Source organism: Trifolium pratense, linkage group LG4 (assembly GCF_020283565.1).
Source record: "Trifolium pratense cultivar HEN17-A07 linkage group LG4, ARS_RC_1.1, whole genome shotgun sequence".
NCBI classification, from domain to species: Eukaryota; Viridiplantae; Streptophyta; class Magnoliopsida; order Fabales; family Fabaceae; genus Trifolium; species Trifolium pratense.
In genome coordinates this window covers 51,413,546-51,522,760 of record NC_060062.1, presented here as the reverse complement: position 1 = coordinate 51,522,760, position 109,215 = coordinate 51,413,546, and the positions used below count along the sequence as shown (strand labels likewise).

The 109,215-nt window shown below is 33.0% G+C and overlaps 7 protein-coding genes, 1 long non-coding RNA gene and 2 other non-coding genes across 16 annotated transcripts; 6 read left to right on the top strand and 4 right to left on the bottom strand.

The window, feature by feature from the left end:
* The first annotated feature begins 28,282 nt into the window (after positions 1 to 28,282).
* LOC123881446 (diacylglycerol O-acyltransferase 2D-like) lies at positions 28,283 to 33,692 on the top strand. The gene is made up of 9 exons (XM_045930145.1): positions 28,283 to 28,704; positions 29,453 to 29,527; positions 29,625 to 29,710; positions 30,487 to 30,593; positions 30,676 to 30,831; positions 32,370 to 32,456; positions 32,573 to 32,670; positions 33,149 to 33,236; positions 33,346 to 33,692. Exons 1-9 carry the CDS (start codon positions 28,502 to 28,504, stop codon positions 33,445 to 33,447), a joined length of 1,002 nt encoding a protein of 333 aa, XP_045786101.1. The 5' UTR covers positions 28,283 to 28,501; the 3' UTR covers positions 33,448 to 33,692.
* A 42-nt stretch (positions 33,693 to 33,734) lies between these two features.
* LOC123881445 (protein PIN-LIKES 3-like) lies at positions 33,735 to 38,737 on the bottom strand. 5 transcript variants are annotated; one of them, XM_045930142.1, is made up of 12 exons: positions 38,535 to 38,737; positions 37,925 to 38,052; positions 37,369 to 37,531; positions 37,172 to 37,251; positions 36,966 to 37,090; positions 36,551 to 36,672; positions 36,158 to 36,334; positions 35,777 to 35,869; positions 35,274 to 35,374; positions 34,688 to 34,740; positions 34,403 to 34,588; positions 33,735 to 33,927 (listed from the first exon to the last, which is right to left on the bottom strand). In XM_045930142.1, exons 3-12 carry the CDS (start codon positions 37,501 to 37,503, stop codon positions 33,803 to 33,805), a joined length of 1,197 nt encoding a protein of 398 aa, XP_045786098.1. In that variant the 5' UTR covers positions 37,504 to 37,531; positions 37,925 to 38,052; positions 38,535 to 38,737; the 3' UTR covers positions 33,735 to 33,802. The 5 variants fall into 5 exon arrangements, with proteins under 5 accessions (XP_045786098.1, XP_045786099.1, XP_045786095.1 ...); XM_045930143.1 differs by having other exon boundaries at positions 37,925 to 38,049; XM_045930139.1 differs by lacking the exon at positions 37,925 to 38,052 and having other exon boundaries at positions 38,535 to 38,721.
* Positions 38,738 to 47,212: 8,475 nt separating this feature from the next.
* LOC123881444 (serine/threonine-protein phosphatase 7) lies at positions 47,213 to 52,020 on the bottom strand. Its single transcript, XM_045930138.1, has 5 exons — positions 51,406 to 52,020; positions 49,751 to 50,245; positions 49,180 to 49,326; positions 47,632 to 47,739; positions 47,213 to 47,447 (listed from the first exon to the last, which is right to left on the bottom strand). The coding sequence occupies exons 1-5, from the start codon at positions 51,919 to 51,921 to the stop codon at positions 47,370 to 47,372; spliced, it is 1,344 nt and encodes a 447-aa protein (XP_045786094.1). The 5' UTR covers positions 51,922 to 52,020; the 3' UTR covers positions 47,213 to 47,369.
* A 7,936-nt stretch (positions 52,021 to 59,956) lies between these two features.
* Positions 59,957 to 60,030, bottom strand: TRNAI-UAU. Its single transcript has one exon. It is a non-coding gene; the product is annotated as a tRNA-Ile (tRNA).
* A 5,266-nt stretch (positions 60,031 to 65,296) lies between these two features.
* On the top strand, positions 65,297 to 68,393 carry LOC123881443 (thioredoxin reductase NTRB-like). Its single transcript, XM_045930137.1, has 2 exons — positions 65,297 to 66,467; positions 68,150 to 68,393. The coding sequence occupies exons 1-2, from the start codon at positions 65,369 to 65,371 to the stop codon at positions 68,257 to 68,259; spliced, it is 1,209 nt and encodes a 402-aa protein (XP_045786093.1). The 5' UTR covers positions 65,297 to 65,368; the 3' UTR covers positions 68,260 to 68,393.
* Positions 68,394 to 69,743: 1,350 nt separating this feature from the next.
* Positions 69,744 to 73,702, bottom strand: LOC123881442 (3-hydroxy-3-methylglutaryl-coenzyme A reductase 3-like). Its single transcript, XM_045930136.1, has 4 exons — positions 72,075 to 73,702; positions 71,242 to 71,423; positions 70,759 to 71,105; positions 69,744 to 70,494 (listed from the first exon to the last, which is right to left on the bottom strand). Exons 1-4 carry the CDS (start codon positions 73,010 to 73,012, stop codon positions 70,252 to 70,254), a joined length of 1,710 nt encoding a protein of 569 aa, XP_045786092.1. The 5' UTR covers positions 73,013 to 73,702; the 3' UTR covers positions 69,744 to 70,251.
* Positions 73,703 to 74,986: 1,284 nt separating this feature from the next.
* LOC123881441 lies at positions 74,987 to 75,656 on the top strand. The gene is made up of 2 exons (XR_006799462.1): positions 74,987 to 75,040; positions 75,144 to 75,656. It is a non-coding gene; the product is annotated as an uncharacterized LOC123881441 (long non-coding RNA).
* A 3,629-nt stretch (positions 75,657 to 79,285) lies between these two features.
* Positions 79,286 to 79,359, top strand: TRNAN-GUU. Its single transcript has one exon. It is a non-coding gene; the product is annotated as a tRNA-Asn (tRNA).
* An 826-nt stretch (positions 79,360 to 80,185) lies between these two features.
* LOC123881440 (DNA-directed RNA polymerase III subunit RPC8-like) lies at positions 80,186 to 87,383 on the top strand. 3 transcript variants are annotated; one of them, XM_045930135.1, is made up of 9 exons: positions 80,194 to 80,360; positions 83,094 to 83,227; positions 84,111 to 84,363; positions 84,467 to 84,562; positions 84,967 to 85,054; positions 85,598 to 85,676; positions 85,816 to 85,885; positions 85,966 to 86,055; positions 86,988 to 87,383. In XM_045930135.1, exons 3-9 carry the CDS (start codon positions 84,253 to 84,255, stop codon positions 87,030 to 87,032), a joined length of 579 nt encoding a protein of 192 aa, XP_045786091.1. In that variant the 5' UTR covers positions 80,194 to 80,360; positions 83,094 to 83,227; positions 84,111 to 84,252; the 3' UTR covers positions 87,033 to 87,383. The 3 variants fall into 3 exon arrangements, with proteins under 3 accessions (XP_045786090.1, XP_045786088.1, XP_045786091.1); XM_045930134.1 differs by lacking the exon at positions 83,094 to 83,227 and having other exon boundaries at positions 80,186 to 80,360; positions 84,116 to 84,363; XM_045930132.1 differs by lacking the exon at positions 83,094 to 83,227 and having other exon boundaries at positions 80,186 to 80,360.
* Positions 87,384 to 91,974: 4,591 nt separating this feature from the next.
* On the top strand, positions 91,975 to 100,256 carry LOC123881439 (trafficking protein particle complex subunit 11). Its single transcript, XM_045930131.1, has 9 exons — positions 91,975 to 92,482; positions 92,580 to 92,641; positions 92,974 to 93,088; positions 93,176 to 93,299; positions 93,632 to 93,712; positions 94,131 to 94,469; positions 96,479 to 96,645; positions 96,730 to 97,553; positions 97,940 to 100,256. The coding sequence occupies exons 1-9, from the start codon at positions 92,124 to 92,126 to the stop codon at positions 99,481 to 99,483; spliced, it is 3,615 nt and encodes a 1,204-aa protein (XP_045786087.1). The 5' UTR covers positions 91,975 to 92,123; the 3' UTR covers positions 99,484 to 100,256.
* The last annotated feature ends 8,959 nt before the right edge of the window (positions 100,257 to 109,215 follow it).

Here is a 109,215-nt window from a genome sequence, read left to right as displayed (position 1 = left end):
ATAAAACATTTGAAGGGATCCTTCAAAAAGAAAATTAGAAAGGATATTTGACTTATTAATAATAGAGAATTTTTTTCATAACTATTAAAGGGAGGTTAATAACCCTCTAAATTTGAATGTGAATTTTTAAATAGAGGGGGTTTATAGCTCCCGCAAAGGTGGATGAAGACAAACTACACAGACTACTTAGCGAGGTTTAAAACCGCCGCTAAATGGCATGTATATGAAAAATAAATTAAAAATGTTGGGACGGACCATGGCCCTGCCTAGTCAATGAGGGGCTCCGTCCCTACCTGGACCTATATCGTACTATCCAAATCTCTCACCGCTAGACCAAGTGACTTAGCGGTTTTGGTTTATATCCCATCTTCTATGTCCTTGTTCTTCTCTTTGGTTTAATATATATTCTAGGGCAGTTTTGCCTCCCTTTTGCCAAAATAAATAAAAATAAAAATGGCAAGTCAAATAGAAAAACTAAATACTCCCTCCGTCCCAAAACTTTAGTCATTTTGGAATTTTGCGCGGAGATTAAGAAATGATAAGTAAAGTCATTTTTACCCTTATTTTATTAAGAAAGAGAAAATATATTTAATTAATGTTTTAACTTTATTAAGGATACAAATGGTAAAGTATCACTAAATATGCATTGGTTTCATAAAATGACTAAAGTTTTGGGACAAAACAAAAAAGTAAAACGGCTAAAGATTTGGGACGGAGGGAGTACGTATCAACAATAAATTCTAAAAGGAATGGATAACTCTTTGGTTTAACTGATTGTTAATCATAATCACAGGGGTCTGTAACCGATAAAATAGATTCTAGGGACAAACCGCGGTAGAATCAAGTTCTCAAAGTAGGGATTCCAATGATCTAGAATAGAATCCGGTACCAAAGAGAGATTATGCAAAGCATAATATTGAATGAGAGAGTTTTTTAGAGAAGATAATTTGCTGAATATTGATTGCTTTTCAAAGTGAGGCACAATGCCTTTAAATACAACCCTAAAAGATAAAAATGTAAAATGACATAAAATAAACTATTATTTAAAATCAACTATTAATTGATACTTAATTCCTGTCACAATACCCTCCCCTTCAAACATCTTTGTCCTCAAGGATGAAAATTTCTAAGTACCATCCTTAGGAGGTAAAGTCTTCCATTTGACCACAACTAAAGGAACATGAACACTTCCCCTTTCGATCATTTTTCTATGTAGAATAGCCACAACAAAATATTCTTGATAGTCAAACATAATCATAGAGATGAAACCATCTTCCTGATAATGCAGAGCACATTTGAAATTCAGCTCTAGAGTTTCACCATCACTTTCTTTGTCCATAGAAGCATCACTCAGAGAAGCAAATGACTTTGCAACTTGGAGATAGCTTGTGATATATAGCCCCATATAAAATTCAAAGTTAGCATAAAACTCCACAAAGCATTTTTCAAATTCAAGTATGACCACAGAGAGGAAATCTTTTGTATCTTGAATATTAGGACTGATATATGATTTCTGATGCATGAATATACTGCATTTAAAAATGTTTATGATTTTGGTATATATATGCACTTGATGCATGAATATACTGAATTGTTGACTAAAAGTTTAGTTGCTAATGAGATCAATAATACTTATGGATATAAAAGTTTAGTTGCTAATGTAACTAGCAATCTATAACTTAAGCTGCATTTTTGGTTTGATATATTCTTTTTAACTTCAACCAAATTGTATTTGGTTTTAATAGGAGCGTTGTAGAAAAAATAAAGAAAATCGAAGAAAGCAAGTGATACCTCATACTGGTGGTTCTAAACCTCTTTCGAGAAAAAGACATGAGATGGTAGTTTTACTAATTAACTTCATATGTTTTACTATTTAATATAATTTACTGTTGATTTTGACATTTTTTCTATTTTAAACTGGACAGAAGCCTAGCCGTGGAAAAGTGTATATTGAAACCCATAAAAAAAAGGATGGGTCAATTGTAAATGATGCAGCAAAAGGTATTGTGGTAAGTTTAAATTAAATTGAATAAACTATTATTTTGGATGCATGTATCTTCATCATATTAATTTTTGACTTGGTGGAATATGCTAATAGGAACAAATTGAAGTGGGTTTGACTCAAACCAGTGTTGATGAATCTGTAATTTCGCCTAATGATATTGTCGGTAGAGTGTTTGGGCTTGAGCATCCTGGAAGAGTGCGATGCATGGGTATGGCAGCAGCTCCTACAAATACATTTACAAGCAACGAAGTTCGACTTTCACATCTAACTAATTCTGTAAAGGAATGTACACAAACTTGGAAGCTACATTTAAAGCTTACTTTATGATGAAAGAAGGAGGGATTCCTCAAAAAGTGGCTGACATCTTAGGTTCATCTAATGTAAGTTCTTTTATGTTTGTGAGCTTTCATTTTGGTTTAATCTTTTGCCATAATTTTGTCTGTCTTTCATAGAATAGAAGCAACAGTTCTGTATTATGTTTGTGAGGGTATATTGACTTGAAAATTTGATGCCCAACTAGAAAAAATGTTATTTGAATTGTAAGTTCTTTTATGTTTGTGAGCTTTCATTTTGCTCAATTAGTATCAGATGTTGACAGGTTTGAATTTTGAAAGTGGGGAAAGTTATTATGATAACAATTTATGCATATGAAGTACTATATATAAGCATTTGATATTAGACAACATATATATAAATTTGTGTCATCATGGTTATATATATTTATTTTGGAATTGAGTGAAATGATAAAATTTATATATATTAAACAAATTAAAGTATAAAGATTAAGTTAAATTTAAAAACTCATTCAAAAAAAAAAGTTAAATTTTTTTAAAAAATTCAGCATTGATATTCACCAAAAAAAAAATCAACATTGATTCTAAGGAGGTTCAAATCCCCCGCAAAATGTATATAATATACCGCGGCGGTTTCAGGATGTCATACCAGCGGTCTGAAAAAACTGCCGTGTTTAATTTGAGTTAGTCGGCGGATTCAAAAACTGCCGCTAAACATTTTGCGGAGGTTCAAAACGCCGCTAATCAAATTTTTATCATATATATTATTAATCATTTTGACTGTTTCATTAACAAAAAAATACAAGTCATTAACTTAAATGTAGAAACTTGTATTCCAACACGACTTTAGAGATTGGGAATGTTTCATATATACACCCAATAAATTCATACAGTAACTCCATAAATCCTACTGTAGAAATGTCGAAATTGCTAGTGTTGGACGTCATGATCGAAGTTTAAACCCCGATTCTTTCACTTTATGTGTGTGAATTTTCAATAATTTTGTCATTTCGTCTATCTATAAAAAAAAAATTCATACACTCATATTTTTAATTAATAAAAATAAATAAATTTCTTATTTAAATTTTTTTTCTTTTAATTTATTTAATATTTTATTTATTATTAATAATAGTGGTTGTGGTTGGAAGCGGCCGCCAGAGCTCATTCTTTGCATTTCCGCCACTAAGCACCACAAATGATGGAGTGTTAAATAGGTATACATTTTTTTTTTTTTTTATAAATTAAATATACATTGGATTCATAGGTCTCTATTATACAATGACACTTCTTTCACATAATTACTAAGAAAGATGATAAAGCAAATACAGTTTTAATAAAACTTGTTCCCAATTTTACATTTCATTTTAGAACCACCCATATAAAATTAAATACAAAATTACTCCTACAACTTATTAATTTAATTTTATATATATATATATATTATGATTTAGTTCTATATATTTTAAAATGTTAACGCTTTACACGATTAAAATAGATGTCTAAATGATTGTGCCCACCTTAATATTGATCTCCAGTAAGTATAAAATATTGTCGGTACTCGGTAGATACATTACAATATATAGAGTGCGTTTGATTCGTAAAATAATAAGAACTGGACAGAATAGTATAAGACAGAACTAAATAATACAGGACAAGATAAAACTGTATCGGAAGAATATAGAGCGATAATATTTTTATATTAGAAAATAAAATGGATATTTTAGTATTTTTTATAGTTATACTGTGGACAAAAATTTGTCTTGTGGTTCAGTGAGGGACAAAAAAACTTGTTTTTGTCTGGTCCCTTGCTACCTAATTTGTCCAGTCTCATAATCAGTTTCAAATCAAACAGGGTACAACAAAAGTTGTTCAGTCCAGTCCTCTGTTTTTTAGCAGATCAAACACATCCATAAGAACTCAAATTTTAATCTAAAATTCTCCACTTATTTACTTTAAGGCTTATATGCAATTTTGATACATCAAGTTTCACAATGGTGCGAATTTGGCCCCTCAAGTTTCAATTGTGTAACATTAACCCCTTTAGTTTTCACAATTATTCGATTTTGGCCCCAAATTTCAATTACTCGATTTTGGTCACTCAAGTTTACGCCTTTTTGCATTTGCTGGCCTCCGTTGACTTTTTTATAACAAAAAAAAACATATTTTATAATGTTATGAATAATATAGATGTGGATGTCCATTAGTCTAGGCCCATATTCTTGGCCCATGTAATCTCCTATATATATGACTATCTCACAATGTAAAAGACACACCTTGAATAGAACAATACAAGAGTCTATTCCCTCTTCTCTTTCTCTCCTTCATCTCTTCTTCTCTATTCTTGTTATTCTCTAGGAATAGTTCATAACACGTTATCAGCACGATAGTCTCTCCTCTTTCAAAAAAGGTATAACAACAATGGGAATTGACAATTTTATTTTATGTATGAATTTTTTTTATTCTATTGTTTCAGATCATTTTGTTCTTCTCGTTTTTTTTTTATTAATTCACAAACCTACGATCCAGAAGTATCGTGGTGATATGAATCCTGAAGATTCATAGTGTGATAAAATTTTAAAATATGAATCCTGAAGATTCATAGTATGATCAAATTTTAAAATATGAATCCTGAAGATTCATAAGCATACGCTTATAAAAGTACCGTAAAATATCTTTTAAAATATGAATCCCGAAGATTCATAGATATAAGTAAAATCAATATCATGTTATTCTTTTAGAAGAATTCAAAAACATCAATCCCTGAAGGATTGGATAAATAACTGATTTGATCTGTTATACAGTTCTTGAACAATTTAAAAATCAATTTGTATTTCCCACGAATTCCTGAAGAATTCATTATGGATACATTTTTGAAGGATCGTACAATTAGATCTATTATATATATTCTTGAAGAACTTAAAAATTCAAATTTTGTTCTCCATGAAATCTTGATGAATTCAATTGTGACACATCCCTGAAGGATGTAGAAAATATTTGATAAGATCTATTATAGAGTTCTTGAAAAACTCATGAAGAATTCAATGTTATATGCATCCCTGAAGGATTGCATAAATAATTAATTTTACATTATAGCGATGCTATATAGTTCTTGAAAAAATTCCTCTAAATTATTTTTTATGAATTTCAGAAGAATTCAATATACATGTTATCCCTGAAGGATAACTTTATCATTTTTAGTACCAATTTTATATTTCTATAATTCATGTGTATTGCTCATGATCTATACATGAGATGTTGTTGATAAATAATTTGAATTTAGTGCTTATCATATTGAACGGTATAAACAATCAAACATATAATCGTATGACTATTTATTTTTCATGTACGCTTACCTATCAAATGACTATGTTGTTATGGTTTAGCATCATCATAAGCTATTATGGTTTTAACTTTCAAATTTCATGTACGTTACCTATAATTATTTTTCTTCAAGACCAATAATTTAATTCCTTTAAGAAATAATATAATAATATATTAATAGTTATATGTTGTAGCAATTCCTTTAAACTCCTTATTAGTTTTGTCACCATCTAATGTATAAACATACTATAAGAAATTCTATTTAACTATGTTAAGTATGCTTGTCTAATTTGTTTGATTTTATTATTTGATGATATTATCAATAAAAAAATGAATGAAAAATTATTTCCATAAATGAATGAACTCCGACCCACTAATGTTACTCCATTCCCAGAAGTGAATGTAGCAACACATAATTATCATGGACAAAATTGTGGTCATGGTCGTGGTAATAGTCATGGCTGTGTTAATTTTAAAAGTTCGGCTTCTCACTAGAAGTGAAAAAAAAAATGACAAGAATAAAAAAAGGCCGAAAAAGTGGGCAAATTAGCAAAACTAATGAAAATATATGTGATAGTTCCCGAAGAACTAAGAAGAAAAAGAGAAAACCTTAATATTGAAGTCTCTTTGAATGATTGCTCAAAGAATAAAATTTTCTTGAAGAAATTATGAAGATTATTGTGATCATTATATGAAGATCACTTGTGATATAGTTCTTGAAAAGCTAAAGCTTTAATATTAGCGCATATTTGATGGATTGCTCAAAAAAAATATGGATTTTCTTAACCAATATTATGAAAGATTGTAAAATTGTGTTTTTCTCTAGCCATTCTGAATAGAGATTTGTTGTTGAGTTCCTGAAGAACTAATTTTTTTTACAACATGATTAAAGTCCATATGATCTATTTGATCTTAGTATAAATTGGACCAAAATTAAAAGAACAATTATGTATGTCTCTTGCATATGCTCCTGAAGTAGCAAACTTATGAAAATAATTTCAAAAATATTTGATTAATCATATTTTAGATTGATACAATTTCAATAATTATCAATTGAAATGTGAAAGTTTTTACATGATAATTCGACTTTATTTCTCGATGTACAACTTAGTAAGATCTCTATCTATCTATTTTATATTTTACTATGAGGTAGACCATTATTATTCCCTATGAAATATATGCCTAAGAAAAAAGTTACATTTAGCTTTTTATACATTAAACTTTGAATTTATTTTATGGTGATTATGTTTTCTTAAGCTTTGAATACAGTTATTTTCTTAATTACTTATAATTATAATTCGGTTACAGTTTGTAAATATAAACTGATTTTAATTATTCCGGTTACATATTTAAATCAATTGATTGATTTTAATTTTAAAATCTTTTAATTGTTATTATATTTTAATTTCTAATTCTACTGAAATCCACATAAATTTTTTTTGTTATACTTTATTTTTACTCTTTTAATTCTCATACAAATAAATTATTACTTTTTTTTTATTGTGTTCCACCGAAAAGATTTTTTTGTAGAAACATATTTGTTTAGCTTGAAAATATTCATCGATACTACTATTCATGAAAAATTAAATTTTATATTTGGTAGTACGAAAATTATTGAAGACTCCAGAAGAGTCAATGCATTGTTATATCGAGAAACAAAGTTGCACTTTGCTAATATATTTTATATTTTTAAGTCTTAAAGAAATTTATTATGCTTGTAGGAAATTCACATAAATAAATATCATATTGAAACAAATGAAGGACATCTTGTATCTTTATTTTACGTCAACATTTGCCTCTAGTTTGGGGTATACTTATATATATTTGTGCAATTGAAGCACACGTTGTAAACCGGAAGTTTACAAATCATAATAAGTTTGTAATTGGCAAGATCAGTTGGGTCATCTCTGATCTATTATGATGCAAAAAAATTTCTATGGATATGTATTGAATGGCCAGAAGTTCATTCAATCTAATATTTTTTTGTGTATTACTAGCTCGCAAAGAAAATTGATAAGTTAAGAAAACGAGCGTCTCTTATTTTTTAGAATATATATAAGGTGATATTTGTAAATCAATACACCGATCATGTGGACCGATTAGATTTCTAAAATTTGAATTGATGCATCAACCAAATGGTCACATGTATGTTTGTTATAAACTCACAACCAGAAGTTTGTGAGATTATTTTTAAGAGATCATTTTATATATATTATTCTAGAAAGTATTTGATAAATATCATATGTTAATTGAAATTTATACCAAACATCTTATGAAATATGTTCATACAAACAAAAAAATAATGGACCTGAAGATCCATTCTAAGTTATAGTTTGGAACATTCAAACATGTATGTTGAGATATTGAATAGCATCATGCCAACAAATTATTATATACATAAGCTCTCCCCTAATTTATTTGAATTTTAGTTTATAAACATATTTTCCCATATAAACATTTTTGGATGTGTTGGGTACGTTTCAATTGCTCCAATATAATGCATTTAAATGGGTAGTAAAAGAATATTGGGAAAATAATTTTTATATGAATCTCCAAAGTGAGCCAATAATTGGAGATTTTTTTACAGCTTTATGGGTTGATTATCAATTGGTGAATTAGTTTTCCCAATATTAGGGGGAGATAATAAGCAGCTAAAAATATGAACTAGAAGTTCAATTGAAATGTTTTGAAATAAATTAATAATTGTTATTTTGATCCTCTTAGAAATCAATATGAACCAGAAGTTCAAAAGATAACTCATTTGCAAAGTTTATGAAATCAATCAACAGCTGCTAATGCTCCAATAAAAATGAATGTCTCTGTTGGACAATCTAATATTGCAAATGATTCTTAACCACGCTTGAAGCATGGTAAGCAAATCGGTTTCAAGGATAAATTCCTCAAATAAGATAAGGAGCTAAAAAAGAAAGATGACCCAAGTGAGGATATGAAAATCTCAAAAGAGCATTTGACATAATTGATTTTTCAGTTCCAGAAGAACTTATTAGGTACCTAAAATTTATGAAAATAAAGAGATCTCAATAAATTATGTCTTGAATGGAATACGATGAAACCGAGATGAAGTCAACGTTGACAATATTTTTGCACATAATAAAGCGCTATATATGTGATAAATGACAATGAGGATCATAAATCAAAGTCTATTAAGGATTATAGACAATGAAATTGTTGGATATTTGAATTGGCTTAATTTTGCTAAAACAAATATACTAACAAGATGTTGGAAAACATGTTACAACATCATATTTATTCAAGGAAATCTCGCGCATTTATGAGAGCATCTGCTATTTATGGAAATCCACTTAAAGAGCACGCTCAATGGAGATTTGATCTGATCAGGAGCTTTAAGGATAAGATAAGACTTAATGGTACAACGGTATGATCACAATTATCCTATAAAGTCCTTAAACACTTTTGGAAAGTTTCTATACACTCTTGATGAAGATCAAAAGAAAATCAGATCACCTTTTATGAGCTACAAGGAGCGTCCTATCAGTAATGAAGAAAGAGGAGCGTGCTAGATCATTATATATACGAAGACCAAGCTCAAGACTAAGCATCTCATTGAAAAATATTAGTTACACATATTGAGTCTTTGTTGAGTCTTTTATTGTTTGATTGTAATTCTTGCTTGTGGATTCTATAACACGAGTTAAGAAGTAAGTTTATTATTTTAAGGTTACTCCTAAGCTTTGAAGTACGGAGTTTACCGTGTGTGATTCACTTGAAGCTTTTAAGCAAAAGTGAAGTGTTGTCTTGGCAAGTTGTCGCCACATCATTCCTAACATTGTATAATCAACACAGGTTGTGTTGTGTGAGTGGAAGTGAGATGGGATCTCATGTCTAGGAGTTCCTAGGCAGAAGTTGCATGAGTAGTGTCGAGGTTATAAGGCGTAAACCAAGGGTTTGCTGGAGGTCTTAGTTTAAGGCGTAAATCCTAGGGTTTGCTGGAGGTCTTAGTAACTAGAGCTATTAGTGGATTTCCTTCCTGGATTGGTATCCCCCAGAGTAGGCAGTTTGCTGAACTGGGTTAACAATTACTTGTGTCATTTATTTATTCTCTGTCAGTTTTTATATGTTATATAAGATGTGCCAACAATAGAAAACAACATTATTCACAAAATAGTTGTTGGGACATCTTAGGCAACATCATTCTAGTGATACCAGAATTTCAATTTGGCATCAGAGCAGGCACCCTGTTCTGTTATTTTGGGTGAGCTCCAGGGAGAGTACTTTCTGGTACAATGGATAAAGAAGGAGGGTCAGTGTCTAAACCCCCCTTACTGACAGGTCCTGAGAACTATGATTATTGGAAATCTAAAATGGAGGCTTTCATAAAATCAATTGACAGCAGGACATGGAAGGCTGTGTTACGTGGATGGGAACCACCAATGGTTCTTGACAAAGATGGCAATAAAACTGATGTCAAGAAGCCAAATGATGAATGGACTAAAGATGAGGATGATCTGGCACTTGGCAACTCCAAAGCCTTGTATGCAATTTTTAATGGTGTGGACGCAAACATGTTCAGGCTTGTTAAGAGATGTATTACTGCTAAGCATGCCTGGGAAATTCTGAGAAAAGCTCACGAAGGAACATCAAAAGTTAAGCTATCTAAACTTCAGATGCTCAAAACCAATTTTGAGAATCTCAGAATGAAGGAGGAAGAAACCATTCATGACTTTCAGATGAATGTGCTTGACTTTGCAAATTCGTTTGATGCACTTGGAAAACCTATCTCAGATGAGGAGCTAGTTGGAAAAATACTCAGATCTTTGCCTAAAAGATTTGATATGAAGGTGACATCTATTGAGGAGGCTCATGATCTTTCAAGTCTAAATTTAGATGAACTCATAGGATCACTTCAGACCTATGAAATTGGCCTAAACAGGAGAAATGAAAAGAAAGATAAGAATCTAGCCTTTGCTTCAAAAAGTGCTGCTGATGATTTACAAATTGAATCTGAAGGTGAAGAAAGCTTAGCTGAATCTATGGCTATGCTTGGGAGACAGTTCAACAAGTTGATGAAGAAAGTGGATCAAAGGCACAAGCCAAATGGTCGACTCAACAACAACAAACAGTCCAGCTTTCAGAAAAAGACAAATGAAGATGAAAGAGGAGTGAAATGTCATGAATGTGAAGGTTTTGGACATATCAGACCTGAATGTCCAACCTTTCTAAAAAGGCAAAAGAAAAGTCTTGTGGTTTCATGGTCTGATACAGATTCAGAGGAGGAAGAATCTGCCAAATTTGTTAATGCTTTAACAGGAGTTTGTGTATCTGACTCAGAATCATGTGATGAGGAGATAACTTATGAGGAACTAGCTGCTACTTATAAAGATCTTCATACTAGAAGTATAGAAGTTTGCAAAGCATTAGAGAAACAAAAGAAGATCAATGGTAAACTACAAGCTGAGAAAAATGACTTACTCATAAACATTGATAATCTCAATGCTAAGGTTGAAGATCAGAGTAGTCAAATTCAGCAGTTGGAAATGGAGAAGTCTAACCTCCTGTGTAAAGTTGCTGAACAGAATGAAGAAGTAACCAAATTAAATGCTGATTTAGATCAAGTCACAAAAGTGGCTAAAATGATGACCAAAGGTACTGATGCCTTTGAGGAAATGTTATAGAGACAAAACTATGGGAAACCTAAGCCCATTGGTTTTGAACATGAAAGAGTAAAGCAGCAGATGAAGTTCAACAATGCTACTATACATACTCCAATCAGCAGCACGTTTGTGTCAGGAGGATTGTCGCAACATCTGATGGGACATTCTATGCCCAGGTTCTATAACTGGACATGTCATCATTGTGGCAGGAAAGGACACATTAGGCCTTTCTGCTATAGGCTGCACGGATATCCAAGGAGAGTTCATCAAGAATTCTATACTCCTGTCTTTCCTAATGTTACAACAAGACAGGAATGGAGAGAAAAGAAGAAGATCACAGGTCTAATTGCTCATACATCCTTGAGAGCTTCTTCAAGAGAAACCTGGTACTTTGATAGTGGCTGTTCTAGACACATGACAGGTGTTGAACACTATCTTGAAGACTTGAAGTCATATGCTACCAGCTTTGTGACCTTTGGAGATGGAGCCAAAGGGGAGATCAAGGGAGTTGGTAAACTTGCAAACCATGGCTTACCAAAGCTAGATAATGTGCTGCTTGTAAAAGGGCTTAAAGCAAATCTAATCAGCATAAGCCAACTTTGTGATCAAGGCATGAAAGTTAACTTCACGAAAGCTGAATGTCTAGTTACAAATGAGCAAGGAGAGTTGTTAATGAAAGGAGTAAGGTCAAGAGACAACTGCTATCTCTGGATCCCTAAAGAAGAAGATGTACCAACATGTCTTATTAGCAAAGAAGATGAGGTAAAGTTGTGGCACCAAAAACTTGGCCACCTGCACCTTAAAGGCATGAAGAAGGCAATAGCTAAAGAGGCTATCAGAGGACTTCCAAAGCTCAAAATAGAGGAAGGAAGTATATGTGGAGAATGTCAAATAGGGAAGCAGACAAAGATGTCGCATCCAAAGTTGCAACATCTTACCACAACAAGGGTTCTAGAATTACTGCACATAGACTTGATGGGGCCAATGCAAGTGGAGAGCCTTGGAGGAAAAAGGTACGCGTTTGTCATGGTAGATGACTTTTCAAGGTTCACATGGATTGAATTTCTAAAAGACAAATCTGAAAGTTTTGATGCATTCAAAGAACTTTGTCTTCAACTCCAAAGAGAAAAGAACTCTGCTATTGTTAGGATACGAAGTGATCATGGTAAAGAGTTTGAGAATGCAAGCTTTCTTGAATTCTGCATCTCTGAAGGAATCAAGCATGAATTCTCAGCTCCAATCACACCTCAACAAAATGGTGTTGTTGAGAGGAAGAACAGGACAATACAAGAGTCAGCCAGAGTGATGTTGCATGCAAAACATCTTCCATATCAATTCTGGGCTGAGGCTATGCATACTGCTTGTTATATTCACAATCGTGTCACACTCAGAACTGGAACTTCTACTACACTATATGAACTGTGGAAAGGCAGAAAACCAACTGTCAAACACTTTCATGTGTTTGGAAGTAAGTGCTATATCCTATCTGATAGAGAGCACAGAAGAAAAATGGATCCTAAGAGTGAAGAAGGATTGTTTCTTGGATACTCAACAAACAGCAGGGCCTACAGAGTTTACAACCAGAGAACTAAGGTAATAGTAGAATCTATCAATGTTGTGATAGATGATTTGACATCTGCTAAAACATCTGATACTGAAGATGATGTTGCAACAACTTTGCCAACATCTGAAGAAGCTGTAGCAGAAAAGGAATCAGATTCAGATGATGAATCAACCATTCCTACACCTCGCCCTGTGAGCAAAGTTCCTTCAATAAGAATACAGAAGAACCATCCCAAGGATCTCATCATAGGAAACCCTAACCAGGGAATTGCTACAAGAAGGACAAATGAAGTGGTTACTAATTCGTGTTTTGTCTCAAAGGTTGAGCCTAAAAATGTAAAAGAGGCTCTCACTGATGAGTTCTGGATAGAAGCCATGCAAGATGAATTAACTCAGTTTAGGAGAAGTGATGTGTGGGATCTTGTTCCTAGACCCAATGGTGTTAATGTCATAGGCACAAAATGGGTGTTCAAGAACAAGTCAGATGAAAATGGTGTTGTAACAAGAAACAAGGCAAGGTTAGTGGCTCAAGGGTACACTCAGGTTGAAGGACTTGACTTTGATGAAACATTTGCGCCAGTTGCAAGACTGGAATCTATTAGGCTACTTCTTGGTATAGCATGCATCTTCAAATTTAAGCTGTACCAAATGGATGTCAAGAGTGCCTTCCTTAATGGGTACTTACATGAAGAAGTTTATGTGGAGCAGCCAAAAGGTTTTGTAGATCCTGCTAATCCTGATCATGTGTACAAGCTGAAGAAGGCTCTTTATGGACTGAAACAGGCTCCAAGGGCCTGGTATGAAAGGCTGACAAATTTTCTTGTTAGTCAAGGATACAGAAAAGGAGGCCATGACAAAACCTTGTTTGTTAAAGGACAAGAAGAGAAGCTGATGATTGCCCAGATTTATGTTGATGACATAGTATTTGGTGGAATGTCTGAAAAGATGGTGCAACATTTTGTACGACAAATGCAATCAGAGTTTGAAATGAGTTTGGTAGGTGAGCTGACATATTTCCTTGGTCTGCAAGTAAAACAAATGGAAGACACCATATTTGTTTCTCAAAGCAAGTATGCGAAGAATGTGATCAAAAAGTTTGGAATGGACACTGCAGCACACAAGAGAACTCCAGCTGCTACTCATCTGAAGCTAACCAAAGATGAGAATGGCATTGATGTTGACCAAAGCCTATACAGGAGCATGATTGGCAGTCTCTTGTATCTTACAGCTAGTAGACCAGACATCACCTTTGCTGTTGGTGTTTGTGCAAGATGTAACACCCTCAGCTAACTACCCTTAAAAACGTGATCTTAAAAACTCTTTAAAGATAAGTAGTCGGAGCGCTACGGAAAACATTTACAAAACGATCGTGCACACGACACGAAACGTCGCAGCGGAAAACATAACATGAAGGATTTTCAAAACAATGAACATGATAGTTCCAAAGATAATTCGTCTACATAAAACATAAGTTAAGATGTTCACATCGATATACGACGGAATACAAACGATCCCCGACTCGATGTTACAAACTACCAGAGCACTAATATACATCACAACCAAACTAACTTAACAAAACTATACAAAGGTAGCCTACACTAGCTCCTCACCAAAAGTGCTCCACACCAAAACGATCTACAGCTAAAGCTCGATCGAAACCACGACCTGAATACCTGAACCCCCAAAGGTCCAGCACATAACAATTAGGTAGAGAGTTAGTAAACATAATCACATACATACGAATATAGAAACGCACCTATATTCAACCTATCACGTATTACTAACTCACACGCATGCTTCCATAAGCAATAACCAGATAACACATACTCACAAATACACAACCAGATAGTTTCACGTCGTCTCGGACAACACAAAGAACTCACATAACACATAACACATAATTGCACATTTACTCAAATGCGACTAATGCCAAACATTCAATGTCATGCCAACCTAGACACGACTAATGCATGTGGTACCATCTTCTTTATCAAGGAACTTACCATTGATATCCTTCTTTATTGGACAAGTCCAATATCCTTCTTTATCAGACAAGTCTGATATCCCTAAATAATGCATGAATTTATGAATGTCATGCATTTACCAAACATATGATAATCACTTAGCACGAAGCTACTGCTCACTACATGGATAACATAATCCATTAAACTTCTTTATCAGACAAACTGATATTCTTCTTTATCGGACAATCCGATATACAAAAATACATATACTTCTTTGACATTTTATATAAATGCCATCACACAACACAATTATTAAACATATAATAATTCAAAACCAAAACAGAACCAAATACATGGATACACACACTTCACAAACATCAGCAAAAATTGCTGTCGCAGAGGCCTTCGCTAAGCGAGGGCTTAGCGAGACATGGCGAACCATACCCGGAAGTCACCTGCTCATGGCGAGCTTTGGCGAGCTTCAGCGAACCTGTTCGCTACAGCGAACTCCTGGTCGCTTAGCGAACTACACCAGAAAAATATCTGTTCTTGAGCTTCAATAAGGCGGTTTAACCTTGAATCCACTCAAAAATTCATCTAGACATGTTATAAATTCATATAAACAGCTATTCCAAACATATATGGTATCAAGGAACATTAATCATCCCTTCCAAACATCCAAATACATCAAACACTCAAAATCATGTCAATTTCTTGCAAAATAAGCAAAGTTGCATAAACATGCAAAACCATCATCAAACATAAACATATTCCCTCCTAGATGTTCATTAAGCATACTAAGATGAAAAGACATGTTTATGATAAAGAAACTTCACCCAAACCCCAAAGAAATTGGATGAGAGAGTTCAGGAATGGAGGCTAGACACCTCCCCTCTCTTGGATCACCCAAGCTTATGCTTAACCACTCTCACCTTAGATTGAACGATGATTCTTGGCTCTAAATCTCTTCTCCTTGCTCGTGTTCTTCTTCTTGCTCTCCTAGGGTTCTTGCTTTGCTTCTAAGCTCACAAACCTCAAACTTCTCATGAAAAATGAATTGTGAAACTATTCATTGGTTTGACTTGGTACTTATACTACTCTCCAATTCTCTTGGTTCAAGCCCAATAGCCTAAGCCCATTAAGCCCTATCACACGCCCAAGCCCACTAACACGACAAAGGTTTCGCTCACAAACTTATGTTCGCGATAAATAATTATAGGTCGCGTAAATAAATATTTAACACTAACCCAAAATATATGCAAATATATAAAATATCGATTTACTAAAAATCGGGTCGTTACAACTCTACCCCCCTTAAAAGAATTTCGCCCTCGAAATTACCTAAGAGATAAAACAGAGAACGAACCCTCAACGCGGCATCTTCGGTTTCTTGCATACCGGACTCTTGTGACCTTCCTCGCCACAATTGAAACAAAACACTTTCACCCGACAAGCATCGGCCTTGTGCCCAAACTGTCCACAATTGAAACACTTGTCGCTTTTCCTCGGGCAATCATATGACATATGACCCCGCTCTCCACATTTGTAACAACTTCCACTTCCTTGCTTCTTCTTTCCATTTCCATTGCCCTTGCTCTCATACGGCTTACCGCGATCCAAACCTTTTCCTTTCCTATCATTCAGAACCTTATAGTAGTTGGTCTTGGCTTTGCTATCTTCATCACAAATCCTTGCCTTGGTCATAAGGGTCGGAAAATCCCTGATTTCAGAAAATCCAATCAAAAGCTTGATATCCGGACGAAGTCCACTCTCGAACTTGACACACTTATCCTCTTCGGCTTCCACCGTGTTGTAGTGCGGACTAAACACACACAAAGCTTCAAACTTAGCCGAATACTCGGCGACCGATAAATTTCCTTGCTTGAGCTCCATGAACTCGATCACTTTCTTATTCTTCACATCAGCCGGAAAGTACTTCCTTAAAAATTCCCTTTTGAAAGTTTCCCAAACGATGGCAACACCGTCCACTCCTATCCTGAGTCTCACATTCCTCCACCAAACGATTGCCTCCTCTCTAAGGGCATAAGTTCCCAAAGTAGTCTTGTTCTCCTCAGAACAACACATTGCTTCAAAGATGATCTCAACCTCGTCTAACCACTTGATAGCCCCCTCCGGGTTATAACCTCCGGTAAACAGAGTCGGTTTATGCGACATAAACCTTTCCAATCTTTTCTCACTATCCCTTCCCGGGTCATTATCCCTTACCACCAATGTAGTCAAAGCAGTCAAAGCTTGTGCAATCTGAGCGTTGGTTCTAGCAGCAGCCATGATTCCTGAACGAATCACAACTCGACGTTAGAATGTATTAACAGTGTACCCAACACATGCTTCATACAAGAGAAAGAAAATCCTAATGGCTCACATGAACCGACCTGCTCTGATACCAACTATTGTAACACCCTCAGCTAACTACCCTTAAAAACGTGATCTTAAAAACTCTTTAAAGATAAGTAGCCGGAGCGCTACGGAAAACATTTACAAAACGATCGTGCACACGACACGAAACGTCGCAGCGGAAAACATAACATGAAGGATTTTCAAAACAATGAACATGATAGTTCCAAAGATAATTCGTCTACATAAAACATAAGTTAAGATGTTCACATCGATATACGACGGAATACAAACGATCCCCGACTCGATGTTACAAACTACCAGAGCACTAATATACATCACAACCAAACTAACTTAACAAAACTATACAAAGGTAGCCTACACTAGCTCCTCACCAAAAGTGCTCCACACCAAAACGATCTACAGCTAAAGCTCGATCGAAACCACGACCTGAATACCTGAACCCCCAAAGGTCCAGCACATAACAATTAGGTAGAGAGTTAGTAAACATAATCACATACATACGAATATAGAAACGCACCTATATTCAACCTATCACGTATTACTAACTCACACGCATGCTTCCATAAGCAATAACCAGATAACACATACTCACAAATACACAACCAGATAGTTTCACGTCGTCTCGGACAACACAAAGAACTCACATAACACATAACACATAATTGCACATTTACTCAAATGCGACTAATGCCAAACATTCAATGTCATGCCAACCTAGACACGACTAATGCATGTGGTACCATCTTCTTTATCAAGGAACTTACCATTGATATCCTTCTTTATTGGACAAGTCCAATATCCTTCTTTATCAGACAAGTCTGATATCCCTAAATAATGCATGAATTTATGAATGTCATGCATTTACCAAACATATGATAATCACTTAGCACGAAGCTACTGCTCACTACATGGATAACATAATCCATTAAACTTCTTTATCAGACAAACTGATATTCTTCTTTATCGGACAATCCGATATACAAAAATACATATACTTCTTTGACATTTTATATAAATGCCATCACACAACACAATTATTAAACATATAATAATTCAAAACCAAAACAGAACCAAATACATGGATACACACACTTCACAAACATCAGCAAAAATTGCTGTCGCAGAGGCCTTCGCTAAGCGAGGGCTTAGCGAGACATGGCGAACCATACCCGGAAGTCACCTGCTCATGGCGAGCTTTGGCGAGCTTCAGCGAACCTGTTCGCTACAGCGAACTCCTGGTCGCTTAGCGAACTACACCAGAAAAATATCTGTTCTTGAGCTTCAATAAGGCGGTTTAACCTTGAATCCACTCAAAAATTCATCTAGACATGTTATAAATTCATATAAACAGCTATTCCAAACATATATGGTATCAAGGAACATTAATCATCCCTTCCAAACATCCAAATACATCAAACACTCAAAATCATGTCAATTTCTTGCAAAATAAGCAAAGTTGCATAAACATGCAAAACCATCATCAAACATAAACATATTCCCTCCTAGATGTTCATTAAGCATACTAAGATGAAAAGACATGTTTATGATAAAGAAACTTCACCCAAACCCCAAAGAAATTGGATGAGAGAGTTCAGGAATGGAGGCTAGACACCTCCCCTCTCTTGGATCACCCAAGCTTATGCTTAACCACTCTCACCTTAGATTGAACGATGATTCTTGGCTCTAAATCTCTTCTCCTTGCTCGTGTTCTTCTTCTTGCTCTCCTAGGGTTCTTGCTTTGCTTCTAAGCTCACAAACCTCAAACTTCTCATGAAAAATGAATTGTGAAACTATTCATTGGTTTGACTTGGTACTTATACTACTCTCCAATTCTCTTGGTTCAAGCCCAATAGCCTAAGCCCATTAAGCCCTATCACACGCCCAAGCCCACTAACACGACAAAGGTTTCGCTCACAAACTTATGTTCGCGATAAATAATTATAGGTCGCGTAAATAAATATTTAACACTAACCCAAAATATATGCAAATATATAAAATATCGATTTACTAAAAATCGGGTCGTTACACAAGATATCAAGCCAAGCCAAAGATGAGCCATCTTGTGCAAGTCAAGAGGATTCTGAAGTATATAAAGGGCACCAGTGATTATGGGATTCTGTATTCCCAGACCAAGAACTCAACTTTGATAGGGTATTGTGATGCAGATTGGGCTGGAAGTGCTGATGATAGAAAGAGCACTTCAGGAGGATGCTTCTTTTTGGGTGACAACTTGATCTCATGGTTCAGCAAGAAGCAGAATTGTGTGTCTCTATCCACTGCAGAGGCTGAATACATAGCTGCAGGTAGCAGTTGTTCACAGTTGATGTGGATGAAACAGATGCTGAAAGAATATAATGTCGACCAAGATGTCATGACATTATATTGTGACAACTTGAGTGCAATCAATATATCAAAGAATCCAGTTCAACACTCAAGAACCAAACACATAGACATCAGGCATCATTTCATCAGAGACCTTGTTGAAGAAAATTGTGTGGAACTCAAGCACATTGGTACAAGTGAACAGCTAGCTGACATTTTTACAAAGGCGCTTGATGCTAATCAGTTTGAATTTTTAAGGGGCAAATTGGGAATTTGCCTGCATGAAGAAGCATAGCAGTTACAGCAGTTGAGGCGTGCAAAAGGAAACCGTTTTCTCTCCCATCATTCAATGCACGCTAATTTAGGGAAATCATTACAAACTTCCCTTAAATGTGTCTGTACACGCAATCAATATACTTTCACTCAAATCCTAATTTTTTATCGTGAACCCTATTCTTCCACTTCCAACTTCAACTTTCATCTATTCAACTTCCTAAACCTCAAAAATCATCATTCAACCATGTCTGAATCTTCCCAAACTACAAAGTCCGGTCGTTCTACTCGATCAAAGGCACTAATCATCAAGGATGCTGTACCTGTTACAACTGTTCGTGCTTCTAAATCTAAAGCCCAAACAAATGTCGCTGAAAAGAAAGGGAAAGGAAAAACTGCTGAAAAGAAAGAAACTTCAAAAGTAAGTGATGATATCTCTCCTTCGACTGTTAAATCTAGTAAAGGAACTTCTAAAAGGAATAGAAGGGATTATAAATCTAAGTTTGCTCTGTCTATGTCCGATTTGGTTTTTGAATCGAATGTTAACACATCCGAGAAAGCAACCGTAGTAGAATCTCAGAACCCTAAATCTGTCTCTGAAGTTGTTGAAACACTTATTTCAATTGTTGGAAACCCTAATCAAGATAATTTGGGATCTGATGCTGAGAAGAGAGATCTGAATAATTTGGCTGTTGATACTGAGATGGAAGACACTCCTACAGAGGTTGAGCCAAATATTGCTGATAAATCACCAACAATTGCTGAGATGGTGGCTGAAAAATCAACCCCTGTTGTTACTGAAGAAGTTGTTATGAAGGATGTTGAAACATCCTTGAATGTGAATGAAGAAGTTGAAACTGCAACTGCTGAGGAAGAACCTGTGAAGGAAACTGTTGCTGAAAAGGATGTTGAGACAACTGCCACAACATCTGAGTCCACAGATGAAGAAACTGGAACTGCTGATGAGGGTACTTCTGATAATGAAGGGGACACTCAATCTGAAGAAAGTAACCAGTCCATCCCTACAGATGAGCAAGAGGTTGAAGCTGACAAGCCTGCAGAAGCTGAGAAAGAAAAAGATGTAGTAGATGTTGATGATTATGTCACCACCAAGACTGCTGTAAAACCTACTGGTGGTATAACAAAAAGGTTGAGAAGCTGTACAGGGAAGGCTGTGGCCACTGCAAGCAAGACTCCTGCACCAAGAGTGAAAACAAAAGGTGTTGGACCTGTAAAAGGTTGGAGCAAAGTTTTCTCCCCTCCCAGCAAGAAGAAGGAAACACTGAAGAGAAAGAAGGAGTCATCTAGTGACTCAGACTATGATGTTGCTGAAGATGTTGTTAACATCTCCTCTGCCAACCCTAAGAAGACTACTGTGAAGAAGGCTCCACAAGGTGTTGAAGAAGCCCCCTGTGACAACATTTCCTTCCATCGTGCTGCTTTTGCACTGAGATGGGACTATATTTACCAAAGGAGATTGGCTGTTGAAAGGGAACTGACCAAAGATGCTCTCAAATGTCAAGACATCTTTGACTACATCAAGGAAGCTGGTCTGATGAAGACAGTCTGTGACTTCAGTCCCTGCTATGAGCTGCTTGTGAAAGAATTTCTGGTGAACATCCCTGAAGAATGTGATAACCCACTGAGCAAGGACTACCACAAAGTTTTTGTCAGAGGTAAATGTATCAATTTCTCTCCTATTGTCATCAATGAATACTTAGGTAGGTCTGTAGAACCTAAGGCTGAATTAGAAGTTGCTAATGATGTTGTGAGTGCTGAAATAACTGCTGGTAAGGTTAAGGTCTGGCCCACAAAGAAGCTGATACCCACTAGTAAATTGAATGTCAAATATGCCATCCTCAATAGGATAGGGTCAACAAATTGGGTGCCAACCAAGCATGCAACCAATGTTGCTACAAACCTGGGTAGATTTATATATGCTGTAGGAACCAAGGTTGACTATGACTATGGGACCTTTATTTTTGATCAAACCATTAAGCATATTAGATCAACTGCTGTGAAGATGCCAATAGCATTTCCATCTTTGTTATGTGGAATCATCTTGGCCCAATATCCAGACATCAAGGTTGTGACTGACACTCCCAAGAAAAGGGAATCTGGTTTTACTTTTCATCATAAGCTCTTTGGTAATCACAATGTTACTGATCATGTTGGGACATCTGCTGCTGGAGCTGCTGTTATGACCAAAAAGGAGATTATTGCTGGTTTGAAAATTCAATGTCAGGAGATAGATAAACAGCAGGCTGAGTTTGAGGAAAGGAAGAAAGTGTTCTTGAAGATGATTGAAGGATTGGAAGCTGATGAGGTACCTGTCAAAGCTAGTGCAAATGTGGCTGCTACAGGTGATCAAAACAATGCAGATGAGGATAAAGATTATGAAACTGCTACAGATGAGGATGAAGCCTCTGATAGTAGTGATGCTGAATGATTTTGTAATCTGTTTAATGTTTTACTGCACTTTGTTATTTGTTTTTTGTGGGTTGTTTGTGCCCTGGATTTTAGCACCTTCTGAGTGCATGGTCTGTACTTTGTTTAATTTCTGCACTTTGGATACTTTACTTTCCTGTTTTGGCACATTTTGTGGCTAAAAAGGGGGAGTAGCATTTTGCTTTGTTTGTTTCTGCTACATGTTGTTGTGTCTTTTGTTATGACATGTTTTTAAGTAGCAGTAAGCAAGTATTCAGGGGGAGTAAAAATTTTACCCTGAGATGATGCACAAGCTGATGAAGTCAACATGTATGTTTGTTATAAACTCACAACCAGAAGTTTGTGAGATTATTTTTAAGAGATCATTTTATATATATTATTCTAGAAAGTATTTGATAAATATCATATGTTAATTGAAATTTATACCAAACATCTTATGAAATATGTTCATACAAACAAAAAAATAATGGACCTGAAGATCCATTCTAAGTTATAGTTTGGAACATTCAAACATGTATGTTGAGATATTGAATAGCATCATGCCAACAAATTATTATATACATAAGCTCTCCCCTAATTTATTTGAATTTTAGTTTATAAACATATTTTCCCATATAAACATTTTTGGATGTGTTGGGTACGTTTCAATTGCTCCAATATAATGCATTTAAATGGGTAGTAAAAGAATATTGGGAAAATAATTTTTATATGAATCTCCAAAGTGAGCCAATAATTGGAGATTTTTTTACAGCTTTATGGGTTGATTATCAATTGGTGAATTAGTTTTCCCAATATTAGGGGGAGATAATAAGCAGCTAAAAATATGAACTAGAAGTTCAATTGAAATGTTTTGAAATAAATTAATAATTGTTATTTTGATCCTCTTAGAAATCAATATGAACCAGAAGTTCAAAAGATAACTCATTTGCAAAGTTTATGAAATCAATCAACAGCTGCTAATGCTCCAATAAAAATGAATGTCTCTGTTGGACAATCTAATATTGCAAATGATTCTTAACCACGCTTGAAGCATGGTAAGCAAATCGGTTTCAAGGATAAATTCCTCAAATAAGATAAGGAGCTAAAAAAGAAAGATGACCCAAGTGAGGATATGAAAATCTCAAAAGAGCATTTGACATAATTGATTTTTCAGTTCCAGAAGAACTTATTAGGTACCTAAAATTTATGAAAATAAAGAGATCTCAATAAATTATGTCTTGAATGGAATACGATGAAACCGAGATGAAGTCAACGTTGACAATATTTTTGCACATAATAAAGCGCTATATATGTGATAAATGACAATGAGGATCATAAATCAAAGTCTATTAAGGATTATAGACAATGAAATTGTTGGATATTTGAATTGGCTTAATTTTGCTAAAACAAATATACTAACAAGATGTTGGAAAACATGTTACAACATCATATTTATTCAAGGAAATCTCGCGCATTTATGAGAGCATCTGCTATTTATGGAAATCCACTTAAAGAGCACGCTCAATGGAGATTTGATCTGATCAGGAGCTTTAAGGATAAGATAAGACTTAATGGTACAACGGTATGATCACAATTATCCTATAAAGTCCTTAAACACTTTTGGAAAGTTTCTATACACTCTTGATGAAGATCAAAAGAAAATCAGATCACCTTTTATGAGCTACAAGGAGCGTCCTATCAGTAATGAAGAAAGAGGAGCGTGCTAGATCATTATATATACGAAGACCAAGCTCAAGACTAAGCATCTCATTGAAAAATATTAGTTACACATATTGAGTCTTTGTTGAGTCTTTTATTGTTTGATTGTAATTCTTGCTTGTGGATTCTATAACACGAGTTAAGAAGTAAGTTTATTATTTTAAGGTTACTCCTAAGCTTTGAAGTACGGAGTTTACCGTGTGTGATTCACTTGAAGCTTTTAAGCAAAAGTGAAGTGTTGTCTTGGCAAGTTGTCGCCACATCATTCCTAACATTGTATAATCAACACAGGTTGTGTTGTGTGAGTGGAAGTGAGATGGGATCTCATGTCTAGGAGTTCCTAGGCAGAAGTTGCATGAGTAGTGTCGAGGTTATAAGGCGTAAACCAAGGGTTTGCTGGAGGTCTTAGTTTAAGGCGTAAATCCTAGGGTTTGCTGGAGGTCTTAGTAACTAGAGCTATTAGTGGATTTCCTTCCTGGATTGGTATCCCCCAGAGTAGGCAGTTGGCTGAACTGGGTTAACAATTACTTGTGTCATTTATTTATTCTCTGTCAGTTTTTATATGTTATATAAGATGTGCCAACAATAGAAAACAACATTATTCACAAAATAGTTGTTGGGACATCTTAGGCAACATCATTCTAGTGATACCAGAATTTCAGAAATGATTGACTAAATAGATAGACGCAATTGATACAAAATTAAACTAGCTTTGCAAAGTGAAATGTTTTTGGACCAGTAGTCCATTTCATCTGCAGATGGAGATAAATCGATATGAATAAGTTTTCAAGAGAAAAATAATAAAAACAAAATGTTTAGAGTTTGAATTGTTATTCAAGTATATTGATAAATGTCAATCATTGATTTTCAAGAAGCATATTCACCTGAAGTGAATTCAAAAATTAATTAAGTTGAGTAACATCTGAAATACTCAATTCATGTGAAATATGTGTTTTAACGTATTTGACTGGCTCACTTGATAATGATGATCCCTGAAGGATTTAGTTATATTTGACAATGAATTATTTATATCTGAGGCTTATATTAATGATAAAATATCATCTAGACTCCCGAAGAGCTTATGAGATATTCTCATTTAAATTTATAATTTAAATAAGATTATATAGCAAAAGTGTTAAAACAGTTTGACATTGACAAATCTAATTTGTTGTATACTAAAAATGGTTGCAATGTCATTTGATGTGTCATGTCTCAAGAAAATGATGAACAATTTGAATTGGTCCTGAAGTACCATATCTTAATTCAATTAAGCTCACTAATATATTTGCTATAATTTCGTAGTATTTTATTTTTGCCTATTCATCCAACCCAAATATTGAAGTAAAGCAAAACATACAATTATTTATGCTTTAAAGAAACAACAATATCATCCAATCATGTGAAGATTTTAGCACTACATCAAGCAAGTTGAGAAGATGTTTTTGTTGAGGATTGTAATTCAACACATACAAGAAATTCGTTGTTTTATTACAAAATGATGGTTCCTGCAACAACTCAACATGAAGATAATATCAGACGCAATGCTAATTTAGATAATAGTATAATAAAGAAGATATGACCGATTTTTCTACAGAGTCAACTTTTAGTAAAACTTTGGAGCAGCTAGTACAGAAGATTATTTGATTTTTCATCTCATGTATAATAATTGTCTTTATGAGGGGGAGATATAAATATGTTCTGCACTCTTTTTCCCTTCACCGTGGTTTTGTCCCACTGGGTTTTCCTGGTAAGGTTTTTAACGAGGCAGTTCACACACAAAGGATGTTGTACTCTTTTTCCTTCACTATGATTTTTCCCACTGGGTTTTTAATAGTAAGGTTTTAATGAGGCATATCATCGATGGACATCCAAGGGGGAGTGTTATGAATAATATAGATGTGGATGTCCATTAGTCTAGGCCCATATTCTTGGCCCATGTAATCTCCTATATATATGACTATCTCACAATGTAAAAGACACACCTTGAATAGAACAATACAAGAGTCTATTCCCTCTTCTCTTTCTCTCCTTCATCTCTTCTTCTCTATTCTTGTTATTCTCTAGGAATAGTTCATAACATAAGTTATTTTTTTATAATAACTTTTCGATTTTAATTGATTTTAAAATGCTAAATAAGTAATTTTTAGTAAAAAAAATCAACGGACTAGAGAATGCAAAAGGGATAAACTTGGGGTCAAAATCTAGCAATTGAAACTCAAAGAACTAAAATCAAACAATTGTAAAATTTAGAAAATTACAATTACACAATTAAAACTTAAACAATACAAGAACATGCATTCAGAATAACAGAATCTTGCATATGCAAAGTAAATGGAAAATGCATCACAACCAGCAACATGCATGACAATTTTTTTAAAAAAAAATACAAGAACAATCTATTTTTATTTTTTGGGCAAACAACGATTAATAAAAAATGACATATTTTATTGGACAAAGAAAAATTAGCAGTCAGCACACAAAAGAAGAAGTGAGATAGAGAGTTTTGTGAAGAAAAAGAGAGGTATGAGTTTCTCGTGTGATATGGTATTTGGAAAGAGGAAGAGAAAAATAAAATAAGGGTAAAAGAGTAATATTTAAAATATGAAGTTCCATTCCATTGGATACACCCCAAATTGGGGGGAATGAAAAATTGAAGGATTGGGTGGTGTGGAATGAAATTGGTTCCATTGGGTTCTATTTCATTCCATTAATTTTTTGCAAATCTAAACAATGGAATGTTATTATTTATCACTCTATTTCATTCCACCACATACCACCAATCCAAACATAGCCTAAGTGGTCAAAATTACACAATTATAAAACTTGAGGGGGCAAAACAACATTTAAGCCTTTACTTTAAAAATGAAATTATTCTTGTAACAATAAACTACTTAATACTTAATAGTTAATAGTAAACATTAATCTACACCAAAGAATCTTATCTTATCGTAGATGATACTTCCTCGATGACAACAAAATTCATCTTTTTAGATTTATCGTAATATTAATGTATCTAGTCTATAATATATATCAAATACATTAATTATGTAATGAACTTAATAAAATACTCCCTTCGTCCCAAATTATATGGGAAAAATCTCTTTTTTTTTTGTCCCAAATTATAAGGGAAAAATCATTTTCAAGAATATTTTTTTCCTTAATCTCATAAAATTAAATGCAAATTGCATTTAATTTTCTCTTTCTCCCATTTTATCAATAAACAAAACCAATAAAAATTGTTTTTACATCTTCTCATACAACTTATTCCAAGGAAAACCCACAAAAACATATTTCAAATTATCATTTTTTAATTTTTCTTAATAAGTATGGTTTTTGTTTTTCCCTTATAATTTGGGACGGAGGGGGTATTTATTTTTATATTTTGTTGCGAAGCAGTATATACGTTCGACTTGGTAGGGAGTGTCACAGTTCGATCCCCACAACTGCAATCAGAAGGGAGGCTGAAACCACTTGATGCCATAACTGACATCCGAATCAGATTAGGTGGTCCACCGGATACTGATAATGGGAAAAAAAAAGTATATCTAGAGCTGTCAAAGGGGCCGACCTGGTCTGGCCCGGGGGCCCGAATATTTAAAGGGTCTGGCCTGTAAACTTTATGGTCCGGCCCGCCATGTCCGGTCCGATAAGCAAAAGCCTACATGCCCGATGGGCCGGTCCGTTTATTTTTTTTATTTTTTTTTTGTTACAATTTTTTAAAATTTATGAATGACACACAAATTAGTATGCATAAAAAAAATGGTTGTCACGATTTCACGAGATAATAAATACTACAAAATATTCACGCAAAAATCAAGAGATAATAAATTTACAAAGTGCACCCTCAAAGCTACTGTAATAAATTTCAAGCTTACATCACAAACTAAACTTTTAACCTAACAATTCAAAATACATAAAACAATGGAGGATTCGTTTGGGTTTAGTCAAATTTTTATGATAAACTATAACTTGAATTGATTCTAAATATGTTTGCAGTTAAATAGGCTTACAATAGAAAAACAAATGTTAAAAAGATAATAACCAACTTATCTTAAATTTATGACCTTTTAAATTTAAAAGATAATTATCCTAATAATAACAAACTTAAGAGGCCAAAAATATTTTTTGTTTCAAAATCAAAAGTCCGTGGGCCGGCCCGTGACGGACCATGAAAAAGTCTGGTCCGATAAAGCCCGACCTGCTATTTCTGAAACACGACCCGTGTAAATATACAGGGCTAATGGATCGGTCCAATAGCCCGACCCATTTTGATAGCTATAAGTATATCTAACGTTCAATATGGGGTTGATGGATAAATTCATTTAGTTTAAGTCTAAATATGGGTGGAGTATACAAACTTAAAAATGGTATTGGTTGGTCCATACTTTTGACGAAATTGGTTGATAGTATAATAATGACAATTTTATTCCTCATTTATTACAAACACTTATAGCTCAGACGGATCACCAATCACATTCTATTTTAAGCTCTTCCAAACTTGGAAACTCCGAGACATTTCCACTTTACTTTTTTACCCCTAAAACATTTCCCTCTATTTACTAAACTCTCCTCGGTTCCTTCTTCACGTAGTAACGCGGGAAGATGGAAACGTCACCGGAGGATTTCCGACGAAGTTCCGGCGAACCGGAGGAGAAAGTGTTCGTTGGAAGTAATAAATTCGCTGATTCTTCATCCAATAGTTTCAACACTTTTCTTTATCTCTCATTATGGCTTGGAGCTATTCATTTCAATGGAGCAGTTATTTTCTTTGCACTTTTCTTCCTTCCTTTCTCCAAAGCACTTTTGTGAGTTTTTCTTCTTCTTTCATACATGTAGTTATTCAGGACTTGCTTGGATCGGTTACTATTGGAATTCATAATTTGTTTTCTTCTTGATTCTATAAGTTTTTTGGTATAGCTTATGAAAAATGTTTATAGTTTATATGAAAACAATTTTATTTTTGTTATAAAAGTAGTTTATACATATCCACAAATCCTAGCTCAAATGAGAAAAAAGCCAAAATTGTTAGGTCTGATGTTATGACTAATGTTCGAACTTCCATCCCTCCGCTTTGTGTACGAGAGTTTCTAATGATTTGTCATTTTGTCTATCTACAAAATAAAAAGTAGTTTATACATAATCACATATATAAGTGCTTATACTATGAATGCTTAAATAAATTTTTCATTCAAACAGAACCAGAGTTGAAAGTGAGTTTTTGTGGAATCACGTGTGTGTTGCTTGATTTTGTCGAAAGTTACACTTTGGAGTTTCAAACAAAATCACGAACTCGGATTTCACTAAATTCACCATCAATCTATAAAATACAGACACTTTTCGGATTAAGCGTGTTCCGGTGTGAGATATGCATTAGTGTCCGATACCGACACCGACACATATGATTATAATGAATTATGTTATTTTCTTAGATTATTTTAGGTGCCGTGTCTGGTTCTCATGTCTATGTACGTGCTTCATAGCCATCAAGTCAAAGATGCATATATTGGTGTCATATGTTAATTGTGTTTTTGTGACTTTTGGTTTTTATATCAGGGTTTTTGGTTTGCTTTTTGTGTTAATGGTGATTCCTATTGATGAAAAGAGCTTATACGGTCGCAAATTAGCCAGGTACTTTGTTTGTTTTTTCTTCTTTCTTGTGTTTTTTTCTTGGTTCTTTCTTTTATAATGGCAAAACTTGAGTACTTTTTTTATGGCTATGTTTCAGGTATATATGTAAGCATGCTTGTAGTTACTTTCCTGTCACGCTTCATGTAGAGGATATAAAGGCTTTCCATCCAAATCGTGCTTATGGTTTGTACTTTCTTGTTTCTAACCAATTAATAATAATGTTAATTCAATTTTTAGGGGCTGTTTTGGTTATTCAAATGCTTCTATCTATTGTTCATTTGCATATAGTACAAAGAAAAACTGTTTTAAAACTTGGGGGCATGGGGCTATTTGAAACTTGAGGTCATCATTCCCCTTGATTCATAAGGGTTTGGATCTTCTGATACGAGGGGGAGGGCATTTTGGACGACAACGTAAGGATTTGGACGCAGTCCACATCGGATGGCGCACAATCCTACATTATAATTTTGAATGATTTACCAAAGTCAGAATATGAACTATCTAATCTTGATCCGAAGGATCCAGATCGCACTATTGCATCAAATGTGTGATTTTTTGTGACTATAAGGAATCCGAATCCTTAAAATAACTGGTGTTTGGTGACAGTTGGGAAAAAGGATAATTTTGCTGAAAATTGGTTAAGGGTATCTTAGTATTATATAGGTGTAAATCGTGTGATAAAGTTGACACTTAAGAACTGTTTTAAGCTTTGATTTCTTTAACAGCCTTCAATTAAATGTGGTAGGAAATTTAAAATGATGAGTTGTGTTATTTAATATGATACAAACAGCTTGAGTGTATAAGAAGAGAGATAAACATAAATCATGGGACAGTAACTTCTGACAAATTTTAAGCAAGCTTATTGTTTGGTTTAACCAGTTAACGATTCCTGTTTATTTTGTATTCTCTTTTCTTGTTAGAAGCTCATTGATATTAACAACAGTATGCTCTTAATGCAGTTTTTGGTTATGAACCACATTCAGTTTTGCCAATTGGAGTTGTAGCACTAGCCGACAGCACAGGTTTTATGCCTCTTCCGAAAATAAAAGTTCTTGCGAGCAGTGCTGTAAGGCTCTTACTTGAGGCTTCTTAATAAAACTTATTAAGGATATAATTCTAAATATTTTTCTTCACATTTGACAAATTAGATATTTTACACACCATTTCTGAGACATATATGGACATGGTTGGGTCTGACACCAGCAACAAGGAAAAACTTTACCTCCTTGCTGGATGCAGGCTACAGTTGCATCTTAGTACCAGGTGGAGTTCAAGAAACATTTTTCATGGAGCACGGTAGTGAGGTATTTCATCCTTTAGTTCTTTCATTGATAACTGAAAATGTTTGTGGTTCTTTAGCTATTTGTTATGACTGATGCCAAGTTTAGTTATATATTTGTTTAAGCATTTTCCTTTGTGTCGCAAGCATCTGAGTTCAATTACAGAAGCGAAACAAGAACAGAAATGAAGATGGTTGTAGACTTTGATGGGACATCTTCCTCCCTTCCCAAAATCTCTCCTTATTTTCGGTTTCCCGATTGTATTGTATCTTTTCTATTGCTTAGCTTTACTTAGCTGTCAAGGCAGTTGCAACTGCCTCGGTTTGTTCAGGAATTACCTTAGTCAGTTATGATCTCACTAACTAGTATACAAGTCCAGTTTTGTAAACTATATAGCACCAACACAACACTGACACACATAGTTTCATTTGATCACTTTCATTTTCTTAAATTACCATCGGTGTCTACTTGTTTGTGTTCATATCATGTCGTCCATCATGTCTATGTCAGTACTTCATAGGTTGTAACTTCTCATTCTCTCAGAATTCAATGTTTAGATTCTCTGAAATCTAATAGCCTTGCTCCAGGATTCTGTAATGAGACTAATGGACAGAAAAGATATAAAGGCCAAGCCGGCATGTGGGTAGAATTAGTTTTAGCAGAATATGTTTTTATAAGTATGTAGTGAGTGAGCAGGGGATATATATATAGGCCACTTCTATCATGGAATCAGTGAAATTTTCTGAACTCTCTCTCTCTTTCTCTCTCTCTCTTTCTCTCTCTCACACACACACAGAGTTACCTCTACTTCTTCCTCTTGATACCCACGACTCTCTCTTTTTACTCGGTATATGAGTATATCTCTCATTTTCTATTGTACTTCCTTTTAGACTCTCTACTAGAAGTTGAGTATTGTACTTAAATAGTTGATATTCGATAAAATAGTTCCTTCATTTCACTGCATACCACAATTCTCTCTTACATTAATTTTAGATCCATTGCACATACATTATTTCCTCCTATTATCCTCACTCGGAATTGCTTCCCCGATGGTTTCTCTCACCCCGTTCCATGTCATTAATTAATCACTATTTTTGCGCCTTATTCACATTGTAGTCATTGCTTGGGTATCTATTCCCCTTCTTCCAGGCTCCTTCCATGTCACATATTGTCTGGCAGTGTTGGGTACCGGTTAGAATAATTGACATGCAGTTACATGAGGCTTAAGGTATGAGTCACGAGACATGGGACAATCGGATGTGATCAGCAGAAGCAAGTACAAGCAAGGAGCAAAACTCGTATCTGCATGCTGTTTGTCTACAACAACTGTAGTCTATAAATGTCTTAAAAATAATATTCCATTTCATATACCTCATGCATGCCTAAAAAAAATATTCCATTTCATAAATGTCACATTTTGATTGTGGCAATGGATTTGAAGTCATTTCAATTTGATAACTTTGGTAAACCGAAACCTAACTGATTTCAAATTACCAAATAATGTGTTATTGTTAAAGTCACAAAATGTTAAAAATGCTGCACATAATGTGTTATTGTTCTAGATTGCCTTTCTCAAGACAAGAAGAGGATTTGTCCGTATAGCAATGGAGAAGGGGAAACCACTGGTTCCAGTTTTCTGCTTTGGACAGGTATCGATTTATTACCTAGGTCTCTTTTGTTCATCTGTCAATGTTACTATAACTTTTTCCACTATCTTTGTTCATTTAAATTAACATTCATCTTCTGATGCAATATCACTATATAGTCAGATGTCTATAAGTGGTGGAAACCAGGTGGGAAGCTGATTCTGAATGTCGCGAGGGCTATCAAGTTCACCCCGATATATTTTTGGGGACTTTTCGGGTACACGATTCCTTTTATTTGTCAATTTACATCCTGCCTGTGATCCGATATCCTTTACTTCTATTTTCACTAATCAGGTTTTTCCGTCTAACAATAGAATAATCCATTTTCATAATGTCCAACCACTCAGATTTAAAATGCTTTAGAGTACATATTTAACACAAAAAAAAATAATTCCTTCATAATATGGAAGACCGATGTAGTTTGGTTTAGCAAAGATTATTTTCCATGGACGCATTTGATGAAATCAAATCCTCTCCGGTGGCTGTATCTGTGCAGTCGCTGCAGAGGGTCCGGTATCCCCCATTTGATATTTTGCAAAATGCATACCTTACACTACAAACTTGTAGTTAGTTGTTTGAAATTCTTAATTTGAGGATACTAATTAGTTGATTGGCACGCAAGTTAGTGTTCCATATCCATAGAACTTTATCCATAGAACTAAAGTTTAACGCAGATTATCTCTTCTCGTCTTCAGGTCTCCAATACCATTCAAACATCCCATGTATGTGGTGGTGGGTAGACCAATTGAGCTTGAGAAAAATCCGAAACCGACACCTGAGGAGGTATATATATGTATATACACTACTATCATATGCTTTTTAGAATTCACAAATTTGATCCACTGATAACTAATTTTGTTTCGATCTCTTTTATGACATTCGCATTGTTCAGGTTGCTAAAGTACATAGTCAGTTTGTTGAAGCACTTCAAGATCTCTTTGAACGAAACAAAGCTCGAGTTGGATATCCGGACCTTCAGTTGAAAGTTGTTTGACAAGGCCACAACTTCGACCATCAACCTCTATTTTCACAGGAAAATTACACCTATCTCCTCTTAGGTTAGGCTATGTTTGCAATGGTGATACAACTTCTTTAGATTAAGAATAAGAATTTATATATCTATGTCTATTTATATGTCTATCTATAAGTTGAACAAATTTTAGTTTTAGGTTAATTATAGAAGTGTCATGTGTAGTAAAAATAAACTTCAATTCATATATGTAAAGGAAATTACTCTCACACATTTACTGACTTTTTTGTCAAAAAAATCTACTGACCATGTATAAAATTAAACTTTAATATTAATCAATAACAATCAAATAATAATAACCATGTCTATGAGTACAAAATCAAATAACTAGCCACATAAATAAGGTCGACCAAAGTGTAACTGCAATTGAAGCCATGGCATATGACCATAGCATTATAACAGAACATTCACTTTCACCAGATCCAAACAACTGAGCCATAGTTCCTGCAGAGAACAGTAAGATTAGGTTTATCATAACAAACAAATTGCATATATGCAGGTGGCTTTTAGGGTAACTATGTGTCTCATATGCTCTACGAAGGATCGATGTACGAACATCGTTCGAAACTCTAACAACAATTGGTACCATTTCCCGTAAGTATAAACTCATGGTATTACTCAATATTAGACGGTGACCTAATGAGTGATGGTTCGGCAAGGAAGATGTATAATATTGTCTTAGTCGTAAAGACGCGCTTAGAACGATGAAGCTATGAAGCGCGGACACCGACACGACACCGACACTTATAATTGCATTGAATTGTGTCATTTTCTCAAATTATTATCGGTGTCAATGTGTCAGTGTCCGTGTCCGATGTCTGTGCTTCACAGCGATGAAGTTTACTTAAACATAGCAAAGTCGGTTGTCGTCAAAGTTTTGAGTGATTTTGAAGTTGAATGACAAGTAAAATTAGGTTACCTATATTCATAGCTGGTGGAAGTGCATACTGAAGTAGAAGGACAAACTGATATAAAGGATCTGCTTGCACCAAACCTAATTTGATTGCTCCTTGGACCACTATAACACCTAATATTGGCAGGAAAATGTATCTTACAGCTATGATCCCCACAATTGACCACACTGGAGTACTTGTACCCTTCAAACCTGGTCCATTCACACATACTCTATTTTTTTAAACAAATTATCAAAGAAAATAATTAAGTGTATTTTAGAAATTGTACAATTAGCATTAAAAATGTTTACCTTTTAGAAGATTTGCACCCAATATGAGGGTGACAGTAGGTATGGCTGCTTCCCTGATATTAATGAAACAAAAAAAAAATGAAATTGAGATTTTTTCGTTAAACTGCTTAAAGAAAAATGTTAACAACGAGTGTCCTAAGGACACTGTTTTTTTTTTTTTATAAGTTAAGAGCGTCTAGATATTAGGACCTAAGGACATTTATTAAGTATATTAAAAAGGAAATTTCACATTAAAACTTATGTATAATACTTTGAAAATATAAAAGTTATCTTTACAACATTAGTTTTATTTTAAATTTTATTTTTTAATATCTTAGCAAGTAATCTGAGGGCACATGACCCTTGTTTAAAAACTATTGTATTGCATAGAAAGTTTGAGTTCATCAAACAACAAGATCCACAATTGCATGTGGAAATTCTGGGCTAAATTTTTTGGAACTTGCACAAACAGACATAAAATATTCCTTTAGTTTTAGCACATATGATTATTTTGATATAATTAATAAATAAATCCACAAAGGGTAATACCGTAATAACATCCTTAGTGCGGAGTTTTAGGAATTAGGATGCATATATATATACTTACCCCAACATGGATGCAGAGTCTTCAACCACATGTAATGGAGCATCATTCCCAACCATTAACTTACGTATTGGATTTATTACACCAATGCAAAACCCAATAATCTGTGAAATAAGATAGTCACATGAGAGAGTAGTTATTAGTTATGGCTACTATGGTCTTCATCTAACATTGTTCCTACAGGCTACAAATAAATAGGGAGATAATAAAAAATAATAAAAAATAGTATTTACTCCTGTAATTTTTGCAATTTCCGATTATCTTCATGTATTTTTTTTTCTTCTAATTACTTCTGTAATGTCAAGATTTTGTCCTTTTAGCCGCTTGATGAATATGGGGTTAAAAATTCCGTCATTTTACTTTCTATAATGTTAGTGAATTTCGGTTTATCCCTCCTTATGAATGCATGTACTAAAAGTTTGTGTAACCAATAATACTAAATGCAAGAGAAGGAAAAACAGGGGAAACAAGATAGTAATTTATTTCCAATAAGGTGAGTATCATACTGCTCCAATGGTTGATGGTGCAAAAATGGTTTTGAAATTGAGGTTTCTTGAAATCTTCCACAAACTGCGCTTAATTTTATCTGAGAACCAAACCTGAAAAAAAATAAAACACTAAACATTATTGTCCACTACATTAATTTCTTGTCATAAGACAAATAAAATAAAAATATTATATGATTTGATGTAAAATTTGTTTACACATAATTTAAATTCATAAAATAAATATAAAGATAGTTTTCACTTAAAGGTAGCTCATTTGGTAGCTATTAGGAATATTATTGAAGAGATCAGAGTTCGACACCAGATTTTCTGTTTTTTCCGTTTTGTGTGAGTCTAGTTATTAAACTACGAGACAAAAAAATTTGTATGAATCTTTTTTACCTTTTCCTCATATTCTGTATTTGGAAGTAGTAAGGTGTAAGCATCATTTGGGGTATCTTTTACAACTGCAATATTGTTTTGTTGTGATTCTGATATCACCCCTGAAGTCATCATGGCTCTACTTGATGAAATCCTCATAATGTTGTAAACATATGTCCATAGCAGAACTGCACCAATCTAAATATCTCCAAATAAATTGAAAATAGATGTAATTAGAGCCCAATAAATGTATTATTTTCTTGGAAAAATGTACACTATACTACTATAAAGTAGTGACATAGACACTAAGAATGACACTAACATTGATGTGTCAGACACACTTTCATTCTGAAGTGTCGATACTACATAGACATTATATCAGAGCAATTGCAACATCAAAAGTTATAAACATACCGCCATAGAAAGTGAAACATAAGCCATCCCATATTTATGGCAGGTTTTAGGGTCACCAAAAGGACTTCCTTTCTCTTTACATATAGCTGGAATAATGATTATAGGCAAATTTCCTAAATTTCCTGTTCATATTAATCTCAAATTATTAGCTCAACCAAAACATGCATCAAGATTAGAATTGTGCAAAAATTTTAATTGAACCTTAAATGAAAGTAATAGACACAAAATGCAAGACTAAATGACCAGAGTTCAAATTCTGATGAAATGAGATAAGAGTTTTACTAACGAGTATTCTCAGAACAGTGTTCAAACTCTAATGAAAGAGAAAATACTACATTACAACTAATATACCGACAGTTTTGCCGATAGAAAAGTGCGATATAATTTCATATGTTTGTGCAGAGGATGAGTATACCTGCAGAACAGCAACCTAATATTAAACCTTCCAAGTGCTTTGGAGGCCTTGTGATCTTTATCACAATCCATGCTAAAGCTGAGCCTAATATGAATGTGGCAAGAATATTAACTGGCATGAACCACCTAAATGAATCAAAAGCTATGAATTAAAACTAAGAAACCAATCATCAATTCACAAAATCATAAATAAATCAAAATACTCACAAACTAAGAACATTCTCAGATGTTAATGTTTCTGCCAAATTGCTACCAACCATCGACGGATTAAACACATAAAATACAAGCTGTCAAAGAAAGACCACCGATATCAGCAGATAGACAGATAGACAGACAGATAGATAGATAGATTTCGGGGGAAATGAAAAAAGATTAAGTTTTGAAGGTATGTTGCATTAGATTACATTATTCACTTTGTTCCTTGCATCTGCTCCCAATACATCTATTTGATCAATTGCAAGAAACAAACCAAGTGCTGTAATCAATAATACTTTTATTACTGGCAAAGAAGCTACATACAAGAGCTGCACAAACCCCATTATCACAAATCTTCAAATGCTAATAATCCTACAAGCAAATAAAATAGAATCAGTTGAAAGCAAACACATTTATATAATCATAAATCAGTAACAAAATCTGAATTACAATGTTAACTTAGAAAGAAAGAAAAAAAAAAAAAAACTAACAACTCCAGAGAGATTCTAAAGAGATACAGAACAATATCGTCTCAATTACTACTCTAACAAGAGCTGAACAGTTTTTATGACTTTTCCACCAAAAACCAACTTCACCATAGATTACACATGATAAATATTTAAATGACAATTGAATTAATCTGACGGTTAAAATACATTATTTTCAACCGTTAGATTAATCCAACCAACTTCATTTTTTTTATCGATAAACAACTTTTTTGTTATAAAATCTCACAGAGTACAAAGAAAACTCAAACTCGTTTACCAGATAGAAAAACTTCAAATATCTTCGGTCGTAGCAGTTCCTCTACTCTACAACCCTTTGTAGTCTCCCTCTCTCTCTATCTCTCTCCATTTTATTTCAATCTTTTTTTTCAATTTTGTTTTTTTCTGCTGCATGAAAACATTGATGCGGAGAATTCAAACACACATTTCACTTAATTCATACATCAATCATAATACAATCAAATAAATAAAACACAAAATTGGAACTAATATTATGACGTTTAAACAAATTAAATTAACAGAGAAAGTAATTTATCAGCCGACATAAGCTAGCAGAGAAAATAATTAAACAAAATTAATACTACTAATTATATATTAATTTATGATTATTATTAACTTAACAATAGCTTACAAGGCTGAAAAAGTTGAACTTAAAAAACCAAAATGCAATTGTAATTCTTAATTGAAAAAGGACATTTAAAATTTTGAATGACGTGAGTAAAGTGAAAAGCTAACCGGAAAAAGAGATTAAAAAGTTAAAAAGAGCTTATAGAAATTGAAAATTCGCGTTTGATGATTAAATGTATAGTTGAAGCCATGTTGATGATGCATAAAGAAATTACTAACACGCATCAAGAATGATTACGTACCGTGAAGATGCGTAGATTCCACGTGTATAAATTATTTCTGAGATTCCTTTGAGAAATATTAACAAGAATGTTGATGAAGAGAAGGAATTGGCTATGGTGTATGTGTATGTTAATGGAGAGGTTCGACGTAGGAATGGTGAGAACAAAACAAGAAAATTTATACAAATTATTTAATATTGAAGATAAGGAAATAGTTATTCTTTAGAGAATACAATATTAATGTTAACTTTTAATGATATGAAGCGGTGATACCGACACATCACGTTGATATCAATAATAATTTGAGAAAATAAGATATATATATATATATATATATATATATATATATATATATATATATATAATTATATGTGTCGAACTGTCGATATTGTGTAGATATCAGACACTAAAACGTGTGACACATGTGAAACACAAGACGCAATATTAAACACTGAATACGCTTTTGACGTGAAGTCTCATTCGAGTATATGATAAAAAAGAAATTGTAAGGTTTGGTGTGGCACAATAAATATTTCAACAAATTGGGTGAAATTTAATTAGGTAAGTTTGTTAAAAAGAATTACTCTGTCAAAAAAACACTAATGTAGTGATAAATACTTGGACACTCCTTAATCATTTGGTTCTGGATTTGATTTTGAGGGGATTAGTCTTTGTAGTTGTGTGCGAAGAATACTTCTAATTTATTAGCGATTATTTTTTTCTACAATGGAGTTGAGGATTATATACAAAACTTCTAGCATACTATCAAAATGTCTCACCCCTAAACTAAATTTAGTGGCTTATATGACTAACGACACAAATAATAGACGCAATAATATCGATAATAATTTGAAAAAATAAAATATTTACATGTAATTATATGTATCGATGTTGTGCAGATATCACATAATTTTGATGTGAATTGTCATTTCAATATAGGATATATATATTAACAAAATATTTGTAGGGATAGGTGTGACACTATAAATATTTCAACAAATTGGTTGAAATTTAATTAGATAATTTTGTTAAAAGAAATACGGTGACACCTACTCCACCCCTTATTTAGGAGTATTTGCCTAATAAGAACAAGTCACATAAATAAATTTACATGTCATACTTACAATTAATTTGTAACCAACTTTTATTTCATGCTCGTTTTTATTTGTTGATGGATAACTACCCCTAAATTATAATGCGTAAATTAGAAAACACCGATGTCACAAAATTACAATTGGTTCGTGTTCTCACACCCTCTCTGCTTAAAGGACATGATTGAATTGTTAAAATTATTAATTTCCTCTCCTTCAGTTTTTATAGAAAATTTATAAATCTCTCATTTAAAATTTCTTTTCAATATTTTTCTAAGAATTAATAATAAATTAATTAAGGAGTCAAGATCTAGTGGTGTAAAAGCTGACATTAATAATTCATTATTAACTATAGCCTTTTCAAAAAATAAATAGTAAATAATTGATTAGTAATCATAGCCATTCAATCATGAAAATTATAGTCAATATACAAAGAATTATTTGTGATTGGTCGAAATAGGTGTCTCCGTGTATAAGAATTTAGTTTGGAGGACAATCATCTAAGGACTGAGGTTTTTATATGTAGCATTTACCTAATTACATGTTCACTTTATCTCTTTTGTGTGTATGATATAGGAAAATGAATTAGTGGTACCATTATAGTAGTTGTGATCACTAATTAAATTCCTTATGTGATGCGTTTGCATACTTGGCTTAGATAAAATAATCTTAGAAAAAGTGGTTTTTTTTTTTTTTTTGCCCCTTGTCTATTTGTTCTTTTTGGTTTATAACTCTGGTTCTTAGGAAAAAGTGACTCTAGATTGTAGTAGTCCAAAATTCGGCCGCGAAGTAAGTAAAGTCTGGCGAAGAAATTGTTCCACATCCAGAAATCGAATTCGGGTTCTCCTGAAATCCGTCCTTTTTGGTGAAGCTCATTAACCACTTGAGCTCAATGACTTGGTTTCTCTATTTGAATTTGTCTTAGTCCATTAATTAAAGAATTTATGTTACTATGTACCAAAAAAAAACAAGAATTTAGGTTACTATAATGAATTAGCCTTCACCTCAGAAGGGTTTGCTTTTTATTTTTTTTATAATACATGCTTTTACTTTATCTATTTTTTTATTTTTGTGTGTTGAACATGCTTTTACTTTATATTTTCCCATAAGCATGAGCAATATATAAATTTCTATAAATAGAATTCTTTAATTAAAAAGTAATTAGTGGCAAACTTTTGAATACTCCTTAGTTGGCAGTTCCATTTTAGCGTGTGTTAGGAAAACAAATTTTCCATGCTCAAAATTTGTGTTTGACCAGAAGGTATGTATGTACTTATAGAGTTTGGTGGAGGCACGTAACGCACATTCATTCCCATACAACCGTCCACCTTGTTGTCAAACACTTAGGTATCTTATGTTTCTTTTATGTATTTATAATCTTAGAAATGAGTATTGGGTCTAACTCAACCTTATAAAACCGGTTTGTAAGGTGTGGATTATCATTAGTTTATTATCAACACTTAGTCAGGCTATATCTCAACTGATGTGGGACTCTTAACACACCCCCTCATGCCCAGCACTATTGGGCTTGGTGCGTGGATATTAACGGTGGGTAGCCCGTTAGCGGAAACCTGATAACAGTTGGTCCAGCGGATCGTGGAGATACTTTGATATCATCTTAGAAATGAGTATTGAGCCTAACTCAACCTTACAAAACCGACTTGTAAGGTGAGGATTTACCTCTAGTTTATAAACACTTAGTCAGACCATCTCTCAACCGATGTGAGACTCTTAACATATAACACTTTGAAGTCTCATATTTACACCATCTAACCAACCCCTAGAGGTTAACAAGAGATAAAGACTTTATGGATGAATTAATGTGAGTTTCTATTGATTGAAATTGAATGTAAAGTAGTTACCGTAAAAGTTGTTAAGAAATCTCACATCGATTGCGAGATAACCTGAATATTTGTTTTTAAAGTGAGGACAATCCGTTGGTTTTTTAAGAATGAATTAGGCCTAAAACTTAATTCTAAGACAAGTATATATAGATTATGTGAATAGTGCATTTAGTATGATAATGAACTCGTACAAGTAATAATTACGGACTGCATTAGTGTGAATATCTTATTTTTATGATTGCAGTCAACAAGGTATCAGTACTCACTTTCAGCGTACGTTAAAGTTGGTTTGGTGGGAAGAATTTATAAACATGGGATCCCTTAGAATTCCTAATACAAAATGGTTGGTTGAAAATGGTCTTATTAAGATGAGATATCATAGGAGTATAAAAACAAACAACAAATAAATTAACTTGTGTAAAAAAAAAACAAATAAAGTAAACCAAAGATACAATTAGACCAATATTGTCTGAGAAAATACACAGATTTGGTGGTGGTGACATGCGAGGTAGATAAGGACATGATGTGGAAGGTTGAGGATGAAGTTGAATGACAACGTACAAAACTCTCCTTTCTCTTCTTTGTCAATTTGTCTCAATCGAATACATTTGTCTTGTTTGCCAAAGACAGCTAACAATAGAGATAGCTAAAGAGACTAGGGGATTTTTATTTTATTTTTTTTGAGAAAAAAGAGACTAGGGGATTATTACTAGGGTTTCATAATATACTAAAAATTATAAGTAAATATATCGCAGCAACATTTATGGCCTGCTTGTTTCGGATTTTTCAACAAAAAAATTTATTTTTTCTTAAAAAAGATTATTTTTTCTCAAAAAAAATTATTTTTTTATCTTACTTGTGTTTGTTTCATATTTTTTTTTTATCAAAATGAGAATCTATTTTCAATAGCTTTTATCAAAATCCATTTTTTTTATCATTCACCATCTTAAAAAAATATATTTTAATGATTGTAAACAAACGAAAAATAGCTTTAGATTTTTTTCAAAATCTCTAAAAAAAATGATTTTCTTGAAAATAATTTTTTTCAAAAAAAAACATTTTTTTTTTAAATCCCAAACAAACGGGCCCTTAATGGACTAGACTAGTACTAAACTTAAAGGGCTAATCAGCTTAAGCTCAATAATATTTATTATGTTTTTTTTAACAAGATAATATTTATTATGTTATCTTCAAACTCACGATGTAATAACAGAAAACATCTGGAGTTTGTCAAACGAAAAACATACTTAATAATAGAAATTCAAAATATATTTTCAAAAAAAAAAATAGAAATTCAAAATATCTTATCCCAATACTACTCTTCAAACTAAAGTTTATTAAACTTAAAGCTTTTTTTTGGTAGAAAAACTTAATGCTTGTTACAAAATTAACCTAAAAAATTAAACCAAATCAACCGATAATTAACATAACCAATAGGGAGGAACAATCAAAGAAGCAGCAGTAACCGAAACGCGGAACCATAAGAAGGAAGAACCAAAGCATACTAATCCAATAATTAATTCAGTCCAAACTAGCCAAAACCGAACCAATTGAACAAATATAAATCAAACCAATAGAAAGAGAAGAACCAAACTACCCAACAGATGAATCAAAGAGACAAGAAGAAAGACAAAGCAAAAATGTAAGCAAATATTCCCTAAAATCTATAAATATAGGTGGCGGAGAGCCACACAATTGAGACTTGAGAGTGTTCAACTGAACCATTTAGACTTCATATATAAAATACCTATATAATCTGATTTATTTATTTTTGTTTTGAACTTCCTTTTTTTTAGGGAACTGCTAAATATTACAAAAGAAAATTCACAAGAAGAATAAACTGAAAAATATAAGTTGGGTGAATGATAAAATCATGGCCGTGCCTTAATAAAATACTGTGACAAGAACCACTTAATACCAGAACTGACTTCCGTACCAGATTAAACTGGTGGTGAAAACCAAAAAAAAAAATACGGGACAAGATCATTTCGTGTGTTTGTTGTTTTGAATCTTCCGTAACATTAAGCATTTCCATTTTTTTTAACTCTCTAAATTTTTTAATCACTTGTTTGTATATTATCTTGCGACTTATTATATTGAGATATATGATTGGTAACATTGATAGAGTTAATTATTCAATGATTTTAAAACATAAAACTGCGGAGAAAATAATTATAAATTGTATGTAATTAATATTATTATTGATTAAAGTCCAAAAAGTTAGAAATACCATTGATTTTAGTAATGGATAAATGTTAACGTTTAAATGAAATGACTTACAACTTAACCATAATCCTGAGTCTGATCAATGATTTAGGTATGGAGCATTATTATAACTCTTAAAAAGAATTTGCTGCTCATTTGAATTTCACGTGATTTAAGAGATTAGTCACTGCAATTGCGCGCAGGGAATACTTAGTTTACGTCCCAAAAAAATTACTAAGATTTTTTTTCAAATAAATCTTGGGAAGACTGTTTTTTTTTGGAACATCTTAGGAATTAGTGTTAACTTGCCGTTTGAAAAAAAAAATCATCCTCTTCCTTAGTCAAAAAAAAAAAAATCATCATCTTCCGTTGAAAAAAAAAAATATATACGATTATTGTTGGAGATTTTCCAAAATATATTTGAAAGGTTACAATGGTTAATTTGAAATTCAAATTTACATTTTTGAAAGTCTTTCAAAGGTTGTGTCTCTTCATCATTTGACACAAGTTTCTCTATAAACAGAGACACTTAGAAGGCAGAAAACACACATCAGAAAATCATGAGTTTCATGAGTCATGATTATGCCAAAAATATTCATAAATCATTACTTCATTTCTCTAGTGCACGAGAGTATTTGAGGGAACTTTATTCCGTAAAATATCATTGATCGATATGCTTGATATGTACAGGTATGTGCAATCCATGTCAAGGTTTCCAAAGTATCCAGAAGCGGATTCGCCAATGAACCCATTTGCATCCGGTTTACATAAACTAGGGGTGAATCAAACATAAAACTTAGTGTGTCCACACACGCTTTGGAATTTACGTGCATCATCATCATGTCCGTCTTCATCATTTTCTTTTTCGAATATTTGCAGCAGTCTCCCAACATAATAAGTACAAGAGGTACTAAACTCACATCAGTAGGAAAAATATAGATAGAACTCACCCCAAAACCATCGGACAAGGTAAATTTCAAGGCTTATTACATACCTACAAAAAACTAACGAGTAATACAATCAAAGAGATTTATACACCATTCATAAAATAAACATGGGACATTGATATTCTTAGCATCCAACCATTTCCACGAAGTAATTTGAATTCTGTATTCAGATTTGTGCATTCAATACCTTAAAAGTGTATCAATTTTATCTTTCATTTTTATTTTTAGTATGTTTAACAAATATCCCGAGGACACTGTGATCCATTTTTATTTAAGCGCTCTTCCGTAGACTTCATCGATGTCGTTATATTATCATTGTCTTGTCGCTTTTTTGCAAGTCAAAAATCAGTAATTGAAGGATGGACAACAAGACGAGGCGACAAGGCTGTTAATGCATGGCTATGTTTTCACTTTTTACGTTTGTAATAATTGTGCTTACTTTACTTCTTGGCACCAAAATAGTATCTGCCTTTCTTTTGCTCAATCTTGTGTCATGGTAACTAGTCTCACAGTGTGCATGTGCCAACAACAACCTAGGCCATACATCCACCAATCAATCAATTTAAATTTATAGTGATATAGGGGCTGTTTGTTTCAAATTTTTCCAAAAAAATCTATTTTTTCCAAAACAAAAATTATTTTTTTATCTTACTTGTGTTTGTTTTAGATTTTTTCAAAAACATTTTAGTAAAAAAATTATTTTTTTCATCAAAATGAGAATCTATTTTCAATAGTTTTTATCAAGATCCATTTTTTTATCATTCATCATCCCTCACTATCTTAAAAAAATAGATTTTAATGATTGTAAACAAACGACAAATAGTTTTTGATTTTTTTCAAAATCTCTAAAAAAAAGTGATTTTCTTAAAAATAATTTTTTTCAAAAAAAATCATTTTTTTTAAATCTCAAAGATTGTGCCCATAAATTTTGAATGCAGCCTTTTGTTCTTACGAAAGAAAAAACATAGTAAATATACATGTATGAAGAGTAAGGCCTAATATATATACTCAAATCATTGAAGGTTATGTCAAGAGTATAAGAGAACGGTTGATGTTGAATGGTTGCTTGGTATCATGATATATATGTAAAAAACGTGTTAGATGGATACAAAGAAATTTAATGATTTTTTTTTAATGATGGTGGAATGCACTGGTGGTGGAATCTATTATCTATTTTTTTATCTATCTCTATTTTCATTTATTTTGAGAAATAGAGAAAGATTTTAACTTATAAAAATTGATGTTCGATTGACAATAAGGACTATATAGGGAAAAATATTTGTCGATAGAGTTCAACTCATTGAATAAATATTAGTCATCTTGAGAAATTAGTCTATGAAGTTACATGTGGATTATACTTTGGATTATAAAAAAAAAAAAAGTTTACATTGGTAAATAACAAAAAGAAAAGCTTATAAAATCTAAATTCACTTAAAACGTAAAGAAAATGAACAAAAATGTGGGGAACAATGGTATGGGGAGGTACTTCTAGCTGAATCGCATTGAAGACAAAATAAATCTCAAGGAAAAAAATATATGCAATTATAGAAATGAGAAAATTAGAGAAATGAGAAGAGAAGAAATGATAGAGGGAGAGAAGGTAGTTGCACAAGATAGCCTAAATCTAAAAGTGTCCACAAAAACAAAGAGAGGGGATTTTAGTTGCAAATTTAATACTTCACGTACTAAAAAATCTTTTTAGAAATATAATTAAAATATTTTTTATTTTCTTAAAAAAACCATTCTATTTTAGAAATTCATTCATATCTTTAGCAAATTTACAAAGGAAATTGGAATCAAGCTATAGCTGCTCAGGAAGAATGGTGTATCAGGAGATTAAGTATGAAGATCAGTGCATTAGAGTTTTTTTTTGTTGTTTGTAGTTTCCTATATTCGGCAACAAATTTCATAACATATCTTTCGAAATATGTCAAAATAGTATGTACGGAAAATTGTCTTCCGAAATGCAAAAAAATAAAAATAAAAAATAAAAGGAATCCCACATTAGGCTGTTTCGGGAGATAGGATCCCATCAAGGCTGGTTTCGAAACTTTGGAGGGCCCAAGAGCAATTAAGGAAGCCTAAAGAGCAATTTTCAACTTGACAATTACCTAGTAATTTAAATCCCAAAAAACATACACATGACATGATGAAAATAAGAAGGGAGGAACTTTTCCAGAAAAAACAAAATCGGTATGTCATCCAAAAATACACCTCCATTGATACGGATTGAACCTAACTTCACAGAAAACCATGATTGAAAGAAGAGGGTTGTCCAATCCTATATAAGTCCTCACACTAGATTCATGACTTATAATATGGGACTCCAAGTTGGGTTCATGAAACCCTCCTTACACATGGAAATCAGTAAACATCGAAACAAAGGCTAACGAAAAAATCAGCTTGAGAATGGAACACCTTGTTAAAAAGGCTAGTAAGTTGCTCTCAGATAAGTATTCAAGAACTCAAACTCTAAGTTGCCACAGAAGCTAGCAATACAAGTTTCTCAAATTCCAACTGTACAATTGTTTTAAATCAGTTTTGATCTGAATGTCATAAATGAAAGGTTGGAATGAAATGAAGAAACTATTCAGAAACTACTACTTTGGGGGTTCGGTTTAATTTGAGTGAATTGATATCACAAGCTTAATAAACCGGATTAACGATAAATAACTATAATTTAATGATCAAAGCTATTTTTTCAAAAAATGACCATACAAATTTTACAAATCTCACAACTTCAAAATATCTACTTCTAACAAAAATCTCTCAGGTAGTTACCATGGAGGCCAAGTCCAATTCTTCGTCGGAGTCTAACACGTCTTCAAAATCATAGTAAGGATTCGCCTGCACCTCAGAACAACGACACAATTAACATCTTTACACAAATTATTCTATTGTTACAAATTGTTGAAGATGTCTTTGTGTACTAATAAAAGTTTCCCTAGTACCTTTAATGTTTAGAAATTTCATTAGAGATTCCAGTGAATATAATTTCCTTAACACTAAGATTAGTGAAATATTTTTTTACCTTTGGCCTTGGAGTAACAGCCAAAAATCCATGAAATATAGGATTGTCGAAATTCGGGGGCTCAAGGACAACATATGCACCTTTGTTGTTATACCTCTCCTCTGTTGCCTGCAGTGGAAAAACAGTTCTTAGGAAAAATAATTATTATCAACATTTGAAGCAATGCCTATTTACACACCTGTCTGAACTCAATCGTCAATAAATAGGGTTGACGTTATCCACACATGCATTACAAATCATATATGCGTTGGAATATCAATAGAAAAAATTGTTGAAAAATTGAAATTGCTTACTTTACCCTCTAAAGTTAAACGCTCACTTTAGAGGTTTTCAAAATTTACTATTTGAAATGTAGATTGTTGTATATAAGATAGATTGTAATTTTTTTGCAATTTTAAGGTTTGGTAAGTAACTTACATAAAGTTATGCAAAAAACAAAAAAATTCAAGAATATAATGAAAGGGTTGGTTCAATCATTTCAATAAATATCTCAATCTCTTATAGTTATCTACACAAGCAAAACAAGGTTATGTAATGTTGTCAAACAAAAGTCGATATCTCAATCTCTTGGAAGCATTGAAGTTTGGGCACCACAAACTTTCAAATCATGCTTCTTAATACACTCTAAGCTCAATTTTTAATCAAATGAACAATTTTCCTTTGCTTCCATCAAACTTATATTTGATCAGCAATTTCCAACTCAAAAGAACAGAGCCCTTATTCTTATCGAATGTCATTATACCCAAGAAATGTCTGAATTACTTTATCAAGCTGCAAACTTTTCAGTATTTTGCTACAAGGCTCACTTAAAATAGTGCTATCTAAACCAAAACACAAGATAATTTACATTCATCTCAGCAAAGATAAGGTCACAACTAGTAAGGTTCTCTGGGAATTAAAACTTCCGGATTGGACAAAGCAAATACAAGGCAGAGAGTGTTTAAAAAAATCAGAGGAAAACAAAGTCCTTTTTGTGAACTCTACCCATCAAAATCATCATCAGAAATATAGTTTTCATCAAGTTCATTTTGTGTATATACTATACAGGATGAAGCCGTTCATATACACAATTTATTGACAGAAAAAAAAAATTTAAAGTTTTAATACTTTTTTCGTCATCCAAAATGATTAGTAAAAAAGTTTAACCTGAGATAATTACTGTTTTATTACATGTATATTTTCAAAACACTATCACCTTATTTCCTATATTAAACGCCTGTATATATTTTCCAGATAGCTAAAAGGTTCATGTTAACCTAAAAATAACAGGATCGGAATCAAAATATGAAAAAAGCATAAGGTTCCCACCAATGTGGGGACTGGTGAATGCAGCTTTGTCCCACAAGCAGAAAATGTGACAACCGACAACTGTCACACTGAAATATTATCATTGTGCCAAAGCTTTATGTCAATAATTGTATCCTAGTCAAGATACTTATCCTAATTGTATATATATTACATAATCATACAAATATATATTCATCTATTCAATATCCTACCACATAGTAAAACATTGGAGTGTTAATCATGTCTGGCCAAGAGAATTACCTGAAATTGTGGGTAATCTGGAGCACTAAACACGGTGACCAGCTTTCCGGATTCCACAATATGATCAATAGTGTAACCTTCATCCATTCCCTCAAAACCATCCCTTTTCTCCCTAGCATCAGGACCTTCATGTGACCTGATGATCAACTGAAATAACAAATAAGTGACAATCCATATATCAGTAATAATAGTTAACAAGATAAACAAACAAGAAAATAAAGAATATCACACATGGCCACGAGACATTATGATTTAAAACTAGGAATGTATATTTTCCCACAAATACCATTCTCGAGAATATGATTTTATACCGTATAACAAATGTTTCAAAAGTTTTCTTCGCTTCACTTAAATAACCATGTTAAATCAAGCGAGAATCTGAAGCTGGTGAAAGAGGATACACGCTCTCATAACATCAATGTCTAACAAATAATCCTTTTTCTTTCCTAAACATGATATGATGAAAATCCCCAAAACTAATTTCTGAGAAAACCAATTTAATGAATTGAATATTGTAAACTGAGAAAATTAAGACGTGTCGCTATGAAATTAAAAATAACTTGTTTATTACCTTAAATTGGTACTTCTTTAAAAATGCTTCAGTAACATCAGGACCCCAAACCAAGCCAATGCCTCTCTCTTTGTTTGGAGAAAGGCCAGGCGTTTTTGAAGGATCAGACCACAAAACATCACCAGGAATCAAATTTTGTCCTTCCCAAGGAGGATCAAGCACTGAACGTCGAGCCTTGGACAACTCTTCCAAGGAACCAAGCGATATATTTTTGCTGTCGGTAGTAACATTAATCTTACGATTCTTCTTTCCTTTTAATCTCTTTGAAGGCGTCACAGTTACACTACGGAAAAGTCCTCCGTGAGCTGTGTATACACACCCTGCTATAATAGAAGCCAAAGGTAGACCTTCAAAGCATCCTAAACATTTCCGGTATACGTGTTTGCCTTTGTCACTATACTTTACCATAACTTCTTTTTCAAAACCATAAACAGAAGTGCAATATTTCGATTCATGATTCCCTCTTAATAAATATATGTTTTCTGGCATGAATACCTGATGAAAAATAATGATAGTAAAGTAAATAACATAAAATAAACGCATCACAGAGAGTTCAATAGAGTGGACTTAAGAGTAACGGTTCATAATAAAACTATCATTCTATTGTTTAGATATTTTAATGATGGAATGGAGATAAAGAACCGTTTTATCCAGCCTGTCCAAATAAAAGGGAATGGAGATATTGAATTGGATTGAAACAGAATTGATTCCACCAAAATGCATTCCATCCTCTCCAATTGTAAACAATCCAATCCAAGCAATAGAGCCTTTACAAAAATCCATTTCACTCCACTAAAACAAATTGAGCAAACAGCATCCCAAAAATTTGTGCAGGAAATAGTAAAAATCATACTTCTATTGCTTTAAATATTTCCTATGCAAATATTCAAAAACAATAAACGTAAAAAAAAAAAATGATATATTTTGACCCGGATTCTCTGCAATAGCGGAATCATGCAGTTGCACTCAACAAACGATCTCAGCCATGAAGTAAAATCAAACGGTTTACATTTAAATCTGTTTAAACTACACTACCAAACATAAACCAAATCAGACAGCTGAAAGGTTTTAAGACAGTCACAACAGAGAATTCATTTCCAAACCTTCCTAGAACAGACTAAAATAAACCTTAGCTTAATCAAACTAATTAGACAGATTATCATTAAACTTTAATTAGTACTGCTAAGGGCCCGTTTGGCTTGTCTTATTTTTTAGCTCGTGCACATAAATAAGTATTTATGTTAATTCATAATTTCTCACTAACGAAAATTGTGTCTTCATAAGCTGTTTTTTCATAAATTACCTTGACAAGCTTATAATAATACATAAAAAACTTTTTTTTTTTACCTAAGCTTAAAAATAAGTTAATCCAAACGGACCCTATTTTAATTTTCAAATTCCAACAGCAGGTAAAACAAATGTATCATAATGCATGATAATATCCATCTATCTTAACTCTCCACAATCAATCACTTGAACTATTATAGCACATAATATATATAATTAGATAAACCCTAGCTTAATCAAACTAATTAGACAAATTATCATTACTATTTGAAATTTCAACAATAGGCAAAACAAATGTATCATAGTGCATGATATCCATCTAACTTAACTCTCCACATTGAATCACAAAAAAAATTGATTTTTTTTACCTTCCAAGCCAACAAGAGCAAGAAAGTTTCAAGTCCCCAAGCTCCACGATCAACATAATCACCATTAAAAACAAAGATTCGATCTTTTGAAGGATAACCAGCATCACGAAGAAGAAAAAGGAGATCATGCAATTGTCCATGAACATCACCAACAACAACAACAGATGCAGCGGAGGAAGAAGATTCAGAATCAGAATCAGGTTCAGGACGAAAAGGTTGTATAGGAACGCAATTAGGTTCCTTGTGAAGCATCTTGGAAGCGATGAGAATGAGAGAATCGAAGACATGAACGGGAAGAACAGAAGGGAATTCGGAAGGAGGTAGGTTTTTGGAAGACCAATCGAAACAGAGTGTTAGATTTTGGATCCATTCTATGGTTAACTTTCCGTCTTGTGGCCAAGATATTGGGAGTTGGAGTTCCGATGGTGGTTCGGGATTTTGGTCTGATGTTGATGTGCCGTTGACGGTGGCGGAATCTGGTGGTGGTGGTTGTTCTGAATCAGTAGGAAGGTTCATTGTGATTTGTAAGAGTGACAAGACAATAGATATAAAGAATATGACAGTCTCAAATTTCTTCTTCACGTATAGTATATATATTTTCTCTCCATCTTTTTTTTTTCGATCTTTTTATTTGCATACATCATTATTTTTATATTTAAGTCAAGTAAAAATTCATTATTTATTTATTTATTTGTGATAAAATTCATTAATTTTTTAATACAAAATTAAGGGTGGCAAAATAATTGGACCGACCTGTTTAATCCATCATTTTTTTGTAGGTTGAAATGAGATTTTAGGTTTGGTGTTCTAAGTTGGTCTGTCCCGCCTAACTTGCTTAAAAACCGGGTGTGATGGAAAAACAAAGTTGGTATGTGGGCCATGATTTTTTTTTTACTAAAATAAAAGATATTCATTCATTCAAATTGGTAGAGTACATAAGATTCAAGTACAAATTCAATACCGCTAAAAACGAAGAGGATGAATCTGAGATTCTATAACCGGGATGCGTTTTTTTAGGCTTAATTAGTATTTTGGTCCCTTAAAGAAATTTTTGGTTTCACATTGGTCCCTTATTGAATAAAAGTTTCGCTTAGGTCCCTTAAAGATATCACTGTTTGTCAAATTAGTCATTTCCGTTAATTTATCAACCTCAAATGTATTAGGTGGACCAACGGTGTAGGTGGTCAACCATATTCCTCAATAAATTTTTTAATCTTAACCATCAAATCTTTTTGAAAAGAAAGAAACCATTAGATGTTGCATGTCCACCGGATCTAACAGTGCATCATCACCAACTAGTTTTTATTTCTATTTCTTCATCATCTTCCTCATTCCTTCATAACTTCTTCCAATCTTCCTCATTTCTTCATTATCTCTGATTCAATAACAACCAAATCCATAAAAATTCAACAACAATAAACCATTTCTCGTTCAAAATATCTCAACAAACCAAAAACATGACAACAAAACCAAAAAAATTCAAAATCACGAAAGGGGATCTGAAAATTCAATTTTTAATCAAAATCAAAATCCAATCAAACAATATAGATCTAAGTTTGACAAAAATGACTAAGACGGTGTTGGGAATGACGGGGCGGTGCTAAGTTTGGAGATGACGATATATTTTCGAGATACAGAACAAGATCTGGAATTTCTACAATATTTATTTAGTTTTTCTTTTTTTTTTTTTGAAAATAGAAGATTGAAATATGAAAAGAGTAACAACTAACAAGTATTGGAAAAAGAAGTTCATGAAAATTGATTTTTTTTTTTCATTTTCTGGGATTGATTTTAGATTTGGTTTATTTTTTTTAAAAAAAAGTTTATGAAGATGATGGAGATGGAGAAGGAGAAGGAAGGAGACGAAGAACCTAAAATAAATTAGGTGAATTAGGTGTTGATGGTTCGCCGTATGATACAATAGACTTGCAAGATTTGATGGCTTCCTTTCTAACATAAAAAAATCAATGGTTAAAATTTTAAAAAATTAACAAGGTCTTTGGTGGACCACTTACACTGTATCACATCCACAAACCAGTCAACAAAGACTAACATTTCTGTCAAAAAAAATTGACGGAAAGGACCTTTTTGCTATCAGATATGTTTTTAAGGGACTAAAAGAAACCTTTTTTTTCTTTAAGGGATCATTGCGAAACCTAAAATGTCTTTAACGGATCATTTAACTAATTAAGCCGTTTTTTTATGTTAGATAGTCAAGTGGTTAGAATTTTACCTTTAGAAAAAATAAGTGGAGTGTCGAGTTTGAACCATGTCTCATGCATATATAATATGAAGTTCCTATCAATTGAGTTTAGTTCACGAATTTTTTTTTTTTTCAGACTCTATAATTCAAACATGTCATATATCTTTATACATCACTTTTGCATATTGGGTCTAAAATTTCTCAAAATCCAAAAATACAAGAATCAACCAACAAACTTTAATTTTTTATCAAACTCATCTCCAATCTATCTCATTTGTCAAATTAATATTCATATCATTATGAAGTTGTGTACCGCATTTTCAAATAATGAAATTGTCCTTACACAAAATACTTTTCAAATTTTTTTATTAAAATAGTTAGTACCAGAAATTTAATGGGATTGTGGGAATGGGAGACTTGTCTGAAATGCTTTAAAAGTATGATATTTTAAAAGTGTTTGGAAAACATTGGGTTAACAACAACAATTATTTATCTCTCTTCCAATTTTTTACTTTCTACATTTTACACATTTATAAAATACACACAAAAAAACACTTGATAAAGGACAACAAATTGTTAGGGTAGAGGTATAATTACTCATCGTTGACCAATCATAACATTTTTATCATTGTCATTTGATGATGAAGTCCGAGAATGTTATGCTGGTCAACGAAGAACGGTTGAACTATGATGATTGATAATGTTATAATTGGTCAAACGAAAGCTCTTGAGTTGCTTTAAAATCGCAACATAAATGGGTCTCTTTGTGATGGGTGATGATTCCGCCACCTTTTTGAGTGTGAACAAAAAAGTTTCATTTTCTCTCCTCTACCCTCAAAAATGGAAAATTAGGTTTTCTTGTCTTTTATTCTTAATAATAGAGAGAAGTCAATGACAAATTTGACATTATTCCTTTGAGTGTTTTTCTTTTTTTTTTTGAAGCAATTCATTTGAGTTATCTATACATAATGTTGATAGCTAATTTTTTTTATGTAAATTTTTCGTCTAATTTTAATGTAATTTTGTTTTATGATGTAATTTTGCCTTATAAAATATTGGTTCGAATTTTAAAATTCAAACAATAAAAAACACATTTTATATTCTAAAATTTAAACAAAATATTTAGAAACTCATATTGACAATAAGAAACGAGAAAATATGAAATAAATTTTCAGAAAAGCATCAAAAGTTTCATGGGCCTCAACACCCTAAGAAAAGCCTGCTGCTACACCATAAAAGTAAATTAAGAAGTCAAACATTGCAAACTTTAATTTGCTACACTACATAAATCTATTGGGTCTTGCTAACCGGTGCCCCCGAGACACTAGTTAAGGAACCAAAAGAAGAAATAAAATAAAAGTTATGCATGAAAAACATCAAAATATAGACTTTTATTGTATTGACTACACTGTTTCCAAGTAAAACTTTCTAAATTAGTCATTCTAAATAATAAATCATTTTGAGAAAAAAAAATTATCTTAAATTATAAGTCGTTAATGTTATTTTTTGTATTATATTTTTAACTATTTATAACTTATTCTTATTTCAATTGATCTTAAATTATTTTTTTAATACAATTGATAAAAACCAATTTTATAAAATAACTCATATTTTTTTCTATACAAAATTAATTGCATTTTTAAATTTATTTATATAAAATGGTTAAAAACAACTTATAATTTGAAACGGAGAAGTAGTGAATTCGATCATTTCACACATTAATGTGTGGTATATATAGCAAGCCAAAATCAGAATTTCACTAACTAATTTGAAACTGACTATTATTTTTATTTTGAGGAAACTGATTATCATATTCCTCAATAATCACCTACTTTGAAAAAGAAATATTGGCATTTTCTACATTTATATATGGTTCCCCATTTGTCCCTTATGGCCCTACCAATGATTCAACACCTTAATGTATATTGCCCCTTCAATCTATCCATCTATATATTTCAACATTCACAACTTCTTAAAGTTTATTAATCCCAAGTCATACATATTAAACCATTCACACCCTAAAAATATACTTTCCAAAATTCCAAATTCATATTTTCTTAGAAACTAAGCATATCTTAAATAAATCATGGGTCATATGAGCTACAATAGAGTTAGCAATGGAACCAACAAAGGATTTAGATTAAACCCAAGAAAGTTTTATGTTCTAAGGCTACGTAAGAGGTTTAATATCTTTCTTAGGATTTTTTATAGTTGGAAACTATCATATGGTGATGCTCTTCAAATGTTAAAGAGAGTGTTTTGTAGAAAAAGTGGCTTCAAAAGAAACAATAGTAGTAGAAGAAGCTTGGTTAGGGATGAAGAAATTAAGGGTCAAGATCAAAATTGGAAGATGAGATCATCTTATGGAAGGTCCAATTCTTTTTATGCTGAAGCCATTGAAGATTGCTTAGAGTTCATCAAAAGAACATCAATTTCTTCTAAAGATCAAATTCATCAAGACCCAATTATTCATATTCATAATAGAAATTCATGAATGCTTTTTTTGGTGTTGTATAATTGCATACTATTATCATTATATTAATATTCATATTAATATATGTTCGTGTTCTATCTGGTTTGAGGAATTAATCATGGCAGCTATGTACATAATTATTCGGTATATACAAAAATCAATATATGCAGGTATTAGCTGAGCTTAACTTCGAGTTTATTACGCATGTCTTTGTTCTTTGTTTTTTTATTTTATTTTTATGGTTGTTAATTAAAAAAATATATTCAATTTTATGTGTATATTTTCATCATGAGTTTTGGGTCAGTAATGGGTTGAATTTGAATATGTAAAATATGATAATTTAATTTGGAAATTTTGTTGAAATAGCGTGTTGATTTTTCTCTTTTTTAAATTTTGATTGATGGCAAGTTGCTTTGAAGATTCCTGGGTTTTGATTACCACCTAACACGACATTAATTTATTGACTAAACTAAAGATAAGTGGCTAAAGGTAAAGGGAAAAGCAATATGTTGACATTTAGAATAGAAAAGAAGGAGACAATATTGTCCTTCAAATTATAATTTATTTCATTGTCATAGCTTAACTTAATTACTCCCATGCTACTCATCCCTAAGTATTAAATTAATTGAGAATATAAATTTTGATTCACATATCATTGTTGATGTTGATGAGACATCCACCAATGCTTAACTTCTCAGCTAATATATTGAGTAAAGGATATAAATAAAATTTAATATTATTTATCAACAAAAATAAACTTCTAGGCTATTATAACTTTAGTATGATAGTCTCTAAATATTTCTTTTTATTAGGCTAAATGATTAAGAAAGATAATATTCTAATAATAAAGTTTATTGACAATTAATTTTTCCAAAAACAAATCTTAAAATTTAGGTTGAGAAATTAAACTTTACAAAATTGGACTCTAAGGTGAATGAAGTTCATATTTTGCTATTTAAGTGAATTTTACGTATACACATCTTTTATTCATAATTTTTTTGCCTTTTTGGCTTAAATACAGTTTTGCTCTCCTATTTTGATTAAATCGAAATTTACCCCCTGTTTAAAAATGCGGACTTTTGCCTCTCCATTTTATAATTTTTTGGATTTTGCCCCCCCATCAAAATTCTGCACAAAATCTACTTTCGAGTCTCAACTTCAAAGCTTCGCACATAATTCAATTTGGATCCATAATTCACCAAACTGGTACCGAAATGACCGCAATCGAGTTAGTTTTCCACTGAATCAAACTCCACTAAATTTGGAGTTACATAGAGAGATTAATTACCGTTTTAGTGAATGTCTGTCCAAATTAATTATTGTATGGAACTACTACTGATATTTTTATCATGTCTCTCTCACCCTGTAACTCATTTTTTAATAGTATTTACATGTCTGAAAAGCTAACGAAATTAACCTTGTTGTCATTTCAATAGACGATATTGAATTTGGAGTTACGATGTGTTTGATAGACGATATTGAATTTGAAGGTTAGATGTAGATTTCTGCAAAATTAGTAATTGGACAGACCTTCACTAAAACGGTAATTAGTCTCTCTTTGTAACTCCAAATTTAGTGGGGTTTGATTCTGTGGAAAGCTACATTGATTACGGTCATTTCGGTATCTTTTTGGTGAATTATTGATCCAAATTGAGTTGTGTGCGAAGCTTTGAAGTTGTGACTCGAAAGCAGATTTTGTGCAGAATTTTGGGGGACATACCTTCACTAAAACGGTAATTAATCTCTCTTTGTAACTCCAAATTTAGTGGAGTTTGATTATGTGGAAATCTAACTCGATTACGGTAATTTTGGTGTCAGTTTGATGAATTATTGATCCAAATTGAGTTCTATGCGAAACTTTGAAGTTGAGACTCGAAAGCAGAATTTTAGGGGGGGCAAAATCCAAAAAATTATAAAACGGGGGGTAAATGTCAAAATTAAATTTTGTTATTCATAATAGAGAATATTGAATAATTTTACAATAAAATGTCAAAAATTATTATAATACTTTTAAATAATAAAATGATATTTTTTTCTCATGAAATGATCTTTAATTCTAAAATATAAAAGTCAACAAATAACTCTCTAATTCGTAAAAATTTCTGTTAATTTATTGTTTTGAAAAAAAAATTATTGGTTAAAAAAAACATATGAAACACTTCATTTTATCAATATATAATACAATCTCCCGGAAAATAATACATCATGTAGCACAATATATGTCCACAATAACATTTTTGTAAAAATAAAATAAAAAATCATCCAAAGCACACCTTTTATCATGAAGATAAGACTACAGTTCATGCATTTTTATCGAAAAAATAAATAAAAGCATGTACTAATAATAGTGTGTGATTTATACTTACCAAAATAATAATAATAATAATAATAATAGTGTGATCTGATAACGGCAGTTCATGCATTTCCTTTGAGGTGTTCCAGAAATGAATAATATGTACATGCATAATATATAGCTATAAAATTTACCATCTACTATTTTTTATTTTTGCATTTCACTCTCATCTATTCTTTATTTCATTATAATAAATTTATATGTACATAGCTTGCATTGAATCCAAGAGTAAGTGACGAATTAAGTCGTTTAATAAAATTAATAATAAATTTTAAGTGTTGATTTTTTTTATCAAAAGTGTTGATTATTGATTATAATATATTAATGATCAAACACACAAAATTTTATATAATTAAATTCAAAATTTATAGGTATTAGCCATCGATATTTATTTTAAATTTTTTAATTAAATTTACTTATGTTTTTTATAAGCTAATTATACGTTCATTTGAAATTATTTAATGATGCGTCTAATAGTTTTAAAATTTCATACAAATTTGAGGAGTTAGTAGCTTTTGATTTGATGGTTGGATTAATAAAATTCATTATTGTGAATAATAAATTATTAAGTAGAATAACCCATCTCATGGTTACTTTTGGAGCGAACATATGTTACATATCACAACTCATAAATATATTATCTTAAGGCTGGTAAAAAATCATACTATCTTATTGAGTATTGAGTGTAATTCTATTTTATTAACTCATTTTATATCAATTTTTAAAAACTTATTTTGGTGCTTTAATTCAATATAAAATTTATAATAAAAAATGTAATGGCGAGTTTATATTCAATATATATTTTAAAAATACGGTGCTTTAATCGACGATCTTCTAGATGATACCGGAACCGAGACCATCAGAAAAGTGAGAACGAGAGGAACTTTGTTAGTTGGGATTGTTTTGGCAAACGATTTCGTCGGGTATAAGGTAACAAAGTGGACAAATGAAGAATATACTATTATCATGAGCATGCTAAGAAGGCATCATCATCTCTTCACGGTGTTGTTAAGACTTAGAGAAGAAAAAACTTCCAAATGTAACCAAGGGCTAGTTGTCTATAGGAGCCCTAACTCAACAAACAAGAACTGGACAAGGAGATTGGGAATGAAAATACTCGATTATATGATAAGTTGAGCTGTGTTGAACCCCCTTTGATGAATTCCGTGATCGTTTGAAAGTTGTGAGTGACAGACACTTTAAGAAGGAGGATTAGGATATGTTTATGTGGACATATTTGGTTATATTGTATCAGATCATATGTTAATTGAAAATATAATTTTTTAAATTTCAAGAACAATAAGACAAGCAGGTCGAATGTTAATTATGAGTGAATTGTAAACTCGTTCAAAAGTCAGGTAAGTTTTAAGTAAGCAACTGAAAAACTATTACATAGCCTGATTTATATTTATTCTATGTCGTGGATGAGATGGAATGTTGAGTATGTGAATTACCCCTCTTGACAAAAATAACAAGTAAAATAGTATTCCTCTTTCAAGAATAATAATTAAAACATAGTAATTGGTCCCGGCGGGGCTCGAACCCGCGACCTTCGGCTCATAAGACCAACGCTCTAACCAACTGAGCTACGGGACCTTCACAATATTGTGAATGTATTATTAGCTTTAATAAGTCAATCCTATATTTAAGTTTACTTGTAAAAATAATTTTATCTGATATTTGGTTTTGTTCACTTTGATGTAGGTAAGATTATGTTGCTAAATAGAGAAACAAGTGTGACGAGTAGCTTCATTCCGACAAGGTTTGGTCAGGTCGACTTCGAATGGTATCACGCCGCTACTTCGAAGGCTCTAAAGAACCGGTTTCGAATCATCAAGGATAAGGATAATGTGTTTGAGAAAAGATATACTTTATGATTGTTTGGGATAGAGCTCTCAACACACACTTCTTCTTGCCATTTATGGGTGCTTATTTTGATTCGATTTTGATTGTTGGATTTGCAGGCATTGGATTTTTCAGCTATATTTCAATCTTCTGAGTTGAAGAGGTATGGATTTGTGAGTTTACATTGGGAAGATAGATTTCTAGGTTGAATGAACTCATGGGTTTTGGGTTGGAGGATGAATTTATGGGTTGAAGAAGGGATGATGAATACTGATTTTTTTTAAATAATTATTAATTATGATGAGTCAGTAGTACAAGTGTACTCATTAATGTAACACAACAAATCCATGTTAGCTTATGTTAGCCATGTCAATATTTTTTCAACAACAGTTAACGTTAGAGACTTTAATCAAAGAAAATTGATCTTTTAAAAACTATTTTCAAAAAAATAAAGATACAAGGACAAAGACACACGTACACACATATATATAATATAGTCTCGTAAATACAACTCATTTATGAGTGAAATGTCAAATATCTCTCTAAAATTGTAAAACTCGTCAAATATCCCCTGAAATTTGAAAATTGTCAAATACACCCCTGAATTTATGAGACGTCTATCAAATACCCTTGGCTTCGTTTACTCCATTTGTTATGATGATGACACGTTAACTACGTACGTGGCAACTGCCACCCAAACTCCACGTCACAGGGGCTGATTTGAGTGAATAGTCATGTCATAGGGGGTATTTGACTGAAATTTGTAACAAATATTAAATTCCAACGGTCATTTTTATCTTCTTTATATGAGAGCTTTTATCATCACTTTAATGGTGGTTTCTTCCCCTTTCCGGTATGATGAGTGGTAGAATTGCTTCTTTAAATCACAAGAAGGTGAAAGAAACAAGAAGCTCTTATTCCATGAAAAATCTAAGAACCCTAATTTTCTTACATGTCACTGTGAAAAAAATTGTTGTCATTAGAATTGCTCAAACTAATGCAAACTTTGGCAGATAATTCTTTTCATGCCCACTTCCAAATGTAATTGAACCCTAATTTTTGTTTTCCAGTATGAGGACGCATCATTGGATTATGAATGAAATACATGAAATCAGGTTCATTTGTGCAGAGTCAGACTTTGGGAATGAAACTCTTATGGGCGGTGTTCCTATTGCTGGTGTTGCCCCTCTCAGTTGTGGAAATGGTGGTGGGGCACGCATGGATAGTTGTGTTGTGACTGATGGTGGTCCTCTGACCGATGGTGGGCTAACACCAAAAAAGGGAAGAAGAGACTGTTGGATATTTTGATATTATAATTTATTTTAAAGTTATTTAAAATAATTTTATACATTTTTTTGAAGAATAATTTTATCCATTGTTTTAAATAAATTAATAGTATTATTGTTAAATAAATTAATTCTATCTATTTCAATTTTTTTAATTTTTATTGTTTACAATGATTCAATTGTGTTAATTGCAAACTATGTCCATGTTTGGGTGTCTATTTATGGGTGCTATCTGCTATGTGGATGCGTGTTCCTATTTCTAGGTGAATACAAATACTATAGTTTTATTTATTCAAAATTATTAGTGGCCATTAAATTGAAGAAGTAATATTGTATATAAGGTTTTTTGTTTCTATGTGACACACCTCACAGTGTTTCTAGATATTGAAAAATTATGTGCAGTTAAATGTGTAGAATTGAGGGAACTGGAAATTTATTTTGCATAAAATTGAATTAGATAGATGTGTATAATTCATAGAAGATTTGTAAAGCTGAAATTTCTTCGTGTGCACTTCAACTTGTTTAAAATGGTTTTTTAATGTGGGACTTATCTCATTACGGTCAAAATTTATTTTGAGTATAATTGAGAAGTTTATGGATAAATTTTCTGTGAAGTGTATGTTTGAGTAAATATAAATTGATGTAAAAATTTTGTATATCTTTAATCCTTATGATACTTGGTGGTTCACAATTTATATTGCCCATTCAAGTGATGCTCTAATATTAGTTTCCACTAAAACATGTAAATTTGTAGAGCATTGTTGAAAGCAAATTTCGGAGATATAATATTGAAAAATTCATAGAGTTACATATGTGATAAAAATATTATCGCTTAGAAATATTCTAAGTAGACCTTAACATGAATGTGATTCATGAAATGTTTCTGAGATACCATAAACTATAATATGGTATATTGTGGATTATCCATTGTATTAAAATAATACAATGATGTTTAGAAAAATTGTGGATTATCCATTGTATATAATACAATGATGTTTAGTGAAATTTGTTTATGAGAAAATATATCATAATGTGCAAAATTATATATTGTCCTTATTGAGGGGGCATTGCCACTTGAAATAAATTCAAGTAGACCTGAATAAAAATCCACATATGTTATCAAATATGGGGGTGTTGTCGCTTGATAGTTTTTTAAGTAGACCTATATAATAAATCAAATATTGAGTTTCATTTTCTCATTAGTAGAGATGTTGTCACTTAGAATTTATCTAAATAGACCTGGTGAATTATATTATGAAAGTTAGTTTGACAATATATGAGATATCGCTTAATGCGATGAGCCATTGTATTAAAATAATACAATGATGTTAATTGGATTAGAGATGATGAAAATAAAATCAATAAGTGAATTTTATTGTTCTAAGTGAGAATGTTGTCACTTAGTTAACTAAGCAGACGTGTATAAATTTATTGTGAAGAACAAGCTTGTTGTTATAAACTTGATAAATATGAGATTAATTGATTTAGAGACGTCTTAGTCAATATTATACTTGATGAAAGAAAATTATGTCTTCATCATTTGTGTAAAGTACGTACTAAATAAAGCCCCTGTGAAGAAATAATTTTGTGACACATCGAGGGGAATCGGACTTAAGCCATTTGAAATCAACAAGTGATAGGAACCCAACCTTTGTGATTGGAGATCCCATTAATAAGGTTCATATGGGTAAGAACAAGTTACTTGTTAGATCTGCTAGCACCAAAAATTAGTTAATTAATTTTTGACTTTGTCATTTTCCTATGATGTGAGTGAGAAAGTGCTAGACACTGCAATATTGAGAGGTTAAACTTACTATAAAGTTTTAATGAATTTCATATCCCTTATGGGTGGTGTATGATTTGCAGCATACACTTGATGAAATCACCTATGTGAATGTCAAGTGGGGCCGCTTGTATGATATCTTGGCGAAATCTCTAGAGCACGCTTGAAAGAATCCAGGCACGCGCACGGCCTATTCGCGCAACACAGCGGCAACAACAAGAACTGTGGGGTGTAATGTGATTGGTAGACCGCTAACATACGCTAAGTTTCATTGGTTCATATAGCTTGCTACACCAATGTTACTGTGTGTTAAGTACTATCAGTCTACCACTGGTTCATATAGCTTGCTACACTAGTTTGATGCATTACATCAATGATGTTAATCCAGGAAATGATTTTTTGAGTATTCTTGAAAACTTTAAAATAAATTGTGGGGGATTGTTGGATATTTTGATATTATAATTTATTTTAAAGTTATTTAAAATAATTTTATACATTGTTTTAAATAAATTAATAGTATTATTGTTAAAATATATTTTACTTTGTGAAAGTGTAACTTATTTTTTAATTAGTATCAATACTCATTCTTTTCTAATTAATAGGACTTATGGTTTTTCTATGTGGAGATGATTTTAGAGTTATAAGAATGATATATGGAATGAGAAAATACTTATGGAAGAGATTGCTTCCTCTTCCTTTGTTTTATATGAGATCAAAAATCACACTATTAAAATAGAAAATTATTTTCCTCTTCACATACAATTGAGTTATCTTCCTGGATTACATCACTGGTGTTTAATTATTTCTTGCTAGTTCTGTCACCTCGGATATGATTCGTATTCGGGAAGGACCTGTTGAATCTTGAGAGATTTGCGCTTATGAGGCGGATAAATCCTTAAGGATAGTGCGATCAGCACGCCTCAGGTATTATTTCATGGTTTACTATTCTCCCTATTTGATACTCGGTGGTTGCTTACTTCGCGGTAGTGCCGACAACGATATACAACAATCATAGATAAGTTCTATAATCTCTATTTTATCTTATTATCATTCATATTTGATTAATTACATAAATTAATATGTTGTTTATTATTATGGATGTGATGATAGGTCCAATTTTACGACTGTGTTTTTGTTACAAGTGAGAGAAATGAGGGTAAAACATATTATTTTAATAATTTTGTGATCTTTCCAACTTCAGTCAAATTGCCCGTGTGATGCGACATCATAAATATGTGCACATAATCATGTCACATCTCCCTTCAATAACCACATTATCGACTTTAACTGAACAAACTAATGGAAAGAGCAGTTTGATAACCGCGTTATCGACTTTAACGAAACAAACTAATTTCATAGATGTATTTGACAAATTTTACAAATTTAGGAGTATTTGACATTTCACTAGAGATTTTACAATTCTAAATACATTTAAAATATGTATATTGAAATTCATGATCAAACTCTCACCATAATTCCTTGGATGTAGATTCATTGATGTAGGATTAATACACAGTTTCATACTGTAATTAATCTCAGCTATTGATCTGTGATCAAACAACCAGATTTAAATCTAATGATCTCAGCCGCTGATTGTAAATCGGACGGCCCAAATCTATTACGGCGGGCTGATGCACCTAATGTGTTTCCAAATTCCTTTGGTCTCAAGATTTTACTTTTTTTTTCACCACCAGTTTAATATGGTTCGAAGGTCAGTTCATCAAGTGATTTTAGTCTTATTCCAATCGCAATTGCGAAAAATTGAACCATAATTCTCCTTACTAAGTTAAATGTCAATTACGACGGAACCAATTAACAATCGCAAGATTACTTGAATTCCTAGCCAACGAATAAATATAAAAAAAGAAGACAAAGCAAAGAACAATTACAAGGTTTGCTCCATCAACTTCTTTAACCGTAACACAAAACAAAGCACAAACACTTCTTCAAGTCACATTTTTTCAACAGTAATAAAAGAATTTTACAAAAAAGAAAGATAGAAAAAACTGCGAAATTCGAAATGAGAATTTTCTTCTCAAACAAATTCTTTACCAAAGCCCGCAGCTTCATAGGCATAGGACTCGCTTCCGCCGCCACATTTGCCGCCACATCTTCCTCCTCCGCCGCCACTTCCACCTCTTCTTCCGACGACACTGATTCTTCATACTATTCTTCTTCTTCCGACCAAACAAACGGCCGCAAGGTGCTCAAAACGAAGCTATGCATAATCGGAAGCGGTCCAGCGGCTCACACAGCCGCCATTTACGCTTCTCGAGCCGAGCTCAAGCCGATCCTATTCGAAGGTTGGATGGCCAACGACATTGCTCCAGGCGGTCAGCTCACCACTACAACCGACGTCGAGAATTTCCCGGGATTTCCGGATGGCATCCTCGGTGCAGATCTCATGGACAACTGCCGTAAACAATCGCAGCGTTTCGGCGCCGAAATCATCACCGAAACAGTTACAGAGGTTGATTTCTCAAAACGGCCGTTAAAAGTTATAACTGATTCTACCACCGTTGAGGCAGAATCCGTCGTGATCGCCACTGGAGCCGTAGCGAAAAAGTTAGTTTTCGACGGCTCTAGTGACCGTCCTGGCGGATTCTGGAACCACGGAATATCGGCATGTGCGGTATGTGACGGTGCAGCACCGATATTCCGAAACAAACCCTTAGTGGTTGTCGGCGGCGGTGACACGGCAATGGAGGAAGCTACATTCCTTAGCAAATTTGGTTCAAAAGTGTATATAATTCATAGGAGGGATGAATTTAGGGCTAGTAAATCGATGCAAAGTAAGGTAATGAAGAATCCAAAGGTTGAGGTGTTGTGGAATTCAGTTGTGGTTGGAGCATTTGGTGATGAAAAGGGAAGGGTTCTAGGGGGAGTTAAGGTGAAGAATTTGGTGAATGGTGAAGTGTTTGACTTGAAAGTTTCTGGTTTGTTTTTTGCAATTGGACATGAACCTGCTACTAAGTTTTTGGATGGACAAGTTGAATTGGATTATGATGGTTACATTGTGACAAAGGCAGGTACTACAAAGACTAGTGTTGAAGGAGTTTTTGCTGCTGGTGATGTTCAGGATAAGAAGTATAGACAAGCTATTACTGCTGCTGGAACTGGTAATTTCTTTGTTTCTTGATTACATTCATTTGATGAAAGATTATTAGGTTGATCTTAACTGGTTTTGTCATTTGTGTTTGTTATACATTCATGTGATTTTCCTGGTTTTGGAACTGTGTTTTCTAAATGTATTTCATATATACTTCACTTTTAATGTCACTTCAGTTTAGGGTAATATAGCACCGACACTTCAAAGTAAGAGATGTTCGACACTTGCAAGATATAAACCCTTAGTGATTCCATACAATCACTTTCGTCCCCAAAGGTTTAGCCTTGTGGTACGGGTTGCTAACAATTTCTCATTTCCCCTAACAAACAAACCATTAATATTTGCATGTCTATAAAAAAACATACAACCACTTTCTCAAGTTATTTCTGGTGTCTGTGTCGATTTAATGTCCAGTGTCTGTGTTAGTGCGCTTCATAGGTAATATCAGAATTGTGTTTTGAAAATCATGTTTTCTCTGTAGAACCACATGCTGCGGATTGTTCAGCATAGTTTTTTATACACGGTGTTGCAACCAAGGTTTTAAATCATGATTGCATCGTGATCCTTGATATTGTGAAAAATTGTAGTTAAATATGGCTTATTTGGGCACAATTGTGGTTGTGTTATTGTTGCAGAGACATACAAATTCTTGATGTTAAACCCACAATCGTGATCGCCGATATTTTTTTAAACCTTGGTTACACCATCCATTATAATCCAAGTTTTCTAACCTTCGATAAATTGTTATAGAGAGCACCTGCCAAAGATAATGAAATTTCCGTGAAGCATGCGTTATATTAGAACATAGAAATCATAGGTCCTCTACATGAATTTCTATGTTTTCAAAAATAAATTAGGCGTATTAGAGGAGTAACTTAGAGAAAGCACACTACTCATTTATAAGTAGGTTAGTTATGTAGTTTCTTCAAACCTATCTGAAAGTAGATGGCTTCTCATTAGGCCCCCATGTTTCTTTTTCACCCCTCTAGCACGCAAAAAAAATCGGTTTCTAAAAACCGAAGTTTTTTTTAGTGTAAAATTTACACTAAAACTTTGGTTTCTAGAAACCGGATTTTTTTGCGCTAGAGGGGTGAAAAAGAAACATGGGGGGCGGGAAGAGAAACTATCCTGAAAGTATATAGATAGGATGGGCCTTCTTTCAAAGCATAAGTTGTATATTGAGGAAGCTCCTACTTACGGGAAACCCTTAATTAAAAGAGATAAGTCTTGAAAAGAATTTATAAAGAGTGATAGTGTTGGATGTGACGGGTGTATTGAAAACCTAATAATCCTGAAGTCCAAAACTGATGTGACGGGATGTCACAATGCGTCAATGTTTGTGCGAATATATATCTCTATTTGTCGTTTTGACCGTATTTATTGGCTATTGTACTTAAAAGTACCGTGTATTAGTTATGCCGCCGAATCAGTAAATGGGAAAAGGAATTGGAACTTTTTTTTTTTTTTGACAAAGAATTGGAACTTTTTGAAGTGTATGGATGAACTTCTTTTTCCCTCAGCTGTAGTGTTAAGCATTAACTAATTAATGTGCTTTTAATGGGTTCATTTCGCTCTCCAGACAAGTTAGGTTTCAAGCCTATAAATGAATCTTCTTAATGTAATCATAATCAGATTTATGCAGCAAAAGCTTTATTCTTCCAAAGAATAATGGAAATCAAATTATTGGTGCAGGGTGTATGGCAGCCTTGGATGCAGAACATTACTTGCAACGGATTGGTCTAAAGGAGGAGAGTAAGAATGATCGACTCACCAGGTTATTGTACTCGGAGTTCAGAAGATAAGAAGCAATATTTGATTTAATTTATTTAGATTAGATAGTAAAAAGCAGTTTCTGCATCCTAGCCAACATCTTAATGTGTACATTGTTATTGTTATTCATTAGTATTTGATGACAGAGTTATATAGACTTGCATTATTTTGTGATTCTCCGGGAACAACAGGTTCTGATAACTCAATATTTGAGATTCCCGAAAACTTAAGAAACTCAAATACTGAGTTATCTTGAACTTAGCCTTTTTTAGAACAAAACATAAGTGGAATGAGAAATTTCCAGGGGCAAAAATGGAATTTCCAGGGGTGTGGTGAGAAAGTGGGTAGTGGGATGAGAAATTTTCGTAAACTTTGTTTGTAACTGTATAATTTTTAGTGTAAAACAGCATGATCTGTTTTCTTTGGACTATTCATAAATGCTTATCTACGAAATCTCATCCTATTTTAGTCCGTCTTAATTAAACTCCTAAGCTTCCAAATTTGTAATGAGATCCAGATGCAAAAGACTAATCCAATAAAATATTAAGATCAAGTTGAAGATCTTTTGGCAGAAGGATCATGTTTAAGACAGGTTAGTAAAACCGGCATACGAATATCCTTTACTCCTTTTTTTGACACAAGATGCCTTAAAACCGGCACAACGTGCCAAGTGCCAACTTCCAAAAGACAATTGAAGAGACAAAAATAAGTGTTAAGTGATTACCAAGAGACTATTATTAAGTAGGCTTAAATGCACTTTTGATCCCCCTATTTTCAAAAAAATATGTTTTGGTTTCCCTATTTTAAAAACTAAATTTTTAGTCCCCCAATCTTAATTTTTTTTTTAGTTTTGATCCTCATCCCATTTTAAGGCTAATTTTATTGATGTGGTATTGTCACTAATGCATATCAGCGTCCACGTGGACAAATTTAATATCCATGTCATTATTTATTTTTAATTCAATAAAACTTATTTTATAAAATATTTTAATTACTAAAATTATAGTATTTTTTAAAAAGAGAATGAGTAATTTCTATTGAAACACAAAATCATCTCTAATTTCTTTTCGTTTTTAAAAATTCAAAAATTGTTGAGTTTGAACGGAAACCATAGGATTGGTGAAATCCATAAGGAAGGATTCTCTCTGACGATGAATAAAATTCTAGTAGTTGAAGGTTTGATAATTAGGGTTTCAAATTTCATATTTTCTAAGATTTAAAAATTATTATTTCAGTTGAATATATAATTCTAATAATTAAAATATTTTATAAATAAAGTTTTATTAAATTTAAAAATATATAATAATGACATGGATATTAAATTTGTCCACATGAATGTTGTCACTTCATTAGTTACAAGGCCATATCAATAAAATTAACCCCAAAATGGAATGGAGGATCAAAACTCAAAAAAATTTGAAAATAGGGCGACTAAAAAACCGGTTTTTTAAATAGGGGACCAAAACTTCATTTTTTTTAAAATAGAGAGATCAAAAGTGCATTTATGCCTATTAAGTATTAACAACTCTACATCTCTCATTGATGTCTCAGCTCTTGCTAAAAATTACAAATTAACCTTAAGTTGGAGATTACAACAACACATTAAAATACTCCACACACACACACACTAAAATTACCAAATCTTTGATGCAATAGCTTATAACACAATACAGAATAAATTAAAAAGAAACAGAAAAAAGAATTAAACTAATGCCAAAGGTTTATTAATTAGCTACTTGTTTTTCTCCATCTTCTGATTCAACCTTTCTGTACAATCGCGTAAAAGACAATGCCTCACATGGACTAAGGTGTTCAAGCTTTTCTTATTTGATTCTTACCACATGCTCTTGTTTAGCTGGATATACTCTTGAAAAGATGCCAATCATAATTTATTATTCACCCCTTGGCCATCACCTATAGTCCTTTTGAAAACCAACTATATACTTTCTTTTTGGTCTTTTTTTGTCCTTGTTAGAGGCATCAGTCCCCTCTACAAGGTTATTGTTATGTTGTGCGAGGCCAGCTCATGAGACTACTTTGGTGATATCCTTGCTAGATCTGTTGTACTTCATGTGACTCTTAACTAGTTGTCCGGCTGCAATTGCAGACATGAGTGATAGCTCGCCGGCAAGGACTGAACCGGCAACAATTGTGGCCAGTAGCCTAGAATTTGCACCTGGTGAATCTTTGCTGGCACCCTTAACACCAAGTAAATTTAGACAAGCTGACTGTGATGCGAGTTGTGTTCCCCCTCCCACAGTACCAACCTGAATCATAACAAGGAAGGATCTTGTCATTATAGAAAACCCAGCTAATGATGCAATAAAATGGAAGAGAATTTAAAAATAAAAGACCCTTTTATTTAGCTCCCTCAAAATTGCTTATAAATATGCATTAATGATTTTACTATAAAAAAAATAATAAAACACATGCTTGGTAGTTGGTTGTTGTAGTATACTACAAATCAAGTTTGCTTCAACATGCATGTTTAGCTAAAAATGGGGAAAAAATTGACATTTGTATAAACGTACCTCAATGGAAGGCATGGTGACAGAAATGTGAAGGTCTTTTCCATCATTTATAGCTTCCATCATGGTAATACAGTGAGAACTCTCCACATTCTGAGCAGGATCTTGACCAGTGGCTATGTAGATAGCAGAGACAATATTGCTAGCATGAGCATTGAACCCACCAAGAGCACCAGCAATGGCTGAGCCAGTTAGGTTCTTAAGCATGTTAAGCTCAACCAGGGCCTCCACATTAGTCTTCAACACTTTCTTCACCACTTCTTCCTTAATTACAGCCTCACACACCACGGACTTACCACGCCCTTCAATCCAGTTCACAGCCGAAGCTTTCTTGTCGGAACAGAAATTTCCTGCCACAACCAAAGCAACAGTGTGCATGAAAACATTAGCAACTACTTTAAATTCAGCCATAACAAAGAGCAATTTTAAGATTACATGCATGGTGAACAAAGCATAACAATTCATATAAATAAGTTAATGTTTTACCAGAGATTCCAATGACATCCATATCAGGGAAGTCACTCTGAAGAAAATCAAGGACATTTTGAACTCCTTTTGATACCATGTTCATCCCCATGGCATCACCCGTACTGCAACGGAATCTAATGTACAAATTCTTGCCAGCAATAGTAGGTTGAATGCTCTGCAATCTAGCGAATCTGCTTGACCTGCACAAACCCATTAAACTATTAATTCTCATGAACCAACAATAACACATACCCATTTTAATTAATTACCCTCAGTAATTCTCAAAAACAGAAAGTAATCATAGTTCAATAAATTGGATCCTCTATGACCTCCCCATCCCGTCCATAAATTGGATCATCCTATTAACCTCTCCATATGCACCAACTCCAACGGCTAAAAGTGTTGATCTCTCAACCGTTAGATTAATCTAATAACTAAAATTTTGCATGAGAAACAAAACAACAGTTTGTCGAAGAGGGTCAACGCCTAATTATTGATCCTCTCCGTCCATCTTTAGATCATTCCTATTTCCTTTCTTTTTCACGGAATTTGATCAATCCCCTGCAAACGCTACAGGGCCGTTGGATCCAATACAATTAAATTTTGAAATTTGAACCAACGGTCATGCGGTGGTCATGGCAGGGGATTCATTCTACTTTTTCACCTAAATCTTTTCAACCAACACATCCCTCAACCTAATTTTCTAACGGAAAGATCCAAAAATCCCTAAATTATTTATCTCAATTGAATCAAAATTAATATTCATTTGTTCACCTAATAATAATTCATTACCAAAAGGAAAACTACTAAAAACACGAGAAAAAACAAATTAAAAAATGAAAAATCCATACTTGTTGAAAGTGACAGCAAGTGAATCAAAATTAAGCGGATCTTCCAAGAAAAACTTCAACTGAGCAGCTCTTTTCGCAGACGAAAACCTAACAACAGGTGCTCTAGTCATTCCATCTCTAAGCAAAACAGAAGAAGCTCCACCAGAAGCATGAATAGCTTTACACCCTCTATTGGTACTTGCAACCAAACAACCCTCAGTAGTAGCCATTGGTACAGTGTACTCAACTCCATCTAACAACAATGGACCCGCAACACCAACCGGAATCTGAACAAACCCTATCGGCATCTCACAACACTGTCCCAATATCGAATCGTAATCAAAACCTTCCAACGGTAAACCTTCCAACGATTTCCCTGTTATCATCTGAACCGCCGAACGTCGAATCACCGCGGCTTTCCGGCAATCGGCAAGTCTAGATTCTAATGAATACGACGGAATTGAACCGGAAACAACCGATTTCACCATTTCCTCGTCTTCCTCTGAGAGATTCACCGGTGCAACGCCATAGATCTTCGCCGGCGGAGCTACAATTGCCGACGCCGGTTTCACTTCGGTGTCGACAAGTGCCGCCGGACACGGTCCTGGCTTCCGAGAATCTTCTTTCGCGAGGATCTCTTCGTCGGAGAGATCGTCAGGGAAGGAAGTACGAGATCCGATACCGAAGAAACCTAGAAGATAAACGGCGGAAGCTACAAGAGAAACAATGGCGGCGGTTTCTGATGCGGTGACGACATGAAGAGGTGTGGAGGTTCTGATCTTCTCACGCCAACGGTGGAGAAGAAAATACGCGACGGAGAAGAATAAACCAAAGAAAACAGCGTTAGCGACGCAGATAGAAAAGGTTTGTGAATCGGTAGTGGTAAGCTTCTGAGGTTTGAGATGTTCGCCGGAAGGAACAGCCGGCGTCGGTGAAGATTGTCTCCGGCGAATTTCCATTTTCCGACGAGTTATGTTATCTACGAAAATGTAGATACAAAAAACGAAGGAAAATGGATAAAAGAAAAACCCAGGAGCGAAAACGAGGGAGTTTTAAGGGAAATGAAAAATTGAAAAGGGAAAAAGAAAATGTTTTTGTTTGGTTGGTTAGAAAAATGAGAGGGAGGGAGAAAAAATTGGAGTAATGAACGAGTGAGAGAAAATTGTAACCGTTATATAAAGGAAAGAAAAATGGGAAAAAATAAACAGTGGTTGGCGCGCTCTTTCTTTGCCCACGTGTACTGCGTGTGACCCTTTGTTTTGAGTTTTTTGTTTGAACGGTGTATATTCAAAAATTGGTGTCACTGTCACGTGCATTAATCGTTTTTGTTCTGTATTTTTTGTTTAGTCTTCTCGCTTTCCACGTGCTTTTTTTTTTTTTTCGTTCTTTGCATGTTGCTGATGATGATACTAATAATTGATGCATAGTTTGTTATTTGAAAATTATTTTGTTGTGAACTCGTATTCCATGCTGTTGCTAGGAAATCATAGAATAATACAACTCAGGCAGCTATTTTGGACGTATGGGAAAATATGTGATTAGGTTTAAGGATGACAATGCCTAGAGCACTGTGATACAATAGGAAACGTTCTTTTCTAATTTCATCAGAGATTTTAAGGTCGAATTCAACTTTAAAAATGTGGCATTGTATTTGTTGAAGAATAGTTTTGTCGCTATTTTGCCACTCATTGTTAGTGGTTAATTTTGAAATTTTCTTTGATTGAGTTAAAAATAGTGTATATAAGTTTGACTAAATAAACTATCAAACTTTGCTAAATATATCGTTATAATTAATGATAAAATAATTCAAAATACATATAAAACTGTACATAAATAAATTACATTTGTTTTTACGAATTTTCTTAATGAGGTGTCGAGAGGTCTGGTGTTGAGTAGTGGTGCGAGGGGTATTTTCTTCCTTGTGGTGGGGGGGGAGTCTCCGGAGATTGGTTGGAAGAAGCTTTTATTAAGAAAACTGAAATGACGCAAATACCAAATTTTGGTTGCACATTTGGTGTGTGCCGGTCTCTCTTGCTCAAGCTATTCCTCACCCCTCACCTTTTCAAGTTATCTCTCTCTTGCTCAAGCTATTCCTCACCCCTCACCTTTTCAAGTTATCTCTTCAACCAGAGTATACTATTCTATTCGGGATATGGGGGGGAGGGAGAGAGAATTTTATTTTGGATTCACTTTAATTAATTTATTAAAATATAATTAAATGTGTATAAAATCAAATATATTAACTTGTCATGTTTTATTTATTTTATAAATAAATATTGGTTGCAAGAAGCTTTTATTAAGAAAACTGAAATGACGCAAATACCAAATTTTGGTTGCACATTTGGTGTGTGCCGGTCTCTCTTGCTCAAGCTATTCCTCACCCCTCACCTTTTCAAGTTATCTCTCTCTTGCTCAAGCTATTCCTCACCCCTCACCTTTTCAAGTTATCTCTTCAACCAGAGTATACTATTCTATTCGGGATATGGGGGGGAGGGAGAGAGAATTTTATTTTGGATTCACTTTAATTAATTTATTAAAATATAATTAAATGTGTATAAAATCAAATATATTAACTTGTCATGTTTTATTTATTTTATAAATAAATATTATTATAAGGCTTAATGTTGAATGGGCCGTGATGAGTTGGACCGTTCTTTCTAGTCAGCCTATTGAGAGGTCACTGCCTCTACTGGTGAGTATATATTCTAGCCATAACTACTACAATTTTGGCTTATAATAGCACTAATTTAATAGCACTTTTTATGAAGTGCTATTAAAAATCTCACTCTGACATTTATAATATCACTTCTTGTCAAAAGCGTTGTAGTAGAGCGAAAATAAATTTTGGAACAGTCCTTTAATAGCGTTTTCCTTGTAGGCGCTATAAAATGTATATCCTTTTTATAGCACTTTTGATGAAACGCTATTATCCTTGTTCACAAATGTTATCCTCGGGGGAAGGTGGATAAGGCATGAAACAAAATTGGGTAAGTTATAAAATTGGATTTGCTATTTGTCTGCTGTATATACCCTGCTCTGGTTTGGGCTCATGTTATAGTTCTGTTTTTCTATTTTTTTTCTCTGCTACAGTGCATGCCATGGTTCCTTGGAAAACGAATTGCTGGTCATCTCTCTCTTCGGCCACAAAAATTGGATTTAAAGTGTTAGACCAAGACAAAGGTTTGTTACTGTCTCAAACTTCAATTAAACCAAAACTTCATGTAATTACATGCTTACCAATCACATAAATACTTTCTTTTGGCTAGGATTTTGATTCCTATATGTTTATGGTTACCTCTTTCACAAGTATCAGGCCACTTTCAATACTCTCCATATATATGCATAATATTACTACCTTGATTTTCTATTTTTAATTTTTCAGGGACTTCTTGAAAACATGAAAGAGATGCTGGATTGGTTTGGAAAATGACAGAGGATTGCTTAGGTTAATTAGTTTGTCTTGTCTTTATAAGTATGAACATCATATGGTTGCTTAGATTAACTTAGAAGTTAGTTTTGGTGGGTGAGACTTATGTATTGAATATCTATATGTATGTACAATTGTATATTATTCATGTTATATTAGAAAAGTACTTGATATTATTTGCTAACTTTTAATGAAAATTATTTTTTAAATTTCAATTTAAGCTTCAGGTTAAATGTAGAAAAAAGGAGTCAGGTTGTATAGTTTTTTTTAAAAAAAAAGACCTACAATAGCGTTTTGCTTATAAAGCGCTATTAAAACATACAACAAAAAAACAAGACATATAATAGCACTTTAGTGTATAAGCGCTATTAAAGATAGGACATACAATAGCACTTTAAAAAGGGATATAATGGGCACAGACTTACAATAGCACAAGCTTCTATAGCACTTTAAAGTGTTATAGTAGCCTTTTTTGTAGTAGTGCACCCCATTAAGCTAGATACACTGAAAAACATAACACGCATAATAACTCATCAGTAAGATGGTGATGGATTGTTTTCGGTTAAGTCGGCATACTCTTTGATTACCAAATTGACATAAACTACTACAAACATATATATATAATAGATATGACAACACCCGGCTATACTCACTCGTTTAAATCCGACCATTTCACCCAAACAACATTTGATTTGAATGATTTCATTGGGTCATGGTTTTTTGCTCAGCACTTTTTAGGGATCTTATAGGGTGGAGAATTGCCCCATGAGGTTTATGATGACCACTATTTACTGTTAGATTAGATTATCTAAAACATATTATCATAGTTCATCCCATAAAATCCAACCCTTTTTGTTTTTTTTTTATTTTGTAGTTGTCATTTGTCTGCCTGTCTACCCTCGGACCCTCTTCATCGCTTGCATGATCTACCATGAAAGTCCTTGTACTCAGGGACGGATCCAGAAGCTAATCACATCGGGAGCCGAAAAATAATAAAATAATAATAATAAAAATGAATGTAAATTTTCCTATTACACATGTCCATGTATTTTTTTTTAATGTTATCGTATTATATATACGAATTTCTTGTTTAATGGTGACCGATGACTAATCGCTTCCGGAAAATATGTGGGGCACAAAAAATAAGTTCTTCCCCTCAATCGAATTTTGTTCATACAAGAGTCAAATATGAAACTTTTGACCACTTACTTAAGAGACCCAAAACTCTTACCACTCGAAACAACTAATTTTTTGTTTATTAAAATGCTGTGTTTTTAATAATTCAACACTTATAATTGTTCGACAATATAAATATTTTTACACCGTAAATACATATCAATTAAATTCTTATTTATATAATGTAAATGATAAATAATAGATATATTTACAAATTATAATATACTAATAGTATATGATATAATATGATATATTATATATATATATATGTATGTATGTAGATGAGGGGGAGGGGGGGCCCTTGGCCACTGCTTGCCCCCCTCTAGGTCTGTCCCTGCTTGTACTTTGTCTTCTTCGTCTCTTTAGATGCATATAGTAGCATCTTAGAGAATAAAAGTGTTAGATGATCCTAGAAGAAGATCTAAAAATTAACATCTTTAAACACATCAAACTCATAAAGTTGCATCTCATATACCAATTAAGTATTGTTTTTAATAGAAAAAAAATGAAGTGTAAAATTTTTCAACATTACAAATGTCGTTAGCATTAAATGACTTGAATACATCATTAGAATTCAAATTTGTACTCTCATATAAAAAGCTCAGTTGTTTACTCGCTGAATCTACTATTAAACTCATTTACCTGATAATCTACGATAAAATTAAATAAATCTACATGATAATGATCCTTAAGTGTTGCAAAATCATTTTAATGATGAGACCATTCTAAATCATAGAAAGTTAATTGTGTAAGGCCCAACATATTTTGTCAGAAAAGAATCAATATGCAATATCAATATCATGTAAAGTTCATTTAATATATCCCAAAATTTCTAACAACATATTAGTTTTTTTTTGGGTTATGCTTTAACTCTATCCTTGATGGATAGATAGATTTAGAAAAAGTCACCAAATTTTAATTGAGGTTGAGGAGTTCTAAAAAGTTGCAAGTTAATACTGTTGTCAACATAAACAAGTATGAATTTTAGCTTGGTATCATGAGTTGCATAACATTAAAATGTTGACCTCTCTACATCTGACATTAAAATCACTGTTACAAAATTGTATAAATACTCATAGAAATATTAGTATATGTTTTTCACATAAAGTTTTATTTTTTATTTTATAAAACATAAATATCTAAATTTATTAATAGTTTAGCTTATGGGAGAATAATGCAATTATGGAGCAATTTTTGATAGAATATATGGTCTATTTGAAATGGTGAATCAGTGCTTGCCTGCATCAATGATGGATTGAATATCAGTTATTTAAATGTTGAAATTCCTACTAACATTATAGGTGCAAAAGTCTCAGAACTGGTGGAAGAAAATTAGTGAAGTTGTGCTTTTCAAGCTTGTTTAGGAAATTCCTTCTGGCATACTGGTGAAAATTCCTACAAACATTTGGATGAAAACAAGCTTAAAATTACTCTGTCATACTAATTTACATTATGTTATGGGTATGAGAAGTTGTATTTTGAAAAATATTAGATGGTGGCCCCCTGAGATCGATTGAGTTCACCTCAATATAGATTCTGCTGTTAAAGGTGGAATAAATGCAAGGTGTGGTGGTGTGCTTAGAGGAGGTAATGTTGAATGGATGTTTAGTTTTTTTAAAGGTTTAGGCAATTGTAGTGCTTATGTTACAGAATTATGGGGGAATTTTGGAAGGTTTAAAGATGACTAGAGCCATTTTGTCAAAAATAAAAGCTGATTAGAAAGATCGGTATTCGTAAATTAGAGCTTCACATCGATTCAATGGTCGCACAACTTCTACCACTTTACGAAGATTTGCACAATAGCTGGAATGAGCCTTTTGGAGAATATTCATATGTTGTTGAGCTTGTATTGGGAGGTTTGAGTTAATCATGATTATAAGCAAGCTAATGGTTATGCGAATGCAATGGCGAATATGGCTTGTGAAGGTGGTATCACTTTGATTTTGTATGAGCATTGTCCTTCTCAAAGTAGTTATGTTTTTAGCTTACTTTAGTGATATTTCGGCTCCGCGAGTTGTAATGCGGTATTTTGACTCTTTTCCTGAGCTTCAACCTTCTTGTTATTCCATAAATAAATAAGTAAATTAGACTATGTTTTGAAATCCCAAATTTGGAGCTTATAACTTATAACTTATAAGCTCTTTTTTTTTTTTGAAAAAAAAACTGTTTGGTAAGTTATTTTTTTCTTTTCACGAGCTTATTATTTTTATAAGCTAAATCCAATTATGTTATAGCTTATTTTGATAAGCTAATTCAATTATGTTATAGCTTAAAGCTTATCACTTATTATGTTTTCTTCCAATTGTACCCTTGTCATCTTATTTGTAAATATTAAATATTAATTTTTTTTTATTTCATTTCACATCTATAATCTAGTTAACCGTAAATTTTACTACTACAAATTCAATTAACTAGCTTATTAACCATAAACTTTAAATTAATCCGTTATAAACTAATTTATCAAATATCTGTTATGGTTTGGCAAATAGAACCTTAATACTTTGATTTTTATAAAAACTGTTATAGGCAAAATGAACTGGGAGAGAAATACCATAATGATAATAAGCCTTATTATCACAAAGTCGTTAATTAAGGGTTAAATTAGTAAACAGACGAAATTATTCCATTAGCTGGAATAGCTCAGTTGGTTAGAGCGTGTGGCTGTTAACCACAAGGTCGGAGGTTCAACCCCTCCTTCTAGCGAATCTTTTACGTTTTCCTTGGCCCAATTTTATATGCAAAATTATTATAACACCCCTAGTATTTTAAGAAAATTACAAGTTTATCCCACCCTCTTCTCAGTTCGTGAAACCCTAGATATTATGATTTTTTCTACTCACACCCAAAAAAAATCTTGGTAAACTGCCATCTACGTCGCCATCGCTTGAACCGTCATTGTCGTTCTCCATCGCGTTCATCTCCATCTACATTTTTGAAACTCAATTTGAAAGGTAAGTTTTCGAGTTACCAATTCATGATTCTGCGATTTCTTTGAGTTCGATTGTGAATCTGCTGCAAGTTCCTTATGAAATTAGGTTGATTTTGAATTCCATCTATCAATTTTGATTTGTGTTTGATTTTATGGGTTTGAAGTGGTTAACGTGAATTCATTTCACGTACAGACGTAAACTGAGTTTGTTTGTGTACATATGTAAAATGAGTTTGTGTATTATATATGTGAATTGAGTTTGTACGTTCAAATTATTCAATTTTTCTTTTGTCAAATTAAGTTGGTTATGTCAAATTAACTTGGTTATGCATGTAATTTGTTGGAGTCAGACTAAATCCAAATCATTCCCAATTGATGCCAGCTTGATTATTTTCACCTATACCATTGCATTTAGTTACAAAAATGGGTGATCAATGAATTGAAAATTGATAGTAATAACTTCTAAAAGAAAAATTATACTTTTCAAATTTATTTACTTTGTTTCAAATCGCACAAGGGGCTGCATGTGGCTAAAGCCACACCAGTTTTTACAATTTTTTATTTTTTTTTTAAATATATATATAGTGAAAGAGGAAAATTGCAAAAAAAACAAAAGACATAGAACAAGAGAAAGCACGCGTATTTCTCTTCGTCTTCACTTCACTGCCACTCATCTTCACATCTTCGTCCTCCCTAATCGCCGGCGCCGTCCACGTCCACCTTCCCCGACCCCATAGCCACCATCGTCGTCCTCCATAACAATAGTCAACAAAAGGTACGTTTTGCTAATTTGCTTCCAATTTCCAAACCCTAAAATTAAAAACCTTCATTTCACCCTTATTTTTTCTGGATTCATATTTTATATGTTATGAACTTATGATTCAACTTAGTATGATCCTTGGTCTGTGTTGTGCGCTTCAGTTTCTGTCTCTGATGCTGTTGTTTTTGTTTTATGTTTCTGGTGTATGGCCTGGTTCTTGTGTTTTTTTGCTAGTTTTTTGTGTTTTTGATGTACATATCCTTGTAACAAAACATGCCTTGTGTTTATACTCATCATTTTGCTGCTCCAATTTGTTATTTTTTAAAATTAAACACAATAAATATGTAGTTATTCTATCCTTATGAATTTAGTGAAGAGTGTGCTATGTAACAAAATGAGTGATCAATGGTTAAATGACCCTCTTGTAACTCTTATAGAAAGAGATGTTCTTGCAACAATTGACAATGATGTCATTTTAGCTCATTTTCAACAAATGGATGGTAGACGATTTTTGTTGTAAATGTATTGTGTTTCGGCATTGTTTGCTTGATTGGCGTGGTCGTTGGAGCTTGCTGGTTCTATGTTGATTGTGCTGGAAATGGAATGAGATGATGTTATATTACCCATTGTACTTCAATATTATGATATAGGGGTTCAGTTCTGTATTTTGGTTTCCTTTGGAATTTGTGTTTTAATTGGCTGCTTGTTTTAGTGGCCTCTATAGTTTAAAGGTGTCTTTCTCTCTGCTATTAGTTTGAACCGGTGTATCAAGAACCTTATGCCTTAATTAATAATACATTATCTTTTTTATGCTCATTGTTTCTTTATTTTTATTTTTATTTTATTAGATTTTCTTTAAGATTTTAGCCACACCAGATTTTCATGTCTGGATCCGTCCCTGGTTTCAATGGTTTTAGATTGGCAAAAATAAAAAAGTAAGGAATGGTTTTATATTTGTTCCGCACACGACTTTGTGGACAATTTAGAACTCAAGGAACAATCACATAATTAATAATGTGAGAAAGAATCCTAATGAAATAGTGAGAGAAAATAAAATTAATAACTTGATTATTTTCACCTATACCATTGCATTTACATATACGAATGGATTTGGGACCCTGGTGATTGTTTTCAACGATAACGAAAGAAGTTTTTCTGCTGGGGCTGTCGGTACAGTGTTGGCGTTGAGTTTTTTTTTTTGGTTCCCTGTTGGCTGTGTTTCGCTGTGTTATTATCGAATAGGGACCCTGCTTGCTGTTTGTGCAGGTTTGTTAGTTGGTTTAGGAAGGACTATATGGTTTTTGTCTGATGTTTCATGTTTCTTAGCTTGGTGGCTTGTATGTTGCAATGTCTGGTAGGATATAGGTGATGTTATTAGCTTTTGTGTTAGCAAGTCATCATTAGGTGATGTTATATTCTCTTTAACGTTTTGTTTCAATTCCCTGTAAGCCTCTAGGCAGCTTGTATACTCTCTCCAACTTAGGCATATCTTGTGCTTTTAGTTGTGCTTTATAAATGTATTTTGCTGTTTAAAAATAAAAACCCTTAATTTTGTAACTTTGAAAGGCAAAGTAAATAAATCACACATCCAACGACCAATACTATGTCCTTGCACACTTTGCATTCTCTCAATTTACCTTCAATTATGTTAGATTGTTAGCTCCTTAGGAAGATGACATTCATGTTACCTCCATTGTATTGAGAGTGAACAATCTGACTAATGCAAAAATGGTGATTTAGTCCTATGTTACATATGGAAAACTGGTTGGTGTGGACCAATTGAATTGTGCATTTTGAGGTTCCACTCCATCTCTAGGTGCGTCATCATTTTCATTTTCCATGTCCATTTACTACAGAAAGAAAGAAAAAAGAAAATTAAATCGATTGAAAATCATGTGTAAGTTGTAGAAATCTATACTATAAGTAATGAGAGTTTACATAGATAAAAAAAAAAAACAAACTAAATGTAAGTATGAACTGAGTTTACATAATATTGTATTAAGTGAGTTTACTTAGGTTATGTAAACTCAGTTTACACGTTCTTACTTAAACTAGTTTATTTAAGTTTACTAAAATTAATTAATGGACCGATGTAAGTGTGAACTGAGTTTACATAAGGTAAATGTGAACTGAGTTTACATAATGTAAGTGTTAAATGAGTTTACCCAAACTTAATTAACGTAAACCCTTAAACCACCGATGTAAGTGTGAATTAAGTGTACATAAGATTATGTGAATTGAGTTTACATAAGTTATGTAAACTCAGTTTACAATTTAGCATTAGTTGTTCATCGGGCAAGAAAACTCAGTTTACATTCACTAACCTAAGCAATAAAACATGAAATTTACTATGTTACGAGTTCATCGTGCAAGAAAACATGAAATTTAGAATCAGGTTATGTAAACTCAATTTATATTCACTAACCTAAGCAATTGTTGCAGGAAAACATCATGAAATTTCCCATAAAAATACATAAAGAATATCATAGAATTGAATGAGTATAAACTCACTAACCTCCTAATGAAATACCTTCAAATTCAATCTTTAATTGAAATTAATGACACATCAATGGGATTTGTGAGAGAAAAAGGTTTATGTGAGAGAGAATAGTGAAGCAGAAGCATTAGAAATAGAATAAAAGATGAGAAACTGTTTTTAAAAGTTTATATAATGAAGGGCAGTTTTGGTATTATGATTAAATTTTGATGAAATTTGGGTGTAACTAGATTTTTTTGGGGTGTGAGTAGAAAAAATCCAGATAGTATACCCGCTTCTCCTCCCACTCTAGTGTGTGTAACTGCCGGCGACGCTTTCTCGCTCCTTCGCTTGTCTCACCGGTGACGGCGAAACTTTCTCCCTCTCTGAAACGCTCCGGCGACTGGTAAGCTTTGTCGCTCTCACTCTCTGTCTGATTGTTTTGTTGGTTGAAGGAGTGATTGTACACTCCCCTTTTGTTTGGATTGTTTTGTTGATTGAATGAGTGATTGCACAATGTTGATTGTTGATTTTGTTCCTATCGAAATTGAGTGATTTTTTTTTTGTTGACTGTGTTCTGTTTTTGTTCCGTTTTTCTGTTCTTCTTATCGTTGTTAGTTAGCTTATGCTTTCCCTTTTTCTTTGTGCTTTGGATTGAGAGGTATTATATATCAATTTTGTGCTTATTAGGACTTAAATTTTGTATGCAATATAATTCTTGTATCTAATTTATATATTATTGTTTTTCTTAGTGGCCCATCCGATTTTTTTTCCTGGCTGCAACACTGATGTTTGATAATTGGTATAAGTTCTGAAATATGATTCACTTGTATAATGGTAGATAGTGGATATCATATTGGTGGTATCTTTATTACTTATGTTGTCTAAATGTCTAATTTATCACTAATTTATTATTTTGTTATGCTAAATTCGTAAAGAATATCGACTTCTTTGATTTTGGTTTGTGTTTGATTTCTATGTTTCCAAATGTTGATTGCTCAAATTGGGGGAACTGTTTTTTATTTTGGCTATTTTTATGAAGGTTTAGGGTAAGAATCTAAGAGTTTTGATAATGAATTAACTCATTTTTTTGTTATTGGTTTCAATCATTTTAAGGGCTTTCCGTATTTTCATGAATAAACCAAAACGGTTGCCACTCGTAAAAGTCATAACATTTTTGTTTTAGTTTATATTTATTTTCTCTAATTGCAATCTCGGTCATGCCACGGTGTTTCTAGTTCATATATTTCCCACTTTTAATCCTCTGCTAAAGTAACATTTTTGTGCAGCACAGCGGCAACTATATTAGAATCAGAAGAACCTGTATCTCGCTTTGACATTGAAGTTCTATTCGTCAAAGCAATAAATACTTTCTGTTGCAGTTGTATTTCTCCGGGTCTTCTTAGCTCTCTGTAACAGGGTTTAGGCTCAATGTTCTATCTCAGTAAGATTGAGCATAAGTTGACCTTGCCTCCTTATCTTCTCGCCCTTCCCATTCGAGAAGCCATACTCTCGGAGCTTGAAAGGCTTTTCTTGGATAAGGTTTTCTGCTGCTAACATTTTCAATTTACTTTACGACTCATTATATGTAATTTATTTGATTTATTTCAGCTGGCTTCATTTTGTGTTTCTTTAATCATGTTAGGTTATTGCAAAATTGGGCCTTTGCATATCTGTTTATGATATCATATCCATTAAAGGAGGGTCTGTCTTCCCCGGTGATGGTGCTCCAACCTACCTGGTATGAGTTTATGGGTTGGTTTTGAACTTTTCGTCGTATGATTGGACTTGAATTCTATATAATGGGACTATGAAGTTGAATGTTGGTTTTTAGGTCTAGTGAACTATTTTTCTACTTTGAAGTGAATTGTTTAGCTTTATTTTTAACTTCTTTAGAAGACAAATCTCCTACTTGAAATTCAGTCCTTAAATTTTGTTTTATGGGCACAAATTTGATGTCATGCTATTGTGTTGCAATAACAAGTTATTTACTGGAAGTTTTGGACCTACAAAAATCAATTGCTTTCATTTCTAAATTCTTTACTCGTTACAATTTTCTGATGTACATGGCAATGTTTTATAGTTTGATGGCAGAAGGTTTTGTGATTGTTTTTGAGTATGCAGTAACTGTATAATTTCTTGCAGGCGGTATTTAATTTGATTATGTTTCGTCCATTTACGGGGGAGATTATTACTGCAAAACTACTTAGATCTGATGCTGATGGCTTACGCTGTATGTATTCAATTTTCAGCTGGTTCCTTGATTGTAATTATCTCTTGACATATGTAATTTTGCTCCATATATAAGATTGTTAAGATTTTACATAATCAGTTTATTGAGCCCATCTTGTTGACACCAAACTTAAGTTTTCTTTCATACTACTTGTTAGGTATCCATTTTTTTAATTTAGTTTCTGATGAGGAAAATAAAATTTTTGGTTTGTACTTTGCCCACATTCTATTGCTGTTTTGGTTTTTAGCCAATTTTTATTGGAATAGAGGTTTCATTCAAAACTTAATTTGAATAAATGTTAAATATTTTAACTCAAATCCTATCCAGAATTTCCATAGAGATCAGTGAGTGTGTGACCCTGCAAGTTGAATTGTCATCAATCTAATATTTATATTCATGTTGTGACACTGACAATAACCTACTATTTGCTTCATGTTACAGTGCTATTCAATATTTGCATCCTCCAAAAATATCACTGATTATCAATTTTTGTTGTATTTAAAGATATTCCCTGCTTAGTAATTATGAATTTGTGATTGACAGTATCCCTTGGATTCTTTGATGACATTTATATTCCTAAACATCACATGCCCGACCCAAGCCACTATGTATCAACAACTAGGTAATGCTACCTCTATCCAATTTTACTTTTGGGTGAACTATAAACATAATACAAAGCATATCCACATAAGATATTTTTCTCTCTGTACATAAATTCCCTCTGCTAAAATATCATGATTATATGTTGGTCAAATTTACAGTACCAGTAAAACAGGCACATGGTATTGGGATTACGGCGAAGAATCATTTGCTATTGGTGATTCTGAAGAGGTTAGACTCCTTTTTCTTTTATCTCAATTGTATGCTTGGACAATAAAGCTGAAATGAAGTTTTGGTTACCAATGTGGCAGATCAAATTCGCAGTTCAAAGTGTGAGTTACCCACCTATTCCAGTTGAGCAACCAAAAGACTCAAAGCCATTTGCCCCAATGGTGGTTAATGTAAGTAGTTATTATTCCCCATTTGTGGCCTCTACTTTCTTCGTTACATTGGTTCATGCATTTCTATGATTATTTTAAAGTACATGATATATATGGCTTTTTGAATTGTACAGACCGATCGTATTTGTGTGCCATGAATCATGATGTTCATGTTATGAAAATAAATACGATGGGGGAATTTGTAATCATTATGAAATTGGGTGCTAAGAGTTTTATTGATTATTTTACTATCAATTAATCATTATGGTTCTCCAGGTCACAAATTTACTATAATTATAATTTTTGTTTTATTATAATCTGATTCAGATGTTATGTTAGTGTGTCATTTGTTTTGTCCTTCAATTAATAATTGACGATGAATTGTCGACTTGTGATCTTCCATGCACACAGAAATTTTCACTCTTTTCTTTTGTGTGTTTACCACGAATATTTGCCTTGGTGGGTGGGTGTGGATCCTTTCTTGTAGTAAAAAACACGGGTGGTCATATTTTTAATCCCCACCATTCGATCTCTCTATTCTCCATTTTTTAAACACACTCTTTCAGATATATTAGGTGAGGGCTTGATATTTAACATGGAAAAAAATAACATGAAGGGATCCATTCCCTTGCCCCGGTGGATGATTCAAACCCTAATATTGATATCACAACTAAGTCTTACTAATTTCTTTTCACATTGTTTCACCTTCTCCTATGTTTTTATGTATGCCATGTTTTAAAGTAGTTGTAATATGATCACATATCTTGATTGTGAGCCAAAATCTCATCGGTTGCATCATTGAACAAACTATTTTAAAAAAATGTGTTTGAACTACTTGCCGTATCAATAGTATTTTGTAGAAGATAGATTAAAAACCTAATAAACAAGCATTTTATCAAAACTAAATAAGCATTGCACATTGATGGAGGATTGATTAAATGTCTATTTTACAGGGATCATTAAATCAGGATGGTCTGGGCCCTATTTCTTGGTGGTAATGAATTCCTTCCCAGGTTTATTCATTTTCAAGATTACAATTAGAAGAGATCAGTCCTTTGGATCGAAGAAAATTGGTCGTTATTTAATGGTTTGCTCATGTCCCTGTGGACAACCATGGAATGCGATTCGATGAATTTCATTTTTCCGTTGCTTTGTAGAGTATTTAGTTTAATTGGATTTTAATTTTAATGGGAACTCATACATGCTGGATAGCTACTACCATGTTGCAAGAAAGATAGTTGGTACCCATACTTATGTTTTTCTTTCGAAGGAACACATACTTTTATTATTTCGTGGATGTAATTAATTACGTGTCATACTTTATTAGTTACTAGTACCATTGACAAAAATCTATTGTGAGAAGTAATGGTATTTTCCACAAAAAAAAGGTAATAATATAAGAGTGTAATAAAGATGAAATGTTGGTGTAAAATAGTTTTACACTGACGTCCAATAAAAGTTCATGATATTGACACAAGCTGATTTTGTAACTTCAATTCTCATTAGATGTTGGTGTAAAGTATTTGATATGGAGTTGATTTTCTCCTGTGGACAAAAAATGGAGGAAAAAATGTGAAGAAATTTGAGCCCTCAATTTCTTTTGTCAATAAATCAACGGCTGAAATTTAAAGCACAAAAAAGACTGTTGTTTTAATTAGTATTTTTTAAGCTTCCATCTCTTCCCGACTCTCCCTTTGCTTCAACCATGAAATTTTTTCCTTCAAGCACCACAAAATACTGAGTGATGCAGGAAAAGAAATCGCAACCCTTTTACCTACTACATATGAAATGATGCAGAAAAAATCTTCAATTGCAGATTGTTGTTTTTTTTTTCTCTTATAAATGAAACACAGAAACAGTTTATTATAATTTTACATTATTGAACATTACCAAGTAAATAAAATAGAAATCTTAAACCCATCTTTAACCTTACTTACAATCACAACGCCTCTATTTCCAACTATCTTCAAGATCAGCTTCTTGTGAACGACAACATCCTCCTACTACTAGCTTCTTTCTCATTAAAGAGAAAAAAAAGTTAATATTTCTTCACATTATTTTCTCCGGTATCTGTCCACGGGAGAGAATCCGCTCCCATTTGATATCTTGCAAAAAGATGAATCTAACAATTCGTATTGAAGAGGTTAAAGAGGCTCTTTTTGCTAGGGTGCTTGTAAGGCTCCAGGTCCATACGGTTTCCCTGCTGATGTCTATCAAAAGGGTAGGGAAATCTTGGCAAGTAGTGTTTGTGAGTTTGCAAGCTCATATTGGATTTATCCGGAAGAGATAGTTGTTGTTAATTTCACGGATATTTGTCTCATCCCAAAAGAGAGTAAGCTTGAATTTGTGAGTCAATTTAGACCTATCTCTCTTTGTAATGTCTCTTATAAAATTCTTACAAAGATTGTGGTGAATAGATTGAAGCACATTATCCCTTTTGTTGTCTTGCCATACCAAACCGGCTTTGTTTCGGGGAGGAGTATTACTGGAATATAGTCAATGCACAAGAGATGCTCCATAGTATGACGAAGATTAAAAGTAAGACAGCCTTCTTTGTTATTAAAGTGGATCTTGCAAAAGCTTATGATCAGATCAAATAAGCTTTCATTCATAAGGTTTTGGTTGATGTAGATTTCCTGACCCTTTGGAATGGTAGCCGCTCTGAATATTTTGCTCGTCAATGTGGAATCAGACAAGGAGACCTATGTTGCCCTATTTGTTTGTTCTTGAAATGGATAAGTTGACCCATATGAGAGCGGGGAGGAATGGTGATGGGTTTTGTGTGAATAAAATTATAATAAACGATAAAGAGGTTTGTATTACTGTGAAAAGAACGAATACAAGCAAAGGAAAATAGAATGTGTTGATAGCGACGGCTGTCAACCCTAAAAAGCTCTAACGGCTTCCCTATCACAAAGTGTGATCTTAATTCTTTTTTTTTGCGTAAAGACCTGACCCTAATCCCCTTATATAGTAACTAACTCCCCTACTCCCCTTATATAGTAACTAACTCTGATCGTATCCATCACATAGCTGCCACCTCAGCATCTTTTATGCTTCCTCCTATAAAACCTCCACACTTTGGGCTTATTATCATTCACATCAAGGCCCACTTCAGCATTTCTAACAAATGGTCCAATGATTGCACATTTAATGTTTGCGAACGACCTTCTTCTCTTTGGACAAGCTACACAAGACAATATTATGACCGTTATGCAAGTGTTGAATACGTTTTGTGCGATGTCAGGGAAACAAGTTAATCATTCTAAATCCTCCATATTTTTCTCTCGTAATGTGAATGAAATGATCAAAGATTATTGGTAGAATTATCTAGTTTTAATGAGGCGACCATTCTGGCAAATTATCTTGGTGTGTCGACACTAGGACATGCACCAAAAATAAGAGATTTTCGCTACCTGGTTGAGAAGATTAAGTCCAAGCTTGGAAAGCGCAACAACTGTCCTTGGCTGGCAAAATTACTCTTACGAAATCTGTTATCCAAGCAGTGCCAATATATCCGATGATGGTTATGCCAATCCCTCGTGGTTGCCTCAATGAAATTGAAAAAATACAAAGAGGTTTTATTTGGGGAGATAGTGATGAGAAGAAACGTTTTTATATGGTGGGGCGGGAAATGCTTTGTCTACCAAAAAACCAGTGTGGTTTAGGCTTGTGTAAACTCAATGATATGAATGATGCTTGTTTTTGTTGAAAATGGGATGGTCCCTGTTGGCGTGGGAGCAATTGGAATCAAGTAATGTGGGGAAAATATGGGAATGATAATGAGACTGTAACTGCTAGTCCTCATGATTCGTCATGGAAAGCTTTAACTCGTCTCTGGCCCAAGCTTCAACATACAGTTCAAATATTGGGCAGTTGGATATGGTAATACAATTAGTTTTTGGGATGATTTTGCAGAACCGAACTGTATTACCATATCCAACTAGCAACTTAACTAATGCTAGAATAGGTAGGTGGAATTTTGCAGAACCGAACTGTAGTCATAGCGGTCAGACTGAGGAAACATTGCTTCATGTATTGATTGAGAGATTGTCCATTCATTAGCAACTTTTGTGTAGCAGCATCTTGTTGGTAACTCAAAGTAGTTGGTTTGCAATGTATTTGCAGGAACATATAAGATATAATAATAATAGAGTTTAGGATGCTTCATGGGCTTCAACTTTATATGGAGGTGGAGGAATCAAAGGCTTCATGATTTTAACTTTATTAGTCCAAGCAAGTCATGGTTACATGTGTGTAATTTCCTAAGAGATTATAATCATTATATGGAGGCATATCATAGTGTCCATGTGGTTCCTAAACATTACATTAAGTAGCTTGGACAACTCCTACACAAGGATGGAAGTCCCTTAATACTGATGGTGCTGCAAAAGCAGGCAGTCAAATAGCTGGTTGTGGAAGTGTCATACTTGTGCATGATTTGAGCAAGTGATGTCCTTAATGAAGAGATGTGGACATATTTTTAGATATGAATCTTCATATGAGAAGTGACTCCAAAAATCTAATTGACATGATAACAAAGAGTGTAAAGATTAAAGAACAATGATATTCTCCCCAATCCCATATTGGTAAATAGATACAAAGAGCCTAGCAAATACATAACTATGCTTAATAAAGTAAAAATGAGCACTAACTGACCATCTAATCTCAATATATCTTTAAATTCTTTTAATAATGTTCATGTTCTCGAGACTACTTATAAGTAGTGAATTTTATAATATCTTTTTGATGACATAGCTGGACTTAATATGCTTAATTTATTTTTTTAAAACAAAGGTGGAAAGTCCAAAAGTGGACAACCTCTAAAAATATAATATAGAAAGGAGAGAGAAATATAGGAGGGTGAAACAAACCAAGAAAAACGAAAATTAGGAAGATCAAACCGATCACTAACAAGATCGCTCCTAAATTCAATAGAATAATTATCAAACAATAAGCTATCATTAATGCAAGGTCCTAAATTAGCTAACTTTTCTACAACATAGTTCTCTTCCCTATAAATATGAGAAACTAGAAAATTCATATTTCTCACAAAAAATAATCAATTGTTCCAACGTTTCCTTAACTTCCAAGGAATGGCTAGGTGAGACTTGAATGCTTAAGAGTGTTTACATGGATTTGGATTCCCTGCAGTCACTATAGTGACTGCAGGTAAATCTCAACCACTGATTTTATTTATGGTTTTTATTTATTTGACGAGTTTTGAATCTGGACCATTAAAATGGGATGACTGCATGACTGCATGATTTCCCTGACTGCAGGGAATCCAGGTCCGTGTTTACATAGCTATGTAATTCTTTTTTCTTCTTAGCCCTTCACTTTTTGTTTAAAAAAAATATATTTAATTAAGTGATCAAAGTGGTTATTAAACTTTTGTTAACGTTGAACGACTTAAAAGAATCCGAATTGAATCCTAAGTCAAACAATATTTGTTCAAACATAACCTTCCTTTCGATCAAACTCTAAATTGCCAGTTTTTCTCTTCAAAATTAAAAGATTGAGGACCGAAGCTCTCAATGTGGAACAAACAACCTTCAAAGCTGTTTCAACAAAACTATAACCAAACATGAGAGAACATGTTCATACAATTAACATATTTTTATACCATTTGTGTTTGACATTTTTGACTTCCTAGCATTAGAGGTCGTAAGTCTTCTACAAATAGTTCAAAAAGTTATGCATAAGAATGTTTTATCTCCTAGATCATAGATATTGTTTTTCACATAATTGATTTTACCATTCAAAAAAATTAGTTGTACAGCTTGTTGCTGTTTATCTTTCATTCGTTCGTGTATAATTATTCCATAAATATTTATAAAATTAATTCTATTTAGATAAAAAAAAAGAGTTTATAATTTCATGAAAGAATATTAATTAATTAATATTATTAATATTTAATAAAATGAACATTTAGCTTCCATAAACCACTCAAAATAACTAAAGAGAAGAGAACAAAGTGTTGAAGAAGTTCTTATCGAAGCAATTCTCGTAGCAACAACAACAGTAGCGTAGCCACTGCATTTCATTTCATCATCATCGCAAACAGATCCAATCTGAAACAACAAACAATGGAAGAATATCCAGAAGAATTACGAACTCCACCCATAACACTAACCTCTATGGTAGGTTGTTCCGATCTTCATCCTCTAATCTCAACCTACCTATTATCACAACAACCTCCAATCAACACCTTAGCACTTCCAGATTTATCCAAAATCAATCTTTTCAACAAGAAAAAACCCGATCCCGATTCCATTATCAATTCCTCATCACCTCCTTTCATCGTTAACGGTATTTTCAAACGTGATTGGCTTCTCAAACACCGTACCAAAATCCCTTCCGTTCTTGCTGCGCTTTTTCCGACTAATCATGTTTTTGGTGATCCTTCTCAGTGGCTTCAAGTTTGCTCCGATCTCGATTCCATCAAGTAACTTTCAATTCTCTTTTTTTTTAATTATTTTCATTTTTACCTATTTTTTTTATGATTTTATTAACAATTTTTGTTTTTGTTTTTGTTTTTGCAGAAGTGTTATACGTGCAAGGAATATTAAATTAGTTGTTGTACTTGTTCACACCAATGCAAATGGTTTGTTTCATTTATCAAACTTCAATTTTTTTCTCAATTGTTTTTTTGGGGGTAAAGTAGCCTAGTGGATTAGGGCACGTTTGGACTGACTTATTTTTGAGCTTATGCGAAACAACTTATGTAAATAAATAAGCTTTTATGTATTATTATAAACTTTTCAAGATAGTTTATGAGAAAACAACTTATAAAGATACAATTTTTTGGCTAGAAATTCCATGTTGGAGTGTCTGGGGTTTGAACCCCGACCCATGCATATATAATGTGATGTCTCTATAGTGTTTGGTTTTTTAATTTTTTATTTATACTGTGTGGTTTTTATTGTTTGATTGTAGATGTGGTTAGTGAAGATAGAATGATTGCGTTACGGAAAAGAGCTGAATTAGAAGCGAAGTATGTTGTTATATTGAATCCTAATGATGAATCGGCATTGCAATTGTCTCTTAATAGGTATGGAATGGTTTATTGGTAAGTTTAATTGATGTGTGTTTTTTTTTATTGGGTTTATGATTGGGAATGTTGTTGGTTTGGGTGCAGGCTGGCGAGTATTTTTTCGGAATTGTCGGGTGTGTATTATAGAGAAGAAGGAAGGAGGGTTAAACAGAGGATAGAGAAGAAGAATGTTAGCTCTGTTGAGTTGATTGTTCGCTACTGTTTCAAAGTATGAATAATTTATTTTGTTATAGTAGTTTTCGTTATTGTGCTGTGCTACTAATATGTTGTGTAGCACTGACACTTCATATTGAAGGCATGTCTGAGTCTCTGACGACATCGATACAACATTTACACCTCTAGTTACATACAATCACTTCCATTTTTGAACTTGTTACTAGTGTCTAGGTTTCCATGTTAGTAGTGTCAGTGCTTCATAATATTGGCTGAGACTCGCTTTAGTTTTATTCTCTTTCTAATTGTTCTTTGGTCTTGTTATTTATATTTTTAATTTAATAAAATAAAGTTTGCATTATTTATCTAGATGCCATGAATTGCTAGGTTGCTGTATATGCAGAATTTCGAAGTGACTGGACTGAGGCATTGAAATTTTATGAGGAGGCCTATCATACACTGCGAGAGGTGCGTGTAGGTTTGAAATTTTTGTGTGGTTTAGTTATCTAATTTTGTTTCACTATTGATGATATTTGTCTGCCTAGACTCTAGAGTGGGAATGCTATTATTAGTTTTATATGCTCGCTCCATCTGTTGGTTGTGTTAGTTAATAAAAAAAATTTGTCATTTTGCCTTATGCATATGAAGATCCTTGTGAGGAATTTTTTTTTCACATCCTCCATGAGCATATATAGCAACTGATATTGTAAATATTTTAACATGGACAAATCTACTTGAATTTGCCATAATTGTCTTAGACTCTAAAAGCTATGATTTCTAGTGATTAATGAAGTTGCATGAACATTTCAATTTTTGCGTGGTTATTAGATGTCTCCAAAATGCTAAATTTTTGCCACATGCATCTTCTGTTTTTATTACACCACAGATTGTTGGGGTGACAACAAGGTTACCAGCTGTACAGCGCTTAGTTGAGATAAAATCTGTTTCTGAACAATTGCATTTCAAGATATCAACCTTGTTACTGCATAGTGGGAAGGTTACAGAAGCAGTGACGTGGTTCCGCCAGCATAAGAATACATATAAAAGGCTAGTTGGTGCTCCAGAAGCAATATTTGTTCATTGGGAGTGGATGAGTAGACAATATTTGGTATTTGGTGAATTGTTGGAGACAAGTTCAAAAATCACTCAAAACTTTCCACCTGTTTTAGTTCCTTCATCCAAACCACTGTCAGAGTGGGAATATTATCCTGCTTATTACTACCAGGTTAGCACCCCTCTTAAAATCTTTAGCTTGTATTATACATTACATGTTGAGAAAGGCAATCAAGTAGGCCATTCTTATTAGCTAACATAGCTCATGAGCTTCGAGATTTCCATTATATATAGTATAATCCTTGCATGATGGCACCATTGGAATCATGATACTAATCATTACAATGACAGATTTGAAATGGTCTTTTACAGTATCCAAATGGAAGTTGTGTAACCTTTTGTTTGCAAACAAATTAGAAGTGGTATCTTTTTATAATTTTGTATTAATCATCATTGGTTTATTATAATCTACTAAAGTTCAAACTAATATTTTGATTAATGAAATTACCTAATAAAGGCCAATGTTATCTTCATAATGATATTTTGAGAATTCTTGTGTGATTATTAGGGCTAGAAACAGGTGAGGCCGCCCAACAGAGGTTTATGGTCTAGCCTAAGACAGTCTAGACTGGGTCAGATATTTTTAATAAGTCAAGTTCAAGGCTTTTTAAGAAGCCTATTTAGTTAAATATATTAGGCTCTAGGCTACCTAAAAAGCCTTTAAGGCCTAACATGCCAACCTAGTTTACTAAATTTAAATATTTAATATTACCATTATTATTATTATTATTATTATTATTATTATATTATATTATATTATATTATATTTTGTATATCGTATGTTAAATCAGGTACTTGCTAACCCTTTCAATAGTTTAAAGATACCGCACTATATAAAATTTTGACATATTTAAAAGCCTTATTGTAAAATAGATTTTAAATATAATATAAAGTCAGATTCCTTAAAAGGTCAGGTTAGACATCAAAAAAGGTTTATATCATTCGAATAGATCAGAATAAGACCTTATAAAACTCATCTTGTTAAACATGTTAATATAAAGTAGGCATTTAAGTTGATTGCCATGTCAGAACATGCTTTCAAAAAGGTTAGGTCAAAGTCAAACATAAAAAGCCTATGTCATATAATAAGCTAGACTCAAGCCTTGAATTTTTTGAACACGTTAGGTCTAATTATGTAAAGCCTAGCTCGGTCTAACCTATTCCCACTAGTGATTATTGAACAAATTGTAATTAATTTTACTTATGTCTTAGCCTTTTTGGTTCGTCAAGGCCAGCCTTTATTCGAAATGGAAGGGAAACCCTTCTAAAATAGGGTTAAGGGAAATGTCATATCACATCGAACCTCCAAATTCATCAACAATGACTTTGATGAGTGCCCCCAATTTTCGGGATGTTGGAGGAGACATTGAAATTGACTAAGCTATTATGATCCTTTTTAATATTTCTAAGTTTCTTTGTTATATTCAATTTCAGTATTAGCTTGTTAATACAAAGATAAACTAATAAAAATACATTAGAATTAGGGTCCGTTTGGCCCTACTTTTTTTCTTCTCCTTAAAAGTAGTAAATAGGTAAAAAATTGTGTTTGACCCAACTTCTCCTTATTTTCTACTTCTTTAATTTATTTCTCCGATTCTTTTAAGGAGAAATAGGACCAAATACAATTTTCTACTTCTCTATTTCTTTTAAGGAGAAGTAGAAAAGTAGAAAATAAGTAGGGCCAAACGGGGAGTCTTTTTTTTTTAAATCTCCATTTGCTAGCCCTTTACTGCCCTCTCCCTATTACTTTATACCAAGTTCTTTTTTGTCTGTATTTCAGCTAGTAACATTGTCCTTTTTCCCCTCGTTAATGTTCTTCTGTTGAAATTTATATTTGGCAACTGTTAAAGTTGCATTTGGCAAGTCTATCCACACACTAATCAACCTTCAAACTAGTTTCCTCTACATTTTCATATGGGATTGTGATATATGCCTATAAGTGTCGTGCCCTGCCTTGGCAAAAGATTTGCACTCACACATTTGTGTTTGCAACATGCATGTATGTTTCTATGAGAATCTAGTCGTTTGTTATCTCTACCTATCTGATTGTGAAAAATTGGTGTCTATTAGTTCACATGTTTTAAGATTCACTGTGTGATCCTGATTTATTCTCTGAAACAGTTAGCAGCTCACTACTTGAGTGAGAAGAGGTCAGTACTGGAGCTTGCTATCTCAATGTCAGAAACTCCCAATGAGGTTGACAGTGGGGCTGATTCAGTTGGTCCTTCTGCATATGTTGGTCAGTTTGCTCGGTTACTAGAGGAAGGGGATAATGTTGATATGCAACCGTAAGTCATAAATGAATGGTAATAAAGTTCATTATGTCATTATGTATTATCTTTTAAATCATAGTTTTTCCTTTGGATTTGCAGTCTCACTGATGAAGAGTACACCCATTATGCTGTTTCTGAAGGAAAAAGGTTCCGAGATTCACTTGAAATTATTGCTCTTCTAAAAAAAGCTTACGACTCGTACAGTAGTATTAAAGTTCAGAGGATGAGTTCCTTTTGTGGGTTCCAGATGGCCAAAGAATATTTTGCTGAAGGTGATATTGGGAACGCAAAGCAGATTTTTGATAGTATTGCTAGCCTATACAGAAAAGAAGGATGGGTAACTTTGTTGTGGGAGGTCTTGGGTTACTTGCGAGAGTGCTCACGGAAAAGTGGCACTATTAAAGATTTTGTGGAGTATTCCCTTGAAATGGCTGCACTCCCAATATCATCTGATACTGGTGTCCAGAGTGACACTGGTCCAGCTGGTCCTGCGAATCTACTGCAAAGAGAAATTGTACACAAAGAGGTTTTTGAACTTGTTGGTGAGGCTTCAGTCCTGACAAAAAATGAAGACTCCAGTAATCTCAAGATTACTGCAGATGAATCAGTTCAGCTTGAGGTTGATCTTGTCAGTCCACTTAGGTTGGTGATGCTTGCGTCTGTTGCTTTCCATGAACAGACAATCAAGCCTGGAGCATCAACTTCGATAACAGTATCGCTTATTTCCCACTTACCCCTTACCGTTGAGATCGATCAATTAGAAATCCAGTTCAACCAATCTTCTTGTAATTTCTTCATAACAAATGCCCAAAAGCATCAATCTGTAGAAGGTAGTGATACTCAACAGAAGCGAACAGAGACAGCGCCGTCTCTTTTGCTTGTATCTAATAAATGGCTACGGTTGACCTATGACATCCAATCTGGTAAGTCAGATACCCTTGACATGTTCATCCAGTACATCATTAAATGTGTCTATAAACAATTAAACTAGGCACTTACATTTCAAAGTTTCTATTCATCTGATGCTCCCTATAACCCTATCTTCTGATTTTTAATTCTGCTGTTTGTGATTGTGATGCTCCCGATGGCTATTAACTGTGGGTGGTTTATATGACATAGTAACTAACTTATCTTTTATTGTGCAAGTAACCATGTGATGATTATTCATTTATAAATCGTTAGTTCTGTTATACTTCCTTCAAAATCTGTATTTATTTATCAGACTTCTCTTTCAGCAAGATCTGTTTATTATTGCTTTCGCATTATGCATTTTATGTTTATTGTAATTTGAGTCACTATCATTTTTCAGATCAAAGTGGAAAACTTGAATGCCTGTCTGTTATTGCGAAAATTGGATCACACTTCGCAATCTGCTGTAGAGCTGAAAGTCCTGCTTCGCTGGATAGCTTACCTCTCTGGACATTGGAGGATTGTATACAAACTGTTCCCATAAAAGACCCCGTTCTTGTATTCTCTGGCCAGAAGTCTACCCAAGTGGAAGAACCAGATCCACAGGTAGACCTGGTTCTTGGTTCCTCCGGTCCTGCACTAGTGGGAGAGGTTTTCCTGGTACCTGTAACATTGGTCTCCAAAGGCCATGATGTCTACTCTGGTGAATTGAAGATCAATCTTGTGGATGTGAAGGGAGGTGGCTTGTTTAGTCCAAGAGACTCGCCATATTCTACGGAAAGCCATCATGTTCAGCTGCTTGGTATATCTGGACCGGAAGGGGAAGATGATTCTCATTTAGATTCAGATAACATAAAGAAAATACAGCAATCATTTGGATTAATTTCTGTTCCCTTTATTAAAAATGGGGACTCCTGGTCGTGCAGATTAGAAATCAAGTGGCACCGACCTAAACCTATCATGCTTTATGTATCTTTGGGTTATACTCCAAATAATAATGAATCAAATGCACAGATGGTCCATGTCCACCAGAACTTGCAAATTGAAGGGAACACTGCTATCGTTATTAACCACAATTATTTGATGCCCTTCAGACGAGACCCACTGTTACTTGCTAAGAACAAGCAAACCTCAGAGTCTGATCAGAACAAGCAAGTCTCAGAGTCTGATCAGAAGAAGCAAGCCTCAGAGTCTGATCAGCCAGAATCACTGCCCTCAAACCAAAAATCTGTGTTCATCGTTAGTGCAAAGAACTGCAGTGAAGTTCCACTAAGGTTGAAGTCCATTTCCATAGAAGAAGAGGATGGTGTTGAAAGGACGTGCTCTATACAACATGGAAATGAAGACCTTTCAAATCCCGCTCTTCTTGTTGCCGGGGAAGAGTTCAAGAAAGTATTTTCAATCAGTTCCAATATGAACACTTCAAAGCTCAAACTAGGAACTGTGTGTTTGAGATGGAGGAGAGACTTGGGGGTTGGGGAGAAATGTGCTTCTACCACAACATTGTCTTCTTGGGTTGTGACTAAAGAAAAGGTTCCGGATAAGAATGTGGAGTTACCGCCATTGATAGTGAGTATGGAATGTCCCCCTTATGCAATCTTGGGAGACCCCTTCACATACTATATCCGAATTTTGAACCAAACACAATTGCTGCAAGAAATCAAATACTCATTGGCAGATGCACAAAGTTTTGTGTTATGTGGGTATCATAATGACACTGTATATGTTCTTCCAAAATCAGAACACATTGTCAGTTATAAACTTGTCCCACTTGCCTCAGGCATGCAACAATTACCTAGATTTTCAATGACTTCTGTGAGATATTCAGCAGCATATCAGCCTTCAAACTCTTCAAATTCAGTTTTTGTTTTCCCTTCCAAGCCTAATTTCAAGACCGCAGCCTCAACAAACTTTAGGCTGGAGGAATCTATAGCTAATGAATAAATCTTGTACACTGTCAATTTCTTGTTCTTTTATTGTTGCCCCTCGTTTTGTAATCACTTCACCGCACTCTCGGCTGGTCCAGAAGTTGTGAGGGACAACATATTTTACATGGCAAAGCTGAATACGTAGTCTGCTTTGGATTCCTTGTTACAAATTAATGTTGGCTGGGTGGTATACATTCTGATCTCCCTTTCTATTTTCCTGTATATTCATCGCTACATCACTACACGTAGAGGTGGAGCTAGTTGCCGAAGATGACGAGGATCTTTGACACAGTTGGACTTAGATATGTGGATTGTACATAGTCTACCCTTTCATTGATTGCTGGAGGAGCCAGGGTTGCTCGGTTGGATTACCCGATCTGCACGGGGTTGAGATGTCAGATCTTATCATATGTTTATTGTTAGCTGACAAATGTACGTTGGTTTAGCGCAAACATGTTAGCACAGGAGGGGTAGATGTATGGTATGCAGTTCCTTGTACTCTCAATTGAGAAGAATTGTGAGCGAGTCTCGGAGCTTTAAATGTTCTTTGGATTGACTAGTTGGAACTTTTGTGAGGAGTGGACAATTTTATTTATTTTGATTATAGTCTTCAATTGAATATGTTTTCTACGTTCTGATTATGCATAAAACTTTGATACCTATTGTAATAGGACGACAGGCATCTCACAAATAGAGAGATAGTTTGCATTGTAACATTCCTATGCACACAAATTGTTAGTTATCCTATCATCGACGATCTTTATTAACAAAACATTTCATATTCGATGATCTTTATTAGTATAAACAAATGTTAAGTTAGTTTCACATCATTTAATGATCATATTCTTAAAATGTCTTTATTATTTGAAGATCTTTATGCAATTATTTCTGATAAAAGATTATTGAAGAAAAAATCAAACTTAACTTTTTGTGATGTTTTTCGAAACAGTCAAATGTTAATATGTCCCATGCTTGAAGAAGTGGTCCATATTATAATTTTTCTGTCGATATAATATAAATTTTTGTCTTGTTTTTGAGGAAACATATTCACTTGATAGCAAATTCAAGTATATATTTTATACTTGATTGAGTTTATTAGCACATGAAATGTTCAATCATGTGCTAAAATACATTTACATGATTCACTTAATAGTGATAATTATATAAAACTTAATTGATTCGATATCCGGAGAGTAATCATGATTTTTCATAATACACGTCAATTCTGTTAGCAAGTGATAAGCGGCAGGAGCGCGTATCTTTTTCGCCCCATGTTTCTCTTCTCGTTACATGTTTCTTTTTCACCCTTCTAGCGCGCAGAAAAAATTGGTTTCTAGAAACCGAAATTTTTTTTAGTGTAAATTTTACATTAAAAAATTTCGATTTCTAGAAACCGTTTTTTTTTTTTTTGCATGCTAAAGGTGTAACGACCCAAATTTATTATTCACTACGTAAGTGTTTAATTATTTGGTGACGTGGTTTTTAAGTAAGTTAATAACTTTAGTTATTTATCGAATACTTTAGTTATTAAGCGAGTAGTGAGAGTTATCGCGTGTTGGATCAAGTTATTGGGCTTGAGGCCCAATGGGCCTTGTGTGTGTGTGAGGGGCGCCCATATGGGCAAGGATGGAGAGAGAGAAATATCATTATTTCTCTTGTTCTTGTGAAGCTTAGAGAGAAGGGAGAGCTCAAGGAGCTAGGGCTTAGAGAAAGGAAGGGATTCAAGAGTAAATCTTCGAGTTTTTTTCGAATCCAGGTAAGAGAGTAGATTTCATGTTCGTGGGTGATACGAGAAAGGGGAGAATGTCGATTTCTCGTTACCCGAACTTTCTCCACCCCATTTTCGTTTTAGTTTAGATGAGTTTTTCTTAATGGAAATCGAATCTAAGGTTCATAACATGTTTATCATGATGTATGAACGAATCTAATGGATAAAAACGGGATTTATAGAGGATTAAACTCAAAAACATTGTGTTCTTGAGTGTTTTGAGTAAAAGTGGTAAATCTTTACTTTTTCGTAGTAAAATGGTAGATCGGTGAAATGAACCGTCCTTTTGTGTTTAGATATGTTTGTTGCACTTGAATATAAACTTATTTGGGGTTTATAACATGAAAAATGAGATTTTTGGGTGATTTGGGGTGGAAATGCGAAGTTTGAGCACTTCCTGTCAAGAGGCCCTCGCTATGGCTCGCCAGGAGCCAGTGTCCCGCTGGTGTGGTTCGCTGCTGCTCGCTAGGCCTTCGCTTAGCGAACCGTTCGCTACGGCTCGCTACGGCTCGCTAAGCCACCGTGATAGCACAACACTTTGCTGTTTTGAAATTTGAATGACTTTGAGGGTTCTAACATATTATATTATGTATGTTAATTGTTGTAATAGACATATATGCTTATAATATGGATAATGAACATATTGTATGAGATTAATTGAGTAATCTTAGAGAATAAATATGATTGTGATGGTCATGAATATGTGTTGGGAATATGACTTAATCTTATGCTTTTGTGATGATGTATGCAATTGAATTATGTGTGTGTATCTTGTTTTGGAATATGATTATTTTAATTGTGTTGATGATGTTTGTTTAAATGTCAAAAGAATTATATTAAGGTGTTAATTAACTTAATAAAGAAGAATATTAGAATCATGTTATTCTAATAAAGAAGTATATCGAATTATGTTATTCGATAAAGACGTATATTAAGGTATAGTGTTATCTTAATAAAGAAGAAATGTTGGATAGTGTTCCACATTGTAAATGAAGAGCTTAATGCTATTGATTGTGAGTGAATTCATGAAATACATACATGCATTCATGAATATATGTGATATTGGATATTCCAATAAAGAAGGATATCGGATTATATTTATCCGATAAAGAAGGATATTAGAGGTGAGATACTCTAATAAAGAAGATGGTACCACATGCATTAGATATGTCTAGGGGACATAGCATGAAGATTGTGGCATTAGATTGCATTAGGATATGTGTACATTATTTGATATTTGATATGTGACACATATGTTTGGAATTTGTTATAATTGTCTATGTGTGTTAGACTTGTTGTATGTATTGATTGTCCGATGATTATAAATGTAATTGGCTTCAAGTTCTTGAGGATTATGTTTGATATTTGATTATAACTTCTTGTAGTTTATAATTAAATGAGATTAATGAAGTATATCCATGATATATGAATATGCATGAATGTTGATGAAGTGTTTAAGTATAATTTACTTACACTTGTATATTTTGACTATCTTGTCTAACTCTCTTTTATGTGTTATGTGCTGGACCGTTGGGGGTCCAGATTCACAGGTTTTGTGGTTATCGATGTCGAGTCGTCGGTGAAGCTCCGCTCTGATTGTGATACGGGAAATAGGGTTGTATATAGTATATAGAGTCATTAATGACTCATGTATTTAGATTGGAAAAATGTATCTTTTATAAGGGAATTTATATTGTATAAAACGAGTTTTTATTAAGTAATTATGTTAGTATTATTTTGTAAAGAGGAGTGTAATACCTAGAACTAATATTCTATAAATTAAATAAAAAAATTTCGTTGCGTATTTTGAAAAAGATTTAATAAAGGTAGAATTACTTAAATAATGGGTTCGGGTGTTACAAAAGGGATCTAAAAGATATATGGGGCCTAAAAAGAAGCCACCCAACGACATACAAGATGGACTCAGTCATGAAATGAAGTTGATCCTAATCCTAAATAATAGGATGTTTTCTCTCCCGATCCCCCATATTTCTTTTATACCGTACCCACACCTATGCAACATAGTTCAAAATACACATTAACTTAATAGTAGAGACTAAAACTGAGTACAATATAATTTCTCAGGGACTAAACGTATTATAAAAATCATTTAAGAAATAAGCTTATAATTGTTTTTTTTTTTGACGAAAAGCTTATAATTGATGTCACCATTTTGTAGGGACAAAAAACTTATTTAACTTTGCTAAATGACAAAAACATATTTAATCATTCTTGATAGATAAATGGATTAAACTTAAAATTTCACCATTATGTAATTGTAAAATTTACTTTACAATATCCTTTAAATCCCACTTAATTAATTTTCATATATTCCATCAATTTATTTTTTAACCCAAAAAAATATTGTTTCACTTTTCTTGCTAATTCATTTTAAATTGTGTTCAATGAACTCATTTTTTAAAAATCATTTACTAATATCTATTAGTAATAGTAATTTAATAATCCTAGAAATTAAATGAATTTTATTTTTGACCACCATTAATATTTTTTTTACCATCATTGATATTTTTTTAAAAAAAATATGTAAAATCGATAAATGTGGTCAACATATACAATGATAAAGAATGAAATTAAAAATAAAAAGGATTCCTCCTATTTATTTTTTATAAATATATCTTTTATTCTTTTGATTTTTCATTGATCACTTGTAATTCAATAAATTTTGTTGACCGTCATTTATTTTTCTTTTGACCATCATTAATATTACTTATTTTTAAATACTCCCTCCGTCCCGAAATATAAGAGAAAATTGGTCAAATAAAGTTGATGTATTTGGTTAAAAATTTGGACTAAATACATCAATTTTGTTTGATCAATTTTCCCTTATATTTTGGGACAGATGGAGTATGTAAAATCAAGGTTGTCAGAACCGGACCGGTCATCGAACCGGCGAGCTCACCGGTTCAAGGTTTAATTGGTCGGACCGGGTTCAATCGGGGTCGAACCGTTTTTAATTAAATATATATTTTAATTAATATATAAATAAAAATATATGAATAATTGCTCAATATTTCATAATTTCATACATTAAAAATATAAAATATCACAAGTCAAAATAAAATAAAATTTATAATTCAAACCAAATGAAAAATAGATGAAAAACAAAAATCTTTCCTATTCCTACGACGTCGTTGATTTGTTTCATTTTTTTTTTTTTAAAAAAAAGTTTAAAGGACGTCGTTTTGCCCTATTTTTTTAAAAAAAAATAAAAAATCTGCAAAACCGCTTGAACCGTCCGGCCGGTTCACCGGTTCGACCCGGTTCGATCCCGGTTCAAGCGGTTTTTTGCCGGTCGGTTTCCTATCCGTTTTTTGCTCAAAACCGAACCGTTTTTATGACCGGTTCACGGTCCGACCGGTCCGACCGGCCGGTCCGGTCCGGTTTTGATAACCTTGTGTAAAATTGATAAATATGGTCAACATAAATAATGATAAAGAAAATAAAAGTGACTACATTTTCTCAAAAATAAATAAAAGTGAGTATATTTTAAAATATATAATACACAAGACTCATGAATTCAATCAACACTACCAAAACAATCCAATTGACTGAAAAAATGTTGAACCAAAATTCATCGAAAAATACTAATGAAAATGAAAATCTCACTTCTGATCTTTCGTCGGATGCATCCCCAAAAACCGTCACTACTCCTACTTTACCCTCTCCCACAAACCATGATGTTGAAATTGCCAATTCAACATCATTGGCACTAGATGCATCAAGTGTTTTGACAACACCCATGGAAGCAGCACAGATCAACAATGTGATTCCCCCGGCTTGCATCCAGCATGAGACAACAACTTTACAACTCGGGACAATGTCTCAATTTTCATCTCCGGGTATATTATTTTGAAGAACCTTTGATTTATCTGTTTTTTCTTTTCTATATATATATATATATATACATTTGCTTGCAATTTTTTTTTCTTAATTACATTGACAATAATTGTCTTTTACAACCATCCCAGGTGAGATTAATTTGAATCATATCCATTGAGCTAAATTAAAAAAAAATGAAACCTATACATTATTATTATTTTCAAAAAGACGAGTAGCAAAGTGCTACTACCTCAAAACATAAATTTTGTGATGAGGGATTTGATTAAAGAGAATTTTTTTTCTTATATCTCTTAATTTCTTCGCAAATATTTATTGGTAATGATGGTTATTATTTTAAAGGAAAAATACATTAATCCTTATGTTTATGAATTTTATACCATTAGATCTAACATTACTTTCAATCTTTTTTTTTGCAAATAATTTTTCAAGTTCTTCTATGGATTTTGTCACCCTTTATATCAAGATCATGCTGAATTTTCATGAGTTGAAGACTTCTCTTCTTATGTTCATTTTGATCAAAACCCCTCAAATTACACTATTTTATTGTGAAAATTAATTTGAAGAATTTTATGTAACAATACTAAAGTACAATTTTTCTTGGTTTAAAACACTCTCTATGATACAAGTAATTGTTGCTTTTGGGTTAAACTCTTTTAAAGTGATGAGAGCATAAATTGATAATTAAATATTGTTCTATGATATATACAAGTAATTTCATGTTTAAGCATGCTTTACATTTTAAGTATAAGATATATAATCATATTTTATCACACAATAAGAAAATTAGTAAAATTTCATCCATAAATGATGAGTACTCATAAATGATATGGTTTGTTTCCCTTTTCAGTAACCGTTGGGGAAAATTTTCAGCTAGCAATGATCAAAGTCCATCCGGGAGAGGTTTGTATTTTTTTATTTTTTGTTTGATAGCTTAGTGGTTAGAAAGGAGAAAAGTAAATTAAAAATTAAGATGTAAAAACTGAAAGAAAAAGATAGAGAGGATCTATTCCCGACCCGAATATAATGATCTACTTTTTGGATTAATTATTGAGAAACAAGATAGTACTTTTACTATTTGCATTTTGCAAGAATAAAATTTGTACATAATTTTTTAATTATAAGTATGCATATATCTTATTGAAATTTAATTCAGTAAAGCAAACATGAGATTTTTCAGATTATAGTATTTTTGTGTGTGTGTACGTGTTAAATATTATGATAGTAATTAAATTTGTGTGTGTGTGTGTTAAATATTATGATAGTAATTAAATTTGAAACTCTTTTAAATGCACAAATCATATTATTACCTTATAGAAGCATGCAGATTTAATCAATGGTATTTTGTGCAGGATGTTGCTGAGAAAATCAAAATCTTTGCTCAACAACATGAATTTGTTTGTATATCTGGAGCAACTGGCAAATTATGTGTTGCTCAAATTGGACAAGAGGAAAAAGTTCTAATTTATGAAGAAGTTTGCAACTTATACTCTAGCTATTTTTGTTTTATATATTTACTTCTTAGTGCGAATTTCTTTTTTTTTTTTATTTTTATTGTTGGTGAATTTATTATTATTTTTAATACAATTTTCTGTCTTCCATGGCATATGTTTAAATAAAGAGTTATTGTGTTGTTTGTTTTTCATAAAGTAAAAACATTACTTAACATATGATGGATTGTAAAGTGTGAGTAAAAAATTTCACGAAAAAGTATATAAGTTAAATTAAAAAAAAAATCTCTTTAGGCCTCTCAATATGCTCTAAGGCCTCTCAAATTTCCAAAGCATGTTGAGGGGCTTTAGAGTATATTGAGGGGCCAAAAGAGAATTTTTCTATACGTAATTTGTTAAAATTTTTGGTAAAGATATAGTGTAGGACTTGCGAGGAGCCACATTGGACTTCATATATATAATTTCTGTAAACATACAAACACACACAAAACCGGATTAAGGTTGGCTGCTGTAATAAATAGCCACAGTTTCACACTGTTTTCAATCTCGGCCGTCAATCTGAGATCGAACCATTTAAATTAATACTGTGACTTTTCAATAATAATGATTTCAACCGTTAATTTTTTAGCGAACAATCCATGCCGATTATAGCGTGTTACTGTGTGATTTTATAACAGCACGAAATTTTTTCCCACAAAACTCATCATGTTTTACAATATGAATTGATTATCTCATTAACACAGAGACTTGATTATGTGCAGGGAGATTATAATATTATTGATTTGGGAGGTTTATTCACTGCTCCTAAAAATGGTGACCCTATGACCAGCCATCTATCTATTGCAATTGCTGGAAGGACTGGCATAATTCGTGGAGGAGCTGTGCATGGAGAGTTAATTGCTCAATCACTTGTCCAGGTTTACACACTTTCCCTTTATATAATTTACGTATAGAGGTCTACATACATCAATTATTCAAGAATTTGAAAAGTTAACTTTTGTTTATAATTAAGGATAGAGGGAGGCGTTCAATATGATCCGGATGACCTTACAATTTTTATTAAATCTTAATTAAATATTATATTTGTTTTTCATATTTTTTATTATTATAAAATTTATTTTTTATTAAAAATAGTAATAGTTCACCTTTAGATAATTTTTTAAAGGTTCATATTAGATTGAATCATAGAGTTACATGCGTAACTTTGTTTATCAGTCAGTTTTTTAAGATGGTTTTTTGGTTTTTTTTTTAATGGCAAATAGATATATATTAAATAGGAAAGAAATATTAAAGTACAAACAAGTACCAGAGATACTCAGAGGGAGAAACACTCAATAAAAGCAAATAGCAAAAGTTTTCAAAAGCTCTAAAAAATCGACAACCCCTAAAGCCATAGAGACCGTCTAAAAAAGAGAGTAGAGATCAAAGAAACTCCATGAAGTACAATTCATTCTGAACCTATATCACCCAAACACCACATCCTCACCATCCCATAGAATCCAGCACAAACGAGGTTGCACCTCCAATTTATAGAAGGAGTAGGGACTCTTAGAGTTTTTACCTAAAAATTATTTTCAGGAACAAAGTTTCACCCTATCCACTAGATTTTGAACCGATGAAGACCCAACAACAAAAATAACATCATTCTTGAATTTCCAAAAGATGATCTCCTGGTTAGAAAACGACTATTTTTCAACTTTGAGGCCCTCAGTTCCAAACTTGCATCCAACATCATAATTTTTGTGTAATCCCCCCCCCCCCCCCCCCCCCCCCCCCCCATTGAATAAAATGTCCAAACCTGGTGTTCACCAAATTTCTAGTGTCTCATATAGAACTACCTCTATTGAATAGAACATGTGAAAAAAATTTAGCTCAACAAATGAACAAAATTGAAAGTGATCAAATTAATTACATAATTTGAAAAAAAAAATTTCACAAAGTTTCATAGTATATATGCACAAAGTTTTCTCCATTTGTTTTATGAGCTATTAAATACAATATTTGCAATTGGTGATTTATCTATCTTTATTTCACTTGTATATATCTTGTTAATAACATATGCATATAATCCCTACCTCCAAGTCCATGTGAGATTAGCTCAGTTAGTAAGGACATCGTATATATATTATGTAGGAGCTGAGATTCGAACCCCAGACACTCCATTTATTCGCTTTTAAGGTAGAATTTATAGTCATTTGACTATTAGACATGAAAAAAATTGCTAAATGTTGATCTATTTAATAATTTTGACCGTTGAAGAAATACTAGCGGAGAATTAAACTGCTACTTATATTGTTAATTAAAGTAAATCAAATTTACTACTAGATATTGTTTTTTACAATTTGTTTTCTTGTTGGCTGTGTGAGTAATATTATATGGACTTAATAAATTGGTTTCTTTCTTCAAATTACAACCTCATAGTATTATGCAAACTTTGCAGATAACTGCTTTCACTTGGACTTCGGTTGAAGATGGCGGTGAAGAAGAAGAAGAAGAAGAAGAAGAAGAAGAAGAAGAAGAAGAAGAAGAAGAAGAAGAAGAAGAAGAAGAAGAAGAAGAAGAAGAAGAAGAAGACAGTGATATTGAAGATGGTGGTGAAGAACAAGACAATGATATTTAATGTCATTCATTATATAAACCCATCATCTCATGGATTTGGTATCTCTTTTTT

What these genes read in the sequence shown, in the direction of transcription:
- LOC123881446 (XM_045930145.1), top strand. Translation starts at nt 28,502, where the DNA reads ATGGAAACGTCACCGGAGGATTTCCGACGAAGTTCCGGCGAACCGGAG. An exon ending in CCTTTCTCCAAAGCACTTTT is followed by an intron (nt 28,705 to 29,452) that starts GTGAGTTTTTCT and finishes TTTTTATATCAG; the next exon opens with GGTTTTTGGTTTGCTTTTTG. An exon ending in TATTTTTGGGGACTTTTCGG is followed by an intron (nt 32,671 to 33,148) that starts GTACACGATTCC and finishes TCTCGTCTTCAG; the next exon opens with GTCTCCAATACCATTCAAAC.
- LOC123881445 (XM_045930142.1), bottom strand. Translation starts at nt 37,503, where the DNA reads ATGGGGTTTGTGCAGCTCTTGTATGTAGCTTCTTTGCCAGTAATAAAA. An exon ending in CAAGGAACAAAGTGAATAAT is followed by an intron (nt 37,252 to 37,368) that starts GTAATCTAATGC and finishes TTTCTTTGACAG; the next exon opens with CTTGTATTTTATGTGTTTAA. An exon ending in GGGTGCAAATCTTCTAAAAG is followed by an intron (nt 34,589 to 34,687) that starts GTAAACATTTTT and finishes TGAATGGACCAG; the next exon opens with GTTTGAAGGGTACAAGTACT.
- LOC123881444 (XM_045930138.1), bottom strand. Translation starts at nt 51,921, where the DNA reads ATGAACCTTCCTACTGATTCAGAACAACCACCACCACCAGATTCCGCC. An exon ending in TGCTCTTGTTGGCTTGGAAG is followed by an intron (nt 50,246 to 51,405) that starts GTAAAAAAAATC and finishes ATTTTTCATCAG; the next exon opens with GTATTCATGCCAGAAAACAT. An exon ending in CAGATTACCCACAATTTCAG is followed by an intron (nt 47,740 to 49,179) that starts GTAATTCTCTTG and finishes TTTCCACTGCAG; the next exon opens with GCAACAGAGGAGAGGTATAA.
- LOC123881443 (XM_045930137.1), top strand. Translation starts at nt 65,369, where the DNA reads ATGAGAATTTTCTTCTCAAACAAATTCTTTACCAAAGCCCGCAGCTTC. An exon ending in TATTACTGCTGCTGGAACTG is followed by an intron (nt 66,468 to 68,149) that starts GTAATTTCTTTG and finishes TTATTGGTGCAG; the next exon opens with GGTGTATGGCAGCCTTGGAT.
- LOC123881442 (XM_045930136.1), bottom strand. Translation starts at nt 73,012, where the DNA reads ATGGAAATTCGCCGGAGACAATCTTCACCGACGCCGGCTGTTCCTTCC. An exon ending in CTTGCTGTCACTTTCAACAA is followed by an intron (nt 71,424 to 72,074) that starts GTATGGATTTTT and finishes GGGTTTGTGCAG; the next exon opens with GTCAAGCAGATTCGCTAGAT. An exon ending in TCACCATGCCTTCCATTGAG is followed by an intron (nt 70,495 to 70,758) that starts GTACGTTTATAC and finishes GTTATGATTCAG; the next exon opens with GTTGGTACTGTGGGAGGGGG.
- LOC123881440 (XM_045930134.1), top strand. Translation starts at nt 84,253, where the DNA reads ATGTTCTATCTCAGTAAGATTGAGCATAAGTTGACCTTGCCTCCTTAT. An exon ending in ATGGTGCTCCAACCTACCTG is followed by an intron (nt 84,563 to 84,966) that starts GTATGAGTTTAT and finishes AATTTCTTGCAG; the next exon opens with GCGGTATTTAATTTGATTAT. An exon ending in TGATGCTGATGGCTTACGCT is followed by an intron (nt 85,055 to 85,597) that starts GTATGTATTCAA and finishes TGTGATTGACAG; the next exon opens with TATCCCTTGGATTCTTTGAT.
- LOC123881439 (XM_045930131.1), top strand. Translation starts at nt 92,124, where the DNA reads ATGGAAGAATATCCAGAAGAATTACGAACTCCACCCATAACACTAACC. An exon ending in TTGCAATTGTCTCTTAATAG is followed by an intron (nt 93,089 to 93,175) that starts GTATGGAATGGT and finishes GTTTGGGTGCAG; the next exon opens with GCTGGCGAGTATTTTTTCGG. An exon ending in GATAATGTTGATATGCAACC is followed by an intron (nt 96,646 to 96,729) that starts GTAAGTCATAAA and finishes TTGGATTTGCAG; the next exon opens with TCTCACTGATGAAGAGTACA.